This window comes from Tachypleus tridentatus, chromosome 9, assembly GCF_004210375.1.
Source record: "Tachypleus tridentatus isolate NWPU-2018 chromosome 9, ASM421037v1, whole genome shotgun sequence".
Lineage (NCBI taxonomy): Eukaryota > Metazoa > Arthropoda > Merostomata > Xiphosura > Limulidae > Tachypleus > Tachypleus tridentatus.
In genome coordinates, this window is record NC_134833.1 from 103,958,733 (window position 1) to 104,102,911 (window position 144,179).

General features: G+C 33.4%; 3 protein-coding genes across 16 annotated transcripts in view; 2 read left to right on the top strand and 1 right to left on the bottom strand.

Annotated features, from left to right (window-relative positions):
• The first annotated feature begins 7,484 nt into the window (after positions 1 to 7,484).
• Positions 7,485 to 59,703, top strand: LOC143225948 (uncharacterized). Of its 8 annotated transcripts, none has more exons than XM_076456211.1 (7): positions 7,485 to 7,784; positions 8,363 to 8,725; positions 37,124 to 37,313; positions 47,286 to 47,521; positions 51,457 to 51,689; positions 57,684 to 57,818; positions 59,130 to 59,703. In XM_076456211.1, the coding sequence occupies exons 2-7, from the start codon at positions 8,522 to 8,524 to the stop codon at positions 59,302 to 59,304; spliced, it is 1,173 nt and encodes a 390-aa protein (XP_076312326.1). In that variant the 5' UTR covers positions 7,485 to 7,784; positions 8,363 to 8,521; the 3' UTR covers positions 59,305 to 59,703. The 8 variants fall into 8 exon arrangements, with proteins under 8 accessions (XP_076312326.1, XP_076312324.1, XP_076312323.1 ...); XM_076456209.1 differs by having other exon boundaries at positions 7,486 to 7,784; positions 8,554 to 8,725; XM_076456208.1 differs by having other exon boundaries at positions 7,486 to 7,680; positions 8,554 to 8,725.
• A 25,688-nt stretch (positions 59,704 to 85,391) lies between these two features.
• On the bottom strand, positions 85,392 to 96,378 carry LOC143225950 (uncharacterized). Of its 3 annotated transcripts, none has more exons than XM_076456214.1 (3): positions 96,203 to 96,378; positions 92,782 to 92,916; positions 85,392 to 90,141 (listed from the first exon to the last, which is right to left on the bottom strand). In XM_076456214.1, the coding sequence occupies exon 3, from the start codon at positions 89,400 to 89,402 to the stop codon at positions 88,242 to 88,244; it is 1,161 nt and encodes a 386-aa protein (XP_076312329.1). In that variant the 5' UTR covers positions 89,403 to 90,141; positions 92,782 to 92,916; positions 96,203 to 96,378; the 3' UTR covers positions 85,392 to 88,241. The 3 variants fall into 3 exon arrangements, with proteins under 3 accessions (XP_076312329.1, XP_076312331.1, XP_076312330.1); XM_076456216.1 differs by having other exon boundaries at positions 92,782 to 92,923; positions 96,203 to 96,377; XM_076456215.1 differs by having other exon boundaries at positions 96,203 to 96,376.
• Positions 96,379 to 134,427: 38,049 nt separating this feature from the next.
• Positions 134,428 to 144,179, top strand: part of LOC143225952 (uncharacterized) — a 17,893-nt gene continuing 8,141 nt past the window's right edge. The window contains exons 1-2 of one of the 5 annotated variants that reach the window (XM_076456218.1): positions 134,428 to 134,862; positions 136,863 to 137,028. In XM_076456218.1, the coding sequence (XP_076312333.1) occupies positions 134,774 to 134,862; positions 136,863 to 137,028 (255 nt within the window). In that variant the 5' untranslated portion in view covers positions 134,428 to 134,773. Of the gene's footprint in view, positions 134,863 to 134,930; positions 135,011 to 136,266; positions 136,422 to 136,862; positions 137,029 to 138,488; positions 138,514 to 144,179 lie in introns of those variants that run through there. The other 4 variants (XM_076456217.1, XM_076456220.1, XM_076456219.1 and 1 more) reach the window with 4 other exon arrangements.

Here is a 144,179-nt window from a genome sequence, read left to right on the forward strand (position 1 = left end):
ATTTTTCTTCACAGAAGGCCTCCAACTCTTGCAAGTTTTTCGGATGACGCTGATGAACCCTGATCTTCAATTCATGCCAAACATTTTCAATTGGGTTGAGATCGGGTGACTGCGATGGCCACTCCAGAACGCTTATATGGTTCCTCTGCAACAAGGATAGCACATATTTCGATGTGTGTTTAGGGTCATTGTCGTGCTGGAAGATCCAACGACGCCCAAGCCGCAAGTTCCGAGCATCATCCTTGATATGAGTGCCTAATATATCAACTTACTCTTCTTTTTTCGTGATTCCGTTGACGCGGTGACGGCTGCCTACACCAGAAGAGCTGAAAAAACCCCATAGCATGATCGAGCCACCTCCGTTTTTAACTACAGGGACGGGGTTTTTTGGAATATTTCGTTCCCCCTTCTTACGGAAAATATAGCGAACATCATTGTGGCCGAAAAGCTCGTCTGACCAAAGAATACTCTTCCAATAGGTAAAGGGTTTATCTACATGCTTTATTGCATGCCTCAATCGTGTTTCTAAATGAACAGGCTTTAAATATGAAGTTCTACGAGGACGACATGCTTTGAACCCAGAATAGCGTAACATGTTCGTAACTGAGAGGTGCTTTCTTCAACCCCAGTATCCCTTACCAGTTTCTCTATGTCATTACGTGTTAAACGAGGGTTCCTACTAACGTCTCTGAGAACCTCCCTCTTGGTTCTCTCTGGAATTTTGGTGGGGCGTCCGGAACGAGGGAGGTTAGCAGTTGATCCTGTAAGCTTACACTTGGCAATCATGCTTTGAACAGTATATTTCGGCACATTCAGTTGTGTAGCAATACCGGAAAGAGATACACGAGACTTGTATTTTACAATAATTCGGTTTTTTAAATCACTGGACAGTTGTTTTTTGTTCGCCATGATAACCAAGCAGATAATGACGAAGATGACGCTAAGTTGCCGGAAGTACATTTTGTGCTGGCTAAATTCCAATAATTATGAACCCAGTGTGTAGTTTTGGAATGGTATAATGTAGTTTATTCCCCAAACTAAACAAAATTGTTACGGGAATATCTGTTTTTTCACACGTTTTGAACTGTACGAACACTTTCTGCTCCTCCTATTTTTGGTTCTTTGCTTATAAACAGTTTATTTGTTGTGTAATTTACATAAAAATTTATGTAGATATGTGTTAGTATAATACTTATAATATATTATACTTCTATTAGCCTACTCGTGACATTTTTTAAGTTATGAGCAAAAGACCACTCGGGACGCAGGCGTACGAACACTTTCTGTCGTAACTGTATATTGTTTGTTTGTAATTAAGCACAAATCTACACAATGGGCTATTTGTACTTTTCCCATCACGGGTATCAAAACCCGGTTTCTAGCGTCGTATGTCCGTAGCTTTTCCACTGTGTCACGAGGAGGCAGAAAATAACATATATGATGCCGTTTCAGATATCCGGCATGGCCAGGCTGGTTAAAGCGTTCGACTAGTAATCTGAGGGTCAGGGGCTCGAATCCACCTCACACCAAACATGCTCGCCCTTTCAGTAGTGGCGGCGTTATTAGGTGACTGCCAATCATATTATTCGTTGGTAAAAGAGAAGCCCAAGAGATGGTGCTAAATTAGGGACAGCTAACGCAGATAGCTCTTGTGTAGCTTTGCGCGAAATTCAAATTCAAGCAAGCAAACCATTTCAGAATAGAGATAAAGGTGTAATTGTTGCAATATAAATTATTCTTTCTAAAGAGCACTTCAGAAAAGAGATAGAAAGGTAATTTGTAGTATTAGGCTTTCGGTGTTCGTGGTTATATTTTAAATCAATGATAGCTTATGTGTGAGACTCATTGTGCCTATAAAACACTTAAACAATGCAAATATTTAAAATTTCTCAAATAATACCATTGTGACAAAGTGCACAATGACCTATACATCTTCCAGTTTCAACACACCAATATAATTTGCAGTGCCGCAGATAGGTAGCGCTAGCTGACCTTAATCCTTTTCGACGGTGGTTATTTCTTCACGTACATGATTATTGTACGAGATGTACTTCCGCAGGATCTCCGAAAGTATTCTGTTGCAAGAGAAAATAAAACGAAAATCAACAGTAACATATATTTTTATTTCTTCATTAGAAGTTGATATATCATGCTCTGTTGTAGCTTACAGCGTGCCTATTTCTTCTCAAGATTCATGGCGTGCGCACGTTTAACTGACGCCATGACAAACTGCAACGTTAAGCGTCCCTTATATGAAATCATTTATTGTTTGCTGACTGATTGACAAACAACAGACTACTGCCTAATGTCGTTAGGGGTTAAAACAGGTGATCCTTTCAGGTTGCATTCAGCCTCTTTCTGGCAAATTATTCATTTCAAGAGAAATACTGTTGATGTATACAGGTTGGTCTATTTCAAACGTTGATTAATATGGTGAGCTAAGATATAGAGATTAATCTGTTGATAATATACGTAAAAACTTAAATTTTCTTTTGGTAAGCATCTGATAAACCAGAAAATCTGCACGTCAGAGGAGTCACTTTAGGGTCATGTCTATCTGATTGAGCCCCGAACCCCAGTTGGTGTCTTAAAAAATCATAACAGAAAACCATGATTGATATCAAAATTAAACGCCGACAATTTCCGCGCCTGTGTGCCCGAGCCCCGAATCTTTTAAGCACCTAGCGATGCATGTACTGCACATCCTTATACTCTTCATTGCTCTTTATTTGACAGTTTTCTTTATAATTTATTGTCCATACTACTAACATTGTTTTGTTTAAGCAATTCACACTTTACAATGCTTTTCTCAAATTTCAGGTGTGATAAACTAAATGACAACTAGCAAGAGAAGTAAAATAAAAAATTAACATTTGTCTATTTTGTTATTATTATGTTAGTTTACATATAGTGTTTTTGATCAAATAAATGAAGAAAACATGTTGTACTCAACTCAATATTCATCTTCCTTTATTAAATCACTAATTTTTGCTAGAAATTCTGATGTTTTTTCTGCACATAAGACTTACAATGTTTACTGAAAGCTTGCCAAATTTCGTGAAGACGCATAAAGTGTATTAGGCGATATATTATTACAATCTTATTACGACTTTACGATATACTACATCTATAGTATATAGTATAATGCGCTGGTGCCAACTGATTGTTATAATTGCCGTCAATATAAAGTGCTCGGCGGTCTAAAAATCCTAGTTCAGAAAAACGTCAACATTATTTCTAGAGGTGCTAGAGAATAAGTAATAAATAAAATGTATTCAATACCCGTTTCGATACCTGTGGTGAGCAGAGCACAGAAAATCTACTGTGTAGCTTTGTGCTTAAGTTCAAATAGATAGAAACATATACTCAAGTAAGACTATTTAATATTATATTTACGTCAAATAGCTCCATATAAAAAGAGTAAAATGTAATTTTTTGTTGTATCAATTTTAAGGGAAAGGATATCAAGCCGTCAGCAATAAGAAAGGTGTCGATCTACAGTTCCTTACAGCCAGATTAACTCTGTCCTTCGTCCATCCAAATTAGCATTTGTGCTGCTACTCTTTGTTCAGTCAAGTTACTCTTAATGCTTTTGTTTTAACGACTTTAAGCAAAGATACGTGTGGGTTATCTCTCTTAGCCGATCCTAATTTTGAATTGATAGACTAAAGAGAAGGCAGATAGTCAACACCACCCACCATCAACTCTTGTCAGATCAAGTGGTGAGATGACACTCACGGCTTAAAAGCGAAATGTATGTTGTTTGATTTTTACTTTGTGGTAACAGGACACGAACCATGGGACCATATTTATGGCCTTATTTACAGGTTGAAGAGGACTAGTTTTACAGAACGTTATGAAGTTTCGACTTTTAGTTGATTGCGTAACAGAGAAAAGTGGGGTTATTAAGTTAATGTCATGCCCTCAGTGGGGAACTGCAAATTTACAGACTCATAACACTAACATCCGCGATTCAATTCCCGTATTCGATAAAGCGCAGATAGTCTATTGTGTAGCTTTGATTGAAATCAAGCAAACAAGTTATTGCTGTGCATTGGTGTTATTTAGGTGAATCATTCTTCGAGACAGTTATAAGTGTGTGGGTGGGTGTTAGTTTGTTTGTCAACAAATTTTATTCCAAAACGGCTGAATAGATATGGACGAATGTTGTTATACATTTGGAGTATGACCCAATTTAGAAGTTAGTAGCTTTTGGACTATTAATGTTAAAGGCTTAGCTCAAGCATACAAAAAAAATAAACAACCATTACTGTTAACGTGAGGACCGATTTTTCACACTGTCTTTACTCTATAACTCAGTAAAATGCGATAGGGTCTTTTGTTGTTGTAGTTTTGAATTAAGCACAAAGCTACTCAATGGGCTATCTGTGCTCTGCCCATCACGGGTATCGGAACCCAAATTTTTAGCATTTTAAATCCGCAGACATACCGTTGAGCCACTGGGAGACATGATAGGATCTCGATGAAAGTTGGTGGATATATATTGAATATTATTCCTCAAGTCTTGCCAAAAAGGATCTGCTTTCATTAATAACGACGGACATAAAGACACATTTTCGTATTTTTTGAGGGCTTAATATGATTAACATTTTCCCTCTAGTTAATTATGTGGTATTAGAAGTTTGATCAGGAGGCATAGTTTCAAGATGTAATTACTTAAGGTATTTTTATCTAAATGATTTACTTTCCATATTGTGTGTACCGCTCTTCAGCTACGTTCTAGTAATATTATAATAGAAATATTAGGAATCTGTTAGCTGTTTAAGTTGGTTTTACCATGCATCTGATGGAATTTATTAACTTTGCTATCAAAGTTTGAAGATAATTAAATTAATCCACTCAGCTCACGATTTCTATGAGTGGAAAATTGTAGTGAAGCTTATTTTATGTTTAAACATGGTTACGTTTGATCTGTATAACAAACCATACAATAAACAAGCAGTTCAATTATAAAAGGAATAAAATAAACATTGAGCTTGCGGATCCTAGCACTTAGTTAATTTCAGAAAAACCATTAGACTCAGAGCAAATGTTGATTTGGGATATATAGTTAATATTATTTTTATTTAGTTTAATAAACGTGCTAAGTTTACACATTGAACAATTATTGCCGTTTTATGAGGGCAGCAAATGATCTGTTTCCTTAAATCACCAGTCAATAATTGTTTTATTATACACCCCTTCTATTTTCCGTTTCAGTAAAACCTGATTAATTAATTAGTTAAATAGTATATTTATCCTATTTCCCCGATCTTATATATAAATCTTAAAGTTGAACATTTCATTGACGATTTTGATCTACTTTTAAGAATTGATAATAAATCACTGATATTTAGGAATTGTTTATTTGTCCATATTCGTTTTATTGGTTGGACAAATTGTTCGTATTTACACCTAAATGAATCAGTGCATTTTCTTTTTCTTGCAAAAAAGTAGCCGTCTACAAAGTTCTAATGCGACGTACGCATGCGTGACAACTGGCAATTTTATGAGATTTATTGTTTCGTTTGTTTGTTCTCAGTAGATATTTGGGTTTAAAGTATCTTGGCACAGGCCTAAGAAACCTCTGTGATGTTCAGAAACTTCAGTTTCTCTTCATCCCACCTGTAAACTTCTATTCTAAATAGTTGCGTGTAATCCTTGGTCTGACTGACAAATTAATACGTTGAATGAGTGAGCGGGCGATGTGTTGGACATCTGGGCAGCTGTATCTGTGTAGAGAAAAATAAAAAAAATAAAATCAATGTTTTATATGTCTCATACCACTTAACTGAGTCTGTATGTTTTATCCACTTTATCTAAAGTCACACGTAAGACCAACAACTCCAGATGACGTGGTTACTTACGGGAAGAGTTACCTACAGGTATAAATATGTGTGGAGTAAAGGTAGTTCAAAGTGTTAAGGGAAAATCATACTTTTTAGTTTTGTGAGAGTTTGTTTCATTTATACTCTTCAGTGTACAAGCGAAAAGTGTACGAACTTATAACGTTAAAATTCGAACTTCTGTTCCCCACGGGGGACGCAGCACGTAGCTTAGTTCTAAAACAACAGTGTTATTTATTGCTTAACTCTGCCCATAATTCAAATGACTTGAAACTTGTAGATTCACATTACATTCTTCAAGTATAATGGTACAAGTTCTTAATGTCACAAAGACACGCAATATCATTAAACCGCTTCGTTGAATTTAACAAATGGATTAGTTTGAATTTTGCGCAAAGCTACACAAGGGCTATCTGCGGTAGCCTTCCCTAATTTAGCAGCGTAAGACTAGACTCAAGTCAGCTAGTCATCACCACTCACCGCCAATGCGTGGTCTACTCTTTTCCTAATAAATATGGAAATTGACGGTCACATTAGAGCCTCCTCCTTATCCCAGTCACAGCTGAAACAACGAGCATGTTTGGTGTGACGGAGATTCGAACCTACAACACTGAGATTACCAGTCGAGTGTCTGAACCGCCTGGCTATGCCGTGCTATTTAATAAGTGGAATGAAAGCGGTTTATTTAAAAGTATATTTTCGTTTAGTAAACTATAAAGACTGACTTGTGTGTTGAATGTGTGTTGTCGTATGTCAATCACCAAACTCTTTATCCTCATTAAAAGGAAAATTTGCTTCAATTATGAAACTATGAAGATCAACAACCAATTATGATTGTATCATCTGTTCTTGTGAAACTGAAAGTAAAACTTCAGTCTTAGTTTTCTGTTCAATGCCTTATTTACAGCATAGATTTATGCATTTACTTTAATATCTTCAATTTGTACGTGGATTTGGAAAGACGGGTGTTATTTCGAACGTACAACAACATGCCCGATTGCAACTAAATCATTTTTTATACTAATGCATTACAAAGAGATAACTTACACAAATTGTTTTGGGTAAATGCTTTTCTATTTAGGCCCGGCATGGTCAGGTTATTAAGGCACTCGACTCGTAATCTGAAGATCGCGGGTTCGCATCCCCGTCGCGCCAAACATGCTCGCCATTTCAGCCGTGGGGGCGTTATAATCTGACGGTCAATCCCACTATTCGTTGGTAAAAAAGTAGCTTAAGAGTTGGCGGTAGGTGGTGATGACTAGCTATCTTTCCTCTAGTCTTACACTTCTAAATTAGGGACGGCTAGCGCAGATAGCCCTCGAGTAGCTTTGTGCGAAATTAAAAAACAAAACAAAAACTTTCTACTTAAACTTCCACATGATACTCGACAAAAATGTTAATGTATTTGGCAAGAAACGAATAATATTTCTAATTCTAGTCTATTTTCAGCTAATTAAGTTGTACCTAGTAATATTCTAGGTTTTAAATTCTGAAATATTCTATGAAAACCACTTACACTGGCTGTTATATACTTGCAAAAACAAACAAACTTTATTTCCATTGACCGATTCAACTCGAATAGTAGCCTTGAAATTAGGATCAAGTCTTCTTTATTTCCTCCACCCCAACCCCAGAGTTTAAGTACGTAAGTAGGGACAGTATGCGATTAATTAACGAACACAGAGAGATCTACATAACCAAGATGTAAACCACAGTCCTTATGACACGTGACTGTGTTCTGTGACGTGCGATGTGTCGTGATAAAACTGGAAACGAAATAGAATCTTCAGTACTTACAAGCTAATGCCAACCCTTGAGACGCAGAGTCTCCTACGTAAGTTTTTATTTGTCGGTCTCCGAACGTATGTAAGATTTAAGCGTTGTTACATCGCTGCGGTTGTAAACTGACGTTTTAGTTAACAACCAATATAATTAAAGGTATTGTTTTTGGCTGTTAAGATAACAGGTTACTTCAATTCGGTTACAAAGATAACTGTATTCAAAATAAACAACGTTAATGTTTTTATAAATAAAATCATACCATAGTTTATTCAAGCCTTTGCTTATGTTAAGAATTGGTAAGTTTTTAAACAAAGAAATATGCGTTCCATCTGCAGCACTAGTATATTTTTAAGTGGTTTGTAAATATAAGTCCAGAAAGCAGACTTTCTTAATGGGAAATTTCACGTAACCGTCTCGTACAGGAAACGATCACGTATTAACTAATAAAACGTTTATTTATCACAAACTGTTTCTAGTAACGCATCTAAAATCAGTGTATTTAAGTTCTTTATGTTTGTTACTAACAGAGAAGGTTTCCTGCAAATGGTCTCTAAGTTTTACAGCCAGCAGTCATTTGTTTTATATGCTTATGGTTAATTTATTATTCGCGCAGCTAACTGATAGAACAACAACGACAAATAGGTGGATTACTTTTGTTACGACAATCAACAAAAACACTAAAGAAATTCTCTTTGAAATCGAGAATTTCAAACTTCTTATTTTTGTTTTAATAGAGGATTTTCAAATATTCATCAAATAAGAAGATCTGTTAATATCAAGCTCTTAGTCGAGAAATTTGGTGTAAAAAGGAGGTGTGTAGGATCTTGGCGTGAAAAGTTGGTCAGAGGGACTAGATTTTAAGAATAATTCTTGTTTGCCATAACAACTCTGAAATGAGTTATTTATGTACTCTCTTCTTCGCTAGAAGCATAAATAATTGGATGTTGGTTTTCACAATATCATTTCTGTGGGTATGTGGTTGGCATATACAGAAAGGAGTGTCAAACAGTATGCCACGTGAAACGATGCTACTCAGACGGCCATATCATTCTACTCAGACCACCAACTCAGTAAATGACCGCTCCAAGATAGAAGAAGTAAGTAGAGTTTATTTTTCTTTAGTTTTGTTTCTTTAACAGGCATTTCATAATTACATTTGATAGGGTATGAGTTCTTTGTGTCTGAAAGTATACGTCAACGATTTCTAATCATTGAGCATTTCCATTAAGATTAAGAAGTGTATTCCAGGGAAAACAACTTTTGGGAAACTATTATAACGTTTAGAACAAATAACAAGTCCTTTGTTTATTTTACTGTGATATCGTGTACTGTAGGCTAGTTTATTAATTTCTGGAAAATTTTGGTTGTTGAATTCAATATAAATAAAGGGATCGATTTATACGTTGAAAAATTATTAAAATGTAGAGTCTTGGAAGAATGTTTTTGCAATGCGGCGCATATTTACCTGTTTAGCATTATGATATGTGTATCAAATAAATGAAGCAGAGTAAATTCAACATCTCAATACCGTAAAATTTTGGTTTCATTGTGAAGTATGGTTCTTTGTGTGTTTCAAATTAATTATGGATGATCAGATTTAGAAAAGACCGTCAGTTAGTAATAGTAATAAATGCTTTCTTTTGTTGTCATAAAATAATTGTAATATGAATGATTCTCATCATCAGATGTATTCACGACATACTCTTTTCAATATATGATTGGTCAGTTTTAGTATTTCTCGAAAGAGCTTAACAAATTAATAAGGAACTACGACAGCAGAATTTAAATAATTTTGAAACTGGACCCACGAATATCATAAAGATATTGTTGTTGCAGTTTACACTTTTAGTTTTTTCAGCGTTTCTGTGTAACATTATTGTGATATTTAGAATTTAAAAGTTTTCAATTTGTAGATCTGCCATTTATACTCGCTCTTGTCTTTGAGTACCTGTTGCCCACAAGGATATTAATCTTTAATTAGAAATTTCACAGACCTAGATGGGTAATAGAAGAACTTCGAAATACTAATACTTGCAACGCAATTTTAAGTGTATTTTGCAAAAATAAGCCACTGTTTTTTAATTGCTTCAATGTTTTGTAACGCAAAAGCTAGAGCTATACTTACTAAACATGACATATTTCGTAAACATACAAATAAGTAACAGCTAGTAATTGGTCGAATGATACAATGCATTATTGTCAATCACGTGGATATAAGTAGTACAACAGCTTCAGAAGGTAAACAAATGTTTAAGATATGTAAATAGATGAAAGTGGTAACCACACTGATTACAGAAAGGAAAATTTAAAGAAATCTTTGAGGCATCCGAGAAAAATAATAATAAAAATCTGTGGAACAGTATCTTCTTACAAATTTTTAGTTCCTTTTCAGTATGGTGATTTTTTGGATAATAAAAGAGAAATTAGTAAAAAAGCAAAATAAAATGTTAAGACTTGTTTGTTTTCAGAGTTGTTGAGTTAGATTACTTTCGGAGAAAATGCCACTGTTCTCTTTACTTGTTTGTTTTCAGACGTTCGCTCAAAGATACTCAAGAGCTACACTTATTTTGAACTGATAGACTAGAAAGAAGCTCGCACATTTTGAACTGATACACTAGAGGGAAGGTTGTACATTTTGAGCTGATAGACTGAAAAGAAGTTAGCACATTTTGAACTAGTAGACTAGAGGAACGGTAGAATATATTGAATTGATAGATTAGAGTGAAGGTGGTAGATTTTGAACTGATAGACTAGAGGGTAGGTAGTACATTTTGAACTGATAGACTAAGAATAGGCTAATACACTTTGAACTGATAGACAAGAAGGAAGGTAGTACACTTTGAACTGATAGACAAGAAGGAAGGTAGTACATTTTGAACTGATGGACTAGAGGGAAGGTAGTACATTTTGAACTGATAGACAAAAGGGAAGTTAGTACATTTTGAACTGATAGACAAAAGGGAAGTTTGTACATTTTGAACTGATAGACTAGAGGGTAGGTAGTACATTTTGAAGTGATAGACTAGAAAGAAGTTAGCACATTTTGAACTGATAGACTAAGAAGAAGCTAATACACTTTGAACTGATAGACAAGAGGGAAGGTAGTACATTTTGAACTGATAGACGAGAGGGAAGGTAGTACATTTTGAACTGATAGACTAAGAATAGGCTAATACACTTTGAACTGATAGACAAGAAGGAAGGTAGTACATTTTGAACTGATAGACAAGAAGGAAGGTAGTACATTTTGAACTGATAGACTAGAGGGGAGGTAGTACATTTTGAACTGATAGACAAGAAGGAAGGTAGTACATTTTGAACTGATAGACTAGAGGGAAGGTAGTACATTTTGAACTGATAGACAAAATGGAAGGTAGTACATTTTGAACTGATAGACAAAAGGGAAGGTAGTACATTTTGAACTGATAGACTAAGAATAGGCTAATACACTTTGAACTGATAGACAAAAGGGAAGGTAGTACATTTTAACTGATAGACAAAAGGGAAGGTAGTACATTTTGATCTGATAGACAAAAGGGAAGGTAGTACATTTTGAACTGATAGACTAGTGATAGGGAGAACGAGATTGTTTAGGATTAATTTGTAGCTCGCCTTTGATTTAGGTCGTGAGTATTGTAATGATAGAAGAGGGTAAGATATCGTTTAAGGTTCTGCTAGTTTATGGTTTGCTGTCAAATTAAAGGGTAATTAGGTCAGGGTGAGCATGATACACAATAAGATGCAACAGTCACGAAATATAATAAGAAAAGCATCGATACAGACAGTTGCTTAATTTTCCGAATAAAAATAGTTGAAACCAATATCATGTTTTGGGTATTTAACGGAGTAATAGCTCATCAAAAGCATACATTAATATCAAAGCTACACTGGAACACAATCGGCATGAGAAAACGGCCACCATCTGTGACTATATTTTGTAAAGAGAATGTCCAAACTGAATACAGTAATAACGACAGTATAAAAACAGCATTACCAGTAATATCAAACAAGAAACGAATCATTGGGCCAAATCATAAACATACAGCTTTGACATGTTTTTACATGTGAAGGTGACTTTTCGAAGACTGCAAGTCAAATAAACACAACATAACCTTATAAAACACTCAAATACTAAATAAAGAAACAAACATAAACAAACGCAAAATTAAAGAAGTCTTACTTATACAACAACTCAAGCCCAAAATGAACCAATACAAAGGAACCCCTTTATACCTATATTAAAAATTATATAATAAATAATAATAACAAAATAAATAATATAAAATTATATATTCAAACATCTAAGCACGCCCTCTACATTTCGACACACAGTTACACAACCCCTTTCAAACATGTGGTCAGCTTCTGGTCAGTTACCTCTTTCTTTCTTTGTGAACCTGACGATGACCGAAGAAGGTCGAAACGTTGTTCGCTCCTCTACGTAAAAAAATTTTTCTCAACCCAAACGAGCCGTTTTTACACATATATTTTTCTCTACAAGTTGGTTTTCTCGACATCACTGATCATATATCAACTGGTTAGTAGAAATGAAATAAGAATGTATATATTTCAAGGATCATTAAATAGTTTTATCCTCCAATATATTCATCTACTGAAAATAACACCTAATTTCTTAAAATTCAAGATTTGTTCAGTGATTTACACTTTCACACTTGTATGCATTGTGTAATAACAATACCAAGAATTCGGCATTTTATGCTCTTTACTTTATTTTAATTGTATATTCTACTGTCAAGACTATTAAAACAATTAATCTGTATTTTACAACTTCCAGTAACAACTTTTTTTACCACTGAATTGATTTGTACTGATTGATACTGCTAGGGATCATGTAGTGAATAGTATCGAGTAATTTTATGTTTTTTTACCTTTCACAACCATTTGTAAACAATTGATCAAGGAATTTGGTTTAAATCACTCATTTGCTTTATTAAATACATAGAAAATCTAAACGGTAGTTAGTTGGATTAACTGCAATATTCATAAATTGTTTGGACATTTTTTGAGTCACTCACATATTATTAGAAACGCTGTAAGCAAGAGCATCGTGGATCTAAAAGTAAGTCGATACGAAAGTAATTTAGAGAAAAAAGTTTCTTTTACATCTAAATAAATTTGTAAGAGACTTACTCTTCAGTTAGTCTATGGTTAACACGTAAGCATCAATAAGTATGAGTACTATGAAGTCATTCTATTACGTGTTACAAGATTGCATTTCTCTTTGGTGTGAACACGTGATTAAAAAATAACCTGTTTCGTAATTTGAATGCTTTTTTTGCCTACTTTCTTTGTTAGGAGTTGTAAATCCTACATAATCGAAATAACCTAACTATTGCTTTATATACCACTTACGAACATTTTAGCGATAAAAAGATTTGTTCAATTCAAAACAAAATAAAATTTTGAAGTCTGTATTCATATGAAAAACTATTTTTAAATAAGCGCACAGATTCTGTTGAACGGGTTTGCGTAGCTCGTTTCTTCGTGTAATTTTTGTTGCTTCATACAATTCTGGCCAAAATCTTCAGGCCAATGTACATAAAAAAATATGCATTTTGCGTTGTTATACTCAACCAATTATTTGATTAGAGCTTCGAAAGATGAACATAAGAAAAGGGAAAATAAAAAAAAAATTTAGCATTTCATAGGGAAAATATGAACACTATGAAATTAGCCTAAATACTAGCTGGTCGAAAGTTTAAGACCATACCAAAAAGAAGTCCTAAACAGGGTAGGAAATGCCCAACAAGAGGTCTAGGTTGTGAGTTTCACGGCTGTCATTGCGAATAACTGCAAACATTCGCTTTAGCATGGTCGATATAAGCGTTTGCAGAAGGCTGGCTCGAATGTTATTCCAAGTGGTGAAGATGGCTTCACGAAGATCATGCACTGTTTGGAATTGACGTCCATTTCTATAGACTTCCCTTGCCGTCCACCCTCAAACATTTTCAATGGAGTTCAGTTCGAACGAACACGCTGGATGGTCCAAAAGAATTACGTTATTCGCCATGAAAAAGTCCTTTGTCCTGCGGGCATCGTGGATTGCAGTGCTGTCCTGTTGAAAAATTTAGTTATTTCCACACAAGCGAGAACCTTCAGTCAATAAGGATGCTCTCTCCAACACGCTAATGTAGCTAGCTGCTGTTTAACGCCCCTGCATAACCTCCATTGTTCCATGGAAGGAGAAAGCACCCCAGATCATGATAAAATATCCTCCACTGTGTCGTGTAGAAAATGTCTCCGGTGGGATATCCTTATCGTGCTAGTAACGTTGGAAGCTATCTGGACCATCCAGGTTAAATTTTTTCTCATCAGAGAACAAAACCTTTGTCCACTTTTTTGCGTCCCATGTTTGGTGCTTTTCAGCAAAGTTTAACCGAGCTGTTTCGTGTGTGGAAGGAAGCGTGGCCTTTGAAGACGTTTACGGTTTTTAAAGCTTTTTCTCTCGTAGATGCTGTCTTATTATTCTTGAGCTGCATTCTGCATCCGTGAGGGCCTTAATCTGATTCGACGATCGGCTGGGGTCTTGCCGGACAATTCGTCGAATCCTTCTGCTCAACGCCGGCGAAATTTTCTTGGGCCGACCACTTGAAATTCTCGTTTCGTATCCTTCAGGGTCTTTTAAGAAATTTGAAACAGCAGTTTTATTACGCCCAATCGCACCAGCGATGGCACGTTTAAAGAGACCTTGCTTTTGCAGCTCGACAATTCTGCCACGTTTAAACTCTGTCAACATTTTAGCTATTGCTATGATTTTACCCAATGTAACACAGGAGATATCAGTGGGAGATGTTGACAACGCTAATGCTTGAACACAAATCACTAAATTTCGTTACGTGTTTACCGATTAACACTTTGTTTCAGTATGGTCACACAAGTTCTTGTGTGAAACTGGCTAAACCGGTTTCAGTGAAGTTTAGTGAAGTAACTCACCTGAACTCAAAAACACGGAACTAAAATGGATAAGTAACTTAACGAATGGTTCAAACTTCGTAGCCACATCAATATTACAGTCTTAATACCGTGAATGAGGTTTTAACTAAGCGAGGAGGTTAATGGGAAAAATATAAGTGAAGCTTACGTTAAACCGTTAAACGAAAGTAGTGTTTGATGGCCGGCGTATAACAGAACCCTTCGTAAGGGGCAAAGGATGCGTGAAGTACAGCTCACAATAGGGGAAGTAGACGCCCCCATTTATTCATTTATTTTTAAGCTTGGCATGTTTGTTGTATTTTTACACAGCGCAATTTTAAGGAAAGAGAAAAATTCAATAGTTTCTTCACCTATAAACAAATAATGAGTCACAATAAAAGATGGTTGGTTGGTTTAAATTAAGCACCAAGGTGTACAATGGGCTATCTGGGCTCTCCCCATCACAGGGAATGAGAAAAATGAATTATGAATATAATTGTTTCACCGAAACCTAACTACGAGCATATTTATTTTAAGAAACATTATTGTCGTACTATTATTATTCTTATATGTTTCACGCATGTTATCTACATATCTTCAATAACAAAATTGTAATAAATGTTAAAGGATGACAACTGGATACAATTATTTTTGCATTTTACAAATATGATGATCAAAAGAGGTTCATAAACCAAAAGAAAAGCTTGTTAAGAGACAATTCTTTATCCAAAAACCAATTTTAAATATTGCTTTTTCCAGTTCAGTCAACAGTAAGTTTACTGATTTACAACGTCAAAATTTGGGGCTCGTTTCCCGCGGTGAACAAAGAACATTTAGCCCATTGTGTAGCTTTGCGTTAAAACACAAGCAAACGATTAAATCTAGGGCATTTGCTTTATTTATCTAAAGTCACTAACACTACCTTTTCACCTGCTACGATGATATATTTTAAAACCAAACATTGGTTACGAATAACTTGCATTGATTCTTTTAAAATATTTTAATCACATTAAGCTAACTGTACAGGTCAAAACTAAAATAATTAAAAGGAAACGTATGCTTTCCATTAAAAAGAAACTTAAATCAAAAATAATTTAAAATCGTAATGTTATAAATCAACATACTAGAAAATTAAAACCTGTAATAATTAGATTGATATTAATTTATTTATTGTTAACTCACGTTGTTAAACATACTTTAATCGAATGCTCTAAAAGACTGGTTTGTATGGAAGCTCGTCTAAAGCTACACTAGAACTATATGCGTTAGCCGCCCCTAATTTAAAAGTGAAATAGTAGAGGGAAAGGTGCCTAGCTATCACCATTCACCGCCAATTTTTTGGCAACTCTTTTATCAACGAATAGTGGGCTTTATCGTCACATTATAAAATTTCCACAACTGAAAGGGCGAGTGGATTGGAAAGGGATTTGAATTCCGACTCATAGATTGCTAATTAGCTGCCTTAACCACTTGGTCCTGCCAAACTTCCTCGAAGGCAAGTCTTCCTTTTAGTTAGTTAGTATTTAAAATTGGGAAAAATATTTTTCTTATTAAAATACCTGGTTTTACAAATAACTGCACTTTTTCACGTGAATAATGCTGCTTTAAAACTTACAACGCTAAAATCAGGGGTTCGATTCCCCTCGGTGGGTTGAGCAGATAGCCCGATGTGGCTTTGCTGTAAGAAAAACACAAACACACACACGCTTTAAAATTAAATGAAGTTATGGTCATGGGGGAAGGATGTACAGTTTGTGCTAGAAAGGTTGAATGAACAAATAAGAAATCTCTGAGATTAAAAAAGTTTATTTCAGCTTATTAGGAATATTGACAACTTTTAAAAACCTGTAACACAAATATATATATGTTTGTTTTAATAAATGTAAATGGCTAATTGCTGCGAGGCCTAACGGTAGCGCGTCAAATAATACATTGAAGTCCAGGTTTTAATGTCACGAATTCATTTTTTAAAATAAATTTGTTTGTTTATTAGTAGTTAAGCGCAAAGCTACACCATGGGTTACCCGTGTTCTGCTCACCACGGGTATCGAAATCCGGTTTATAACGTTGTAAGTCTGCAGACATAGTGCTGTACCACTGGGAGACATTTTAATAAAACTGACACTTATAACCAAAGAAACCAATATTCTAACACAAATACCAAATGATTACGGTGTTAATAAAGATGTTCATTTCCCCACCTACTCACATCGCACTTTATTTCTAAAGATATTCATTTCTCCACCTACTCACATCGCACTTTATTTCTAAAGATATTCATTTCCCCACCTACTCATATCGCACTTTATTTCTAAAGATATTCATTTCTCCACCTACTCAAATCGCACTTTATTTCTAAAGATATTCATTTCTCCACCTACTCAAATCGCACTTTATTTCTAAAGATATTCATTTCCCCACCTATTCATATCGCACTTTATTTCTAAAGATATTCATTTCTCCACCTACTCACATCGCACTTTATTTCTAAAGATATTCATTTCTCCACCTACTCATATCGCACTTTATTTCTAAAGATATTCATTTCTCCACCTACTCAAATCGCACTTTATTTCTAAAGATATTCATTTCCCCACCTACTCACATCGCACTTTATTTTTAAATATTCGCCAAAAACTACTTAAGGACCATTCATCCATGCGCCCATTCATCCCTAATTTTGAAGTGGGTTAGTATCAAATGACAAAATAATGGTGTTTGACCAGTACACTTACAATACACTCGCAGTCTCAAAGTGCTGAACTCGTTTTTACAACCGGCCTGCGAATCAGAATGATCGGATGCACACTAGTACGCTAACCAGAAGACCACGTCCGACTTATTACAATTTGGATTGACACATAAAGCACTTCTTTGCAAAATACCGTAAAGCCGAAAAATGGTGTGAATAAAACACAACAGAAGGCTTGGTCCTATAAGCATACGGATTTTTTTTATTGACGGCAGAATATACTACAATAAAGCTTTTCCTTATGCTTACAAATTGTTGTTTGCCTACCTATTATTAATAGAAAACATTATTTTGCAGTGTATTGACATTAGTGCTAGTGAACTGTATAAAAAAACGTAAGTAATTTAAGGGTTAAACGAGCATAACGCAGGAAAGCAAGTTTGTTTTCTCCACTTCATATAAAAGAATAGTGCTCTAATTTTTGTTTCTGATAGAGGGCTAATGCACTTTCATCTTCCAATTTCACACAGAATGAAAATTTGAATCATCAGCACCCATCACCAAATCTTGGGTTACGTTTTTATCAACGAGTAGTGGGATTTATCGTCACGTTATATCGCCCTCACGGCTGAAGAGCGAGTATGTTGGGTGTGACGGTGATTCGAACCTACGACCATCAGTTTGAAGTAAAAAAAATATTTACGAAGTCATAAAATAGAAATTGAGGGAAATGTTAACCAAATTAAAGCAAAAAATCAAGTAATATTTTATAACTAGCGCTTAATTTTATCTAGTTTCCGCAAACAGGGTAAAAGATATCTTTCATACGCAAGGCTTTGAGTAAAGGCTTCAGAAAAATAAAACTTGCGTGAATCTTGAAATAATATTACTAGTAAAAAATAACAGATTTGCTAATGAGAGACATTCGTCTAGACATAAGCTTTTATAAGTACTCACACATTTTTACCACCAAGTATTTCAATACCTTTCACATTCTGATTGCCCTATAGATACTGAGTACCTTAACAGTATTGTGTATCTTGCATATTTTTACACCCCCAACACTTTCTTTCGTCTCCAAGTTTGAGAAAATCTGACCTAGTGGTTAGTGTATCGAAAAGTAGATATGAGAGCTCGGGAACTTCCCAATGCGCGTTTTTGCAGCAAAGGGCCTCGAACGTCAAACTCTCGTATTCATTATATGAACACGTTAACCACGGGATCTCGCTCACCAATTCACTTAACACTAGTCGCTCTATGTTTTGGGGGCTGCCGGTGTTTTTCTTTCTGGGTAAAATTTTTTCGGCTATTGATCATTTTGTAATGTTTATATAGATTTGATGCCTTCCATAAGTGGTATATTATGAATGTAGCCCCCCGCTCGCACAGCGGTAAGCCTACGGATTTACAAAGCTAAAATCAGGTGTTCGATTCTCCTCGGTGGGCTCAGCAGATAGCCTGATGTGGCTTTGGTAGAAAAAACACACATTATCTATGTATATGGTGTCTGTATGAATACCAACTATGTACCTATGTTTTTCCATATAGGTTATTTATTATGTACAACTTATTACGATAAAAAACCTAACATGTGGTTGGTTATAAATATTTTGAGCTAGTAAGAGATAAGTTTTTATGTCGTTGTATAGATCCAATAGAATATTTTTCGCTCATGGACAAATTAGTCTCTGATATACAGACTAAGAGCAAACTTTTTTTATCTTTTTAAGATAATACTGGAACTTAAATTTATGATCCTACGGTGTTTATATATTTTTTGAAATATAATTTTGATTTTTTCTCTTACATATCTTTGTTTTCACTTAGTAGGAAATTAAACGGTATTGAAAATTAGGTACTTTCAGTTTTCATCTTATGTTTCTTACTTGCCACCATATGTCATCCAAAAAACATCGCCATCAATTTCAAATATCTTGTGTTGCGATAAAGCTAGTCGATGTACAAAGTCATTAAAACAACTGAACATAGAACTTTTCAGTAATTTTGTCTTATAATGACATGCTAACTTGTACTTCAGGTAATAAAAAAAAAGTTGAAAAACTTTTCGGATAATTGATTTCAAATTGGCAATGATAATTAATGAAAAAATTAGACAAAAATAATTAAAGTTCCCCAGTGGGTAAGTGGTAAGCTTAAGGACTTACAACGTTAAAATTCCAGGATTGATTCCTTGTAGTGGACAAAGTGCAGATAGCCTATTCTACGGTTTTGTATTAGAATAAATAAACAAAGAAGAATTAAAATTCTCATCTCATTTAAGATATGCTTTGGTTACGCAATTTATTGACGATCGGTTATGAAAATAATTTCTGTAGTATTTGTTTGTGTGTGAAACACCTCTGAAAGTATGTAGACTAAAGTCATGGCTTCTGAAGGGCCTGACATTAGACATATGACACTTTCATTATCAGGAAAATTTCATGTTGGCTAAGAAGTAAAATAATCGAAATACTCATGTAATGTAATTAGAATTAGTTTTTTACCTTTGACTAAAATATACCTTTGGTTTTAGCTAAAAAATTCTCAACCAGATCTTTGCCAATGTTAGAATTAAACATTTCTTGTTCTTAATGCAAAACGTTTCTTTAAAGTCTCACTTGGTTGTGCACTAGCTTGTTTTCAGCTGAAAAACTTGTGAATACGTTTTTATTAAGGAAGAACAAAAGTTTTTCTGGCAAATAAGTAGGTTGTTTTAAGGATTTTGTTATTACTTGTTGCATAGTTTTATCATTTGTTTCGTGATGAGCATATGGAGAGGGGAGTAGTTTTCAAGGTACAAACTGGTTCTTCAATATCCTGTATTCCTTCCAGTGTTCGATAATAAACGCTTGGAATAAGGAATTGTACAGTGCTATTTTGGCCATTATTATTATATCAGTAATACCCAATAGTTCCTTGGTAGATAGGATCAAGCTGCTTGGAAGATGAGACTTCTGGGAACGTTATGGCAACAACAATTAAAAAACAACAACTCCTGTTTTTACACAAAAACACATGCTCAATGTTTTTCTAAAATTTACATGAAAATGTTCTTCGTTTCGTAACATGGTTAACTTATTTAAAGTACGGTATAAGTCTAATGACATCCTTCCCTATTTTTTATACCTTTCAAATGTTGAAGTATTGATTTCATATGACTACGATCAAATCTATGGATTTATCGAATTCATAATTTTATTTAATACATCAGAGGTATTTCATGTATTAATCTTATTACTTTGCTTAATAATAAACATTTAAACAGATAACTTAGTGATGGCTCGGTTAATAAACAAATACGTATTTTAATTACCTAGAACTGTCACTTAGTTATTTCCTTCACTTAAATATTGATTGCATTCTATCACTACGACGTCTGGAACTTGATGCTGTACAAATAATGCATTGCGCAGTTCCTTGATGTTAGTTTGGGTTTTTTGAAAGTACGTACCTAAAATAATATAACTAGCAACTCTTATCAAATTATAAATGATAATCGCCTTGTACTTTCGTCCCCTGGCCCGGCATGACCAAGCGTGTTAAGGCGTGCGACTCGTAATCTGAGGGTCGCGTGTTCGCATCCCCGTCGCGCCAAACATGCTCGCCCTCCCAGCCGTGGGGGCGTTATAATATTACGGTCAATCCCACTATTCGTTGGTAAAAGAGTAGCCCAAGAGTTGGCGGTGGGTGGTGATGACTAGCTGCCTTCCCTCTAGTCTTACACTACTAAATTAGGGACGGCTAGCACAGATAACAGATAGCCCTCGAGTAGCTTTGTGCAAAGTTCAAAAAACAAACAAACAAACAAACTTTCGTCACCCCCCCTATTATTTACCCAATGAAGTAAGTTCCTAGTTTGATGATTGGGCATCACATCCGGGTTATTTTATTTATTTTTAAATAAGCAGTTTTGTTTGCTTGTTGTTCAGCATAAAGTTACACAATAGGCTATGCATGTTCTTCATATATAAGGTATCTAAACTCGAATTTTAGCAGTATAAGTCTCAGACTTGCAGCTGAACCATCGAGAACAAGCAGTAGGTAAACGAAAAACGATACAAAACAATGGCTGATATCATGATTTGGAATTTAGCAGTGTAATTATTTAAATACAAAAATCTAACTCGATTTTATTGATAACTAACTTGAAATAAATGTTATTCCCGGCTCATTTAAGTTCGATTTTTAAACTAACTTAAATAGTATTTTAACATAATCTTACGCACGGCTCCAATTTCTGAGAATTTTTCTTTTCTGTCGTCATGGGGATTTAAAACCTGGAGACCTGAAAAACAAAGAGTAAATATTATTATTTTGAATATCATCGGATAATGCCATGTTTTCATTTCGGATACAAGCCATAACTGCTCATTTCAAGTGACCACTCATATTAGTAAATGTAACAGAAGAAAGGAGAATTTAACACGTGTAAACTTTATTCAAGACCGATATGGTTAGGTAGTTAGGGTAGCTCGACCCATAATCTGAGGGTCGCGGGTTCGAATCCCCGTTACACCAAACATTTTGGCTCTTCAATCGTAGGGGAGTTATAAATTTATGGTTAATTCCACTATTAGTTGGTAAAAGAGTAGCCCAAGAGTTGGCAGCGGTCGGTGATGACTAGCTGCTTTTCCTCTAGTCTTTATTTCTTTGAAATATTATTAAAACTTAAAAAAATATTGAAAAAGAGTAAATTCTTCAATAAACTGTTATATTTTGGAGACATATCACAGCATTTTAAAGAAGATAAAAAATATAAAAACAACTAATAAACACACTTTATTACACTGAAACAATGAAAGAGATACATATTACTGTATTCATCTAGTGAAGGAAACACACTTTACTGTATTCAATCAGTGACGGAAACACACGTTATTATATCCAAAATATAACACTGAAAAACCGTTAACACAGCAGGAAGAAGACAACTTTCACTTATAACAACACTTCACATTCTAGTAACAAATACAGCTCATAACAATGTAATATTTTCATATATTTCTTGAAATCGTTTGCTGTTAATATGATTTCGACTAACGAAATTCAAAATAAGATATATTTAACACTTTTTTTTTTTAACAATCCCTTAATCAAGTTCTCGCCTTTTCCAAGATACTTATGAAATCATGCTGTTTATCTCATACGTGTGTTTATATGTTCCCTAGTAAACTGAATTGAGAGCGGTGTCCAACATTTAATAATAATTATTAAAGTAGTTTTAGGGAAGCGAGTAGAAGGGTAAGAGAAACTTTGACCGCACACTCTTTACGCTTCGTATACGAGTTTTTAAATTTCTTGTCTTTTCATTCGAAAGATGTTAGAAGTCTGATACAAGCACTCCATACCTTAGCTGCTTGTAAAACTTGATAACTTTGAGAAGAGATTTAATTTCAATGTCTCCTGAGGATAATGACACCGTTTCGGTTGAATATCAGTTACCGTGAGTTAACTGTGGTATTCAATCACTGAGGTCATAAGCCTTTACATGATGGAAGTGTTGACAGCGCGATTCCAAGTATAGATCAAGGGTGTTTATTGTCAAGTTTTTACGTAGATTGTAGTATATTTCAAAGTAATGCAAGAGATGAAATGTCACCAAATATCACATGAAAAATAGAATTTTACACTGGTTTCCTCAGATAAAGAAAACATTTACGACGAAGAGCTATCTAAATAAATGAAAGGATATTCAAATTTGAATATTCTTCTTTGTTCGCGTTGACAGAGGATCATAAACAAGTTCTGTTTTTTGTAGACCTTTACGAATGGTGGATGTCGTTACTCTAAGAAAAAAGGAAAAGAAAATATTGTAAGACCAGAATTCCAAGAAACTAGACAAAAGTGTATAAGTAGGATCATATTATTAAAGATCGTTTATTAATTTGAATTCTGAAATAAATTAATTTTGATATGTACGAAACGTTTTATCTTACGTGTCTAGATTTTATGCGGACTGAGTTAAATTTAGAGAAATATATTAAAACCGTGCATATTATACATGTACAACGTATATTACCATCAATACTTCTCCGGTTTGATAAAGTTGAGTTCATCAACCACACAATTAACATGTCGCATGCAGAAGAAAGTTACTACGCAAAGAGTCTAGAGTTATGAAAAACCAACATACAGGGTAAAGCTACCATTTGGTTTAATTATATTGGCTTTATGGTAAAAATATTCTTTACATACAAGCCGTTAAGTTATCATTTATGAGAACACTTTTTACTTCTAAAAGTGAAACATTTACACATACAGTAATAAATCAGTTTGTTATGAAATTAAAAAACTCGAAATTATAAGCGTTTTTTAATGTTGCAATTTAGTTTTATTAGAAATAACATAAAGTTACATAAACGCTGATATAATGCAAGCTATAAATTTTGGTGACACGTTATCACAACGTTCCAAAGTGGGAAGGAAGAGAAAAGATTAAATGTAAAAAAACCCACCAAAAATTAGTTTAGGTAAAGCTAATAATGATAAAAGTTTCGTATTCATTTAGCATAAAGTATAGCGCGGAACATATTCAACGCCAAACAAATGCATAATAATTTTAAGGTCTCCGTACAGAAAATGTACTTCATATTTTATATCTTGAGCTAGTTAGGAAAAAAAAAATTGTTTGTTTTTGAACTTCACACAAAGCTACACGAGGTGTATCTATTTCAGCCGTCCCTAATTTAGCAATGTAAGACTAGAGGGGACGAAGCTAGTCATTACCACCCACCCAACTGCTGGGCTACTCTTGTACCAACGAATAGTAGGATTAACTGTTACATTATAACGGCCCCATGGCTGAAAGATCGAGCATATTTTGGTGTGACGAGGCTTAGGGCGTTTGACTCGTAATTTGAGAGTCATTGTTATGAATGGCTTTAAATCATTTATCATCTTACAATAATACTTTGTGTAAGTTTCAAAATTAATTTTATATTTCTAGCATTGGATCACCAATAGTCAGACTCAGCGATAGCACATTGATCTGTGAGGGAACGAAGAATTAGAATATTGTTTACAGACTTGGGTTACATGTTCACTCTTTACTGTTTTATGTATACACATATATAATATCATAAGACTAGCGTTTTCTTGGTAATTGTAATCTCATTGTTGATTTGTTTGATTATATAACTTGGAAGTTATCCTTCTCATGTTATTATTGCATGAGAATGAAGGAAGACTAGTAATCAAATTACTTTTATGTGATTGACGGAAAAGTGTCCTGAAAAGTCAAATGAGAGACAAAGTCCTATTGTTTATACAAACGTAATAATACAAATTAAGTTGCACCTTAAAATGTAAGGTTTTGTATGTTGCGTATTTTTTTGCCAGAATTATTAAGTTAGGTGTTCGTGTCTTATATTTCAAAACAGATCTCTTTCATTTTAAGACTGTCTAATCATTTCTCAGAAATTCGCTTTTAGTCATTTATCATAACACTGCATGCTTAGTTAAATGTTTATTAAATATTTCAACTGTACTGTTACTAGAGGGAATATCTTACCTGTTGGAATGTCTCTAACTAAGAATATCGCAGCCCCATATTGTAAGAGTTGCTATATTCTAACTGAAAATATGAAAAAACAAAACTAGAAAAAAAAAAGACTCAAATTTACAGGTTAAGTGAGAGCTAGAGCAACAACATAAGTTGTATTATATTATATACTGTTCATGATCGGTGATATTATAGATACAATAAGAAATATCCATTGTCAATGAAGACTATTTGTATGCTAGAGGTCTAATAGGTTGCTTTCTGCTTGTAGCATGAGAAGCATTATATTTTAACAAATGAATCGTGTTGACTTAAGTAACAATATAATTGACGTATTAAAATAGTTGAATATGTTGTATTCAAAAGATTTTGGAACCACACCACATCATTAAAGCTCAATACGTCCGGACACGCTATATCTCGATAATAACCCAACAGAGTGATTTCTAATGTATGGCTATCACGTTCAATGTACACCACTCTGCTTTTCATGCTCTCCATAATATGTTTAGTGTGGGGGACGATTGTTTCCTAGTAGCTGATTGCACATTAACCCAGTATGACCAGGTGATTAGGGCGCTCAACGCACAATCTGAAGATGGCGAGTTCGAAACCTCGTCACCATTTCAGCCGTGAGGACGTTATAATGTGATGGTCAACCCCGCCATTCGTTGGTAAATGAGTAGTCCAAGATTTGGCGATGGGTGGTGATAACTTGCTGTCTTTCTTCTAGTTTTATACTGCTAAGACAGAAACGGCTAGCGTAGGCAGCCTTCGTGTAGCTTTGGGCGAAATTCAAAACAAATAAACGAAGCAATTGTACAGAAATTCATAGGCGCTGGATACGTCGACTTGACTGGTATAACTCTTTATAGAATAGCACGAATGCTCGTTCCATTGTCCAGTTGCTTAAGGTGTACGACAACTGTACGATAGAGTTGGTTAATCCACATCATTTTGGCTTCGTTTCTTTACAAAGCCGATATTTTTGTCTGGTAAACAGAGATCAAAACATTGATTCTGACAGTAAGTAAAGTATTCAACAACGACCATGAATCTCTATGAAAACATTTTGCGACGCACCGATGTTACTTTCGGAGACTTATAATAGTTATTAGAGGCACATATATTATTTCTTTAGTGTCACTACGTACTGTCGTTTCTCCTGGCTAGATACCACTTGTATAAAGTTTTACCATTGGTCTTTCTTTCTTGGATATGTCCTGGAAGAAGCTTGTGCGCTCTTGACTTATGTCGCTTTTCAGACGGAGATCCTTTTTTGTTATATTGAGTATTGTTCCTAGAGGCGGAAGGCTTTTGCCACTAACCTTCATATACATTTATCTACAGTTTCACAAGTAGCCAGTTGTACGTTACTTATCATACTGGGGTACGACATTTTTGCAATTTTTTTTTCTGGATAACTCGGGTGTTTTAATTTGTTCTAAATTTCTTTGTTTTTCGGTGATGTTAAGTACAAGGAGTAATCCAGTACTGAGAATTATAAATCCCTGATCTAAATATCGATTTATGATTTGAGTGTATGGATATTTTGCGTCTGAAAGGGCTACTACATACCCTTCACAAAAGCGATAAATTTTCGGTGGTACAAAAAGCCAAAAAAAACAACGTCAAAACATTGTTGTGATACATGCGTTCCACCGTGACTTCTTTGTAGCTGTATTTATTATGTGACTTATTAATTAGCATATTCAAACTCGTGTTAATAGAACATATTCCCCCGTCGCACCAAACATGTTCGCCCTTTCAGCCGTGGTGGCGTTATGATCCAACGGTCAATCCCATTATTCGTTGGTAAAAAGGTAGCCCAATAGTTGGCGATGGGTGGTGATGACTAGCTGCTTTCCCTCTAGTTTTACACTGCTAAATTAGAGACGGCTAGCGCAGATAGGCCTCGTGTAGTTTTGCGCGAAATTCAAAAACAAATAAACAAACAGCATATTCAATCCTCTTTGTTCAATGGGAAATAATGTAGAAAGAGGGTCATCTTCACAGGGGATACGAGCACTTATAATGATGATTGAAACAGAGTCAAGTATGAATAAACCATGTTCCATATACTAACTTTTTATCCTGCAAAAGTATACCTTTAATGCACATTTTTATAGGGACCATATTTTACAACCTCTGTTACACCGGTGGATAAAAAGTGTCTGATGAAAATGCTTCTCACGTTTCTGGATCTTTGGTTCTCCAGCTATGAAACATAAAATTACTTATCATATGTTTCCGATCAATCTTTTCTAACAGACGAAAAATGTTTGTCAGTTATATTATAGGTTATGTTTTCAACAGTTTTGTACTTAACAGATATGTACTTAACCAGTTTTTCAAAGCATATTTTGTGTTAGAACCAAGTTAGGCCCCTGCAAAGCTTCGAGACTCGATTCAATTGTGATCAGAGAATGGGGATTCTTTTCGTTAGCTATGGGTCCAATTCAATATTTTAAAATCGATATTACTTCCAGAAAACTTATAATTTAGCTTTTAATTCAGTCTGTATACTGGAACCAACTTCTTTCTAAGAATACGCTCGTACCATTTTTCTTTCAGACGTTTAAGTGTATCATAACTTTTGTTTTTAGAAAGATTTTCTTTGCCCTTCGTTCTGAGAAAAATTTACTTTTATACAGACTATTAATTTTGTGTTGAAGTATTTTACCTAAATAAAGAAACCATTTTATAATTGATTTAAAATTTAATTCAGCCTATCACATTCAAGAAGTAATTGTGTGAGATTTATTTTACTTAAAATATTTCCAACAGTAAAGTTTCAATGCTTAGAAATGGAAATGTAGCACAACGAAAGAAGTGTATGGTAATCTACAACCATACAAACATTGTAGTAAATCACAAATGAACATGTTGATAGTACTGAAACATAATCTATTTCCTTACAGACCTCAGATTTTGGAATTAAGTAACAGTTTTTAACACTTCCACTCTAACGTTTAGAGATAAAAACTCTCATATTGCCTCGTTTATTTTTAGATAAATCATAACAAAGAAAGAGAAACGTTTAGTTATTTATCTAAAATTAATAAACTGTAGGAACTTTAAAAAGAATACAATTTCTTCATTCAGGTCACAAATTCCACACTCATATGGTGGTGCTGTAGATAAAGATGGGACAAATGTGTGTGTTCATTGTCGTGTAAAAGTTGAAAATCTGTTGCTGATTTCGACATAGACTAACTACTCGTGGCATCTGCTTAACATTCATGTTTACCGGTAACCAACAAGTATTTATGTAAAATGACAAACCTTCCAAATGATTGCCTGAATAAGTATTTCCTAAAAGAACCAGATGGTAGTTAATTTACCTTGTTATGAAATAACTTCCATTTTGATTAAAATCGACTACAATAAAATGGCCTTCCAGTAGAAAATATTACATTTACCGATGAAATTTTTATTGTAAGACCTTTAAGATTTGTCAAGACCAATAACTCATTCAGAAAGCGTTATATTTCCATTCAATTTAATTATGTCATTCTTTTTTACAAGTTTGGTCCTTGTATTCATTGTTGTTTTATTTTCACTATTTTTAATAATATATGAGGATTTAGATAAAGGTTACCAAATTTTCAGTAACAAAGTAAAATACATTCACCATCATGATATTTGTCAAAACCGGTTTGAGACTCTTCGCTCACATGATTTGCATGCATTTGTAATTAAATGCATTAATATTATTCTAAAATACAGACTTTCTTATAGTTTACAGAAGTTGCATGAGAGATTTAAGTGAAATTTTATCGAGACATTAGTGTTCTTGCAGTCTGTAACAGTTATTATACATAAAAGAAACAAAAACTGTTTGATTGCACAACAAAAAAAAACCTACACCACTTCCCATTTTTCCATTTACATTCCAGGTCGCCCACCCATTAACCCCTTCACAACCGGATAAGTTTTAAAAAGTAGTTCTGCTTAAGTCACTAAACGGCTGTTCTAAAACGTTAAACTTTTTTATACACTCTATCCCTTATTCTGATAGGATAGTTCAAACAAGTAACATTTTTACGTGCTTGAATATTATACATTTTTTCTCTTGCTTTAATCTGGAAAAATAACATATTTATAGCTTAAGAAGCTTGAAATTTTCAGTTGACGTATTGAAAAAGAGTAGAAAGTAGTTGCTTTCGTCTGTTAATTAATATGTTTTTTATGCACTACATCAGTTCAGTTTAATTATTCATTGGTTTTTTATGTGTTAATATATCCCACCAGTATATCCATTATAATTATTTACACGTCTGTCATCCTAAATCAAGAATGAAGTAAATAAGCAATAATGGCATTCTACAACTTTCGTCCTCCGATATGTATTAATGATACACAATAGCACCTCTCTGTCGTTTACCAGCCTCCCAACAGATGGAAACATTGGCTTGTAAAAATTCGACGTGATGAAGGACATCCGTTTTAAGAAAAAAATGCCTAACTAAACTGGTCTAGTCTAACAGTAGTAACAGAGCCTAGAACTATGCAGGTTAGTTCTTGTCATATAATAAGGCTATATAAAATTTCAAATATACATAAGAAAGTATAGGTTGAATGGTAATGGTGTTTAAGGCATAGAAAGGGTCAGACTCGCTCTAATTTTTACCAGCGTAGGATTGTTTCATTGTAGTTCATTTCAGGTGACAGGCTTTCACTTTCAATATAGAAGACGTTTGCAAAACTGTCAAAGTAACAATAATGTTCCAAGTGATAGATAAACCCTTTATAAACAACTTTAAGTCTAAACCTGATAATAATAATCAAGAAACGTTTCGTTGTTGTTGAGGGCTTAAGAAATATTAGGGCTTGCCGCCAACCCCTATCAATACATAGGCCTTAAGTAAGTACACGTAATCAGGGGCGTAGATTTTTTACACCCGAGGAGGGGATGATTTTTGCAACCACTTATGTAAACTGTTCAATTTGCAAATTGCTAATCTCTGGTTACTTGAACCTGAAAACTGTAAACATACAGTCACAGAGTAATCTTGTTGTAACGATACTTCAAGGTTTCCATGTAGGTTTGTATAAGTGAGGTGTTGTGAACAGTTTTCAAAATGTTAATAGAATAAAGACAAATGTGTCACAAATTAACTGCCACATGAATTTATTCCTGCACACTGCACAGTATAAAAGATGGCCATTATACTTGACAAGGTTACTGATAACTTTCATTGCATGAATTACGTTTTCAAACATTAATAAAATTAGTAATTATCCTTGATAAGTTTATATCTACTGAAAAACTGTTCATGTTGTTTGATAAAAATAATTATAATGTATTTGTGAACTATTGAAAATTACACATGAATACAATGTAGCACATAATTATTCATACTTTTCATTGAAGTAAAATTCATTTAGTCCTCTTGTCTACATGTTCCCAAACGAAGACCTCCTTTGTGATGATCTGTTTATGAATTCTTTCATAAGTTCTTCTATATTTATCTTATCGACCTCATCTTTGTGAGTGTGACAAACTGCCACATGGTTGAGGCGGCACTGAGACATAATTGACCTTAACTACGTCTTCAACTGTCTTAATGCAGAAAAGCTGCGTTAACATTTGCAGCTGGATACTGGACATACAAGCAAAATTTTCATGAAAAGAAACACTTCACTAAACATCTGCTGACTTGTTTCATGCATTTTACAGTAAGCATCCTTCACACCTTTCAGAGATACTGCTTTTGTTGTTCCTTTGAGCATGGGCAACTGAAACTCGAGACGTTGTGCAGAGATTTCTGGATAGAATTTTATAACCGAGTTGTCAATCTTGCCAGATGTGATCATGTTCTCAAGTGCCAGATACTGCCTCAAGTCATTGTTGTCTGCATTAAATCTAGTGGTCAAATGTTCTATGACTGTGTCCAAACGTTCACAGAATTGGCTTTTGTAGTAATCTCTAGCTGTTGCAGAATGGTGTGCTGAGCCATCACCTGTAATCCTTCTGGGGTGTCTGCGAATGCATGGTAGTTCAATTGGCACAGGATCTAGGGAAGTTACCTTTTTCTCACCTTCATCAAATATCTTGTTGTAATTTTCCTCTGTTTGCAATACCCGCAATTGCTTAACTGTCATTGCAGATGCTTCAATCATACAAGATACTGTCGCTGATTTTGCTCAGAATGCACGGTTTAGTTCCTTTAATGCAGGTAATGGATGTTCAGCTAATAGATCCTAAAACTGTCTTTCCTTTGTCAAATCTGTCCAGCAGATCTCGTGCTTTCACTGCTACATCTGATTTTTCATTTGCTAATTCAGACAAGGAATCAACAATGTCACTGTAGTGATCATTAGCACATGTAGTTGCAGATAGGCGACACAACCAGCGTGTTGGACACAGTGGGCGGTTGTATTTAACTGGACCATTGTGGCTGTCTGATGATACAATATTTTCAAAGATTGTCTTGTATTTGCCTGACCTCTGAAGCAAGACACAAAATTCATGTACCCACTGAATAGAATCTCGAACACATTCACAAGCTTCAACTGCATGTTGCATTATTAAATTAGCCTTGTGTGCTCCGCAGTCAAGGACGTCAAGGTTCTCATCTACATATCGTACACATATTGCTTCCGATTCGGCATCTGTAATATCTTGAGCGCCATCAACTATTAATGCAAATATTTTACTTTGCTGCACTTCGTGTGTTATGTTCCTCAGTATTTGATGGCTGAACATCTCTATTATTTCATCCTGAGCCTGGGGTGATGTGAATGTGGTTTTCTTAGACAAGTAGGCCGTCAACTCAGGATCTTCCTCTTCCAGGAGCTTCATTAACTGCAGGAAGTTCCCCTCCGTATCAGTATGTCCACGTAATGCTAAACATTGACGCAGTAAGAAACGTAAGGTTCTGAATATTTTGGTTGGACTTTTTTTGCATTCTTCCTGTTTTTTCCATCATGCAGCTGGACAGTCACTGGAGTTACATCAAGTGAACCTTTAGGAGATATAGCGAATCTGTGCTGGGAGGAGGATTGGTGTTCGTTGAATTTCTGTTTTGCCTTTTTCCAGTTGCAAACATTGGTGGATATGAAGGTACACTCCACTGGCCTCTCCAATTTCCCTGTAAAAAGGCCTCTATTTTCCGCCTTGGCACAATGAAAGCATATGACTTTTTGAGTCTGATTGTCGAAGTCCATTCATGGGATTTCATCAAACCACTTGCCCTGGAAGTTGATATTTTGAGATTTTGCTTTCTGACGTGGTATTAGTTGTGCGTCTGGATGATATGGCTTTCCACACTGTATCTGAGGAGTGTCAGATTTTTCATTACTACACAAACTTTTTTCACAACTATCTGGTGGTTCATGATGTGCAACAGTTGCACAAGCATTTTCAGACTCGTCCTCTGATGAACATGGTATTTCCTCTATATGGCAAGTTTCTATTCCTTTGCTTGAGATTGTTGGATTATCTGCATCTACATTGTCACTTGTAGTAATAGTAACTGACTGTCTAATATCGGAAAGTTTCAGACGCTTGCTTGTCATAATTGGAATCTGTTTCCCAGATGACTCAATAGGCTAAAATACAGTCTTTATTGAAAAACTAACGTACAACGAACGAAGATAGAACAGGATGGAAGTAGGACTGAACTGTACAATGTATTTAAGTCGAACGCGCGAACCTCACTGTGACTACCGAGCCGACTGACCGCCTTGGCATCGCTGAGACAAGTAATTGCAAGTTTCTCGAAAAATACTTAAACAATCACAAATATATTATATTCCTGTTAAAGCTCATCAAAAGGCAAACCAGTTGTGATATAATTATATAAGCACGTCTATTAAATAAAAACATCTAAACAAAAACTAGCAATACAATTCGAGTAGAGGCTTCAGGCCATTGAAAGCGTTCCTTTTGTGTTCTAATTATACAAGAAAATACAATATTTTTACTATATATGATAAGAGAATATATTGTTCTTTTCCCATAAAACACCAGCGTTTTATTAGAGAGCGATGATAATCTGAAATTTCATGGATTAATGAGGGCCACAAACACAAGACTAATGAGCCCTGTTATAAAATCGCGGCTCAGACTAAAGGGAGCGGAGGGGGGTGATATAGGGCGCGTCTGGATCCGAGCGGTTCCAACCTTTCGTTAACTGTTCACTAAACGTACACTATGGTCAGCAGATTCGGCAGCTATGAGAGTAAGGCGTTCGACACTAAAACCTGCTAGACATGCATAAGAACAAATGGCGTGAGAAAACCGCACAATATACACATAAGATTAAAGACGTACATTTCGGCTACTGATAAAGCCTACATCTACGCCTAATCATGTAATTCAATTGGTAAGAACACGAGAATCACAAGAACAAACACACAATTTGTAGGCCTGTGATATAATAAAACAATTCCACAGACCAAACTGTAAGGGAGATGATTGTATGCACCATTCCTCCCACCTAAAATGAAGGGGGCGTATACCCCCATCTCCCCAGGGTCTACGCCCCTGCACATAATATTTAAAGCATCTAGTACTGTATATTTAAATTACTACGTACTTCTATTCGACAAATTATGTACACACAATATTAACTACTTAATAACAAGTGTAAGACTATCCGGACAAATAGTTTTAGGCTTAATGTCTATGACATGAAATGTGACAGATGACCTACCACTTTCAATATTATATACGTAAGACCCACGGAGGAACTTGCAGCTTTTAGTTAGGTTTTTCATAGACACTTTTCAATGTTTCTAATTTGTTTCAGAAATGTTACTCATTGGAATGACTGATACAGGAGCAAAATTATTTGTCTTTCCAGAATACCTTGGGTCTTTGTTTACAGTCGCAAATGTTTGTTTACGATAGGCCTAGAGACGATGCGTTAGGATCCTCGTTCCGATTTGTTTTAGAATAAGGTACGAATAGAGAAAATTATATTGGATTCACTGTTCATTGTCTGGTTATGTGTTCAACATATTACATCAGTCTTTCCATTATATCGGATCACTAATCATTATTTGATTGTATGTTCAATATATATCAGTTTTGTCTGTATCCTTTATATAAGTTTCACTATTTATTCTTTGAATGTATGTTTGGACATTTATAACTCTTCTGCTTATGGATCACATACTTTAATGTATTAATATTATTAGTTTAGAAATACATCTATCACTTCGTATTTAAGACTTTCATTTTCTGATTTGGTTTAACTTAATTAAATAACAATCATATATGTCTCAATTAATTTCCTACTTAACCTTCACAGAAGCAACCAGATATATAATATATTATATCACTATAACCATTAATTATATCCAACTTTGAAACCTTGTTGCTTCACCTTTTGTTTTTATTGACATACACACATCTGATATCCATATTTGTTGCCTGATTTATAAATTTTATGTGGTTTGTATAATTTTAAGCTATTTTAACGAAATACTTCCAAGTACAATTAGTTATTTGAATGATATTTAATATATTAAATGATAGTTTATATGTACTATGAAAATATAGGTTAATGTGGTGTATCCTTTAGCAAGCTTTTATCTTTAGTCCATTATAGTTGGCACTCTTATTATGAACATTTAAAGAGACAGACATAGGTACCTTATTATAAATTCATGCTGCGGAATTTTTTTTTCAATCCAACTTAACTGTGATTCAATCTCTATTATTTCACATCCTTAAATTTACAACTTTGTTCAAAAGAACCAAGAATTAAGAACAATTAGTTCTCTAACTAATCTTAGTTTAACTAAAATTCTTACCATATACAAAAATGGAATGAAAAATAAACACTTCTGCCATTGAAAGAGCTCGTTGTCTGAACTCTTTTCATATCTTGAATCTTGACCTAAAATTCTAAAGTTGTATATCAAACATTTTTGAAATTTTACCAAAAATATCAATTCGAATAGTGTTATTGTTCTCCTAGTTGGATAGAAGTAAGTTTTCGGAATTACAACACTAAAATCAGGGTGTAGTTTCTACACTCAATTACACAACCCCTTCAAACATGTGGTCAGCTATCGGTTAGTTACCTCTTTCTTTCTTTGTGAACCTGATGATGACCGAAGAAGGTCGAAACGTTGTCCGCTCCTCTACATAGAATTTTCTCAACCCAAACCAACCGTTTTTATATATATATTTTTCTCTACAAGTGGGTTTTCTCGTCATCACGAATAACTTGTTTTGTTCTTCTCGTTTATTAATAGTCCTACACCATGACAGTCTCATTAAATATTTCTTAGCTTCATGAACAATTATCGTTTCGTATTGGCAACAGAATATTGTAGTTGGGTTGCACATCTGTAGGAGTGAAATCAAGAGCTTTTAGAGTTTTTTATTTATTAGCAACTTTGTGCTGAAATTTATTGCATGGTTTACTTAAAAGTAAACTCTATTGAAGATGCGAGCTTTCTATACATAAGTGTAAAAGATGAATAACTTGCTTTTCTCTTCTTCTGGACCTCTGGTGGCTCAGCAGCAAGTGTGGGGAGGATTATAACTTTAAAATTTGGTTTCTACACCCGTGTTGGGCAAAGTACATACAACCCACTGTGTAGTTTTGAGCTTAACAACAAAACAGACAAACTCTACATCTTTTAATATTTTAGGCAGTTCGATGCAACTAAGAATAAATAAAGTATCATGGTCAAATTGGTGAAAGAAACAAAATGAATCATAATATTGCCCATTCTTCGTCATAATAAAACCTCTAAAAGCGAAATAGTTTTACTTGAAAAATCGGGTCATTTCAAAACTATGGAAAAGTAAAAAAGGAATATTATTTATATTTGAAAATATTTTCAGATATTCTTAGCAAAACCAAACTGACTGACTATTCTTATAAACGTGAGTAAGAATATAGTGAAATAGTTTACCATTTCAAAGTTATTAGTATTTACTTTAACAGTAAACGTGCATTATCATTTAAAATAAATAAATCTTATCATACTTTTAGATCATGTATTAATTTACACAGCTTAAGCCATAGTGACCAGAACTTTCACAGTTATCTGCTTATTGTTGTTCATTTCATATTTATTTTTAAATAGTTCATTTAAATTGGTACCTGTCCCCCTCCAATGCTTTTAAATATTTGAGTTCTACAACCTTTTTTACTTTTCTTCTTGTCAAACACTTCCAATATCTTTCAATGATTATAATAATTTAACGACCTTTTTTGGAGGGGGATTCCAAATTCACTTTAATATCTTCAAAATTTCACGAAATTGTATGCCTTCGTAACTGTCATATCCTCTTCTGGCATCAAATCTTGAGGTGGAGGATATTATCAGATTTGTTTGCGAGATAAAAATATGGAAATAGTTAAATTGTAACAAAATCATCGATATAAAGAATTTTTAATTCATCAAAATTATCGCATAGATTTTTACTTTTTAACAGGAATTGAAATATGCTTTCATCAGCTAACTTTATGAAATAGAGAATGGAATGTCAACATTGTTACCGTTAAGCCTTTCTCGGAAAACTTATTGTCTGAGCTATCTAGTTAGTTACTGTTTAGGTTGAAGTCTGTGTTGTTTAGCTAAATTACTTGGCCTAACAATATTTATTGAAGTATTACATAATGCCTGGATTAGGTTATGGTTATTGTTATCAATAAGCATTTTTCACAAAATACATCAAACGACACCTCATCCCCGAGTGTTCTAGTTATACAGCCTGGTCAGAGACTCCTAGGTAAGGTATAGCTGTCGCCAGAAGGAAGGGACCCAACCAGCAGTATACGCAGTCACAAATGTTTAGCCTGGCTTTTTGAGTCGAATAACAGGATTGACTGTCACTTTTATAACACTAAAACAGTTGAAAACGCGTAGTTTGTTACCTAGCATCATGCTTCAAACCCTGGATCCTTCAATTCACAGTCCGATACCCTAACCATTAGGCTACGACAAGTTTGACTATCATCCACGTTTGTAAAACATAATAATCAACATTTATAATAGCATGACGTTTTGATGTAGTGGCCTGTATAGTAATGCCTAAAACTAATATAAACACTTTAATCTGGTAAGAATGCACCTTAGAAAATAAGAAACTACGAATAAGTTTAAATATATTATTAAAAACACGTTTTTCTTATGAATAACCCATTACATTCTTCAACTGTAGTATTCTTCCATCATATTCTTCATAATATATTGCCAATAAATGAGGGCTAAATCATTACCGGTTAAAATAATTTTCGAATTTACTAATGCTGTGTTATTAATTTCAACATAATTTCTCTTTATGTTAGTGTGAGTTTTACCAGTTTGAGAAACTCGGTATGTTGTAGTAACTTCAAATTATATGTTGTATTCAAGAGGTATTTTTTAAAAGACATTTTTTTTATCGTTTAGGACTATCTACGTGGGAATTTTTTCAAAGATGCACAGCCCCAACTTTCAAAACTGACCGAGTCAGAACTTTTGACTTCATATAAACAGTTTTACCAACACTTCTTTGATAAAAAGAAAATTAACCATCTAAAGAAAAATTTTGAATCCAGTCCTTTCCGACGTGTTACTGTGGACGATAGTGCTCAACAAAGTAAGCTATAAAAAAGTATAAAATAAATAAGCATAGTTTAAAAAGTTTCAACTTGGTAGATAAACCATGTTAAAGTTTTCTGTGTACAGTCTGATAAACGAGAAATTTGTTAAACAACTTACTGTGAAGAAGCGAGCGGAAAATATAAAAGAAACTGGATTTAGGTCAGTTACTATAAAACCTAACGATGAAAATAATGGCTTCTTTGTTCATCTAAACTTAGTTTAAAAGATACGTTTCCGTAGAAATGTACACCAACCGTAGATCAACAAAAACGTTGATACACAAAGAAATAGTGAAGTATAGATGGTGTAAGAAAACGGTAATCTTAATGAATAAAGAATTGAGATTAATTAACTAAGCTTCAAATGTTTCACAAATAGATAAATTAGTTTTCTTGTGAATTAAAAGCAACTTATAATTTATGTAATTGTAAATAGAATAACGACCTGCACCCTAGGAATGTATCTTTATTGACTCAATAGGTCGCTGCAGACAGTGTTCTAATTCAGTTTCGAGTGGAATTGCGAACTTGTAGATTATCGATAGTTCCTAACGAAACGGTAATAGTAAAACATTGAGCTAATGAAGATACATTAGCATAACACTAAAGGACAACAAAGGACCTTTTGTTCCGTCCAGGCCGTTCTATTTACTAACTTAAACTAAGCACTAAGTAACTCAAAGCTAAACTTTATCATTCAAACATTAATGTAGCTTTCTTTTAAATTAACTGCATCTTCAAAATCTGGAGGAAGCTCCTTCTAGAAGTTAAATAACCTGATAGAATATAAAACTATTTTACTCGAAGATGACTTCTAGTCTTACCACCTTCATAATTAAATACGAAAAGGATAACGCATCAACACTGTTAATTCCTTTAATAATATTAAACACTTCAATTAGATCTCCTCTAATTCTTCGTTTTTCAAGACAATACAAGTTCAGACATCTTAACGTATCCTTGTATGACAATCTTATTATCCTAGTAGCCCTCGTCTGAACCCTTTCCAACAGTTAAATGTCATTTTTAGAGTAAGGAGCCTAAGAAGGTAACACAATACCACAAATGTAACCTAATTAATGACCTATGCAATGCAATTATAATCTCTTCAGACTTGTATTCAGTATTTCAACCTAAAAATCCCACTCTTGTACCACAAGTAATGGTATATTGCTTAGACGACTTAAGGGTCTGACAAAGCAGAACACCAATATTTTATTTCTATCATAGCCTTGTTAAGGTTATTCCCATCAAAATTATATTTATGATTCCAACACACATTAGCTTGCACTTATTATGTTTAAAAGTCATCAGCTATTTATTCTTTCTACTGACCAAACAATCCAAGTCCTTCATTAAAGCAGCATCAGCATATTTACAAACAGCAACACCCAGAACGTTAATACCATTATCAAATTTAAATAATACATTCACTATTTTTTTATCTGTGTACTTTATGTACATCAAAAAGAGAAAAAGTCATAACAATGAGTCCTGAGACACTCCACTCGTGACATTAATCCAAGTTGGCCGAGCTTTGTTCGTAACCCTCTGCTTATTTCCATCTAGCCAGTTTTCCAAACAATGAGCCAGCCAATACCTTCTACTCACAGATAACATTTTAACAATTTTTGTTTTGTGGTACTTTGTCAAAGGTTTACGAAAATTCAGATGCACCAAATCCACAGCTGTACTTTCATTTACATAAGCAGTAAACCTCTTCAAAGAATGTCAAAAAGGTTAGAGTGGCAACATTTTCCCATAATGCAATTATGCTTACTATGTTACACAATTATACATTTTCTTAAACGAATTCCCAAAAAAATCATTCTCCAGACTTTTAAAACTTTGTTCATCACTGATGTAAGTCAAACAGACCTATAATTACAGGGATGCATTTATCAGTTCTCTTGAAAAGCGGGAGAATGTTAGCGAACTTAAAACCTTCTGTCAGCTGTCCACTTTTCAGGGACTGAAAAATAAGTAGTGTATGGTTCACATATCCAATCATTAACCTTCTTCAAAACCCAGGAATTTATGATTCTTTAAACTTCTCAGTGTTTTTTTAGAAGTTTAGAATCAATGTGATTATCTTGTTCAATTTTGTTTTCTTTAAACAACTGTTCAGGGTGAGTAATATTGACTAACTCTTCATTACTACAAATTGAAGTGAAATAATCAGGTATTAATATTCCTGTATCATCCCTCATAGACTTTACTCCAATCCTAATATTTTGCTAATCCTTAAATGTATTTGATGAAACCATTAATATTAATTTTTATTTTTTAGCCTAACTCCTTTCATATATTTTATGATTTTTCCGTTTGTCCAACTCTTCACCTTTTATGATTCTCAAATTTCCAATCATTGTAGTCAATGATGGCTTCTAATATTAATAGGACCGGCATGGCTAGGTGGTTAGGGTGCTCGACTCCTAATTTTCGAAGGTCGCGGGTTCGAATCTCCATCGCATCAAATATGCTTGCCATTTCAGCCATGAGGGCATTACAATGTGATAGTCAATCCCCCTATTCGTTGGTAAAATATTAGCCCAAGGTGGGCGGTAATGTTTAACTGCCTCTTCTCTAGTATTAAACTGCTAAATTAGTACGGTTAGCGCAGATAGTCCTCGCGTAGCTTTGTGTGAAATTCAAAAACAAACAAACAGTCTTAAATTCATAACGCTAAATCTCATTAACAGTAGAATTATTTTTCCCATAGTATAAATTCACATATGAGCTACATTCTGTTCAAGTTAACGATGCCAAGGCTAATAACAATATGACTGAATGAATCTATTTGGATTTATGTTAGTGGTTGTAAAGGGATAAAGCTTTTTAGTGCTGACAACCTGATGAAAGTAATGTGAATTATTTTTCTCTTAGTATAAATTCACATAACTTTCATCAGGTGGTAAAATCTATTATTTTTCTCTTAGTATAAATTCACATAACTTTCATCAGGTGGTCAGCACTAAAAAGCTTTATCCCCATATAACTACTAACATAAATCCAAATAGATTCATTCAGTCATATTGTTATTAGCCTCGGCATCGTTAACTTGAACAGAATGTAGCTCATATTTTACACATGAAGCCACTCTATCCACTTGTTTTAGTACTTATTCCTATTAACAACCTATAACCTGTATTTCAGAGAAATTCCTGTTATCAGAATTGTCTACACTTAACCAGATTTCAGTAATCCTCAATGTACAAAAATCCTTTGTTTCAACCGGTATTCTAAAGTCATTAATTTTATTTTTTATGCTTCTAGCATTACAATAATAATGGTTAGACCTATCATTAAAACTATCATATTCCCACATTAAGCCCATTTCTACATCCTATTATTCTTTCATTATTCTGGCTCTCTCTAATGTCTAGAAATGGCTAAACTACCTTTTCTACCTATTGTGCTGTCCCAAGATCTTTCATACAATGATATTTACACTTTTGTGTCTGCTAAATGCTAGATTATTACATGGAAGAGTAGTGTATCATTTATAGTCTTATGAATACATCAATCTCTCTCAAGACCATGTCTATTCATGTACCACATATAGTATTTTGTATGAAGTACACTTCTCTTACTTTGATGCGTATAGTTTCACACATGTCAAACAGGTCCCTACATTACAATACATTCATTTAAGTAGTCTATTATGACTCCATTATACATGAATACCTTTTTTATATACTTTCATAATAAACTAATCAAATGATACGTAAATTTAAAGTCTAGAAGTAGATGATCTATTGATACATTTAAAGTAGAAATCAATTACATAGAGGGACTATAGCATAGGTTCTTCATGTATAATATAGCGAGGTAGAGAAGACAATAGTTCGTTATTTTTTTAGAATTTTCTCAAAATAGTTATTTAAACTATACAGGAGCTTATCGTATAGTGGTTGTAGATTAGCGTATAGTGGTTGTAGATTAGCGTATAGTGGTTGTAGCTTAGCGTATAGTGGTTGTAGATTAGCGTATAGTGGTTGTAGATTATCGTATAGTGGTTGTAGATTAGCGTATAGTGGTTGTAGATTAGCGTATTTGTGTAGAATATTTGAACTTGTACTTCTTGGAACTCTATATACTGTTACGAGTATTGAGTTTTATGTTGGTTATAATTTCCTTTTAATAAGTTTTTGCATACTACCATACCTGGAGGTTTGTGTGACAAAGTATGTTTTTGAATCTTGGTCCTTCTGTTTATTTAGATTAACGTGTATGTTGGTGTTTATATAGCAGTTTATTTTGTGTAAAGTGTTTATTGACTTTATTAGAATAATCATTGTTCATGGCGTGGTCGTCGTATGTTCTGAACGTATTTTGAGGGGATTTTTCTACAGCCTCAGCTTAATGTGTATTAACCGTGTGATGTTTCACTATCTTATATAAGCGTGGAGTACATCTTGTGTTTAATGTGGCTGTTCGCGTGTTGTTTTAGATACGTGCAGAATAGCTAGAAATCACTTTGTTCATTTAATTGTGAACAGAAAATGTCACATCTTTCTTGTTTAGAAATTTTATTTCATTTCTCAGTGAGCTGATTTGAGTTTTGAAGTGTGAATCTCCTGTATTTTTGTATTGTCTTCTAAGTTGCAGTCGTTCCTTAGTTATGTTTATAGTGTGGGTGTGTGTATTTGTTTACCATTTGTTGTGATTTGTATTCAGTTTATGTTTCGATATTACTGTTTTTGCTCATTTGTTGATTCACTCACTAAATGTTTGGCAGCACTAGTCTATATTTGACGGTTTCGCAGTCTTGGTTATGCTACTTTTCGATAGTAACTTACGCAATGTGTTTATATATTCTAGTCAATCTTCTCTGTTCTAATTAAATTGAGGTTGATTTGTTTCTGTGGGGGCGAGATCGACTACTCAGCGTATAGGTAGAAGATCACTATCTAGATTATAGCCTACTTAAAAGCTAGTACATTTGTGGTTTAGATCCGAAGAACTTGTAGCTAATGCTGATATATATATATATTAGAGAAAAGTAATACTAATAAAGTTAGCAAACAACATCGAAAGGAAGGACTGCGTTAAAAGCAGCAAATCCAAACCTCTGACCAATTATGCTAGTTGTTATAACCTAAAAGCAAACAGCAAAAAATAAATTAAAAATAATAAACAAAAAATGTTGCACTAAATGAAATGATTTCAGGGTACAAGCTACAATGTGGGATATAAAATGTACCCTTGGTTTTGTAGGTGACTGGAGAAGTAGGACCCAGATTGCGGTGGGGATACACCGTCTATCAGTCTTAACCTCCATTCGCCAGTTTCACATAAAGAAATAAAATAAAGGAGTAGCAATCGAAATTAGGAGAGCGAAATGTGGGTGCTCAAGCTCACAACGTCCCACATCTATATTACCCTTCACTGCCTGTAGACAGTTGTTGGAAGGTGACTGCTCTCCAAAGTAAAGAAAAAATTAATTTAAAAATAAAAATAAGATTAATAATAAGAAAACTAACGTGTATGTGTCGGAGTTGCATCATTCAGTAATATGGAATTAAAATTATTCATAATATTTAGTAATCTGTTATCATTTCTTCATCATTACATCCAAAAGTTGTATGTTTACTATTGACAGCCCCATCACTTTAAAATTCTTATTATATTAGTTATATTATATAAAATGTCCAGTTATTTACTAGGTGAAAATACTATGTTAGTTATATAAGGTGTTTAATTCCTTACTAGATGAATAGTAGATTCCAGCAACAGTTAGATTATTATTATTAATATTCATGAGCAATATGTCTATTGCAATATACTCATTATGTGTTTGGAAATATAGTTGGGTTGCTGATACTGATGATTTGCATAGAAGGACGATTCCTCTATTACATTCGTTTGTATTGTTTCTGTCTATTCTAATAGTTGAGTAGCAATTTTATTTAAAGTTAAAAGTGAAGAGGTCTCAGTAATAAATAAAAGATTTATGTTAATATATTCTATGATTCAATCTCGTGTCTCCTGGAAGGCCTCATCAATGCTGCTTGGAAAAGCAAAGGAACAAAAAAACTAGGCCTCATATAATAATGGACTGTAAGTAGTTTGTTTGGTTCAGACGTATGGAACTGTAAGTCTTAACCACACAACTTTACTACTTTTTGTTGCTTTTCAGAATTCTTAATACCTACTGGAGGGATTTAGACATTATGAGAATAAAGCTATAATAAATAACTTTTACTCTTCAGAAGATAACAAAATACTGTTATGCGTGAATACCTTAAAACATCACCCATTAGATCATATTATAACCTAACCTCATCTTATAGAACAGTGCTTAATCTGTTATGTATTTACACATTACTATAACACACATTAAAGTAAACTATTACCTAACCTAACCGACTTTATGGAATAATATTTAAACTATTATGCAAGTATATGCTACCACGACACCCATTTGTTTGTTTTTTTGTTTTTTTAATTTTGCGCAAAGCTACTCAAGGGCTATCTGCGCTAACCGTCTCTAATTTAGCAGTGTAAGACTAAAGGAAAGGCAGCTAGTCATCACCATCCACCGCAAACTCTTGGGCTACTTTTTTACCAACAAATAGTGGAAATGACCGTCACGTTATAACGCCCCCACAGCTGAAAGGGCGAGCATATTTGATGGGAGGGTGATTCGAACCCGCGACCCTCGGATTACGAGTCGAACGCCTTAACCACAATACTCATTAAAAGAAGGTTTAAACTGCTATGCACCTACAGACTAACATAACACACATTAGACCAGACGGTTACCTAACCTAATTGCTATGCATATTTACGCTACCACAACATATATTTGAGCAGTCTGTTACTCATGAAGGTTTTTCTTTAGTTAAAAAAGAAAAAAGAATAAGAATTAAACGATTATTTGGCGAATAAAAGATTGTGATTTACATTGTGATTCACACATCATATTTTGCTCACAGCTTCAAGTGAACTTAACTAACGATTTTCGGATTATAATGTGCTTAGTGTAGTTCTGATCTTGCAGTTTTGTAAAGTGAACTAGTAAATAACTTATTGTAATTACCTATTATATTATTGATTCAAATGTTAAATCATTGTTAAAGTGAAGGCAACTTTGTACGGTTATGAACATTTTCAACACACTTTGTTCTGACTGTACGAAATAGCAAACGAAAGAAACTAAAGAGATTTATTATAACAGCCGAGGTTGAAAACATCACGAAATACACACAATATTTGTCACGGTGCAGTCAAAATCCTATTCTTCAGTTTGTCGATATTTACTAAAGTTTATGGAACATTTAAGACATCTTTAAGTGTTCATCAACGTGACTAGTTTATTATTTTAAGTTTCTGAACAATTTTCGAAGTAATTAAAAATACATTTTAAATTCAATATTTAGTAGGTTCACTTCATGTAGTCTTCATTAAGTTTGTCACGATAACTTGTGTTAGACGTTTAACATTTGCTGTTACTTTTTTGGCTGAGATTCAATCTTGACAATACTTTAGCAGCTTATTTACGACCTAAAATAGCAAAGAACGGTTTTGGAATTTTATATTATTTATAACCTGAAGGTGACCCAGGAAGGTCAAGGCAGAACGTTGTTCTGCCCTTATCAATACAAGTGTTAATACCCATACCAGCCGTTCTGAGATACAAAGTGTTTCTTTGTAGGGTTAATGGAAGTTCTTTGGAATCTTTGTTGCAGTATGTAACTCACGTTCGGATCCAACAATAAGATGTACTTATACAAGAAGAAGAAAAGAAATGAAACATGGATTTTTTTCAAATTTATTTCTAAGTATAATCAGGACGTAAGATTTTTGGTTTGAAAAAATTATCTAAGCTTTATAAATTGTGAGTAATATACATTTTCGTATTTTTTTCAATTTTTTTTAGTTTTTACATTGTATCCAACTCTTATATACAAAATAGAAATCCGAGTAGATACCAACTATGATAATTACGAATTTGTTGTATTTGTTTCTGAATTTCGGGCAAAGCTACACGAGGGTTATGTGAACTAGCCTTCCCTAATTTAGCAGTGTAGGACTAGAGGGAAGGCACATAGTCGTTACCTCCCACCTTCAACTCTTGAGATACTCTCTGACCAACGAATAGTGGGATTGATCGTCATAGTATAACACTTACACAGCTGAAATGGCGAACATGTTTGGCGAGAGAGAGATTCGAACCCTCGACTTTCAAATTGAGAATAAAGCCCTCTAACTATCTGGCCATACCGGATCACGAATTTGTTGTAAATGAGAATAATTATAACTTATAGCGAACTTACAAAACACAGATAGGTTATTATTAAGCAATATGTTTAACATAACAAAAACAAGCTTGTATTGCTGTAAATATTAGACTTTTTGTATCTACGTTTAATTGTAAGAGAAGAGATGACACTAAACGCCAGGTTCCATATGAGCTCCATGTTTTGTAGATGGTTGCTAATTTCATGTTGTTAATTTTAATTAGTTTTCAACTAATCAGGAATACAACTTATCAGTATTAAATGTTCTATAATTTATGTAATAGCGTATAATTTGTTATTCTGTGATTAAAATATGCACTGTGTGAAAATAGTTTAAGAACAAAAGATGCTTATTTATATCTGTGCATTTAGTGATGTAGTGAACCACACACTACCAAAATAATTACTTCAATCAAATGTCGTTGATTTTCAGAAATATGATGTGTGGAGAAATGTTTTTGTGTTGAAATTACGTTAATTTGAAAGACTTAATTATAGATACAATCTTGTTAAGTTATGTCAGTTCTTGGAACAAAATTAATAACAATTTATTCGGGGAAAAGTATTTATCTGTTATTGCGTAAAATACTCGACTAGGAACAGTAAAGCTCGCTGTCGAAGAGGTTGGAAGTTCCTAATTGTGTAAACACAAGCAAACAATTTTGTGGCTATAGTGGTAAAACATGGTGGAAAGAAACGTAATAGATGTAGTTTCAATATATAAAATGGTAACAATTAGCAATGAAGGGATTTTTTTTTCAAATCTGGACATTTTTTTTTGTTTGTTTGTAATTGAGCACAAAGCTGTTCTTCCTACTACGGATATCGAAGCCCGATGTCTGGTCCGCAAGCATACCGCTGTGCCACTGATGGAGTGGGGGGCGCTGGAATATTGTCGCGCAAGTTTTGGATTTTATGTATAGGATACTATTTGAAAAACTGTCCACAAAATAAGCTTGAGTTATATATGATTTATATCAGATTTTTTGCTTGTTTGTTTTTGTTAGTTCTGTACATGACAAGAGTTTCTGTTTTGATTCAAATTCGCAAGTAACCTGAAGCAGTAATAGTTCTGGTGTTATTTTAAGACTGGTTAATGTTGCATTTTGAAGTGTGTAGGAGTTTACGAAGGTGGTTTTCACAAGTTTCATGAAGACATTAGATAGGCATGGAACCTGCTGAGTGCAAAATATTTAGTGAGTTTATTATAATACATTATAAAAACACATATAGTTCTTATTTATCTTTCAGAACGTTAAGAATGTATACATCATTTATATTGAAGTACTTTTAATGTTAGGTTTCGTTGACGAATGTCAGATGTTCATGATTAACAGTGTTTTTCATTAGATTTTTGTACGGAACGATCAACTTTCAACTTACCAACTCAAAAACACAGACTATTGAAAGAAAGTATCTGCTATTTTTTCTATTACTTTATTTTAAGATAATAAAGATTTTAATCTGGTTGTCATAAGCGTTTTGAGAGAAAATAAATAATATTTTAATGCCAAGAACTTCTAGCAAAAATGATTAAATACATTTGTAAAAGCCTTTGTGGTCTCAAGCTCAGAGAAAGATTAGTATATAAGTTTACCATATCTACTATTAAAATAACTCAGTTTACAAGAAAAAAGCAATAATTATGTAAACAGGGCTAAACGCATGATACACTTTCCTCTGTAGTTAAAAGACCTGAAGTAAAGTTTTGATTTGCTCTAGATGTAGAGGACATCCGGCAGGCTAACGAACACTTTCTCCACATCAGACAGAAAGCACTTTGTCAAACACCTCGTCCCCTGGTGGTGGATACTAAAGACTACTATCCAGACCCCACTAAGAAGTACCTTCCAAGGTGTACTATACTGCACAGATGTACGGAAGATAGTGGGTGCTGTGATAATGATCGCATGAAGTGTGGACCGAGAAAAGTCCAAGAAGTTACCTTATATTTTTATGCAAGTACACATTCACAACTGTTGATATGAAGAACGATCATTTACGTGTATTTAACATTGTTACTAAGACACTTGTTAAACCAACAAAAACCTCATAAGATTTCTACTCTTTCTTGCAAGTTAGTTTGAGTTTTTCAGATTGAAATTTATGGTACTGATGCACAGAACCCTCTGGTGATGAACGAACAAGATACACGTATGACTAATTCAAGACCACCCTACCTTAATATCAATAAACTGTAGTATTCTAGTACGTAAAAGTGTTCTTAGTACATTGTTTTGATAAAACTACTTCGGTGAGTAATCTGGTTGAATGATACGGTTCGTTTGACGTAGTTTTATCTTTGCTTCCTTCTTGATACGATCGCATTCCAACTTCAATCCTTTTAAAGCTACGCTTAACAATAACACACTTCAACTAAAATTAAATTTCATCTTCAAATAAATCTTACATAGTTATGAATGTGACTTTTTAGTTATGGGGCTAGTTAATATTAAATATAATCAACAAGCATAAAAATCAAGTTAGTTCATATCTCGTGACTGTCTTCATTTTCTAGTATGCTAGAGTGTTACCTGGTGTTGCACAGGTTTTCGACAATAAACCCTACTATCTCTGTTTCTCCATTATATATTTCAATAGGTAAAAATATTTTATGAATTTATGAAAAAACCTTAAGTTTGACTTTAGAAAATAAACCACGAATCTGTTATAAATCAGGACTTCCATACGAACGATGTTTTTTTGTTTTTCCTGTACTGGTAATGATAAATAGGCCCTTGTGGAGAATATTTAGATTATATTATATACGTGTAATACCCATTCGGGCGAACAGAATAAGCCTAGCTATATCCCCTCCCAACCCCATTATCTCTCCTCAAATACTAAAGTTTAAAAAGAATATATGCATGTAATATTATGTTCAGTTTGCTTTACTGTAAATTTAATATACTTGTGTGAATGTGATATCCTATTCACATTATGACATTGATGTACGAAATATGGTACAAACAAATTGCAGTATTGTACTTTATAATACATCAAAAGAAAAATATTCAATTTCAGATATCAAACCACCCAAAGGAAAATAAGTATAAAAAGTAAATTCACTGACTTTACTTTAATCTAATATTACACAGTAAGTGCTTTAATGTAAAGTTTACGCTTTTCACGTCGTCTATTGCATAGTAAACAACATAATCTTATTTTATAGGCTAAGCTTACTGTTTGTTTTTTTCACACACACAGCATTCTAGTTTCACTTACATTTCTTTTGTGTGCAATGTTAAATATAGGATGTATTAGCAGAAGTGTAATTAATAATGTATAACTAAATAGGCCTATTTATTCTAATAAAAAATGCAATTTCAGGTTCAACATATCTTCCGCCTTATACAAGCGCTCTACCAGTTATACCAATTTGACTTTAATCTCATTGTATTATAGTTTATTTATTATTCGTTTGACGGCATGATTTTATTTATAAGTTATGCCTACTGTTTGCTTTTTTTGCACATGACATTCTAATTCTGCATAAGTTTCTTTTATGTGTAAAATTAAATATATGCTGTTTTACTAGATGCCTAGTTAATGATCTATAACTAAATAGAGCTACAATGCTATACTATAAATTAAATATTAATTCAAACTTGCCAAAAGATGTTAAGTCTGCATTGAATTTATTCGTGTAACGTGTATGTCAGCGATAAAATTACCGATATGGCTAGCAGACGACACGCGCGTATATCAACAACAAATTGTCATTTTGCACACCTTCACGTGAGGGTAATGTGACCTGCTCCCAAACAAACAATCAAACTGTATTTTATATTGATTAAAGTTTTAATACGCATTCCGACCGTTTTTAGAATACATTTTTACTTCAAGTGGGTTCCTCGACATCGCGGGAAAGATTTCTAGTTTTATATAATGGTCTAAGGTTCCGTATGTCAGAAATGAAACTATCGCGTGGTATTATCCGCTGGTTATTCAACTTTTTGGAAAAACAGAAAAATCTAAAATAAGTGTAGAAGGAACCTTCTCGGAATCTTTTTTCTATTCCGGAGACAAGCTTTTCCCTAGGAGGAGTAGTCAGCACTAGTCTATTCATCATGTAGGGTAACAACATATCCCTAAATGATCACAATCTTCGCAGTTGGTAGATTTTTGTGTCGCCGTTTAATAAAGTGTTTCTATTCCTATCTTCCACAGCTACAAGTATCCAACAGTAGTTAAATACAAGAATAGAATACTGCCAAAATTTCAAATTAAAATAAATGTATTCTATGACACAACTCGTCGTTTTCACAAAATTATCAAAAAGAGACCCTCCAAAATTGTATATGAATGGAGCACTTTTCTATACAAAAACATCAGATAAATCATTGGGTCTAATATATGACACAAATTAACATAGATGGAACACATAAATAAAATAAAAACTAAAGTTTGGCAGCGTACGAACTATGCAAGGAATCTAACAGGTAGAAATAGAGAAGCAAGAGCTGGAAACATAGTAAAAATCTATAAAACAAACATATGACCACTAATAGAACATGCATCACCAGTTTGAATAAACAAAGCATCAAAACATATTACTACTGATTTACAAACACTACAGAACACACTAACAACAGCATACAGAGTACCAGATTAACTTCCTCAGCATTTATATACACAAATATAGAAACACTAACTGATAGACTTCTACAAGGTTCACTGCAGAAACACAAACTGATAGATTCTTACAAGGTTCATTAAATTATTTCGAAAAATTAGCAAAAGAATGATCTACTATATGAACTCCTACATGATAAAAATAGTTCTAAGTACCTCTCCCCTATTAACATTTATGTTAGAAATAAAAATAAATTAAGACACCTAAATCTAGACGTATATATCAATAAGTTTAATTTGTTGTGAAAGTGTTAAAAATGGTTTTGTATGTGAATGTTCTTACCAAAATTTAAAAGTATAGAAAAATGTATAAAATATAACCAGAACTGTTTGTACAGGGTGGATTTTAACACGACTGAATAAAGTGAAAGTTTATTTAACACAGCAATATTAATGTAATTACATACATGAACATGGCCCTAAAAGAAGTCAGAATGAAAGCGTGGACTAGTTAAACTTTGACTCTCTTGTAGTAATTAAATGAGTATTGAATAGATATTAATCAAGTGTAGGAGGGAGAAAGAGGTCTTTCGAACATGACCTTCCCAGGTTTACAAAACCTAAATACCAATACCTAGAACACACAATACAAATATATAGATTGATAAATCAGGTAGATAGAAAAAGGATGAAGGTCGTTAAAAATATTCACCATTTCGTACTCAGAAGATTGCAGACATTTGTATATATTATTTATTCTTATAATGCGAACTGAAAGAATTAATTTTCGGCTCTTTAACAGTTCCACAAATATTGAAATAAGAACTACAACTTCTATCAAAATAAATATTAATGAAATCTTAACTTACAATTAATTTTCATTTACAACTTCATTCTAAGCAAATTCACAAGTTGTAAACAGAAAACTAAGTAAAAAAAATCCCGTTATTATCTTCCCTAAAGCTCTAACATTGTCTTCTACAAGGTGCTCTTCCTTAAAAAAATAAATTATAATTATTTAAATATTTCTAAGCATAGCTTTTTATAGGATACAGTAAACTTGCATTATCTGCCAGTTAATTTCTTCCCTGTGTCCTATTTGGTGGAGTAATGGATCTAGTTGAAACTGTGGACAGAGAAAAGCATAATCTTCTTAATATCATATAATAACTCGTAAACAAAAACGAAGAAACATAAGTATTTAAGCCTTTTAATTTTTATGTTTCCAATGATTTTGCATATTTTAAGCATAACGTTAGGTTTACTGAATGGGCATGATTAACGAAATAATGTTTGTACGTTATGTGTATACTTACAGACTCTTCGCGTCGGAAAGCAAGGCACGTATGTTGAATTAGACAAAGCTGTGGCCAAACTGATGTTTATAAATCACACGGAATGTGAATGTCAGTTCATCAATAAGCAGCCATATTTACAAGATGATCCAGAATCCGATGCAATTTTGAATCAGAATTTTGAAACAACCACTGATCCTCAACATTTAGTATCAGATAACCCTTTACGAAATCCAGCAAACCAAGTGGATTTCAAGTAAGCTACAATTTCAATGTGCAATAAGTTGTAAATTGTGTAATTACAACACCTGTATGTATATAAGAGATATTTTATTTTTATTTTGCTACTAATCGTTTTCCCATAAATAGCGGACAACTTCATTAATGGTAGACAAATCCACAGTTCCTAATTTAATTCACACTTATGGTGTATAAAGACATTATTATAATAGAATTAAAATACAGAAGAATATAAGAAAATATTTTATATTGTGTTTGTAGTATTATTTCAGCTTTCTTTACACATAATTTGTAGTCCACGTTATTTAATTATGTTTGTTTCTGATTTTTATTGCAAAGCTATCTGAACTCTATTTTCCACGAGGGTCGTCCGCTAGTATTGCGGCAAGTCTACGCATTTACAACGCTAAAATAATGGGTTCGATTCCCATCGGTGGACTTAGTACATAACCTGATGTGGCTTTGCTAAAAGAAAACACACACACACAATTTATTCCACAAGGAATCGGACACCTGCTTGTAGCTTTGCAAATCAGTAAACTTACCCTAACCCACTAGTGGATGTATTTAATTTGATTAGTCAGAACTGTAAAAATAAAGTTTGAGTTATGTCTTTGTTTTCTATAAGTCACTGAATTTCATTCAGTACCACAACTTGTTAGCTGGGCTAGTCGATACGAGAAGACAGTGTACCTGAAACAGTATTTATACTTTTATAAGACATTTTTAGGCCTATTGTACTTTTTAACACTATATTCTTAATCTAGTAATTTTCATGAATTAAATGAGCATATAATAATAGCATTTCAACTAAGTTATATCCATTGCCGACAATGTAATTCATACAATATAGAATTCTTCAAACCTGCTGGGATATAATTAAAATAGTAGTGTTGGTCCGAAGACTGTTTGTGCAACTCATTTATTAAAACAACAATTGTTAAGGTATGAAAGCCACTTATAAGCTGGTGAGGCATGATTGTAATTTATTATACTTTTCATAACATATTTTTACGTGGATTGAATAACTATGGATATGACGAATATAGTGTGATAGAAATACTATTAATTTTGTCCATTTGAGATTTCAAGAAATAGAAAAGTGTAAATTAATAGTATTTCTATCACACTATATTTGTCATATCCATAGTTATTCAATCCACGTAAAATAATTTCAAAGATACAGAGTAACTGTTTGCTTATTTCAGAAAAACTCCGCTTTGGTTTACCTGCTTTGTTCACTGCAGCGTGGCCCTGACGTGGCCAGATGGTTAAGGCAATCTCCTCGTAATCGGAGGGTTGCGTGTTCGGATCCTCGTCACACCAAAAAACATGTTTGCCATTTTAGCCATGGAAGTGTTATAATGTAGCGGTCAACCTACTATTCGTAGCCTATGAGCTGGAGACAGGTGGTGATAACTAGCTGGCTTCCCTCTATTCTTACACTCCTCAATTAGGGACTGCTGGCGCAGATAACCCTCCTGTAGCTTTGTTCGAAATTCAAAACTGAACCCTGGGTTTTAATGTAAGTTTGCAGAGTTAGTGGTTTCTCACAAGAGGAGGTTACAATTTAAATTGGTCAAAGTTTAGAAGTGTAATTTACAGATTGCTTTCACATTACTCTTAAGTTATCTGTTTCGAACTTTAAATTAACTTTCCCAAAAGTGACATTTTCTCATTTAATTGCTTTTATCATAAATGTTAGCCTTAATGATTTCCATTTCTTCGCTAGTTTTTTGTTGTTTTTTTACTTTTGTAAGGCAGTTTTCAAACTGTTCCGTTGCATACATAAAAAGTGTTACTGCTACACTTTATTTCTCACCATTCTTGAATAAGAGTTTCTAGGCAGTAACTCGTGGGAAACAAAAATAAATTTGAAATGTAATTTTTACACACCTCTGATTTGAAACATAAATTAGAAAAACTGAAAGGAGATATAAGTACATCCGAAGTTTACCTGATTTTTGTCGCACATGCTAAGCCTGTTGGTGTTGTTAATTCTTTTCTACCTTTCGACGTTTAAGCCGTTACTTTGAAATAATATCTAGAGTCTTTCTCCTTACTGACAATAGAAAATGTGTTAAAATAAATAGTAACCAACCACTGAGCACCTTAAGTAGAGCTTTGGTTTTATACGAACTTTGATTCCATTTATTCAATATATTATGTGTGATATCTGGCGGACAAGTGTACTGGTTAAGATTTGGAAATCGCACAATCGAGCAAAATTTAACATTTACGAATACAAATATTTATTAATAATATATCAACATTATTTATCATATGACGGATTTACTATTATATATATATTTATTTATTTTAAGATCGTTTGTTTTAGTTAAATATGTATTTAGAAATGTATATAACTTACACTGTCAAGTGTGTATTACGAAATTCTCTTCTATTACCTATATTTGTGGAAGATTCTCGAGCGTAAGAATCAATAATGTATATGTGTAAGTAAATTCTATTATTGTTGCCAATTGAAATTTTGAGAATCTCGCCTAACGATTATAAAAGGTAGCCATTGCAACACGCGGAGAGACAGTTGGCCTGTTACAGTTGGTATAGTATAAGTCCTAAAAGCTCTAACTGTGATTAACGCTTATTAATCGGGAAATCACAGATACTTCAGAAGAGATGTTTGTACATTTTGAACATTAGATAACTTCAGTGCTGAAAAACTCACGTGCGATCAGTGAAAAACTAGTTAGATATCCATTAAGTGAACTGTACCAGTATCAACTTAAAATTAATTCCCTCGTTGTGAATTGTCGATAAACTATTAAATTCCAGACCAGTAGAAGACTTAATATTATTTGTAAAACTTTTATACATAGATCATTATTTGTAATAATCGTTATTATAAATTGCATTATTATTTGTATATGAAAATACATTTGTTGAGAATGAAAGCTGTATGTATCAATCTTGTTGTCAAACATTACAAATTTGATACATTTCTACACTTAATTAACTTCTAAATTTAAATTATAAGTTAGCTCTGTTTCAGGCTATTTGAAATTGTAACACGTAACATAATAAATTGGAGACTTGTCTGAAATAAATTATAATACTTAATAATTATTGTAAAATTTCAATGATTCTCTCACGCTCTCTTTCGTTTAGTTCTTGTAATTGTCAGTTGAATATATTTTTAATTTAATGAATTTTAATATTTAGAGCTCTAACAATATAAAGATAGCACGCGCATGTTATAGTAGTTTTTACCTCACAAAATAACAACATACGCTTATGATTCCAGATTTTCCTTCTTTCAGGTTAACAGCAGGAAAATGCACCAACGTTATGGTAGTAAAAATACATGTATAAGAGACTGTACAAAAAATTTTACCCCAGTGGCACAGCGACATGTTCACGGTCTTGCAACGCTAGAAACCGGGTTTCGACATCCGTGGTTGGCAAAGCACAAATAACCTATTGTGTAGTTTTGTGCTTATCTTCAAACAAACATGCAAAAGATTTAGGTAGGCTCATCATCATGGGATAGAGAAATCCCGAAAACTATAATGTCTTTATGGATAATAATATGATTAATTTTCTGTTCGTGTCTCAAAAACCGAAAGAAATGAGTGTATATTACTGATAAATGGCAGACTGAAAAAAATACATACACGAGATAGACAACTTCTTCAAAAATAGTTCAATGTAGTATTTAAATTCCATCTGATTTCACAGCTGCATTTCATCGGTTAAAATGTGACCTGAATACCCCTGAAACTCGAGCTATGACTGCAGATTGCCAACGTGATTGGTAACGTGATTTTCTGTTCGACTTCGCAATGTACGTTCCGGCACATGCTTGGTTTATTGCATGTGGTTTTGAGTTTTGTTTATCATATGTAACCATATGAGAAGCTTTTTAAAAGTTTTATTTTATCTGCATATTTTTATGCTTCATGACAAGGATCAAATTCCATTATGTTAAACATAAAAAAATTACCATAAAAACACTTTTGATGAAGTGTTTTCGTAATGCGGTTTAAACTAAAATGCTCTGATAATCTGCTTGACCCTCATTAAAACGTTACCAACAAGAAACTCTCTCACGAGGCTGGTAAAATGACTTCTGTCAACTCCTTCATTTGACCACGTTTTGGGTGGGATATGCTTCAAACGAACTGGCGATTAGGGCAAAACGAGGCAGCGAATTGCAAGTCATTTTAAGTTGTTAATATTATTCTCGATATGTGAAGATGTCTCTAGATAGCTTCTAATACGATAGAGGACGGATGTGTTTCTAAATTAGTATCTCTATTGTTGAACAGCAGGCAAGTTAAGACAGGATAACTACAGTCTATAATTAAAGAAATCCTCTTTTACGTATTTACGTATATAATTTCTGGACTATATAAAAATTAGTTTATCTGCAGTTTACCAATGCAATTAGCACGAAAGAAGTAAAACTGACAAACTGCAACAGAATATTTTGTGTGAAACCGCTTATATTTATTATATGTAGAGCATAACAAGAGACTATTCTGAGTTTTATTAGCTAACTTCAATAACAATTATTATTCAACGGAATCCTGGTGTTTAAAGCGAGATACCTCCAATAGTTTGAAGTCGAAACTCAAGGTAATATCAGAAATAATCGATTTCTTGTCATCCTTTGTGGCAGTTTAAATTGAATGCTTGCATTTAGCAATAAATAACTGGAACTTTCTTTTCATACGATGTGACACTGTAACAGCTGTGGAACAGTTTAATTTATAACTCACGTTTTACCCTTTGATAAATGGTCCGATGGTTATTGCATCGCGTTTTAAAATCACAGTATGTGTGTGTCTGTGTTTTTCTTATAGCAAAGCCACATTGGGCTATCTGCTGTGCCCACCGAGGGGAATTGAATCCCTGATTTTAGCGTTGTAAATCCGTAGACTTACCACTGTTCTAGCGGGGGCAAAATCACACTCCCAAAATCGAAAATAAAAAACGCATCTAAGTTGCTTTTTCAATTTATTCATAAGAAATACTTGTTTCTTAGTTTTCCTTTTCACAACCAAGTAGTTCTTCAAATCTTATTTCCTGAGTCTGTCCGATGACAGATAAAGTTAATAAAATGTGTGATCTGTCTTTATCAGATACTTCTCCAAGAAATGTTTAAAAATGCTGTGTATATTGATAAACTGTACATATAGAATTCAGACTCATATAAAAAAAAACTTGGACAATGTAATGATTTTACTGTTCACGCTCAGGATAAAGAAATGGACCAAAAAACTGGGATGATTCTTGTTTTACTGAGATGTCTTGTAACCCTAGTCATTCTCGTTATAAAATAAATATCAGTAACAATAATAGTTTAATTTGTTGGTCTCATGTCCTTAATAATTATCGTTCTTGTAATTCGAAAAGAGCCTTTTGTTGAGTGTGTTATAACACGTCTTTTAGTATTAACTAACTAACAATTTTCCTTATTTATTTGGTAATAAAATGGAAACCAACCACATGTCATACTTAGCCGTATTGTTCAAGGCGACTGTATAATTGTAACAACAAATACATTTCACAGTCTCGTCTTCTGTATAGTGAGATTAGTATTAGATAAAGACTTCGTGTCACTAAGACCTTGTTACAATACCTTTTGCACTTGTTTAGAACACCAACTAGATTTATAAATGTGTTACAAAAGAAAACCAGTCAAAATTCTCGAACTAAAATTTCTAAACTGGTGACAATTTAATTAGATTTGAGTGATTCTCAATATTACGTATTAAACGGCATGTACTATTTTATCAAGTTTATTTGGCTCTAATGCTTAGAGAAAATTCAGTCACAGGTCAGTATTTTAGCCATTTTGTACAAGGTGACTAAAGATATAGATATTTATCACAATGAAGACATCACATAGTCACAGCTTCTTCATGACGGTGTTTGTATATCATAAAGCTGTCTTGTCACTAGGATACTGTTACGATAGCTGATCTCATAAAGTGTATATATTATTCAATATTTGTTTTAAAGGTGCAACTAATTTGTTTACTAGGTGTCGCGAATGCCCTATGCCATTTTCTAGAAGAGAATATTTTGATGGTAAATGTAGCTGTGATTGTTTCGATCATCAGAAACCTTGTATTCGAATAAAACGAGGTCGCAGTTCACTGTCTAATACTGAGAAAAGGTAAGTAGTTCTGAAATTGAAGTACTTATATCACCTTCATTAATCTTGAACCACTTCAACATACAAGTTTAAAAAACGACACAACAAACTTCACCGGCTAACCTATAACCCTTTCTATAGTCTAGAACAAATGAATAACGACAAAAACTGTTTCAGTCAAACTTTAACCTCTTTCACACTTTATAATAAGTGTATAACAATAGAAACAAAAAACTTTCTCAGTCAATCTTTAATTCTCTTCATATACTATAACAAGTGAATAACGACAAGAACTTGTTTCAGCTATTATTTAACCTCTTTCATGCACTAGAACAAGTGAATAACGACAACCTTTAATTAGCCGATCTTTAACCTCTTTCACACAGTAGCGCCTGGTATGGACAGGTGGTTAGGGCGCTTGACTGGTAATATGAGAGTTTCAGGTTCGAATCCCCGTCACACCAAACATGCTTGCTCTTTCAGCCTGGGGTGTTATAATGGTACGGCTAGTCCCACGATTCATTGGTAAAAGAGTAGTCCAAGAGTTGGAGGTGGGTGGTGATAACTAGCTGCCTTCTGTCTAATCTTACATTGCTAAATTAGGGACGGGTAGGGCAGATAACTCTCGTGTAACTTTGTGCAAAATCCAAAATAAAGAAACACTAGGACAGGTGAATAACGACAACAACTTTTATCAGCCAGTATTTAACCTCTTTCGTACACTAGAGCAAGTGGACAATGATCCCACAAACTTGGTCAGCTGATCCATAACCTCTTCTACACATTAGAATAAGTGAATAATGACCTCACAAATTTCTTCAGCCAAAGTTTAAACTTTTTCACACCGAAAAAAAAACACGTAAAACGTGCTACACAATAAACGTTATAAGCCTATTTTGAAGTAGTCTTCGTTTTTATAACATTAAACTTATAATAACTGGTCATTTGGATCACTGAATATATGAAATTATATATGTTAGGCTTTTCTGAAGTTAGTGTATGTGTAAAGTACCACAGAAATGTTGAGCAAAGCTAATAATTGTGACCTGATGTTATGTGATTTAAGCATGATGTTAATTTCTAGTTTCACTCATTAATGTTAAATAAGGAATTATTATCTTCTACATGACTTTTTACGTCACTCGCTATATCAGTTTTTCAAAAAATTGTTAAGCTGTCATTTATATGATTTTAAGTCTGCTTTAACATTCACAACGAACATTTATATGCAGTTTCATGATATGATAATACTGTTCAAACAAATTAGGTGTAGCTGCCAAGCTTAAAACGTAATTACTGGTACGTTTACCTTTTTATTCCTTTATGTTTCAGATGTGTTCGAGCTGGTCAGTGTCAGGTCCCTGAATGTGAGTACGGTCACTACAACTTTATGAAAGGAAAATGCCCTGAACGACCTTGGAATTACAGAAGAAGAAATAAGGGTCGTAAAGAGAAGAGCAAGAAACATCATCCGTATCACAGATGGTCGTTTTACGAGCGTGATTAACTCAGTAAAATTAAGATGTGCTTCAGTGCAAAGCAATGAATAATAGTTTCGATTATATTAAATAGGAGGAAGAAGGTTTATCAAGAATACATTAACTAATAACCCAGCTGACGACGTTCACATTTCACTCAATAAGAACAATTAAAGAATACCAAGAACAATTTTATTGACATTCAGATATTCTTACTAAAGAGAAAATTACTTTTCCCTTATTTGCATCTTTATATAAATAATACTTCACAATGTTCTGACTGAGCGCTCAATTTTTCATGCAATATATGTTAGTTCTTCATACCAAATAATTTTTCGTCTCTTATAAAAATAATATATTTCTTTATATTACCTGTTTTTGCTTGACAGTTGTGACGATCTCCAATAAATGGACAATCATTCTGTAAAGATTTCTTGTCTTTGTTTTTCATTTTAAATTAACTTGTCACTATGTTTATCTGGATGTGACCTATTTTCATTAAATACATGCCAGTGATCTCTCTCGTATTTAATTTAAGTAGAATTGACATTTGCTTCGGTTGATCCACATTGAGCATCACAAATAAATAGGGTCGCATCCCCGTCGCGCCAAACATGCTCGCCCTTTCAGCCGTGGAGGCGTTATAATATGACGGTCAATCCCACTATTCGTTGGTAAAAGAGTAGCCCAAGAGCTGGCGGTGGGTGGTGATGACTAGCTGCCTTCTCTCTAGTCTTACACTGCTGAATTAGGGACGGCTAGCACAGATAGTCCTCGAGTAGCTTTGTGTGAAATTCAAAAAACAAACAAACAAAATTCTGGGATATCAGTTGGATCTTGTTACGAGATTTTGACCGAAAAATTGAAGATGCACCGCGTTGCTGCGAAATTCAGCCCTCAGAACTCGTGAGTTTTTGGCCAAACGCTCAATCACTGTTCTTCCCCACCCCCCCTACTCACCTGATCTTGCTCCTCGCGATTGTTTCTTGTTCCCCAAACTCAACAGACCCTTGAAAGGAAGAAGATTTGAGACGATTCCCGAGATTAAGGCAAATGCGACGAAGGAGCTGGAGGACATTACAAAAGAAGCGTACCAGGACTGTTTCAACAAGTGGAAACACCGTTGGGATAAGTGTGTGCGTTGGGGAGGAGAGTACTTTAAAGGGGACCCGGATCTGTAACTTCTAAATAAAGTACATTTTGTTTTATGACGTCAGTCCGCGTATTTTTTGAACAGACCTCGTACACAATATACTGAAAATAATATGAAGTGCTCAAAATGAAAAGTACAGTATTAGAGTATCGCAAAATAGAAAAAACAAACAGATGTGTATATAGAGAAATAATTTTAGAAGAATAACCGTCAATATAACAATATAATATTTTTAAGGCTTATCTTTTCTTATATAGAATGTGCATTACAAACCGAACCCTGTTCTCCTTGATAATACAAATCAGTGCGATAATACTAAGGTAAAGTTTAGCCTTCTAGTAACAGCCAATTTTTATAATCCAAAATACATAAACGAAGAAATGTTATTGAAAATTATAGAGTATATTTGGTTCGTCAACATTTTAGTTCAAGAAACAAATACTGACATGCCACGATAAACTGGTAATAAGCAGCTATATGCCAGCCGTTATCAAACATAATTTATTTTTAAAAAGTCAAATTATTAAACGTATATAAAAATAGCACCTAAATAAATATTTCACATATTTTAAATGCTTGAAATATATATCAGCTTGTTAAAAATATTTTACATGATTTCGTATTCTGGGGTTCGTTACAAGCTCATAAGCCATAACTGTGGTTTTTTTATGATCCCGTATTCGCAGAACTGCGTTGCCCTCTTTAGAGCTGCGAGTGCATTACATGAGTGACAATCAAATTTCACTCTTAGCTTAGATTAGAGTAGCTTATGAGCTAGCGGTGGTCGCTGTTGACGAGTTTGGTACATTTTTTCTGATCTATCAGTTCAGCGACCATCTGCTTCGTGCGAAACTTCTAAATTACAAACAGAAAATAGTAAATTAGAAAGTTAACCTTGTTTATGTTGCTGAAAGCAACATCTTTTATGTAGAGTTAATTTACAATATACAGTACTAAAACAATTGTGAAAGAGTTTTTGTTTTAGTAAACACTATTTAAAGAAATGGGAAAAATAAAAAGTATGGATCTTATTGGTAATAGTCAATATCTAAAAATTTTCACAGTCTGAATTCTGTACAATTTAAAATTATTTTGAGAATATAAAAAAGTGTTCAATATAGTCCTGACGACAGAGGACAGCTGTCCATGTGCCCGGGCGAATGAAACCTGATTATGTCGTAAAGCCCATAAAGCATCTTTAGGCTATATCTTCACTCAATCATAAAAAGCAAAAAACTTGTATTATCCTTGTAAATAGACGCTTAATATATAAAGAAGGATTGAAATAATAATTTGACTAATAACTTATATATGTTACTCCATGAAGTTAACGGATATGTGTATTCACTTTATTAACGTTTTAACGCTTATACTATGAGCTAAAAATGGCTGCTGCTATGCTTCTGTCTCGTTTATAGTCTTTTTTGTTTCCTAATGTTGATTCTACGTGTATTAACCACTTAAAAATGTTTTAAAAAGAGAAAGAAAGGTGATACAGCGAGGATTTTTGCCTCAAGGATCGTGGTGGCTCTCAACGCTCTTGGTTCAAAGTATTTAATAATCAGAGAGTAGGTTAAACAATTGTCATGTTTTTTATGTTATTATTTCAAGAAGACAACGTTTCGAACTAGCACTCTTCATCAGATCGTACAGCTTACAACGGACAATAATACGTACGATTTAATACAATAGCGCGCGTAGCATTTTAACACAAAGTAAAGTTTTGGGACAACATGAAACCTATTGGTTCTTCTCAGCTGTTCTACACTCTAATCTAAACTAACTTAAGGCCAGCCTTTATCATTCATATACTTATCAAGCTTTACTTAAACTCATTTCAATTTACTGCTTTTACCACATCTGAAGACAACCCATTCCAAAAGCCAACCACCCTGTTAGAGAAACTAAAACTGTTTTAGCTGCCAAAATTTATACTTGTGTTCCCTCGTCCTACAATCTTTATTGTTAAATATGAATAAAGATGATGTATCAATACTACCAGTTTCCTTTACAATCTTAAACACTTCAATAAGAATCCCCCTAAGGCTTCTTTTTTTCAAGATAAAGCAATCTGAGAGATATAAGCTTCTCCTCATATGAAAACTCCTCCATCCCAGGCACCATTCTAGTAACCCTTCTCTGAACCCTTTCCTACAATTCCATGTCTTTCTTAAAGTAAGGACCCCAAGACTGATCACAATATTCAAACTGTGGCTTAACCAGTGACCTGTAGAGAGAAATTACTACTTTTCAGACTTGTATTCAATATTTCTGTAGATACAACTTATAATCCTGTTTTTCCTGCCACTAGCAACAGCACACTGCTTGGATGGCTTTAGATACTGATAGACTATTATACCAAGATCCCTTTTTGTCATGACATTGTTAAGGTTATTCACGTTCAAATTATAGTTATAATTCAAATTATGATAACTCATATACAATACCTTGCATGTATCATAATCATAATCCATCTTCTATTTATTTGATCGACTCACTAAATGATCTGAAATTCCTCTTGTAAATCAGTAATATCCTCTTCACAGCCAGCTACACTCAAAACCTTGATATCATCAACAAATTTAAGTAATTTATTGATCATTCCTTCATCTATGTGCTTAATAAATATCATAAAGAGCAATGGTTCTAACACTGAGCCTTGAGGTACATCACTTGTAACATTGATCCAGCTTAAATGAATTCTATTTGAAACAATTCTCTGCTTTTTTCTAATCAGCCACTCTTCTATCTCATTTGCTAACTTATCCCCAACACTTATAAACACAATTTGTTTACAAGCATTTTATGTGGTATTTTGTCAAATGCTTTTTGAAAATCCAGATGCTCCAAATCTACACTCTTAGTCTCATCAACATAAACAGTAACTTTTTAGAGAATGTTGAAAGAACTCTAAGGCAAGATTTTTTCTTAGTGAAAACATGTTGCTTATCCAATAAAATTCTAAACTTTGTTAAACTGACTTTCCAAACTTTTATAACACATAACAAATCGTTACAATCGGATACATAAAGAGAAATTGCTTATAGGAAAATCCCTCTTCGAGAATAAAGAAGGCACATTGGATCCACTAAAGTGCTACATATTACAAGACCTACTTAGATTTACAGTTGCGAGTTTGTATTTATATAACTCGTAAATTAAACATTAATGAAAATTGCTTGTTAAAATATATTAGCTTGAGCATTTGTTTACACATATACAGAAGATCTTGAAAACTCTTTTCATCAGTTTTAATTATTTTGTTATATTCCTATAATCTCTCAGTATTGTTAAAATTGAGATTAAATATCTATATATCCAAAATTGTTACAAAAATGCATAGGCTTTCATAGGATGTCCTAACTTTTTCACATGACTGTACATACTCATAACACAATTTCCTAATAACATTGCACTTCCATCTGTGAGGATCATAAATTAATGAAACACAGATTTTGAAAAGTACTATACAATAATGTCACAACTGAATATTTATATATCTACTGGTTCTGCCTAATCAGTGTAGTATGCAGGCATACCCTGTGTTAGTAAAAACCTTTTAAAAACGTCATCTGTATATTGAGTATTCATCTTATACATGTTGTGAACAGTGTGTTCTGTCCGATCGTTTATCTATCTCCCGTTTACGGCGATGACTTCCATCGCTGTATTTAAAAACCTGAGCGCGCAAACAAAACTCAATATTCACTTTTGAAATGACGGGTTAACAGACATGAATAATGTCTATGCGAAACTTTATTTAGCAAAAAGAATATTGTACGCTAATTCCTTATGTATTAACTACACTATCATTTGCATTTTAAAATGTGACATGACTGTAAAAAAATAGTTTTATCTATGTTATTGTTGAGCAGTTCTTAGCATGACTGAAATGCTCAACAATTACTTTTCGTTGTGGGCGATATAAGTAGCTCAGAGCTTTGAAACCAAGAGTGCAGAACAAACAACTTTTTTAAAGTTCATGAAGCAATTTAAATTGGTAAATTAACTAAGAACAGATATTTGTGTTTGTTCTTAATAAAGAAAGTCGGAAAGCGGTACTATCGTTCTAGCTACTCACAGAATTAAGCCAGTCAACTAAGGTATCACATATACTTTATCATAGGAAAGATTCCTGTTACGTACAGCCTACAGTATGTATATTAGCAATGACATTTTCCACATGTAAGTCACCTGATGTCCCAGAGATGCAACATTCTGTGTTTGTAGTCATAATGATTGTCAATGACGTGAGGAGCAGGACAACATTGTTGTTATTGGTCTGGAATAACTTCAAACTTTTCAATATAGCTTAAACCCTAACTTAGACCTGAACTACATTTAAAATCGCACTTTTCAACTACAGAATACGCTTCGATATAATGGTTTAAGATTACAGATCTCTCCCTAGTAGCGAAACTACACTTCATACTTGTTTTCTTAATTTTTATTGTATCGAATATTTAGAAATAAAGATTGTTTAACGTGTTTAACTCGAGTTTAGCCTTTTTCATTGTGTCAAGTTCGCTTGAAATCATGTAAATCTAGTTGTTTTGCTCTGGCAATCCTCTCGTTTTCTATCGTTCCTACCCAATTACTTGATAGGAAATCAGTGAACTCGACACCACAATATTGTCCCTTGTTCCTTTCCAGCTACTCGACCGGAAATCAATGAATCAAATATTAGCACACCGTCTTAAACCACTGAGTGACAAATGAAACAAAATATTATCTACCTATGTAGAAAGTTTTTTATTTCTATAATTTGATTCAGGTTGTGAGTGAGGATGTGTTTGTAAACAGCTGTTCTGACTTGAAAAGTACCTTGAATTTCGAATAAATAGTTTGGAAAAGTGGTGATTTTATGTCTGAGGTAATTGGATGAAAACAAAAGTTGGAGTTACGTGTTAGTTACCTTTTTCCAAGTGACATTATCAGACTATAAAGATGATTCGTATTTCTGTAAAGTAAGAATGGTTGCAAAATAATATCATTATATGTTATGTCGAAAGAGGTGAAACACATAAGATTTGTTCTGTGTATTACTGGGATATTCCGAGGCCACAATACGATTTTCTAGTCACCCCTATGGCTCAACATTAAATCTAAAGTCTCATAACTCTAAAAACTAGGCTTCAAAACACATAGTGGGCTCAGAATAGATAGCCCATTGTGCAGCTTTGTGACTAACAACAACAAAATAGTTAGCCTCTGCTCTTTGTTTCGCCTGTATATGTTATTTTAGAAACAAATTTCAAACTCCATGCCTAATGAACTGTTCTGAAACCCCAATTTAATGATCCAATAGTCTGTTTTAATTCGCAAATGTTATAAAAATTAGTTTATGCGCATATCATCTACTTAACTTGAAGATACTCAAAGCGAGGTTACCTAATTAAAAAGCTACTTCGATATTACCATCCTTTCTTACGTTTTGCTAATTATTAGCTCAAATGTACCGTTCAACATCTCGTATCAAAAAAAATATATATTACTGAGATATTTTCATTTACAAAAAAGTATATTTAACACAAAATTCGTAATACATAACTTAAGAATTAATTAGTTGAGACATTTAGAAGTTAAACTGGTTATCAAAATTATCTATGTTTAATGCACGAATAAAAAAAACTACATCTAAAACTCGTATACTGGAATTAACTAACCCGAAAACAAAGACTGTCCCTAATCAAATGGACTCATTTATCCGAGCAGTATAAATAAAACTACGACGAAAGTGTAGCAGTTTCATTTCTCTTCCACAATATTTAGTACAAAACCTCACGATTAAGTAACGGCCTTTCTCTAGTACGTGGACGAAAGTTTAAGTCTTATGCGTACGTTCATGTGGGGCTTTCAAAACTGGACCGGCTGTGACTGAGTTGCTAGTGTGACCGGGTTGTGAGTTGTGGTAAGAGGATTCAAAATTCGCAACCAATAGCTTTGGAAATACAACCAAAATTTGTAGCGTTGAGTTTCTAAGATAATAAAAAAGAAACTAGTTTATTATTAACGTGGAACAACCATATCACTAATGTCCTAAACAAAGCAATTTCCTGCCTAGCATATCGGAATATTTAAATTCATGACCTCTAAACTACTATCCTACAAAACACCATTATGTTCCACTATAGAACACGAATGCGTAACAGTCCTCATTTATCGGATGAAGCTACTGCAAAATTAAAAAATGAAAAATTAAAGCCCTCATGCCTTTCTATAAATTAGGAGGACAATATTTTTGAAAAGCAAAGAAATGAATATCAACTAGAACTCTTTCTTTCCTGTCTTAAGTAACAACTTCACAACTCATGTCAATAACAGTAATGAAAAAATACACGTATTTTTTGTAGAATATGGTGACCATACACTTGGTGTTATGACACTTAAAGAAGCAGGAAAACACTTATTACGAAATAGGTATTCTCAAGATATTTTTACAACCTAAGTGCTAAGAAGTACAGAGTTATTGCCTAAGCTAGGTACTACCTAACACCTAGACATGTGTTATCATCAGTACCACGAATACGTGATTAACCTCTTAAATTCAAGAAGGAAAATATAATCAATGGCATAGAAAAAGATGCTTCAATTTCCCCGACTCTTGAACAATAGTCTCTGGCAAGACTTGTACTTTACTTTAGACAATTATACTTTTATTCCTTAGTATCAAAGTGTCTTTAAACATATTATTATAACTCTTTGCTTAACTTGTAGTAATTTTTGTAACGGTTTGTTTGATTTAGAGGAATGCCATATTGGACTATCTGCTATGTCCACTGGGTAGAATCGAACCCTGGATTTTACCTATTTCTTTTATCGGGGACTCTCATAACAAAACCAAACATGTTTGCAATTAATTGGTACCCAACGTTCGTATTATAGACCTGTAACCCAGTTAATGATATCTGTGCCAATGTATATATTGTTTGAATATTCATACATAGAAATGTAATTAATTATTCGTATCGCAAGTTGAAATTTTAAAATTCATTATTAAGATCCTTTTCTTTGAGTTAAAAGCCAAATGTATTAAAGCTGCTACATATTGTACAGTAGAAGACATGCTGAACGTTTTGCATTGTGTTACGTGGTGGTTCGTTTTACTTTTTTGTGAATCGTGATAACATGAAATTACGTAGAAAGGAAGTTACATTAGTAAGAACTGTTTGTCGTATTAAATTAGTCAAAATAACGATGCAGTGAAATGCACTTTCATTAACGAGTCTTTCACAAAAAGACGACAGAAACAATTTCATTGATTGGGCAGAGCGCAAACAAGCTTAAAAGTTTAATGTCTCACTTGACTGACAAACATACTTCAGGTAAATAAAGAAATACTTTGTAATGAAACATTGGAAGGTAGCAAATGTTTGTCTCTGGAGTTGTTAAGGTGTGGAGAACATGTGGGGAATTAATACTCACTTATTCATCTGTACCCATTCCCAGCAATTTTGTTGTATGTGTGATGGTTTATATGCTATAGATCTGATTTCGATTCCAGTAGTGCACATAGCGCATACAGATAACTTTTATAGCTTAGTGATTCATACAAGTATTAAACAATTTTGCTTTTCTATGCTTTGTAGATATAAACTAATGGAATTAATTTCACACTAACTTATTTTTTTTATTTTAATAATAATATCAGGACCAACAGAAGCATTTATATTTGACATAAGTCCTTTGTTGTTTGACTAAATCCGACGTTACTAGACACACACTTTTATGCAGAAATGTAAGTGGAAACACTCTACACATAGTATCTACTCTTTCTGTTTTTAGTGGCATTTTCTAGAGCTAAAAAGTGAATGACATTGTGTATTTTAACTTGTTTCATGAGATATCTTATTTACGACCAAAGAACTGGTTAAAGTGTTACAGGGAGTATGAATAATTAATATAAATCTGGTATTAACTTTACTTACTTTATGATCAACAGGAGAATAATTTACTTTATCAACAAGTATATTTATAAATATAATTTATTTTATTAAAATATAGTGCTATGGCCTGCAATATATTTCCTAAGCCTAACCTTATAACCTCTATGATAAAATCAATATCTAAACATAAGTGTTATTCAATTCATCATTCATTTCCTTAGAATCCTATCCTTTCCATTTACATTAAAATAAAGTTAATATGCAAGCTCTTTTTGATATAAGGAACATATGATACTGTGAACAGATCCTGAATGAACCTCATGAGACTTCGGTATCAGGTTTCAAATTGATCTTTTCAAGAAGAGCATTTTATATGAAATTGGGCAAACAAACTGAATATGAAAGCATTGTAAAAATTTCATGGTACTGATGATTTTTCAAGGTATTAAATAAAGCTGTTTTGATTCTTCTTCCTTTATAAACTTGTAATTCGTTTTTTATTTTCTTTTAGTTGAAACATATTTTATTATTGTTTATAACATAAGACTCGTTTTTCACAGTTACGTTTTTGTTGTCAATGTTCCAACTTATAGTATTTTATGACTCGTGTGGATGATATTACATTTTCTGAAAGAGTTGATACTTTAATAAAAATGACAAGAAATAAAATGTTTGAAGTCATTACAACGTTAATGTTAAGATTAGTATTGGACCAGCTTAGTAATCAAAAACATGTTTCTAGTGACAGATGATTAACTGATAGTTTCTGGAGTTTTTGTACCATTTATGAGAGTTACTTTGGATCTGTTTACTTACATTTTTCTGCGTATAACGAAAATCCTGTATTATGTTGATTTTTTTCTCGCTAAAACTTACATCTTAAAATTTCATCATTTCGTTTGCACATGTAAGTTTGGAATTATAACATTTGTGTCACATCCGCATAACAGTGTTGTGTAACAGATTTTTATTAACCAAGGTAAAAATTGTTCACTTATTATATAAGTAAATAATAGTAACAATAATAATAATAACAACAGTCATAGTAACAATAAATAAAAATATACTGAAAATACTACGTATGTATAAAACAACCAAAGTTAGTTAGTAGTTAGTTATCACCATTAGATTCCATCTAAGAACATAGGGCAGCAATCGCTTGCGGATTCTTCAACAAGTATTTAAGGGAGTAGGTTGTTAGCCCACTTCACCGAGCCGTCCGTAATTTAGCAGTGTAAGACTAGAGGGAAGGCAGCTAGTCATCACCACCCACCGCCAACTCTTGGGCTACTCTTTTACCAACGAAAAGTGGGATTGATCGTAACATTATAACGCCCCCACGGCTGGGAGGGCGAGCATGTTTGGCGCGACGCGGACACGAACCCGCGACCCTCGGATTACGAGTCGCACGCCTTACGCGCTTGGCCATGCCAGACCATAAAACATCCACATCATAAATCTAATTCTGCCAGGATCGCATTTAAAATGCGCATGATATTGCCATCGTTAATAGTATAATGTAGGATGTTGGAATCGATCTCGAATTATGACAAAAAAATTATGCGGGTTATACTTTTATACTCACTTTAAAGCAAGATGGAGTGTTTTTTTATTTGTTCATACGTGTACAAATGTGGAGTAATGACAAACTATGAGTTTGAGACAGAGATATTAACACATAAAATATTTGGAGACAGTTCCAACATTCTTATTGATGATCAGCAGTCATTGTTAAGTTCAACCATAGTGTTCAATCTGTCGTATATGTCGCTAATGAAGTTCGATCATGATATTCAAAAGCTCAGAAATAAAACAACACCCAAACTTTTAGCTCTTTAGGAAAGGGAGACATTTCTTCATCAATTTTATTTATCCCTGAATATTTGTTTGTTTCTTTGTTTTTAAGTAAAAAGCTACACAATGAACTATCTGTGATTTGCCAACCAGGTTTATAGCATCATAAATCTGAAAACATATTGCTGTGCCAGCAGGGCAACTACCCCTCATACACAAAAATTAGCTCTCCAAAAGCTCTCGAGTTATTGGTTTGTTGTTGTTGTTGTAGTTCTTCTTGTAGTTCGGAATCTACAAGAGGAAAATAGAAGGATAAATGTCACGTTGTTGTCAAGTGCAAAGCTACATAATGATATATTTGCTTGTGACAAATTAGCCTTTCAACTTCCGCCAAAAGAACACCATCAGTTATTTATTGCAAGTTATCTGTTAGTTTAGAGAGTATAAACTTAAGCGAATAATCATTTATTAGACGAAATTATCTTCAAATTTTAACTTAGACGCTTCACGCTCATAAGTAAAATGTTTTCAATGTCCTGAACTTTTTGTAATTGTATCTTATCCATAAACACGTAACTGAAAAAACATTTTTTCTTAAAGAAAAATCAGGAACCTAATACTGTGGTTAGTATGATGAACTGTGAATCAGAAGGTTCGTGGTTTATAGCCCGTTCCATCATAACCGTGCTCTGTACTTTGGAGCAATCTGTGCGTTATAATAGTGCAAATCCAATTCCACTATTCGGTTAGCGTAGCCCAGGAGTTAGCTGTAAGTGCTGTTAGCAAGCTGGTTTTTCTTTTAGTCTATCACTCCAATCGTAGTATTGTGCTAAGAGACATTTTTTTGACCAAATGAAACACGAGTCATAAGACTGTTCTAAGAGATACCCTTGTTGTCTTGTTTCAATTATAAGATTGTGCTAAGACATACATCTTTAAACCAAGTACTAGTCATATCATTATTTAAAAACAATTAACTAAAACTGTTCAGAACGTTGTGAAAAACATTATTTCATTAACAATATTAAGAACCACATTCGCATGGCTGGGTTATTTTACCTCTTTCTCTAGCATGTTTTTACAGTCTACCAGGATCTTAAAAAATAAGACTCCCTCCCCCTGGGTCATTGTGGTTTTGTACTATGAAGAAACAACAAACAAAAAAAATTGTAAAAAATTATTTGAAAGTTTAACAATTTCCTAAAACACATGGAAACGTTTCACAATGTGAAGCAGATATTGGTCACTTTGCTTTCAGTACGTCTGAGACTAATAACCCATTATTGTAATTCTATATCATGATCACTCGCCGTTCTTTTAATCAGAAACATGTCGTCAAAAGAAGGAAACAATGTTATAAATCATTAATAATTAAGAAAGTTGTAAAAGTTCGAAGAAATCACTAAATTTGGTTTTCGAATCTCGTGATGTCTGGTCGCCTCCACAGTCAGGTAGTTGTGCTCGTATTCAAGTTTTATGAATAACGAATTTAAGTGATATCTAAGTTTCAGATCACTGAACACTGTTGTTATTCATGAAAGTTTATTATATATGAAGCCTAATTCAATGATATGTCTTTCGTACCCCAGCCAGCTTGATGAGCACTGATATTTGAAGAAAGGCCTTGTCTGCACTGGATATAACAGATATAGCTAGTTGAAGTATTATAACATGTTACTTTCTTTCACTCATGGAGTTTTAAAATTTTATACAATATTATTCTACCGACCTCATTAAAATTATTATTAACTACGAGAAATTGACAAGAAATGTTAACAGGAAAACAAAACAAAGATAAAGTAGTTTATGCAGTTGTACTGAACGAAACTTTAATCAATGAGGTTCGTATCGTTGGACCTTATACACGTGTTTTAGAAGTTCTCCCAGACTCGAGCTGAATCATTAGCTAATGTTTGAAAAGTGGGTTTCAAACTTATCTTCAAATAACAATGCTTTAAACATAGTCCTATACGACAATGATAAACAAGAGTTCTGTAGTTAACTAACCTTATTTTCCCGAAAGGGGACCAAAGGCCACCTGGAAAAGTCAGCTGTTTCACCCACTCACACAACGTTATAGTGCGAACTCGTGTGTCAGTCAGTATACGCTAAAATGACTTCACAATGCAAGTTGAACTGTCGTGACGTCAGTAAAACGTGTGCATGCCATGCATCACGAAAAGAACTATGCTTTAATTTGTTTGTTTGAAATTAAGCACGAAGTTACACAATGCGCTATCTGAGCTCTTCTCACCACGAGTAACAAAACCCGATTTCTAGCGCTGTAAGTCCGCAGACATACTGCTGTACCACTGGGAGCAAGAATTGTGCACTCTGTAGATTATAATAGAGTATGGCATATGAACTTTAACTGCAAAATATAAAGACATTTGTTACTGTTCATTTTATTTTCTGTTTCAAGAGTACATAAAATCCACACAGTACCAAAAAATACATCTAGTGTTAGTCTATATATAACTTGTTACATATGGAAACACATAGAAAATAACATTTATCGAGAAAAAAGTAAAAGGAAAGAGTCTAACATGGAAACAAGCATGAAGAAGCACGTTAGGTATGAAGATAAGTCTATAAAAAAGTACAAATTCTGTAACAAAATATATATTTTAATTTTTAAAATACAGTTTTATTCAAAGCAACATAACCATTTACTAGTTTCCCTCTCTTCATCTTTAATTTTCATCTTTTACTGTTGTAACGGATGTACTAACGTATATTTATTTTAATATCGATGTTTGTTTTAGTTAAATTTGTGTTTAGAAATTCATATTACTTATAGTGTTAAATGTATATTGCGAAATCCCTGCCTATTCTTTAAATTTGTAGAAGACTCTCGAGTGTAAGAATCAACAATGTATGTTTTACAAAAGCACCAGCGTATTGTTGCCAACTGAACTTCCAAAAATCTCGCCTAAAATTTATAAATCAACGCGCCAAGAAACAGTTTACATTGTTGGTTTGCTACAATAAATATACTGTAAACCTCGTAAGCTATAACTCTGATTAAAACGTATTAATCGGGAAACTACAGATATTTTACCAGGAACATTTATAGATTTTGAACATCACAAACTTCAATAAATTCATATCGGACATCAGTATTCTTACGAAGGGCCCGACGTAGCCAAGCGTGTTAAGGCGTCGCAGGTTCGCATCCCCGTCGCGCCAAACATGCTCGCCCTTTCAGCTGTGGGGGCGTTATAATGTTACGGTCAATCCCACTATTCGTTGGTAAAAGAGTAGCCCAAGAGTTGGCGGTGGGTGGTGATGACTAACTGCCTTTCCTCTAGTCTTACACTGCTAAATTAGGGACGGCTAGCACAGATAGCCCTCGAGTAGCTTTGTACGAAATTCAAAACAAACAAACAAAATTCTTACAAAAATATTACTTCAGCAGTAAAATATAAGCTTGTAAACAGCGTGAGACTAATGAAGAATACAGATCCAACTTGCTCCCTGTTAGGTGAATTGTATCTAAATTACCTCGAAATTAATTTGCTTATTATGGACCCTCAATAGGATATAAAGGAAGTTTTAGACCGGAAAGTAGACTTAATATTATTTGTGTGTGGGCGTGTTTCTCTTAGCAAAGCCACATCGAGCAACTTGCTGTGTTCATCGAGGGGAATTGAGCCCCTGATTACAGCGTTGTAAGTCTGAAGACTTAGCGCTGTCCCAGCGGGGAACAGTATTATTTGTAAGTTTGTAAATCTGAAGACTTAGCGCTGTCCCAGCGGGGAACAGTATTATTTGTAAGTTTGTAAATCTGAAGACTTAGCGCTGTCCCAGCGGGGAACAGTATTATTTGTAAGTTTGTAAATCTGAAGACTTAGCGCTGTCCCAGCGGGGAACAGTATTATTTGTAAGTTTGTAAATCTGAAGACTTAGCGCTGTCCCAGCGGGGAACAGTATTATTTGTAAGTTTGTAAATCTGAAGACTTAGCGCTGTCCCAGCGGGGAACAGTATTATTTGTAAGTTTGTAAATCTTTTGTAGGCAAATCATTATTTGTTTTAACTGTTATTATAAGTAATATTAAGATATATTTGTATCAATAAAGTGAACTGTGTGTATCAATCTTATTGGCAAACATCATAAATTTGATACATCTCTAGATTTATTTAACTTTTAAATTAAAATTAAATTCTAACTCAGTTTCAGGATATTTGAAATCTTAATACATAGCATAATAAATCCGAGATAAATTATAATACGTAACACTATAGAGGAGTTTCATTTGAATAATTTGAATTTATACTTTTTCCTTAATATACATATATTACTGCTCGTACCCCCTAAAATTACCATATATCATATACTTAAGTATCATATCTCATCACATGAAATATCTAGTTTTGATATATTAATATAAATATTTTGACTAAATCTACTTGATATTTTTAAGCTGTTGAACCCAGTTCATTCATTGAGATTTATTTTATATTTAATCCTTGTGCAGGAACTTTTGTTGTGCAATAAAAATAACATAAATGCATGATAACACGTTATATTATATTGAATAATATACTTATATATCGTATGCTTTAACATCAAAAATCATTCACTTCAAAATACTACACCATATTAGTATCACAAAAATGAAAGCACGGACGAGGAGATTGATTTTTGTTACCTTGTATGACGGTATTTGAGCAGAGTATACAATATATTTTGATTCTGAACAAAATCCTGCATTTTTTATATATATATATATATATATATAACAAACAACATATATATATAAGCATTCTGAAATGTGTACAAGATCCATCATGAAGTTTTTATAATAAACACAGAGGGCGTTTCTGTACAGTTGACGATTCAATAATAATTTACACTCTTTCTTGTTCATCTTACAAAGATCTATTTTCTTTCAGTAGGCTTAATAATAATTTTATATTCTTTATGTTTCCTTCTGCTTTAACAAGAATTTCACCTTCACGTGATCTTCCCGTAACATTGTAGCACATCTTGATTGGTTCTCTATGAAACTATCGATGAAATACAGCTATTGGGTCACATAAGAGTAATTCAAGAGTTTGTAATAGGACGGCTACGCGTGTTTAGTTTGTGTGACAATTCTGAAACAAACAAACACATTTTTTCTTGTCTTCAGAAGCAAAAAATATGACTTTAAATAAAAAAAATACATTGGACAATTCTGCAATTGTATTTTTCACATCACAGAATACGTAACAAATTGCTATAATTTTCTTACCATTAAAGACTACACAGGGAACGTTATACTTTTCTGATCGATGTAAATTTTTTGCATGTTTTAATTTTTACTTTTGAGATGATACTGGTAAACATTTTGATTTGTCTTTTATATTTGAAATAATAACTTTATTTGTTACACATTTATAATGTTATAGATCACATTCGATTGCCTTCTTCTCTATATCTTGATCGTTTTTGTTAAATAAAATAAACATGTTTATTAGTCTCAGTGCATTATTAATCTGTTCGTTCAATTATACCTTTGTCGTTACACTAGTTACTGAACCTGCAAAACATCCGAAAGATCACAGAATTAACTGTATTTTCAAACTTAGAGAATATATTTGTGAGGTCATTTTAGGATATTTTAAACGAAAGTCATGAATATTCAACAACATACATTTACTTTTCAATGTACTAACTTTTTTATATGTCATTTGAGTATAACTCGTTTATACATAAGATAGTTCCAAAGACAGGCATGTTTCGTACTGAATATAGAGGTTTTACGGCCAAAGACTCTTCTCATGAACTTCTGCATATTCAACTTAAAACATCAGAGCTGAAGAAATCCACTCTTGTCTCAATATTTCTCCTTTTACTTATTTTTGCCCCTTCATGACACAGTGGAATAATATCTGTGAACTTACAACGCTAGAAACCTGTTTTCGATGCAGAGCACAGATACCACATTGTGTAGTTTTGCGCTTAACTACAAAGAAACAAATTATTTTCTTTATTTTGTGTTCCTTGTTATTTTTGGCATTATTAAAATAATCTCTTTTATATTGCAGATTTGTAATACGTTACTCGATGAAACCTTTAGTAAAGGAGAGAAAACTGTAATATTATTAATAGAAAGCTTAAGTTAAGAACACAAGTACTGTTTAACAACATGATATGTAAAGATAATGTTCTTACAGCGGTAATACGTTAACAACAACAAAGGACAATTAATAAAATGGTAGAAAAAATATGATAACAAAACGCTTTGATTTGTCAGAGCATGCAAGTGTATCTAGCAATTCATTATAATACAATTGTAAATGTTTTATTTTGGAAATTTCTTAGTGTTTTTGCTGTAACAAAAATCTGAGCATCCCAGTTCCTTCTAGATATACGGTTCTTTATTAACTTCTATCTGCCAACTGACAGTAAGACATTACGTTATTATGAGAGAGTGTCATCTTTGATCCTGGCTTCAATATTTGTTTGTTCATCACGGTTTACTAGGTGTTAGAAAAGAAAAAGACACAACACACAGAAGTTCGCACAACGGTGACAGAAAAAATAAATACACTTTGATGGGTAACAAAAAAATAGCAACACGCAATTATGATCACAAAATTAATTTGATTGTTCAGAGTTTCAGTTTCTTATGATACCTAGTGATGTTTTCAGATAAAAGTATTCCAAGTATATACAATAGCACAGTGTAAGTTCTAAATGCACTCTGTTCAAATTTTTAGCAGTAAACGAATTTATCGCACATGGAGTACAGTAATACCTTTCTATAATACTTGTATGCTGGATTATAAATCTCTACAAAATTCTACATTTTATACATTTGCAATGGTCTTAAAGTATGAACAAAATCCATCAGAGGATGTGTCTGTTTAGTTGACGATTCAAAAATAATTTACATTTTTTTATTCATTTTACAACGACCTACTTTCTTTCAGTAGGCTTAAGAATAATTTTACATTATTTATGTTTTCCTTTTTTATCAATAAAAAAATTCCCCTTCACGTGACTTTTCTCGCGCCTTGTAGGACATCTCGACTACAAGTAGAAAGAATTAAAGGTTGATATAATAATACAGTATAAACCTTAGTGAGGGTCTACTTGTTCTATCTAACTTGGTTAGGTTTAACAAGGATAGCCAGTAAAGAACTAACTAGCTATAAATTTATTTTATAATTTTTGTTTTTGATTCTCGAAGCTTATTATATTAAGTACTAACAACTAAATGTTGTTGTGTTTCAACTAAAATAACATAAAGAAAAAAACCTTGGTTAACCGGTAGGAAGAACAAGCAAAAAGCATTTCTGTTACATTAACAGAGCATTTATTTTGTACAGTTTGAGTTATAGTAAGTTATAAAATATATGCTATACATTAAGAAATGTGTAAAGTCCCCCCGCTAGTACAGTGGTAAGTCTACGGATTTACAACGCTAAAATCAGCGGTTCAGTTCCCCCTTAGTGAGCTCAGCAGATAACCTAATGTGACTTTGCTATAAGAAAAACACACACGCAAAGGCGTAAGGTATAGAATGATAGTTTCTTGTACTTATATTCTAAGAATTGTGGTTTAATCAAAAGAAACTTGACATTTTATTATAATTAGTTTGTATATGTAGGACTTCGTAACAAAATAGAACTAAATTAATTGTTATGTGAAACTTTAAGCTTAAAAACTGCAGATGGACACACAAATAGACAAATACGTAAAGCGAGATAAAGATGTTTACAATAGTTGAACCTTTACATTAGCTACTTACTACAAAAGGGCTACCGCCTTTTGTACATCATCTACTTGTTTTGTACTAGCTATCTCCTATACACTATCTATATCCTATACATTGGTCACTTCAGTTACACTGACTACTTTCATAACACCGTCTGCTTTCGATATATTGGCTATTTATATTATATATGTTACTTCCTACACATTGGCTACTAACAATACACTATCTACTTCTTATACTATAGCAATTTATATTATATTGGTTACTGTCTACTTGCTATATACTGTAAACCTGTATTACACTAGCCATTTCCATTACACTGATTTACATCCCAGAGGTAGTTTAACATCGTGTTCAGTTATAACCTGTATGATGATATATAAAACTAGGTTAAATCTTCAACGCTAATTATTGTTCAGGATTTTATTATTAATAACTAACCGGCATTGTAATCCGAGTTATATATTAGTGAAACATAAAAAAAATTCTGATATAAAGTAATCCTTGTACAAAGTACAAAACAGTACTGTCCGCTTAAAATAAGTGTTCACTTAACAGCCAGTCTCTACTTCCGAAATTTTATAATTATTTCGTGTCATATTAGCCTGACTTTCCTTTTCATAACTTAGAGAAAAGGAGTGATGTGACTTAACTAGTTAAACTGATTTACAAGCTGTGTACTAGAGTAATGAAAATAGCAGCAAACAGTAAGCAATTTACTGCACATTTTAACTTCTACTATTACTTGATCTTCAGTTTTAGAAATTTTTTTGTGAAAATGTTGAACACAAATATATTTCGCGGCCACAGTAGTTATTTCGTCGGTCCAACATCTTGTTTATTTAAACTCGAATTTTATAAATATCGACACAGGAACTTAATTAAGGTCAAGCAGGGAAAAGTTTTCCTCCGTTTATTTTCAATAACAAAAACGTAATGCTATTGTTGTACTTTTGTCGTGAGAAACATGTGTTTTAAAAGCTATAATTTTGAAAGTGATCAAAAGTTGATTTGAAAAAAGTATATGATTTAAAAGAAATAGGAAATACATGCACTGGTTTGAAAGTCAGTTTAGTAACAATGATGGCTACATAACGTGTATCGCAAATAAACATAATATCACATACAGAATGTAAATTATTTACATGGTATGAACATGTTAGATATAACTTTAAATAAAGAGTATAATTGCGCCAAATGCTAGACACAAGGTATTAAATAGTATTCATAATGATGTAAATAATACACAAACTACAGAAATAGTATGCATTACATTTACAAGATTTCAAGGGTGAACACAAGTTTGAATGAATAATTCAAGTTATGTATATACGTAAATAATATTATCAGACGTAAATAATAAATACAATGGTAACATTTATAGAATGTAAATTTTGATACAAGATTTAAATATTAAATACAGCAATAACATACATCAGTAGTGTATAATAATAGTTAGAACATGAAAATACAAAATATGTCCATACATATCACACACAGAACTCATATGTATGCTATATATATATATATACGTGTATCTATAACACTATAAAGAACTGGTGGTAAAAGAGGAAGCCATATTTCTCTTTTAAGACTGCATTTGGAGACAGAGTGGGCATGCATTTAGTTTTAATTACAACCTAAAATCTGATACGAACACCTGCCACAAGATGTCGATATATATATACCTATTGGAATAGACCATCGCTTTTCTTGCAAAACAGATCATAGTGTGGTGAAATATTGAAGTACGGTAGTTAGCATTTCCAAATATTATTTTCTAGGATTCAGATCAGATAACTAACCAGACTCTAAAATATCGTTTGTTCCACATTACAAATGGTTATGGTGTGCGGTTTTTCATGGAGTACAGTATTAGTGTATTAAGTATTGATACGGTTTATCATTGAGTATGCTATCATTGACACAAGCATTAAAATTCCAATACAATTTAGTTAATTGTACAAGTGTAGTAAAAAATCTCAAACTACGAGAAAATATTTATAATTTATTTTCCAAGCCAGCTAAAATAGGCTCATGGTATTATACTACTTTTAAAATTGAAATTACACAGGTACATTCCATTGTCTCCATTCTGCAATAAACCGAAATTTACCCATCCAAAGACAAGATGGTCCGGCATGGTCAAGCGTGTTAAGGCGTACGACTCGTAATTTGAGGGTCGCGGGTTCGCATCCCCGTCGCGCCAAACATGCTCGCCCTTTTAGCCGTGGGGGCATTATAACGTGACGGTCAATCCCACTATTCGTTGGTAAGAGAGTAGCCCAAGAGTTGGTGGTGGGTGGTGATGACTAGCTGCCTTCCCTCTAGTCTTACACTACCAAATTAGGGACGGCTAGCACAGATAGCTCTCGAGTAGCTTTGTGGGAAATTCAAAAACAAACAAACTAACTAACTAACTAAAGACAAGTCAATAAATAACGAGATTTACTGCTCCACGTGATATTTTTCATTACAATTCATCCAAAGTTTGGCGTCTTGAATTTTTGGCTTTAATTAGTGACTTATTAGCTACATCCCATTCATGAATTCAAAAAATATACATCCATATACCCTTAATACATATGATAGAAATGCTCAATTAAACATTAAAAAGATAAAATGATATAAGAAATGAGCACACTTCATGTAAGTATTTGTTTTAGCACAAAACCATATTGGGCTCTCCGTGCTGTAATAAATAGGTCTTAAAACTCAGTTCTTAGTGTTATAAGTCTTCAGACTTACTGCTGAGCCACTAGGTTACCAATGAGGAATTTGTTCTCTGCCCACCACGGATATTAAAACCATATTTTTTTTACGTTGTAAGCACTTAGACTCACCGCTAAGACATTGGGAGAGCGTTGTTAAAAAAAGAAAAAGTTCTCGGAAATAATATATTTTAATTTTTCTTATACAGAATTTGGTTTGGTTTCACTCATGCTGGTTTGTAGTAAAGAATTAATAAACCGCTCGTTTGGAAGCACACAATGAACAAAATATAACTTTTCAAGGAAAGCGGCATCAAAGTCATCTCACCTACTGAAGTACGGCATCTTTTTTAAAGATGCACTGAGCACTAAATACTTTGGTCAAATAATAAACAACACCTGTCAATTGCGAATCTGAAAACATTGTCAACTATTTCATTAATTTATTTCTATTTCTTAATTTCTCCTGTGTTTTTAAATGTAATTAAGGTTGTGAATAAATAATTCAATTCACTTTATACAATGTCGTACAACAGAACAATAAATCAAAACCCTGGTATACACCACAGTGTAATAATGCTAAATGCATTCTACTAAAGGTGGTATCTAAAGACACAGGACCCATACAACACCCAAGGATACATTATGTATCAGAAATATTTATTCACAGGCTTTTCTGGCGGGACCGGAATGGTCAGATTGTTAGGGCGCTTGACTTATATTCTAGGGCTGGCAGGCCCAAATACCTTTCACAACAAACAAGTTCGCCCTAACTGCTGCGGAGACGTTAAAATGTGATGGTCAATCCCATTATTCATTTGTAAAAGAATAGCCCAAGAGTTGGCTGTGGGTAGTGATGACTAAAACTTTAAAATTGGGTGCAGAAAGAGATTTTCGAATTCATAATGTCTTACACTTAACCTACCGTTTTACTCTGTAGCATTTGAAGGAGGGTAGGTTTACAAATAAGTAAAACAATCAAACCAGTTCGATAAACATAATATAAACAGATGTAATTTTTTTAAAATTTATCTTTGGAAGCGGCAATCCACCATAATGAAATGTAGCATTTGTAGGTCAATAAATATGAATACAAAATATATAAATAAAATTGGAATTTACCATATAAATTGCAATAGCATTGAATGTCGTTCACATTAATGTGTTAGTGATCAAAAGTAATTCGGCGTCAGGAATTTAGTTTTTAAAAGTATGTAAAGTATATAAGTTTATACAGGTAAGTAATGGACTAAAGATTTCTTTATACTAGGTGTCCATGACTTGTTGACAAAAAACTAAGAATACACACTCCACTTATTTTTAAAATAACATATGTATTAAAAGCAAATTAAATATATGTATAAAAATTCTTCACTCTACATCTATCATAGTTGTATTGTAAATACTGCACGGTTCTCCTCTTGCCAATAGTCCACTTAGGTCAATTTAGTTGCTTGAGCCGCTTATTTCTGTGTACTTTTATCTTAAGCACTATCAATATATAATCCACTTATTCCTTTTACTTTCTCTCTCTCTTTTTTCTTTTATCGTAACATTATTGGTGTATAATTCATTTGCGCTGCCTTGTGAGTTACTTCAGTTGTATCCTGAACTTCTTTGCTATTTCGTATTTAGGCCTACTTCCAATGAACGGTTGCTTATCGAATATAGGCCTACTACCAAATAATCGTCTACTTTTCATAATATAAAATTTCATGCCATCAAAGTATAATAGATTTTAGTTTTTTTGTGTATATTAATTAATTATATTATGTAATAGCTAGTTGGTTATCTAGAATTGGATTATTTAATTTTTTGTCATTAATAAAGGAATCTGAACTTCAATTTTTTTTATAAGAGAACTTTTATGAAGGCATAAAATAACAATATTACGACTGCAGTTATCACATTGCAGGAATACACCCATTATCTCTTTGTATACATATATTTTTTGCTTAATAAATAAAACTATAATTAAAATATAAAACGAAATACATATATTTCTTTTTTGGTTATTTCTAGAAACTGAATTGCCAAAACTTTTTTACACCAGCAGCTAGACTACTATTAAAATCAAAATGACTTATATACTAGTCCCTACTTTTTGTGGTTGATTAATACTGTATCTTTGCAGCTGTTAGTAAAATTTGATAAATCTTATTTAAAGAATCACGACTACAAGTCTCGAAGTGAACAATTTTTCTGGGACTAAGAGCAATGTCGTAATTAAAATACATTTGTGGCCGTAATCTGAGTCATTTCTTCTTTAATTGTTTATTAGGTTTAATTTGCTTTCAGGAAATACGAACAGAAAATGAGATAGCGTCAGAGCTTTTCGTTTAATAGTTATTGTTCGTGAAACTTGACGTTGAGCAATGTTTCTCAGATGTTTCTAAGACAACTTCGCAAAGTAAAGCGTAGAAAATAAGATTTTAGTGTTCTTTCTCTATGTCCTAATGTCTTTTAAGTTGTAAGCGATAAACGTATTTTGTCTTTTTTATTTTAGAGAAATGGGTTTAAGGAAGATAAATATATTTTACAGAAAGTTTCATCTTGCTTGATTAATATAGACATGTTTTGTGATCTTTACTTTCACAATCATTTCTTAGTTGATCTTTTGTATAAGTAGGAAAAATCGTCACTTTAAAGAAATCCTTATTTTTAAAAACGAGCACAGTAAAGATAATGTGTATCTTTCTACAGTTTTTCTATTGTACAACACTGCTTACAGTTGGTGATAGGAATTATTGAAACCCGTTAAGTTGCTCAGTTTTATAACTGTCTTAACTAATTAGTATTGGTAAAATGTCCTTTTTTTTTACACATTTATATCTGTCTGATTAATAAGAAAAGCACTTTCTCCTACACAAACAGGTCCGGCAAAGCCAGGTGATTAAAGCACTCGACTCGTAATCCGACGGTCGGGGTTCGAATCCCTGTCACACCAAAAATGCTCGTCCTTTCAGCCGTGTTGGTGTTACAATGTGACGGTTAAACCACTATTCTTTGGTAAAAGAGTAGCCCAAGAGTTAGTGGCGGGTGGTGATGACTAGCTACCTTCCCTTTAGTCTTACACTGCTAAATTAGGGACGGCTAGCGCAGATAGTCCTCATGTAGCTTTGTGCGAAATTAAAACAAACCTACACAAACATTATTTCGAACTATGATGCACTTGACATAATGGTTGTTGTACCAGACTGCGAATCTAAAGATGTCGATGGTCGGCGCTTATTGATGCATAAACGCGTGCCGCACTTTCGAACCGTTGACACTTTACAGCGACAATCAAATCCCATTATTTGACCAGACTGTTCTAATAATTGGTACTCTCGACTAGCTATATTTTCTCTAGCTCATCAGCAATAAATTAGAGACGGTCAAACACAAATCAGCCCGGCATGGCCAAGTGGTTAAGGCACTTGACTTTCCCATTTGAGGGTCACGGGCTCGAATTCCCTTACCATCCAACATGCTCGTCCTTTTAGTCGTGATGTAGTTATTATACCACTGTCAATCCAACTATTTGTTGGTAAAAGAATAGTCCAAGAGTTGGTGAGGACTAGCTGCTTTCCCTCTAATTTTGCACTGCTAAATTAAGAACGGCTTGAGCAAAAAGCCTTATTTGTACAAAATTCAAAAAACAAACAAAATGAAATGTAAAATAAACCAAATACAAATAACCCTTTGTAGCTTTGCGCGACTGCGTAAATTTCTGAAACAAACACATACCAGTTGGAACGTTACACTCTTGCTGCTTGCGACATTTCTGGGGAGATAGTGGGCGAAGATTATATATATCAGCTTCTGCTTATTTGCCACGCTATGGTGCTATATTCTCGTCTGTATCGCTGTAATTATTGCATGTCGTTTAATGGATTTTATCAAACACAGTAAAGTTTGTTAAGTATTCTTCAAATTACAATATTTTCGTTTGGCTAGTATTCATTTGAAAGATTAATTTGAAATTAAAACAAAATCTATCAAAGAAATTAAAGGCAGTATACTTTCTTTTAAGTTTAATATTATTTTTATAAAGGCCCGGCATTGCCAGGTGGTTACGGTGCTCGACTCGTCATCTGAGGATCGCGGGTTCAAATTCCCGTTGCACCAAACATGCTCGCCCTTTTAGCCTTGGGGGCGTTATAAAGTTGACAGTCAATCCCACTATTCGTTCGTAAATAGTAGCCCAAGAGTTGCCGGTGAATGGTTAGGACCACCCGCCTTCCCTCTAGTCCTACACTGCTGAATTAGAGAAGGCTAGCGCAGATAGCCTTCCTGTAGTTTTGCGCGAAATTCAAAACAAACTAAACCAATTTTTATAAAAAATAGATAATAAAATGTATTATTCCTTTATAATAAGATATTTCTAGTTTGTAGAGATGCCTAGCTTTTCAGTTATGCCGATCTTACTCTTGAGTTAATAAAAGAGCGATTAAAGATTTAACCAGTTGTAACAATCAACTGTTTATACATTTTAGTGATGCAACAAAAAAATTCAGTTACAAATAATATATTATACCTACCTAAATGCTTATTTTATATGTGATGCCATCTAATAGAAGAAAAATATATCGCAACAGAAATTTCGAATACATATTGAATAAAGCAGAAACAAACATAAATGACACTTTTACCCACTGACATGGTTATAAAAAGAAATATTTTTGAATATTAATAGTCTATACTCTAAATTTATAAATTAAAATTTCAGTTTACATACGTAGAATTTATATAGTTTTTGAACGGATTTAGTTTTCTCAAATAGTTTGCACTTTCTACTCAAAAAAGAAAAAAAGCATTTCAGCCTTTTAACTCTAAATAGAACCAAGATAATGAAACTGAACAGAATCTTAAGCACATAATTTTATATTGAATTTTTATTCACTGTTTTCTTTCGCAAAAATGGATTAATATACAACAAACCTGAAACTCGTTGTAAAATAAAACAAACAGTACTAAAGTTGCCCGTTAGATGGCGTTTGTTTATATACAGACAATTAAGAAACATGGCTTGCATCTCTAAGCATTTTAAATAAAAAACAGTTTCTAGAATGAAATTAAAAAAGGAAACACGTTAAATTTCAAATCCTTGATGTTACAAAATACTCCAACAAAGTTATGAATACATTAATAAACAAAGATAAATTTCAAAGTAAAATTTTCAGAAGGTTTTTAATAAGTTAAAGAATAACAACTAAAAGAGGTATTAATTTCAAGTAAAAACATCTAGAGTAGATAGGAATACATCACGTGAATATTTATACTAAACACTAATCTCATGCAAGGTTATTAAACTAAATTAGGTGAAACGACCTTTTTTTTACTATTTCTGTTTTTAGATACAGAAGAATGACTCAGTTACTTTTATGGAATATTTATTAAAATAAATTAATATCTAGTGGCATGGATCTCTTTAATAAAATGTATTCTCTACATTAAACAGTTGGTAAAATCTAGTTGAAAAGCACAGTTCATACGTGTTTTAATAATGCATTAGTGGTATTATGTTTTTATGATTTACAAAACACCTCAAAGAAGAAATTGATTTAGTTATTCAAAAATATTAAGTTTATATAAACTAGGACATAATATAAATCATACACAAATACATTATTATTATATGCTTCATAAAATCAACACTATTTTATACACACTTTCTTTAGCATATACTCTTTATTACCAAACAAATGTAATCGTATCTTGATAGATCATCTTTAAAGCAAAGAAATGTTGCCTATTTATCAAACTCTTCATATTTAAAATAGTTGGTTGCTACTTTTATATACCATTTTTAAATTGAAATTATTTTTTAAGTAAACCCGTAGGATGTTGCTCAAGATATTTTTACTTCCTCGTGAATTCTAGGACGTGTAAATATTTATTTTTTATGTTTAATTTTTTGTTGTTGCTTTTACGTTATTTTATAGTAGAACTTAAAGCAACATTATGTCCAGTTAAATATAAGCATTTATCCAAGCCTTGATGGGCTTTATTTGAACCGGATATTAAATATTTATCGTTTTTGTCTGAATTACACCTAACTGGATTACTCCGCAAAGCTTGCTACACGTTTTGCTTCACTTCACACATTTTTAAATCTTCTGAAAGAGTTCTATAAACTGAAAAAAATAATTTAACTTTATCGAAGATAGTTTTATCAAACTAATCACACTTAATTACTTTTCAAAAACGGTCATGTGCACTTTCAAGTGTGTGAAGGATGTTCTACTACTTTAGCGACATCTATTGGTCACACGTGTCTCTTTTTTCTTGGTGCACATTAGGTATCAGTGGCAGTTTTCGCATTGTACCAACTTATACAATAAATAAAATATTTAAATCATGTTATACAATGAATAAACACTGAATCTGAATATAAAATTATCAGATTTCACATCTATTATTATTGTTTTATTTAATGAAAACATTTCGTTAAGGCTGACGTCATTTTTATAGTAGTTTTCGTTCCGTCCAGAAATAACCACAATTTCTTCACAGATGTTAGAAAGTGCGTAGAAACACTGCCTTGTATTTAGTTCCACTAGAACTAAAATTCTTGAGTTCGAGAGTGTCAGTAAAACGATGTAAAACAGAGGATTTATGAACTTCTTAAGTGGTTAAAACAAATCACACAGCCTCTCTATCAGGACTGAAAGGAAGTGAACACCCACATGCCATGCACCGCTAGTTATGTGCGTTTCCTATTGTGTAACTTTTACAGATTCAGCGTGCTTTATTAACGTTTTCCATATTCGTAAGATTTACGTCTCTTGGGCCACTCATTTTGTGATTCCTCAATAGATATGGTAATGGTTACAATTGCACATAAATCAGTTACTACTATCCATGATTATGATGATACATGTCTTGGAAGAAGGAAATATTAGACATTATGATGTAAATTGAACGTACTTGTGGCAGCTTACAAAAATGATGTCAAAGCTGAATGTTGTAAATACATACTGTGATGGCTGTTACACTACAAATATTATACTCAATAAGTATAGTGTGGTAAAAGAGATTAGCCTGATTTTAGTTTAATTTCTGTGTAGAACTTTAAGAAACGGTTTGAAGTTTTTATCTCAGTACGAAGAAGCACGGATATTTTTATATACTTTTTCAGAGACAAAACTTCAAAATTAGTAGCAAATACACCGTTTTTATAAAAACAAAGGTCATGAAATTTGTATTCATGTATAAGTAAAATTATAACGCAGAAATTAAAATAAATACTCTTTCCTTCATAATAGGTTTACTTTTCTTGATAATGATAAAATACCACGATTATGACCAATTAGAAGCAATAATAAAATATTTCCATCAGAAGCATTAATGTTTAACCTGCAGTAACTAAACTCAGTACAAATGCTTACTGTGATACTTAGTATATACGTTAAAAATTGTGCTTTAGAATCCGAGGTTCGATAACCCTGGTGGGCAGAGCACAGATAGCTCTTAGTGTAGCTTCATGCTTAGTTTCAAATCAAATCATATTAAAAATTGTGCCTCAAAGCTTTCCTTACAACTTGGAATAAATGATAAATATTCACAGTATTCCAACATATACAAAATTTTAGCTAGGTTTCAATGGTAAACAACGTCATTATGAAAGCAAATTAAATATTATGAGATGAATCTTTTGTACACCGCCTGGTTCTTTAAGTATCTTGACATTTACGAAACTATTTTATTAGTTCAAAGAGAACTAAGAATTATACTTGATGTATAAAGATTGGATTATCGATTCCTCTCATACCATTTCGGTTATCTTTAAGATTTTCAGCTAACTTCTCCTTTGATTTTCTCTTAAAATTGGAGCCATCTAGGAGTTTTGTTTTGTCTATGTCACTTTTCTTTGCAAAAGTCTTTAATTCTGATGGCGTGGAAATTTGAATAGGAAACGTATTATGTTGTGAGTACGATTCGTCAAGTTTCTCTGCTTCTTCCAATGGAATCACGCTTGTGTTAAAGGACTGTTCTATATTTTTTCCGCTACCCTGAGACTGCAGCTCAGGAAACGTTGTCTCTGGGGTGTTGTCTTCCTGTACAGGGCCCCTGTAATAGTCGGAATAGATTGTTCTTGGGCGTGGTATTCGTGTTAGGGAGTAGTCTTCCAGCCGTAAGGTCACATGCGGAGAGTTCGTTTGAAATTCAGAAGGCTTAGGAGGTTTTCGACAACAACATTTTATGCAACAAATAAGTAAAACGATCATCAGGACAGCCCCAAATGAAGCCCCCACTGCAATAAAGAATATCAGTTCCTCTCTCGCTAGTTCAGCTATTGGATTATCTGATTTGTTATTGGTTAAGCTTGTTTTTTCATCAACAGGTGGATGTAAAAAATATGACTCGATTTCTGTTTCCAATGATGTAGAGTTTATTTTAAGATTGATCCCCACAAGATTATCTACAAAAGTTTCGAGCTTTTCTTTATCGTTGGTTGTCAATGTTACATTGACATTTAGAAACGTGGTGCATCCGATTTGATTTACAATCACAGAGCTTTGGTCATTGTCGTTGCTAATGTTTAGTGCCTGTACAAAGGCTTTTCGAAATTTATTAGTTAACATTTCTTGATGTGTGCAGTTCCCTTGAAACAAGAGCAGGAATGTTCGTGCATATTCTATTTTAACTGGTGGTGGTGTAATTGTGTTATTGTGAATATCATGTGGAAAACTTAAATTGAAGGTGTTGTTTCGTGCAGTTGATGCTGGTATAATGCTGGGGGATATTTCCGTATTGTCAGCAAAGTCACTTGTTGAGTTAAAGAGTAAGGAAGAAAGTTCGGTAGAAAACTCAGAATTTGATGTAACCTCTGTAAAAGTGTACGATCTATTATATATGTCAGTACCAAACGAAATGTTCGAAATCATTTGGAAACCATCAGTACTTTGTTCTGTTGTGATAATATTATATTCTTTGTACGAAGAAGTTGATGCGCGAGTACTATCTTCGTGTTCAGTTGAGGAAATACCAAAATCATTTTTGGAAAAGTTTGGGATTCAGTTGTCATTTCCTTCCTTGTTGTAGAAGCATCCAAGTGTTCGAATGAAGAACCTGTCGGGTGGATAGTAGCTTCATGTTCAGTTGAAAAAATATCAGACTCATTCATCGGAGTGGTTTGTTTTTCAGTTGTAGCTTCCTTTCTTGTTATGAAAGCACTCAAGTTTCCGAATGAAGAGCCTGGAGGGTGGGTAGTAGCTTCCTGTCCAGTTGAGAAAATATCAGAATCACTCAAGGGAGAAGTTGATGGTTCAGATGCAGTTTCCTTCTTTGGTATGGAAGTACGCAACTCTTTGGATGGAGAACCTTGTGGGTGAGTATCAGTTGTGAAAGTACCGAAATAACTTGATGCAGAAGTTGGTATGTGAATAGAAGTTTCCTCTCTCCTTGATGAAGTATCAAAATAAATAGATGGTGTTGGAGTAGCTGTTTTCTGTTTCACTGTGGATAAAAATGCCGATGATTCTTGTTCTTTTGTAGTTTTAGTTAAGTCATCTGGAAGAATGGCAGATTGTTTGGTTGAATTTTCTATTGTTCTTGCTAAAATACTTACATATTTGGTTGTAGATCTTTGTGGCTGGATGCTATAACTTGAGTTGGACAGAAATTCTAGGAAAAAATAGTTGCAATTAATAACAAAGAATCTTCAGAAACAAAAATATTAACTTAAATTTATTCATTAATCCAATAAACAAAAGTACAATATCTGATATCCGATATCCAGGGATTGGACGAGCATTCTTTAGAAAGATATACACTATAGTATAAAACAACCATAAGTGCTTCAATAAGTATATTGAACCATTTATAATATATATATTATAAAGATTGTCTTTGGTACCAAGGATCTGTTTCCATTTATACGCACTTAATCATTAACAACTGTAGAGTTCTTATATTAACTGAATGGACTGTGTGTAGCATTCCACTGTGATATCCTATGTCAACTAGTTAATTCTCTCTGACTCTAGTTTGTGGCATCCAATATTTATTGTTGTTGTGTTAGCTTGAAACTACACAATGGTCTATCTGTACTTTTTCTTCCGCGGGGAATCTAGCAGAGGATGACCCATCATCGAGGGACCTAATTATATAACTCGGAGCATGTTTTAATTGCTGTTATCATATTTGCAATAATACCTAGTATTCGGCGGTCCTACTCAGATATGATGATCGTTTGTGGTTTTACTAGTTGCACTACATGTCAACATCATGTAAGGCACAGATGCTTTTCACATATCAGCAGTCGAGACTACAGATGAAATTAACAATAGGGTTCATAACTACAAACCGTTTTTCTGAAGTGTGTTACATCTTTCTCAAAGATATTTTCCTCTAATAGAATCATAGAAGAAAGACCACCTTTATATACACATATTCCATACAACTGGAAATAAGGCTGAATGTGATTTAAATTTTCAGTACGTAAGCTTTTCCAATTGCAGGAAATGGTTTATGTGCTAATTGAAAGTAGGAAGATTTGAATTTGCTTTGTTAACCTATGCATATAAATATAGTATTATCTCACTTTTCTAGTAGTCAACTTTAGACACGTTTTAGGTTATATGACCAATCAGATGTACAGACATGTTATAAATGCGGATGGCTCTAAGAGATGTTTGGTTTCGTTGTTGCTGAGCGCAAAACTACACACTACACATTATCTATACTCTACCAACCAAGGATATCGAAACCAAAATTTTAGTGCTGAGCCACTGGTGAAAGGAAGCGGAGGGTTTTACTGAAAATATTATTTCAAACATTGGAAATACCACATGTTTTTGATACTAGTTCTAAACAATAAACATTTTAAAAATATTATACTTTATATATGTTCGTGTATTCTCTACTTTCATATTTCATTTGCATACTTCTAAACAAGGACACGTCAATATAAAATCAAAATATAAACAAACATCCATGACAAAGAGCCATCCGCATTTATAACATGTTTGTACATCTGATTGCTTATGAAACGTGAACTAATTTCAAAAAGGATGCGTTTGGGAACAGGGTAACAAAAGTAGATTTTCTCTACTCTGAGTGGCTGCTTTCTGGCTCCGTTTTTCGCACATGCATGATAATATTGAAGGTTTTACGTTTACGTGGGTCCGGCATGGCCAGGTGCGACTCGTAATCTGATAGTCGCGGGTTCACATCCCCGGCGCACCAAACATGCTCGCCTTTTCAGTCGTTGGGGCGTTATAATGTTACGGTAAATCCCACTATTCGTTGGTAAAATAGTACCCTAAGAGCTGGCGATGGGTGGTGATGACTAGCTGCCTTCCCTCTAGCCTTACACTGCTAAATTAGAGACGGCTAACGTAGATAATTCTCTAGTAGCTTTGCGCGAAATTCAAAAACAAACAAAAGTTTAAGTAACACATCGACTTAATTTATGAACGTAGTGATAAATTTGGAACCAGAGTTAAAACAACGTTTTAATAAAAATTTATTGCGAATTAACCAAGTGTTAGGTCGGTATCAACTATGATATAAAAGCAGTTCTTCACAGTAGCTATTTGTGTTTACACTGAAACTATTATTCATTAAATCACAGATTTATTCTAAACATATTCACACATATTTTCGATAGTGATAATTTAATAACTCAATTAAATTATTCACTAATTAATTGACAGACAAACTTCAGATGATCGAGTTATTAACATATTATTACCTAGTCATTGTCAAAATGTGTTTTATATTAACGAGTGAATTAAAAATGGTTTAACACGGCTAAAATCAATGTTAAGTACAGTCTATTAAGAGAAAATTGTATTATTTTAGCGTCATTATGATAACATATTTTTCTATCTTTTAAGAAATACTTTCATTCATCTTTTTCCGAAATCAATTATTAAATATGTCTTCCTGAAAAGGCTTGTTTTATTAGTTAGAATGTGGTTGTATTTTATTCAGTATTAACAAAGACAGCTCATTATTGCCATCTCAAAACTGTGGCAGACAAAACTGATAGGAAATACTCAATACTCAAATGTAATTAAATCCCATGACATCACGATATCAAAACGACAATGAACTGTTCTAGCCAACGCTTGTAATTAAAAACGTAAATATAATATGTAATCTTTGATAATATTCTCCACACAACCCCGTTTCACACAGTCTCAGATCGAAAGTTTAGAGGAAACCTTATTATCGCTAGACTGGAAGTAATAATCAGTAATTTGTTAAATGTTTTTCTCCTTGAGCACCATAAAGTCTGAAAAAAATGTTCAACCTTACCAGTAACTGTCGCCTCTCCATTTGACCTTGACGGATTGAAACACAAAAGGAACAGCAGAACAACATCCAACATGATAGTCACTGTCATATCTGTTCTTATGATTCTGTACATCTCCAATTGATTGCTAAAGTTATCTGTTATTTGAAAACAATAAAAGCTTAGACATAGTTTATTTACTTATATTTATTTTTATATGTATATTAACTGATAATTATAAAAAAGTAATATAAAAATATTTTCGAACATCTCTATAGCTGCTCCGATAATTTTACTGAACGTATTTTCAACTTATTTTAAATTAATTCAAGAAGTCTTAAGCGCTAAGTGAAATTAAATGATTAGGCTTAGACCCACAATACCGATGACATTATTTTATATTGGTTAGGATTATTGACATTTACGAAATATAAATAAAGAGCAGTGTAGTTCACTTGGTAGCGATATCAGTGAAATATGAGTTCCTAACATACTTAACGTCTTTCTCATATATTTTCTAAGTACGTCATATTATTACTACGATCCCTTATTTGGAAACTCTTAGTAGAGACTGAAATAAACTTTGATCAAGTAAATGTTGAAATAGAATGTCAGGTCGTATTTCAGTCTCTGGCTTTATGTGACGATACACCAGAAAACATTAATTCTAAAAGCATTCGCTCTCGCATAGAAAGACAAGTATGATACATATTTTCTCCACTGAAATAATCCAAAGTCACGTTCTGTACTGTATGATTATTCATGAAGTGTGGGTGGCTAGCTACTGATAACATATCAATTGTTCCGTTGAAAAACAAAATATCATTTGTCGTACATGCTTTGTAACAAAAAATATTTATTTTGTGACTTGTATGTAGACGGAGGAACAAATGTCCAAATATGTACTTTTAATGTGTCATGAACATAATTCATAAAATTTCTTGAATAAATGTGAAATATATGCATATATATGTACACAAATATTTTGTAAGAGGTAATAAAACAAATTTAAGTCCTATGCTTATAACCTGCATATATTACTGGGTAAAAGAATCTGTTAAGCAGCTTGTCGGAAGCTCTATTTTAAGCTGTTGAACAACTTGTATCAAAAAACAAACAAACATTCCAGCAGACTTGATATTAAAAGTTTGATACTAGGATGCTTTGAACATATTCCAGCAAATTTTGGTACTATTCATGATTGTTCTTTTTATGAATATAAAGTTAAATATTCTTACAGTTATCAGTCATTTATTGAATGACAATAAACCATTTATTAGTTTATTACTAGGGAAGTCCATTAAAGCATTACTAAAAATAAAAAGTCACTTGGAGTTAAACAGTGACATTGAAATACTTATAGCCATATAACCAGTTTCTGAAATGAAATACTCAATGTATGATGATATATGCTAGACATTTTAAGTAAATATCTTAAGTGCTTTGACTTTTAAAAGCTGCGTTGTCTTAGAACAGAAAACACTGTAATATTATTATTTATTTATTTTAAAATATATTTTTAATTTGTAAATTAATGATAAACTTGTATTTAGGACATATAACCAAATAAAAAAACATCTGAATTATATTTTTAAAACTGAAATCCATTTATGGTGTAGGTATACATAAGAAACATAAGAGCTTCGTATTTATGTCAGCATGGATGTTGTTTTTGTATAACTGTGTAAACCAACATACTAACTTCATCTGTATGTAAACATATCCGTTACTACGTAAATCAACATACCAGCTTCATTGGTAGATAAACATACCAGTTACTATGTAAATCTGCAAATTAAGATACTAACCTATCTATCTATAACGATAGACCCGGCATGGACAGGTGTATTAAAGCGTTGGATTCGTAATCCAAGGGGCGCGGGTTCGAATCCCCGTCGCATCAAAGATGCTCGCCCTTTTAGCCATAGGGGCGTTGATAAAAGAGTAGCCCAAGAGTTGGCGGGGGTGGTGAATACTAGTTGCCTTTCCTCTAGTTTTACACTGCTAAATTAGGGACGGCTAGCATAGATAGCCCTCGAGTAGCTTTGTGCGAAATTCAAAACAAACAAATAATCTACAAATATATATGCAACTTAAATAATATTGTTTTTATTTATAAATATGGTGCATAATTGCTCTCTCTCTTTCTTGTGAACGTGCGTGAATTTTGTGGTTTGTAAACTATTACGTTATATAACTCATTTTATAATTTTGAAAAGTATATGAAATTTGGGTCTTGTCTTCAAACTCAAAAAGTCACTAGAACAATTGATAAGAAATATTTTCGTTTGTATTTTTTTTCTTTTTAAGAAAGATTAAAACCAAGAAGTAGTTTCTACATAAGTTTTAGTATATCGGTACAAATCTAAGTGTTTAATAAATAAAAATTAACTTTTTCTTTAAAAACGTATGAGTTGATTAGTATCGTAATAAAACTAAAAGTAGTCAGCACCTTCTAACAAAAATATAATATATATATTAATACTTCTAAAATATATAATGTGTATGCTTTCTCATAGAAAAGTCACACGCGGTTATCTGCTGAGTCCACTGAAAGGTATCGAACCCCTGATTTCATCGTTGTAAGTTCGCAGACTTACCGCTGTACTAGCGGAGGACTGTTATGTATTAATAGATTTAAAATACATATTATACATTAATACTTGTAATGTATTATATATTAAGAGGCCAGGTAGTTAGGTGTTCGACTCGTAATCTGCTGGTAGCCGGTTCGAATCCCCGTCACACCAAACATACTCTCCCTTTCAGCCGTGGGGACGTTACAATCGCACTATTTATTAGTAAAAGAATAGCGCAAGATTTGGTGGTGGGTGGTGATCACTATATGCCTTCACTCGAGTCTTATACTGTTAAATTATGGACGGCTAGCGCATGTAGCTTTCGCGTAGCTTTGCGCGAAATTAAAAAAAACAAATATATATTAATAGTTCTTAAAAATGTGATTTCCAAAAAATAAAATATTTTTTTGAATAGCTGGCCTCGTTTTTTATAGCTCTGAATAGGTTCAAACACGTGAAACTTACTGAAAAACACGTGAAATGAAACTACGTGGATCCCTCAAAGTCTGCGAATAAGAATTAAAACGGTTAAAATACATCACGATAGAACAAATAAATATCAGTACATATAAAAAATTCACAATACACCTTAACTTTTATCTCATCAGGCTCCTTAGCAAGTATTATTTTGTCTATTTACAATCTTACATTATGTGCCTTTTTTTTTCAAATGAACAGAAGTTAAATTTGTGTCGTGCCTTACTCTTTTAAAAGTATAATTTGACTCTCCTTGTGTTTTTTAACTGTCAGATGCTGTTATGTTGTTAGTGAATGTGAAATACCATTGAAATACTCTTGTTGCTCGTTAATCAAACCCGTTATATTTCTACGAGTAAACTTCAACTGATTAATTGCAAATAAATACCTTGATTAATCCTGGCTAGTTTCTAGATATAATTTATTTCTCCCTCGATATCCACAATGGTATAATTCAGTAACATCCGCCTCTCGAGCAAATTTTTCATGGTGTACAAAGCTTGAATTTCTCCAGTGCTTGTGACAAGTACACGTGCTCTTCGAACCGGGAGTACTTTTCCTTCCGCTCCGGTCATAGGCCATCGAAAAGCAATTGGACGATTCCAAGTTCCATAAGTGCTAGGGAGGTTGAACATTACTTTTATTTTTTATTTGCAATGACATCATCACTTCGTAAAGGCCTAAGGTCATGTGTAATAATCAAAGATAATGTGGTATGTTTTCATCGGTGAGTTGTAGCTTTCTCACATCAAATATTTTGAATTGTATAGATCTCATTGTCTAGTGAATGTGAGAGGCTGTTGATATGAGATGTTTGTTGCTGTTTTTTCACTGTCTGAAAAATTTCTACATTCTCTTTATCTAAAAGATGATAAATACATTCTTAAATACTTTATTTAGTTTCTACGTTGATGGGTATTAGTTGTGTGGCACCATTTATTTGTCCGTTTTCCTTTCGAGATTTTAGTTTTTTTGTTTATAGGATCGTATAGTTTTGAGGCAAATCTTCATATTTCTCTAATGATTTTTGGGCTTTTTAAATTGCTTTATTTTAGATTATCGTAAATTATGAAAATTTATACCTTTTATTTCTTCCATCTTTCTCATTTCTCCTTTTGTTTTCTTCATTCATATTTTCTATTTTACCTATAATTTCACTCCTCTATTTCGTGTTTTTTTTCTTCACCCATATTATTTTATTTATATTTTCTATGTAACCTATAATTTCGCTCCTCTATTTCGTGTTTTTTCTTCACCCATTTTGTTTTATTTATATTTTCTATATAACCTATAATTTCGCTCCTCTATTTCGTGTTTTTTCTTCACTCATTTTGTTTTATTTTATTATATTTATAAGAAAAATGTAAAAGGCATCAGATGAAGTGTAAATACGTCTAGGAATGCAGGAGCTGTAGGGGAGAGGCCATTGCCAGGCACGATAGGCACTTGGAAGTAAGTACGAGAAAATGCAATTGATATGGCTTGTAATCCGATATTGACAGAGGTCACTGTAAGGTGTTAGGGAACAGAGACTTGTGTACTTGTAAGCAAATAATGTATACTAAAAGTACACATGTGTTGCTATGTCAGTTGTTCCTTTGTTCAATAAAAAAAAACAGCTTGCGTAATTAATAAGTATCTTTAATTAACTTTTCTCAGTATGTAATTTTGTTTAAATTTTCTCGATATTTGATTTTGTTTAAGTTTTCTCCATATGTGGTTTTGTTTAACCTTTCTTTAATATGTGTTGTTGTTGTTGTTTTTTTACTTTTCTTAGAATATTCACACTATAATGAGCGAGTTAGATACATTATAGGCCAAGGTATTCAAATAAAATATAAATTAAGGTAGATTTTACACACAAATTAATTTCAAATACACGATTACGATTTGAAAATATTCAATACTACATATTTAATGCAGATATTGTTATTTTATGGTAACGGGTAGAAGACTGTCTAGGAGGTTCAGAAAACACGTTGAGACAACGCCATTTTTCCAAATGTCCGTTTTTGCTACAATCTCCTTTGAACTCAAAATGTTTACATTCCTCGTTGACCTCCTGTCCAATGCCATTAGTAATACGACCCTGAGCTTTCTACAAGCGTTTAAACTGACGAATGCGCAACATGAACGGAGACTCAAGTTCTGTGCATGTAATATGAACCAAGAACTATCTGTAACACATAACGCATAAATAAAGATACGAAAAATCGAATGTTAAAATTCCTACGCTGCATCTCTCTATGAACTAGTGACTGAAAATAGGTCATCTTTCCTTGTAATTCTTTTTTCAAGTGGACACAAATTATCCATTGCTAAATAAGATGCCTCATAAGTACAATATATTACTGAGGTGTTGTCTTGCGTATGTAATCCACTTGACAGAATTGTTTAAATGTGTTAATAAATACTAAAGAATACTTTTAAAAATGTCTATTAAAACAGAACGCATTTGTCAACTCCGCAGACAACTCACTGCTAAACGGATCAGCTAATCTTTGCGGTGAAAAAGTACATGAACAAAGTTTAGCTTTCACAAATTATTCTACATTTTCAAATTAAAGGTTTTCAGACAATCTTACAAACAAAAAACACAAGGAGATATAATTTATATGGCAGAACGTTTCGTGAGTCTTTATACGTAACCACATCAGTTATAATAAGTGCTGCTCACTGAAAAAGGATGGTTTGGAGATAACATCCCATTCACCTCTGTAACACTGTTCCAAACTCTTGAACTCTAACATTCATCTAAAACTTACAAAGAAAAACTACAGAGGAACTCTTTCTTCAGTCTTACTTAAAATATTATGCTAATTCAATATTGTTTCACCCAGCACCGATATTTTAACGTGATATAATGTTAATCCAGTTAAATTAATATATAAAACTTAATAACTGCTCAAACTTTTGTTTCTCTATTGGTTTGAGAACTATAAACATTACATAGATTATTTTACTTTACTGAATCCTTAGCTTATACTGATTTATTTTTAAATTATATTTTGATCAGCTTGACGTTTATTTTATGTTTTCATGCTGTTTGTTTGTTGAACTGTGAATTTATTGGTTGAGCCCTTTTCATTGCACCTCTCACTCGGGCATCGAGAACTTTGACTGGATCTAATGTTTGAATTGTTTGTTTGTTTGTTTTGAATTTGCGCAAAGCTACTAGAGGGCTATCTGCGCTAGCCGTCCCTAATTTAGCAGTGTAAGACTAGAGGGAAGGCAACCAGTCATCACCACCCACCGCCAATGTTTGAGCTACTCTTTTACCAACGAATAGTGGGATTAAGCGTTACATTATAACGCCTCTACGGCTGAAAGGGCGGACATGTTTGGTGCGACCGGGATTCGAATCCGCAACTCTCGGATTACAAGTCGAATGCCTTAACACGCTTGGCCATGCCGAGCCCTAATGTTTGAAAGAAGGTATGTACAGCTGAACACGAATGGTTATCAGAAGAAGCTGAAAAGTTTTAACACTATATAATATAAATCCAGATGGCTATATGTGCAAAGTAATTATGCTTTCAAAAATAGTAAAGCTGGTGTGGTCAGAAGTATTGAAGTAGCCTTAAAGATGCTTTTTATACTTTTTGATTATATTTGTATCATTCTTGATAATATTTGTGTTATATTATGTCTGTCTGAAGACTACAGATACATTCTTATATGATAAGACAACAAGTACAACATGGTAAGCTATGCGCTAGTCGTCCCTAATTTTGAAGTGATAGACTGGAGGGAATTTCACCCAGCATCAACTTCTTGGGATAATATTCAGGCAACACACCCACAGTTGAAAGGGTAAGCATGTTATATGAGGGATTTTGAAACTGCTACCGTCAGACCTACAGGTATTCAAACAACGCACACAAATACAATAATATCTTGTTTATTGAAAACAAACTATAACTGTTACAAATACATTTATTTAGGCGAAAAATATTATGTTCAGAATTATGCTTTACGTTTAAGAGAAATGACAGTGTCAAAATTAATAAATCGATGATTATCAAACAAACTGAAATTGATTGGATATACGAAATAGAATTTTCTCTTCAGTAGTTGTTTCTTTATTGTTAACAGAAATCTACACAATAGTCAATCACATGGGTATCGGAACCCAGTGTTTGGCACCATAAGCCTTCAGACTTACCACTGAGTCACTGAGAGTTGGTCAAAAATAAATTGTGTAAGTCGGGAATGTCCAGAAGTACTTCTACTGTTTTATCAAAATAATACATCACAATGTAAATAAATAAACATAAATGTTTAATCAAATTTTATGAAGTTTTTCACAGAGAAACTAAACTATAATTGCAAACATTTTACAAAATATCTGTGACTTAAGTAAAAATCTTCATAATGAGAACAAAAAGAACACGGATATCGACGATACTCTTCACTCCAGAAAAGGTTAAAAAGACAGTTAGGATTTATATTAAAGTTACGACAAGGCAAAAAATCACTGCTAGAAAATAATATCAATTGTCTCAATAGCTCATTTGATACAATTTAGGTAGTGATCAGCCAAATGATCTGAAATGCAAATGATACATCATTTAACCTATGATGAACCCAGAAACAGTCAATTAATGTGGTTTTACTTCTGAATGTTTTAAGGAAGTTTTTCAGAAGATACACCTTTTAGTAACACCCCTACACGGATGCTGCCTTTTCACTCAACCAATTTTTCTTCTTCAAGGAAGGCGAGACAACTTAGCATGTAGGGAAGGTGTTTTTAACAATTAAGTTCAACTCAAAGCCAATTGCATCAGCGTATTGTAGCGTAAAGAGTCATAAGATGGGTTTTTGATCACCTGTATCATTAACGGTATTTTTATACAACAAGTACAGGCTGATAAGTCTCAGTGCTTATTCCTGCTTAAACCATAGCTCCACATCTGTTATATGTACAAAGATAACCAGCTTAGGTTGTGTCTACTTACAGATTCTCGCCTAATAAATAGGAGTTTGTCATCTAACTGTATGGTGGAAAGAAAGTCCTTCATAAATAGAATATTATCCTATAAGCTATGGAACCACCAAGTGGTTCAAGAACCACTATAAGTGAGCAGATTTGCGCACTGCTATGAGCAGAAGGCATTTTATTTGGTGCTTAGCATACAGGTTAGTATTAAGTAGTTTCTGATCAGCTATAAACATAACATACAGTTATGGCTGCAAACACTTCTTTCAATTCTGAAGTCTGCACTGAACTATTGCAATGAATTATGATTAATGAACGAAGGTTTGTTGTTGTTGTTTTCCTTATATTAGGAATGATATTCTGAATTGTCCAAGTGTCTGAACAACATTGATATTTTAAAAATTATACATTCTATCAATGACAGTTCTAGAGAGTCAGATTAAATGTACAACTACATGCTATGATTGGCTGATTTTCATTTGTCAAGTGGCTCTCCACGTTAGATAAACATCCAAATATCTAATTTAGATCCAGTCATTATTCGTGATAAACTTAATATATTTTGACTATGGAACAAGTTCAGTCAGCATGTAGTTACGAATGAAATAATTCAGTGTGTTTAATAAATAATTATTATCAATAACTTACCAGAGAACCTCACTCTTGTGACTCCAGTTCTCCAGATCTAACCAATGTAAGCTTATCATTCAACGAATGCCCCCAGTGGCTCAGCGGTACGTCTATGGACTTACAACGCTAAAAACCGGGTTTCGATACCCATGAAGGGTAGAGCACACATAGCCCATTGTGTAGCTTTGTGCTTACTTCAAAACAACAACATTCCACGACTTCCAAAAGCAGATAACGTAACAGCCAAGTAAAGACTAAAAATTCCAAACCTTGTATAAACTTCGTGTAAGAACTATGTGTTTTTTCACCACTGTTGGGACTTTTATAATACAAACGTTTGTGGCTAATTCAGTTTTATTATACAATGATATTGAAAAAAAAAAACATTTCATAATTGTTGATTAACTTTAAAACCTAAAGCTACTCCATTACATCAAAGCTTTGCTTTTTTAATATAAGTTTGAAAAGGAAATATTTTTAAAAAGATAGGAACATAAACATCAGAACGAAGTCAAGTTAATGATTATCTAGTCCACGAAAGCTACCTAGACTCAGAAAAAAAAAGTGAAAATTTCTACATTAAAATAAGAAGGTAGAAAATGCATCATATGCCTACATACCCCAAAGGTGATACATACAAGTCACTTGACATTGCTTCTAGAGTCCAGACACCTTACTTCCTATACCTATAACAAACTAATTTATCTGAAATTTTAGACTTTGAATAAACGACATGTTACGTATGAAATGGAATAACAAGAACAAAGCAAATAAACATAAACATTAGGTGGTTAGGGCGCTTTAATCGTAATATTAGTGTCGCGGGTTCGAATTCCTGTCTTCACTGAACATGCTCGCTTGTGAAGGCGTTATAACATAATTATCAATCCCACAATTCGTTGATACATAAGCCCAAGAGTTGATGATGGGTGGTGATGAATAGCGGCCTTCCCTTTAGTCTTACACTGCTAAATTAGGGACGGCTAGAGCAGATAGTCATCGTGTAGCTTTGCAATAAATTTAAATCAAACCAAACCACTATAATTATTATTATTTTTTATTATATGATAACTCAAAAACCAAAACAATTGTGTCAACCAAATTCCCTGAGGTGACATAATTTCAAACGAAGTATCTGCTTGAATAAGTATTATTAATAATTACTACTAATTAAAAATACCAGCTAAATTAAGGACGGTTAGCGCAGAGGCCGCTAGTCATCACCACCCACCGCCAACTCTGGGGGTACTCTTTTACCAACGAATAGTAGGATTGACTGTCACATTGTAACGCCCCCACGGCTGAAAGGTAAGCATGTTTGGTGTGACGAGAATTCGAACCCGCGACCCTCGGACGCCTTAACCCACCTGGCCATGTCAGGCCATAAGAAGTTCAAAATTTTTGCTATAAAACTTAAAAGCATTCCCAGAACTTGTGACTTAGACATTGTATAGATATTGTTATTAAAGAAAACGTTATCTAGTGTTGTAAAGTTCTGATGACTTCTAGGGGAGGTATTTGAAATATTATTTCGATTAACACTTAGAGCTTTTCTCACATAGGTATTGTTCCCGCCTGCCTCACTTAATTATGCCTAATTATGGAATAATTTTAATTACCATAGTTCAGTTTTAGATAAGCTGAGGAATGACCATTTAGCAAAAAAATTTAACGATAAACTTTCAACAAATGTGAAATATTTATATTTGATTAATTGACAGGGAAGCCATTATTTAAATTGCACTATAATTAATATTTTATAAAATGTACAGTTGGTTATAATTCGACTTGCCAATCTGCAAACTAATAATGTCAAAGTCTTACTTTTTTTACAGTATATATTTTTTCTCTTTTCCAAACGTTAAATGTCTTCATTATACTTAGTGTTATTTCTAGTGTGTATATAAAATTTTATTGCACTTTAATTTAGAAAATTAAAATTATATTTTCAGTTTAGTAAAAATCAGTTGTATGTTTCTTTGTTGATTGTTAATATTTAAATTTTGCACAAAATGTATTTCCTTTGCTTTCTTTATTATGTCTTGAGTAATACTAAGAAAAAGTTATTAACTACCAGGGTAATACTCACTATTTCTAAGATAATACAGTGACTTAGCTGTAAGTCTGCAGATTTACACTGCTAAAAATATGGTTTTGACACCCGTGTCGACCACAGTACAGATAGCCCATTGTGTAGTTTGTGTTTACCAGCATCTAAGTAACAAATCTTCCAAAAATAAGCCCCACAATATCGCAGCGATATGTCTGCGCACTCACCGCTAGAAAGAGGGTTTCGATACACGTTGTGGGCATCGTACACATAACCCCTTGTGCAACTTTATGCTTAATTCCAAACAAACAATCCAAAAATGAAATTCATAACTATTCTTAACTTTTGATAAGTTATTGTAATGGTTTGCTAAAAAGCCTACAGATGTATACAAAATGAATATTTTAATATTATTAAAACGTAAGTAAGTGAAACTACTTCAATAAATTTCAAACCATTAGAAGTCTGACTTAAAATAACAATATCGTGATGATAAAAGCTGATTAAAAATGCGTAATTATGTCATAAAGTAGATTATTCTAAAAAGTTGAAAATATTTTATATAACACGACTGAATTTATTAAACTTATTTTGGATTCTGCTAAATCTATCGATTAAACTTTTTCTAATATTTTCATACTTTTCATAAAGTACAAAAACAATTGTGTTTTAGATTAGTAGCTTTACTTGCAGTTTTGCTTTGTTTGAAGGATATCAATAATAATGAAGATGTTTTCAATGAAGTTCAAGTTTTGTAAAGAGATACAAAATTTCAAATTTAATAGTAGTGTTTAGTGTCTTAGTTTTAGTGTTATATTCCTTATATTAATAATAACAGTGGGAAAGTGGGAAATAGGTAATTTCAGATTTTTTTATAGCTGAGAGAAACCGTAGAATAATATTTCAAGTTATTTATAGCTTAAAAACTTATAACGTCACCAGATTATTTACATATTTATACGAATATCAAAGAAAATATTCAAACAGTGTTAGCTAGTGTTAGGAATAACATTAGATATGATTTTGTTTATACTTTTAATATCCTTAACTGATAATATTTTTCATAAATGTTACACCTCAATTAGTTAAAATTGAACATTTTAAATTATTTATTAATTATCAATACAAATATCTACTGTTACTAAACACGTTATGTATTGTTTTAATCAATTGTGTAAGCGTCTTAATAAAATGTATCACATGCTGAATGAAAATGTTTTTTTAAATTTTCAGCGAAGTTAACAGTATATTCTCACATTTAAGGATATGGTATTACTTCAGAAAATATCAAATAATGTTTACTAATTTACATATCCTAATTATTTACCAGGTGATATTGAACCAAACACAGCTGGTTTCAAACATTTTCTCAAAGCCAGTAATGTTACGAACTCGGTATAAAACATTACCAACTCAACTGAGAGTTTGTTACTCAAGTTTTAAAGTCGTCTGTCTGAGCATTGTAATCCTAGTGTTTGAGAGTGTTCTAATGAGCCAATAAGTTGCAGGGATCAACCACATTTTTATATAACGACACCAGTATAACCTGGATTTTTTTCCCAAACGAAATTTGCTAAGGCGGTATTTGAATTAGGTCAAGTACTGTTCCATGCGTCATATACTTGTTGAGGTGATAATACAGAGTAAATAAAACCTTATAATGTAGTTAGTATGCTATACTGAGCCATTAACAACTGTAAAACTCAAGAAAGTCACAATTCAACTGTAGAAAATAGTTTTCAAGACCTAGATTCTCACCAAACGTGTGAGTTGACAAAAATAAGAAGGTAAAAACAGACTGGTAAGATGTATATATATGTTTGAGCGACATAAAATGCCTATTGTTTTAGCCATATATTGTATAAAGATGGCAACTAGACCGAAACATGAACTGTAATACACATAACATTATTTGTGTCGCCCTAGGGTATTCATGGTATGTTTAACAAGTCTTGATACGGATAAGTGGTGGAAAGATTTTGTCCTTAAACAGTTTAGTGTTTCATATAGGAGCACTCAACTATACAACTGTTACAATTGTTATGTATGTGTGTATGTAATATTAAGAGTTGTACATAGATTGTCCCACTAGGCTTGTGCTTGGGGCATAGCTCTCAGCATATCCGCCTTAAACTCATAGGTTCCGTGTTTTCTTCCCGCTCCCGTCAGATCGTGTTCTAAATTTTTATTGCTTTCGGTAGATTACAGTAATGATTGCTAAGTTCTATTATCCGATTCGATTAGTCCAAGAACTGCATTGAAAAATGTTGATTAGTTGCCTGCCGTCTCTTTAATCTGTCATGTGTCAGTTCACAATTGGAAACGACTAGTGTAGATAATATTAGTGTAGGTTTGCGTGGATGTCTGAAACAATCTTAAAAATAATTAAATGAAAAGTTTGTTTGCATAATGTTTATTGTTTTAATTCAGATATGAGTGAGTATTTGACTATAGTATTTGACAGTTGGATGTCATATCAAAAATATTCTGTATATAGTTTACGACAACAGGGTGAAACTTTTTTCATATTCGGTTTATAGTAATTAGACCGTGAGTTCCGAAACTTTCTTTGCACAAGATTTCTCCAGGACATTCTGTATCTTGACTTAAACCCCTAATAATGACATTATAGGTATCGAATACTATAACAGTATTTAGAGGTATTTCCTCCAGCCCCCGGTTTTGTTTTTCTCCGACTTCCCGGAGGTTAGCCGCCCCATTGGAAATCCCTGAATTAAGCGATAGTTAAGGCTTATGTATGTTTTGCAGGTAGTTAGAAGAGCGTGTTTATTGGCTTTTACGTAAAGCAGTTAGATAGAACAGACCGCTTAGATAAAAGTATAAACAAGTGAATAAGCTTTATTGTTTACACCCAGTTTTGTAAGAATAGTATTATTAGTAAAATAGCTGATAGGCCTCGTGATTTTTTTTTTCACATACAAGCCAGAACAATAAGTCGAGATTAAATATTTATATACGCTTAGATGATGTTTGAAATGTTAGAAAGAAACAGTCATCAGTATTGTTAACACATGGTTAAATGTTTGACATACGCAATTAAAAGAACTTCTGTTTTTGTCCAAACACTGTGAGAACTGATTGTACTGAAATTAGAAAAAACAACAACAAATTGCTGACTAAAAACAGAAATAACATTTATAATTATGGGTTCTACAGCGCACTGGAAGTTTTAAGTTACTTAAACGAGGTGATAGTGGAATGATAATGAAGGGTTTTCCTGTATAAGGTGTGTTAAGTCCAATTAGACGGGCCTGACTGGTGTATTAGGCTACGGATAAAAAAGATTTAGGGTTCGAGACGCGATTGAATAAAGGAGTTTCGCAATTTCAGCTGTGAGGCGTAATAAATACAATCCTGTTATTTAGTTCAAATAACTGGGCAACACAGAACGCTACGTGTCACTTGTTGACTATTTCACCTATATCTAAAACCTAAGAGTTTCCTTCCTAGTCTTTTAGCTTGATACCGGTAAGATGTTGTTCACTTTTAAAATGCCAATAACAATTTATGTTTAATGCAAAATAGATTTCCTTTAAGATGTCTTCTTTTCGAAAGCTTCATTTTAACATATTTTAGTATATTGATTCTGAAATAATCATGACTTGTAGGTCAGTGATAATTTTACGAATTTATAGTGTTAAATTCTGAGGTTGAATTCCTCCAGTTTGATAGAATGCAAATAACTCATTGTGTGGTTTTGTGCCGAAAGAAACAAACCGAAATAGTTAATGTAGCGCCGCCTATAAACACTGTATAAACATAGATGCTATTTTCATCGTGTTGTATTAATAATTGCGGCATCTAGCGTCTAATTTATTAAAGATCAGCTTTAGATTACTGAGATTAGTTTTTATAAGCTACAAACAACTAAACGAAAACCACATTTTTCACACTTTTTTGCAGCGATAATATAAAAGTTATTGTTTAGTTATAGTTTACAACTGTTATTTTCAAATAAATATAAGTAAACCGTTCACAGTTGCATTATACAGGGTGGCCCGTAAGTCTTTACCCATCCGTTTATCTTATGTATCCAGGATGTCACCAGTATTCTTGCGCTCATGTACCCACGTACTTGTCACAATACGCTCTTCAAGTGTAAATGGGCTTACATTGGCCATATTTCTCTGAAAAAAAGAAACAAATTTATAATACATGTGTAATTGAATATAACATAATAACACATGGATAGGTAGGGACTTACGAACCACACTGTGTGAGAGTCACTGTTTGTCCACAGCTTACAATGAGATGAAATGAATTTTAAACAGAGCTAACAAAAATAAAAGAATTTATGATGTACAAAATGACCTTGATTAAATTTTCACAAAAACATTTATAACCATGAGATGAAGTTATTCGTTCTCGGACCACAACAATTAAACAATAGTGGTTTTTACATACAACGTGCAACATTTGCATGATAGCAAATGCTTACAAAAAATTTACATTTATTCTCTAAGAACAACTGTGTGTATAATTTGGCAGATTACGCAGGCAGAGTATTCGTGACGAATAAACTAGAATGGATGATAACTGCCTGTTGAAGAAAACACAAGTGTTTTCGCAACATCATTCTCTACACTTGTGTTTTTCACAACAGGCGGTTATCATCCATTCCAGTTTATGCATCAGTTGTGTGTACACTTCACAGATAAGATAGACGAATAAAAGTTATTTTTATTGTGTACAATTCTTAACAGACTTATTGGGATATATTATGCGTGATTTCGACCAAATGTTTACGCATAGTTTTCAATATATTATTGAAAAAATAATTGCTATTTCGTGTCTATAAAAAAACTTTAAACTTGCCATATCAACGAGATTCACTTAAATACAGCTAATTTGATTCGATATTCAAACCTTTAGAAATTAAAGATTATTCAGGTGACAGTGTTTTAACGTTCATCTTCTAACAAGCAGTAAAGAAAACAAATTTCTGTATAATTTTGTCTGTTTATATAACTTTTGATTGAAAAAAAATGTGAAAATTTTCAGATAAGTTTGATTTCTTTTGGGTTAAAATTAACAACACCTATAGCTGGTACAGTGGCATGTCTGCGGACGTACAACTCTAGAATTCAGGTTTCGATAACCGTGGTGAGAAAAGAGCAGGTAGACCATTGTGTATCTTTTTGGTTAATTACAAACAGATGAACATTGCAAAATTATAAAAAATTCTACTTCCCACTCCCACCCCATAAAACCGGTTCTTATCTCTAGTAGGCAAAAACGAAAATATATTACTATAGATATATATCGTATAAGTGCTAATAACGTAAATTTTTATCTAAACCCTTTGACAAGCGGCACACAGACCTTATTAATTTCATGTTTGTTCACGATACCGAAGGACCTTTTTGCTTAGTGAGTTGTGCAAAGAAGTAAATACAATAACATTACTCTGTGTTTGCGAAAAAAATTAAATTGAGTGTAAATTATATGTGATAATTTTAAACTTTTATCAGTGCATGTTGGGACAAAGCACGGCAAGTTATACAAGCATTGATACTGTAACCGTATATTACAATTTAACATCTGGGTCAAAATAAAAGTGTTTCTTACAGACGATTTTGTTAAGAATATTGAGATAAGTGCTGCCACCTGTGGAAGCCATTATGTTAAAGGAATATTCTTCCTCTGTACATGTAGATCTAAATCAAAGAAAGGAATATTACAGTTGTGGTTGAAATAGTTTGATAATGGAAGATAAAATATCAATTGATAAGTTGGGAGAAAATAATTGGGCCACTCAATGAATAAACATGTATCAACAGGTTACAAAGACAGGAATGCTCTTATAGTGCTTAAACAGATGAAACATTTTAAACAATTGTTCTGAATATTCAAGGTGTACAACTCTATCTTTTCACCTCATGCACAACTCCTAAGGAAGCAGGGATTGTACTGCGTGCTCACTTTAATAGAAATACACTATTAAACTATTCCTGAAAAAGAAGTATTTTCGATGTGAGATGAAAGAAAGCATGACAGTCCAGGAACATTTGAAACAAATGAAGGAATTAACGGATCAGCTTGCTGTAGTTGGGGCAGAAGTAGCAGAAGAAGATCAGATTGTTACCTTACTTTTTAATCTGTCAGCTAGCTGTGATGTAATTGTAACATCACAACCTGGAAACCAACATTGATGATATCTCATTAGAATTTGTGAAACAGGCACTGATTAATGAAGAACAAAAGAAAAAAAAGACCACATCGAATGAAACATCATCAACTGCATTAGCCACTCACAGTAACTTCAAACCACATGGAACACAAGAAACAAAAAAATAGGGTAACAGCTTCAAGTGTTACAAGTGTGGTAGAGAGGGACATATAAAACGCAATTGTCCAACACTGAAGGAAATGGTCCACAAAGCTAAGAATGTGGATATTAATGTGGCGGAAGATTATACTGATGGAAACAATGGTTTTACCTTTGTAACAAACCAGGATAAAGGAATAGGAAATGGGGAATGGTTGGTGGATTCTGGTAGTCTAGGCATATAACACACCAGAGGAACATATTATTAAATTATCACAAGTTTAGCACACCTCAGCAAGTTAGGATTGGTGATGGAAGAACTGTTGAAGCTCTTGGAGTTGGAAACTGTAAACTAGAAATGACATTTAAAGTTAGTAATTCAAAGCATGTCACAATGCAAAGTGTCCTTCATATACCAAAATTAACAAGCAATCTATTTTCAATAGGAGCTGCTACTGAAAAAGGAAATATTGTGCAGTTTGGAGTTAATCGCTGTTACATCAAAAGAAAATCAGGACAACTCCATGGCATGGGTACAAGAAAGGATGATTGTCTATACAAACTTGACTGTAAGACCAGTGTTATTGAGAATGCCTCAGTAGCCTCAAACAGCAGCATGAATGGCTTGAATATATGGCATCAACGACTAGGGCATGTCAGTGTTTCACAGTTACAGAAGCTTGTCAGGAGTGGAAATGTAAGTGGAATCAAATTCCAGAAATCTGATGAAGCCAGTTTCTGTGAGGGATGCACTGAAGGTAAAATGCACAGAAAGCCATTTAAGAAATCAGATCAAAGGGAAGACTGCAACTGGTACACAGTGATGTCTGTGGTCCTATGCAAACTCCATCTATTGGAGGTAGCAAGTACTTTGTTACATTTATTTATGATTACTCAAGATGCTGCAGAGTGTATTTCTTGAAGCAGAAGTCTTTGAGAAATTCAAGGAACTTGAGAAGTTGTACTCAAATGAATCTGGAGAGCGCATAAAAACCCTGCGCACAAATAATGGCGGAGAATATACGTCAAATGAGTTCCAGCAATATTTGAAGTCAAGAGGCATTCATCATGAGATGTCAGTAGCATATTGTCCAGAACAAAATGGTGTTGCTGAGAGAAGGAACAGAACTCTTGTGGAATCAGCAAGAAGCATGCTGTCACATGCTAAGCTACCAAGAATGTACTGGGCGGAAGCTGTAGCTACTGCAGCGTATGTGGGTAACAGTATCTACATCGGCAATAAAAGATGGTAGTACACCATATGAGAGATGGTATGGGAAGAAACCAGATGTAAAACACATGAAAGTGTTTGGATGTCTTGCATATGCACATGTTCCAGATGCGTCAAGACAGAAATTAGACTTGAAGTCTATGAAGGTACGTTTCATTGGATATGATAACTGCACCAAGGGATATCGACTGTATGATGAAAAATCCAGGAAGATTTTCATACGGTGAGATGTTATCTTTGATGAAACAGAACTTGGTCAAGAGCCTGTGACAAATGAGTATATCTCATCAAGTGAACAGTTAGTGGACCAAGAAACAGAAGTTAAAACTAAAGATAAAGCTAAACGACAAGCAAGAAACAGGAAACCCCCCATCTGCTATGGATATGATTAGTATGCTGATATGGCAGCAGCAAATGAATCAGTTTGTCACACTGCAAATTTATGCAGTATGTTAGAGACAAGCACATTAAGTGAAACAATGTCAAGTGACAATGCAAAGGAGTGGAAGTCAGCCACAGATCTGGAATTTGAGTATTTACAAGAAAATGACACCTGGGATCTGAAAGAAAACCTATGCGTTGTAAGTGGGTGTTCAAAGTTAAGTATGGAAATACTGGAAATGTAAAGAGGTTCAAGAGTAGGCTGGTGGCCAAAGGTTACTCGCAGAATTATGGTCTGGATTACGAGGAAATCTTTTCCCCAGTGGTGCGCTATGTATCAATTCGCTCTTTCATTGCATTTGCTGTGCAGAACAACTTGAAAATTCACCAGATGGATGTCATAGCTGCATTTCTGAATGAAAATCTGGATGAAGAGATATACACGGAACAACCTGAAGGCTACGCTGTTCCAGGGAAGGAAAACCTTGTGTGTAAACTGAAAAAAATCACTGTATGGATTAAAACAGTCACCATGCTGTTGAAACAAATCATTTCATGAACAGATGATTGAACTGGAATTTGTTCAGAGTTCAGCAGATCCATGTGTTTACATACGGAAGGGTGAAAATCTAGCAATAGTTCAGTATATGTGGATGATATTATTTTGGTTGCTGATAGTGATGATGAAATAATCACTATAAAGGAAGCACTGAAGGAAAATTTCCACAAGAAAGACCTTGGAAAGCTCCATTACATCCTTAGAGTCAGTGTTGTTCAGGATGAAAAGAATGGCTGTGTATGGTTAAATCAAAGACAGTATATCCAAACTATGCTGGTGAAATTTGGAATGACTGAGTGTAAGGCAGTTGCAACTCCATCAGATGTAAACGTGAAACTGCAAAAGGATGATGGTATTAGCACTCAGGTTGACATCAGTTTGTACCAGTCATTGGTAGGCAGCCTTCTGTATGCTGGAATGGGAACAAGACCAGATATTGCGTATGCAGTAGAAGCAATATATAAATATTGTGTTCAGCCCAACACATCACATTTGACAGCAGCAAAGAGAATCCAACGTTACTTGAAAGGAACAGCTGATCTTAGTCTTAAGTTTGAAAAGGTACCAGAAGACGTCATTACTGGTAACTCAGATGCAGATTTTGCTGGAGACCTGGATGATTGGAAGTGCACACCAGGAAACATCTTCATTCAAGCAGGAGCAGCTGTAAGTTGGATTAGCGAAAAGCAATCCACGGTGGCTCTGTCCACCTCAGAGGCAGATTATATAGCCTTGAGTCTTGCAGCACAGGAAACAGTATGGTTGAGAAGACTACTGCAAGAAATAGGTTCCGAAGTTGATGACCCTGTTCGTATCATAGAAGATAACCAAGGAACAGTCGCCATGGCATCGAATCCAGTGGGTCATGCAAGAACAAAACACATTGATATTCGTTACCACTTCATTCACCAATATGTGCAGAACGGATCACTAAAACTGGAATATTGTCCCACAAACAGTATGACTGCTGACATTCTTACAAAGCCACTTGCTAGAAATGCATTTGAAAGGTTCAGAGATAATGTTGGACTGGCACCAATGGATAAATGAACCAGATAAAGTGACGATTATAATAACAGATTGACAGTAATTGTAAGTTTGTGTGAAACTTAAAATTAAGTGGGAGTGTTAAGAAATTGAGATAAGTGCTGCCACCTGTAGTTAGGAATATTTTTTTTCTGTACAAGTGCTCTCAATGAATAAACACGTATCAACAGATTTGACTACTAACTAAATTTTTTTTATGAACACGAGAATATTTTCGGTGACTTTTTTCCCCGATTATATTTTTTACGGATAATGAAATATACGTGAACAACGAAGCAAGGACAAGCAATACCTCAGATCTTCGAATATAAATGTACACAATATGTTTCCTTCACTACCACCCCCGTTTGAAAGAAGTAAAATGAAAATTCCTGTTTGTACATTGTTTTAACCCAGCAACACAAGTAATTGTATGAAAGTTTTCTGAAACATATCCGTTTTATGGTTATTTGGCATTTCAAAATTAGCATTTCATTTTAATTTGGGAGCATATTTTTCTATTTTTGTTATCCATCAAATAGTTATATAATAATCAAGAAATCCATCTCAGGATAATCTCAAATCATAAATCATTGGATCCATTTCGATCAAAAGTACACTCAACCGACTTTAACTTTTAAGTTGCCTCTCACTTGAATACAGTTTTCATCCAAAATTATCTTTATAAATAACCTTAAACTGAGAAAGAATTTGTAAGCCTTTCGGCAAAGCTTCTTAATATTCATTTTTAAATATATATTATTACGGCACTCGAAAGCCATTGAGAGGGAAAAACGAAGATAATTTATTCACCAAATATCCTAGAAGAGTTTGTATGGCATGAGCCAGTAGTTAGTGTACCTAGAATATGAATCCGAAGGTTCATTATCCGCTGTACAATTTGACTGTGGCAAAAGCACTGGGGAAATTTGTAATATAACATTGTAAATCATATGAACAGTAAAATAAAAACACTTTAAATGAGATGTGGCTATAAAACGAGCGTTAAGATATTCCATATACTGTTTTAGCTGTGTTAGTGTGGCTGATGAAGCTGAGAGATAATCATGTCTGATGAAGATAAATATTGTCTGTAGTTGAGTGTGAAGAGTATAGTTATAGGAGGATTGGTGGCCGTTCCTGTGACATTCCACCACTCTTCTAAGAGATGGTTTCATCTTGTTTTTGCTTTCAGCTTTGCCAGAGCCTCTGTTGTGCGTAAATATAAAAATCAGGCCGCAAATTCTATTACATGGCATATGGTTGGGTTGTTAAGATAAACTGGATCTATCATGTAGTTGTTGAAGAGAGCTATAAATGAATAGTAATAACGACCAGTGTTGAAGGTTATCTAGTCTAATTATCACCTTACATACTTCACGATGCATCTTATGGTAGTTATTGCACCTGTAGTCCAACTTACACGTGTAACAAAGATGGCTATTTAGCGTGCTTTGTCAGAAAATATGGACTGCTGGAACCGATTGTAGATAAAATCCAGATTTAAAACTACTGTCTAAATAACTTGACTAATTTCAAAGCTTTCCTATGTAACTGTTGCTAATTCATCATCACTGATACAAGCGTCTCTACCATAATTTTAACTACCTAATGATGTAGATAGTTGTGGTTCAATCAAGTAAGTAAATATTTTAGCTACATCATGTTATGAGATCTTGTTAATGATGCTTTGTAGGATGATGATTCAATCATCTTTAAGACTAGAGCGATTCTTCAAAGGTGAGAATTGGACAAATGCATTTTTTTTTTCATACTAGTCGCGACCCGCAAAACACTTTCAGTAACTTTCATATCATTTGTTTGAATCTTCCTTATTTTATCATTTTCATGCAGTTTAACTTTTGCAGGTATGATATGTTAGATCAATACATCCCGGTCTATTTGGAAAACCTTTAAGCGGTCAGACAAGTAAACCTACATAGACGTAACATTATTTAATAAAACTACACATACATTATATTATTTAATAAAACAGTATGTAAAGTAAACAATAAGGTATATAAATGTATTCTACAACAGTGTACAGAATACCAAACAGAGTTTGGCAGGTTTTGTAAGTTGAAAAAAGAATCACAAAGTGAAGACTAAAACCAGTATTAAAGAAAAAATGTAGCTAAAAGGTGGTTTGGTTTGAATTTCGCGCAAAACTACACGAGGGCTATCTCCGCTAGCCGTCCCTAATTCAGCAATGTAAGACTAAAGAGAAGACAGCTAGCCATCACCACCCACCGTCAACTCTTGGGCTACTCTTTCACCTACGAATAGTAGGATTGATCGTCACATTATAACGCCCCCACGGCTGAAAGGGTGAACATGTTTGGTGGAACTGGGATTCGAACCCGCGACCCTCAGATTACGAGCCAAGTGTCTTAATCACCTAGCCATACCTGGCCGCTAAAACATTACATGAAAGAAACCGAAGCTAAATTATTGTGAAGTAAAGTAAATGTAAAGTTATAACGAAGGCAGACTTAGCTGATTGTGCAGAAACACCTGAATGCGTGTTCACAAAGGGATAAAAATATACTTTGAACGAAATACGCAAGCCTATTTTAGACTTAAATAAGTTGAGAAAGTATTTAGCAGTTGTATTTAGTATAATGCTAGTTTGTAAACTGCTAAAACTACACAGATACGAGTAGCGAAGTTAAGTATTTAGTATAATGCTAGTTTGTAAAGAAACTACACGCGAGTTAAGTATTTTTTGAGTGAAATACTTTAAAAATAATAAAAAACTGAATTTAATATCGAAGCCAGTTATAACGTGATAATAACAAAATTGTGTCATCGTGTAGCATACTCATAGCATTGAAAAATTTCTCTAAACTAAAAACTGGTAAGATGATCCTAAATGGAAAGACCATTCTGGACTGGTCGAACAAAGGCCTTTCTACCGATATGAGATTTGTTGCATTTGTTAAAAACGTTCCAGAGAAACAAACGCAAGCGTATTATTTATATAGAATTCAGGAATGTTACTTGTTGTGAAACTTCATTGATACTTTGACATCAACGTCAAGAGTTTGGTTTTTGTAAGCTTCCTAATGGTGAAGATTCTAACCTCATCCAGACGGAAAGCCCTTTCTTCCGATGTTAGTATGGCTTTATGTATCTTTTCCAAGCTAAAGATAGCATTAATTGTAGATCGTATAGGTACTTCTATGGCTCGACCCTCACTATCATGTCACCGTGGTCACATTGGTTTAATATATAAATGTATATAGAGGCTTTGGCTTCGTCTGTATAGAGTGGGGTATTGCCATCATTGTCAATGACTGACACTGGCGTATTTTTGTGCCAGCTACAAGCTCATGAAAGTACCAAAACGAAGTGCTTGTGACATCAGCCTTCCTCTACAGTTTATTTCATTTCAACATTACTGATTTGTTAAGTACCTATGAGTTTCAGGAAAATTTAGATAAACTGAATTATTACAGAGTTAAATTAATGATAGTGAAAGGCAAGATGTGTTAGTTTAGAGAAACATACTTGTGATAATCTTGTAAAATGATTTAGACCTGAGAGATGTATGTGATATAAACCTTATATACTGATAAAAGTTTGTAGAATCAAAACTCATGTGGTCAGCGCTGCAACATAATGGTTCTATTACAAAATGTTAAAGAAGAACAAGGGATTCCGTTATCAGTTTTATTATGTCCAAAGAGTTGAACTTTTACCTCAGTTGTCAATCTAGGTATTTGGTATTTTCAACCTGAACGGCATCTTGTGCAAAAGTTGGGCTAAATGTTGAGTTTCAGACGACATAATTATTATTAATATAGAACTTCTGGTTAAAATGGAGAGGAATCAGTTAAAACTTTGGATATTTTGCTCAGTAGCCCGACACGCTAACCATTAGGCTAAGCATAAGTTTATTATTAGAGATACAGGTTTAAAGTATTTATATTTTTCATTGCACCATTTAAGTAGAATATACTTTTTTTTTCTCTTCTTTAAGAAAACTTTGTAGATAGTCAATGATAACCACTGTAGGCTTGTTGTTTTTTTTATCTGGAATTAAACAAGATTAAACAAACTACTCCGTAACAGTTAAAACTGATGGCTTATATTAATATACCACAGTTACTACCTACAGATAAAGGTAATGACACTGTTCTGGAGAATATAATGAAAATGTTTTAGATATTGTGATAGACTCCAATGTTTGTGAAGTCCTCAAATATAAATAACCCTACAACTGAATAAGAAAATCAGCTTAGCTCTGCTGAAATATTTTATAAGTACCGTAGATTTAATAGATGAACAGTACTGGTATTTATTTAACGGGTGTCGAAAAGTACATAAGCTCTAGTCTTGTGGTTAAGGTGTTCGTCTCTCAATCCTCGGTTCACAATTTCGAAACACCGTCACTGAATATGTTCGCCTTTTTCAGCCGCCATTCCCAATATTCACTGTGAAAAAAAAGTCCACGACTTAGCTGTGGGTTGTGTTAACTAGCCACCTTCCCTATAGTTATCACTATCACTATCAGAGATAGCTAGTGCAGATAACTCTTGAATAGCTTTGCGCAAAATTCAAAACAAACAATCAAATAAAAAGTACGTAAATATGTTTTACTCCTACGACACATTGTTTTATTTATTGGAGCTCCTATGTACAAGTTATTTAAAATTCAAAATAGCATACTGAAGCTGTTAGCAAGTATGCCAGTCTGAATTGCATATAAAAAACAAAAACTGGTCAGTTTATTAGTGAATTAAAAAAGCTTCTAGTTTCTGAACATTAACACATGGTGTTGCTTAATATTATTTATTTGTTTTTTTATATTCTTATTCACTTAGCATTAAATATTATTGTTGGTTAATTGACCTAAGATACAAATTTATTGTTACGTAATTCTTTAATGGTGTCAGAGGTATATTTGGTGTTAAAATGTTGCCTCGAAGCTACACTTTTCTCAGACGTTTGTTACAAACAGCTCCATGGCGCTGCTTTGAGATTTCATGTTTCGTTTGCGATAGCTTGGTTTGTTTGTTTTTGAATTTCGTGCAAAGCTACACGATGGCTATCTGCGCTAGTCGTCCCTAATTTAGCAGTGTAAGACTAGAAGGAAGGCAGCTAGTCATCACCGCCCGCCGCCAACTCTTGGACTACTCTTTTTTCCAACGAATAGTGGGATTGACCGAAAAATTATATCACCCCCCTGCTGAAAGGACGAACATGTTTGGTGCGATGGGGATTCGAACCCGTTATCTAGTAGATTACGAGTCAAACGCCTTAACCATCTCGCCATACCGGACCTTGCGGGAGGTAATCTAGTAATGGAACAAGGTGACTCGCTACATTACTTTATTTTTCAAAACGAGTAAACTATTGGGAAATATACACTTACTATATTTTTCTTGTGTTGTTGAACATGACATTTCATCTTTGTTTGCGCATTTGAATTTCAAAATTACTACATTAAATTTGCAATAGAGAAGGAAAACTATAAATTTTTACCTTTTTTTAGATATCTTGAATTTTCTCGTATTACAAATAGATGTTTATAATTTCTTTTACATAAATCTAATTTACATAAACATGCTACAATGTATCCAAATTGAATCACAGAGTCAGTACAACCTACGAAGGTCCACTAGCAGACGACAAGTAACTGTTTTTTTCAAAACATTTTGAAACAAATGGGTTATTCAAACACTTTCCAGAAACACGCCATTTCACATAAAAAGTAATTACTTTCCAAAAATTAGTAGTAAATTTTCTTCTAATCAAGGTTTGAATAAATTGTGTTTACAATTCTTACTTTTATGAATAAGGATGTTTCTTTTGAGCCTTGTTTTCGCTTAGCCATGGAGCCATGTTTTGATGCACTCTAAGGATATGTGCTTTTGTAAATCGGGTGCTGTTTATAAAACTTGTAAATGTTAAATGTATAGGAAAAATTAAATAACTATTGTTAATTGTATTTATTTGAAGTTAAGCACATAGCTACACAATGGGCTGTCTGTGTTTTGCTCACCAGGGGTATGGAAACCCAGTCTCTTGTGATGTAAGTCCACAAATATACAGATATGTCACTGGGGGGCGATTTTGGGTTGTAACGGGAATACATCCATGCCACAGAAAATAATAATAATAATAAATAGAAAAGGTTTAGATTCTGCTTCAACTGAACTGAGCATGTTTCTTTAATAGATTGTTTTAATGAATGGGAGAATTACTTAGTTTGAGACATTTGTTTGTTTGTTTGTTTGGGAATTTCGCACAAAGCTACTCGAGGGCTATCTGTGCTAGCCGTCCCTAATTTAGCAGTGTAAGACTAGAGGGAAGGCAGCTAGTCATCACCACCCACCGCCAACTCTTGGGCTACTCTTTACCAACGAATAGTGGGATTGACCGTAACATTGTACACCCCCACAGCTGGGAGGGCGAGCATGTTTAGCGCCGCGCGGGCGCGAACCCGCGAATTACGAGTCGCACGCCTTACGCGCTAGGCCATGCCGGGCCACACAGGAAACAGACTTGAAGTTGTTACATGCCATCCTTCTAAGATTCTCCTGCATGTAAAACTTTGTTCTATGTCTCAAACTGGCCCGGCATGGCCTAGCGCGTAAGGCGTGCGACTCGTAATCCGAGGGTCGCGGGTTCGCGCCCGCGTCGCGCTAAACATGCTCGCCCTCCCAGCCGTGGGGGTGTATAATGTGACGGTCAATCCCACTATTCGTTGGTAAAAGAGTAGCCCAAGAGTTGGCGGTGGGTGGTGATGACTAGCTGCCTTCCCTCTAGTCTTACACTGCTAAATTAGGGACGGCTAGCACAGATAGCCTTCGAGTAGCTTTGTGCGAAATTTCCAAACAAACATACCGTTCAATATCAACTTGCTCAAGTGTACAAACTTTTATTATATTTTAAGCACAGGCCAACAGATGGCGGTAAATAATGTTAAATAAGCACATAATTACCTTTTTTTTTTTCATCTTCACTTTTTAGTTCAACTAAATTTTCGCGAATACGGTCAAAAGAAACTAAAGTTTCTGACCGCCCCTTGTTAACTTTTAGGCCCGTTCGGAGCCAGGAACATCTTAAGTTAAAATAACTGCCAAGATTCAAACTATCAGTTCCTCTTAAATGACTGCCAGTAGTAGCCGAAACGTCAGACTTTACACAATTCTTTTAATTAGTATGACTAATCGTATATTCCAACAATGAGTATAGCTAATTTAACATCGTTAAGGTACTTTGCTTACTTTAGACCAAGAGAAATAATTTGATGTGATGGATCATAACTATATTTTGACCTTATTGAAAAAAGTGGGATTCGGCTGTATCTTTAATAATTTAATTAAACTTTACGAATGTGGTACTGTAAGGTATAGGTTTTATCACATAATATATTCTACTTACAAATATTGTCATCTTTACTACATATGGAATCTTTATCTCAGTTGTTAATTTAAGTATTAGGTATTTTCAACCTGAACGTACTTTGAGCGACATATATGATAAACGTTACATTTCAGGCACAACTGTTCTTAATTTAGTTTTTGATCAGAAGGAGAATCTGTTAGCAGCCTTATGTCTTCTGCTAAAAAAAATCCAGAAATGTTAGCCATTCGGTTAAACACTACATGAAACATTCTTTTAAAAAATAGATGTTGATAATATGTTGTTAGACTTTAATGCGCGTAGATATGTTCTATCCTAAACCTTGCATCAAGGTCTTTGACTAGTGACTTAAATGCTTAATAAAATATATTTTCATTTTCTAACCATCCTCATCCCGATGATAATCTTTGAACCATCTCAATAAACATTTTGTGTAGTCCTCCAATTCATCATATCAAGAACTACGATTATACACTTGAGATTCAGACTTCATTTATCAATGTCATGAACTTTATTAACACAGTTTTCAGTGAACACTTGAGGAAGAAGAATGTCATGATGTTATTTTGTGCTTTTTTTTTAATATACATAGGTCCCAATTACACCTGGAACGACACGAATTGTCAAAGTAACGGCCTAGCCAGCTGTTTGCATTTCTTCCAAGATGAACCTGAGCCAATGGATTTTTTACAGTGATTTTGAAGTCTACATAGCTTTATTTTGCTGCAGAACATTATTGTTTGGTTTCAAGCTGGTCAGTTTTACTGATATATTCATATTTTAATTTGGTGTATTTCTGTTGGCAAAATAAGCAAGCATTTCATTTAACTACGATAAGACATCTACGCTTGATAGGTTGTTTGTTTGTAGGTAAGCGCAAAACTACACAAAAGGTTATCTGTGCTCTACTTACCACGGGTAATAAAATCTAGGTTTTAGCGTTCTAAGTCCGCAGACATACCGCTGTGCCATTGCAAGAGGTCTAATGTTTCAAACATCATCTTTGTCCTAATTACACCACAAAATAATAATACGGTGTGTTAAATAAATAGTTAAAAGACTGCTTACTTTCAAAATATTTGTCTTTCTTTTTTTGAGATGTTATAATCCATATCTAATAGGAATCTCAGTAACTGGTTTTACCTGTTTTAATTGGTCGTCTTTTAACCTGTACCGATTCCTGTAAATTCATAAAATATACACAAAAGAAAAATTTCAAAGTCACGAAATATGTAGATCGCATTGCTGTTGAGACGTTTTCTTACTCCTTTCTATTAGCTCTATTTTTCTACGGCAGCAATACCAAAAGTGAGGAGTGATAAGAACCGATTTAATTTTATTACTCATCAGAACTTTTACCATCCTACCATCAAAATGACATTCTTTTAGGCAGGGTTAAAGTAAATTAATGAATGAGACCTTGGGTGTGGTCAAATGCATCACTCGAAAGGGTTTGACCCACTGAGTTCAAAACTGTAACTAATTCACGCCAGGAGAAAGTGACCAACACCCTGAAAATAATCAAGAACATATATATATATAATTCACTTAACATGTTGGATGTTTTTACTTTCTTGGGTCGAACTGTAGTTCAAACTTCTGGTCTTTACCTTCAGACTACGAAACTGGGATTGTGAATATCCTATTGAAGGCATTGCCATGTAATTATAACATACTTATCGTTTGTGATTTAGTGTTTGCTCGTTTATTCAGTTTCATGTTTTCAATGAAGTAAGGAAATTAAATGAGATATCTGAACTAACATAATTTAATTATGTTTTATGACTTAACAGGCAGCGTTGGAAGTGCATTGGTGATAATGAATTCTTGGAGAAGCTTATTGAAACAAATAAATATATGGAGAAAATGATTATAAACTTCTTAAACGATATCATTATTTTGTTCTTACATTGCGTTTAAAGAGCTAGTATAAAGTTGGTTTATATGGATAAGTATCAATCAGGTGCATGTAAATTATAGTATATAACTGTGGCAAATATTATTCGTTTATATTTTGAGTAATCCTGTGACAAGTAATTGAAAGTCTTGTGAGACACTATATGCAGCAGTGAGAACCAGTCTCGTATCTGGAGATTTGGTTTGGTTTATGTTAATAATCTATGGTACATAAATTGGCCTGGCACGGCCAAGCGTGTTAAGGCGTTTGACTCGTAAGCTGAGGGTCGCGGGTTCGAATCCCAGTCGCACCAAACATGCTCGCCCTTTCAGCCGTGGGGGCGTTATAATGTGACGGTCAATCCCACTATTCGTTGGTAAAAGAATAGCCCAAGAGTTGACGGTGGGTGGTGATGACTAGCTGCCTTCTCTCTGGTCTTACACTGCTAAATTAGGGACGGCTAGCGCAGATAGCCCTCGAGTAGCTTTGCGCGAAATTCAAAAAACAAACAAACAGTTCGTAAATATCACGAGTATATCAAGAGGAGGACCATGTACTTATTACTAGAATATCATACAAAATGCATCTTAACGTAACTAGCTGTTAGATGTAATTTTATTACCCATAGTGAAATGGGAAATAAGTTTTAACTAATCAGAGCTTTTCCCAAGTGGTTACTAAACTATCACAAGTTTGTTATGAATTAACACCCAAAGTGTTGAAATTAAACATTTAAGTAAAAACTAGCGAAAAGAACTGAAAGGTATGTTTCTTTTCCTTAAAAAACACTTACGTATTTATATTCATAAATGTAAATTACACCAGCACTCTTTCTCAGCAAAACATTTATTAGTTTTATTCGGCTAATGTGGGTAACTGAGAGGTAAATTAGCTTATCTGATATTGCTTTAAGTTTTGTTTCATGAATTAAGTTGGTATGAAGCTTATTATTATTGTTCAATAGTTTTTGCCTCTCATTGGTCAGTGGTAAACTTGAGACCTTATGGCGATTGCATTTGATACCCGCGATGAACACAGTGCAAACAGCCTATTGTGCAACACTGAACCTAAAAATCTAAAAACTCAATCATTTAAGTTGCTCGCGGACTGAGTAGTGTAACCTAATATTATGATATGACAACGAAAAGGATAACGGGGACAGAAACGTTTTTGTTTTTTCAATATAAAAGGACGTTAATGGGTCATTGTTGTTTGTTATTAAGCACAAAGCTACACAAAGGGCTATCTGTGTTCTGACCACCACTGGTGTCAAACCTGGTTTCTAGTGGTATACGTCTGCTGAGGGACAAATCCAAGGGAAAAGTCGAATCAACTTGGTCAAACGCTGAAGTTACGTGTTTCGACTGTAACATTCCAGTCACCATGTTTTCCAGAATCATGCTTTCACATCTCGGAAGAAAATTTTTGTTCACATCTTACTACAAAACCAAATTTGTGGAGAACTTCAGGTATATAAACATTTATATACACTGTAGATAACCATCCATCCAATAAATCAATTCAGATCTGACAGTGTGAAATATAACAGACTTTATGCACGCATGAGTTGTCTAGTGATCTTTCAGAAACACAGAAAAATAGAGCTAATAAAAGGAAAGTAAAAAAACTTTTCAGTATTTAATCTAATCCTACCCTAAAATAATTTCAAGTGCCGCGGTTATTGAGGATTTTTTCTTGTTTTGTAACAGCTTTATTAAAGAGTTGTTTTTTTCTGGTTCTCTATTGTTATTCGTGTCTTTGTTACAATGCCTTTGGTATATTTTGGAGAGTAAATTATTTTACAGAAACAGATGCTTTGCAGAAAAAAAGAAAACTTACTTTTATACTTTTTTTAATTAAGCACAAAACTACACAATTGGTTATCTGTGCTCTGCTCACTACGGGTATCAAAACCCGGTTTCTAGTAGTGGAAGTCCGTCCGCAGGTATACCGCTGTACCACTGGAAGGATTGGTGGGGATACACTTCAATAGAAGATATACCTCAAAAAATTGCAAAAAGGGTATGACGAATTTGTTAGTAATTCTATCTGAATAATAATTAATTCGAGCTATACACAAACATCTTTCATACTCTACAAACAGAGTTCTGATGTACAATTCGTTTCATCCATACAATTTCTTAATGCTTTCATTGGGTTTCTTATTGATATTATCAATTTTTCTTAATTTCTTAACCATAGTTATCATTAGTCTTTTAATAAGCTTTAACTAGTGGTTTGATTAAATGTTTATGTTCTTGAATATATATTTCAATATATGGCCCCCAGTGGCACAATTATTAAGGGGAAGATAAGCTGAATTTTCGCCTCTCCTCAGCGAAATTAAACTATAAGAAACCGGGTTTCGATACCCGTAGAAGGAAAAGCACAGATAATTCTTTGTGTAGGTTTGTGCTTTATAACAAACAACAACAAATCCCCGTAACTTTTCTTTTTTTTAATATAAAATAATTAGAGACATTTCAGCCTCTCCTCGTATGAAAACTGCTCCATCCCAGACATCACTCTAGTAACCATTCTCTGAACCCTTTCCAACAGCTCGATTCATTTTCTAAAGTAAGGAGTCTAAGGCCATATGTGGCCAGACCAGTGACCTATACAGTGAAATTATAACCTCTTTAGACTTGCATTAAGTATTTCTGTATATGCAGCAAAGAATACTATTTGCCCTACCACTAACAACAACATACTGCTTGGATGGCTTTAGAGACTAATAAACTATTATACCAAGATTCTTTCTTTCATAGTATTGTTAAGGCTATTCCCATCCAAATTATAGCTCAAATTATGAAAAACCCCATGCACTATCTTACACTTATTATAATTGAAACCCATCTGCCATTTATTTGCTTAATTCACTAAATGATCTAAATAATTTTGTAAATCACCAAAACCTTAATATCCTTTGCACATTTAAGTATTTAATTGACTACTCCTTCAGCTATATATGATTGATGTAAATAAAAGAAAGCAAAGGTCCTAAGAGTGAGTCCAGAAGTATCTCACTTGTGACATTAATCCAGTTTGGCTAAACTCAATTTATAACAACCATATGCTTACTTCTGTCTAGCTACTCTTCTATCTGATTTACTAACTTATTCTCAACAACAACAGATATCATATTTACCAGCCTTTTATGTGGTATCTTGTCAAATACTTTCAGAAAATACAGGTTCAGCTAATCTCATCCATTTAAAACAGGAGATGCATTAGTTAACTTCCAATCTTCTAGTGGCTTCCCACTATTCAAACACTAACAAAAATAGTAGTAAGTTGCTCACATATTCAATCTTTAACCTCCTTCAAAACTCTTAGGAAAATACTATCTGGCTTAGGAGACTTACTGTTTGTTTTTTTTAATTTCCTAGTTTTTCTTAACCAGCTAAGAATTAATTTAGTCATCTGATTTGATTTCGTTTCCATCTATCAACTGTTCAATAGGTGGAATACTATTTAACTTTTCATCATTAAAAACCGAAAAAAATCAAATTTTAATAACGCAGCCATTTCATTAACATCAGGTACTAGCCCTCTTTTGTCATCCCTTAAAGGTCTTACCCCCGTTTTAACATTTTATGTACCTTTAATGTATTAAAAGAAATCCTAAATGTTAATCTTTATATTTTCAGACAACTTTTACTCATACATCCTTTTTAATGTCCTAATTTTCTGTTTCACCAACTTTCTTAGTCTTCTGTGATCTTCTAAATCTCCTGTCATACAAGTCGATTTAAATTTGTTACATCATACAAAGAAAGGTGATGTTTCTATAGGCAGATAGGACTGCATCTTAATTTTAACTTGTCTCAACACATAGTTGTAGCTTTATATGTATATATATATATTTAATTGTATTATATGTGCTTCACAAAGGTGAATAGGAGGATAACGTTACTATAGTTCCGTAGGACTGCACATGGATTTCAACTTGTCTCAACATATATTTGGAGTTTCTTATATATATTTAGCTTTATTTTCAGCGTTTTACAATTGATATTTATAGTTTTTGTTTACCTATTTAATTATATTCCATGTGTTTCACAAAGATGGATGGCATTTTTATAGGCGGATAGTGTTACTATTGTCCTTTAAAACAGCATACTGGTTACAACATGCCTCAACTTGTGTTATTAGTTTTCGATTCTACATCTAGTTTGCTTGGCATACTTTCTGCTGTTTCCAGAGTAGATGGCTTCACTAACTCATTTAAAGTATTGATTAGTTTCCCTTCTGTGGTTAGTACTGCTACAGAGAATGGCGTTTTTATAAACTAATATGTCAATAGAATAATGAGCTCAACGTAGGATGTCTGAACATGAAAGTATGTCATCAAAAGAGTAGTCTAGATTTAATCACATATCCTAAAAAGTAATAAGCAAAATCATTATTCTAATGAAATAACTTCATGGTATCCCAAGAAATGTATACACACTTCGAATGATTATAAATACAATGTTTATTAACATATATCTAGGTTTTATAATCCAGGTTTAAAAAGACAAGTTTGTTTTTGAATTTCGCACAAAGCTACTTGAGGGCTATCTGTGCTAGCCGTCCTAATTTAGCAGTGTAAGACAAGAGGGAAGGCAGCTAGTCATCACCACCCACCGCCAACTCTTGGGCTACTCTTTTACCAACGAATAGTGGGATTGACCGTCACATTATAACGCCCCAACGGTTGAAAGGGCGAGCATGTTTGGCGCGACGGGGATGCGACCCGCGACCCTTGGATTACGAGTCGCACGCCTTAACACGCTTGGCCATGGCTGGCCAAGAAGACAAGTATAGAATCTGTTGAGTTATCGCAGGTGTTCGAACTGATGACCGTTCTGATCTAGGCACTGCTGACAATGCGGACAGGTGGAATTGCAAACCTTACGAATAATTTTATTTGATATTTGGGTGCATTCTCTTTCAATTGCTGTTCTCAGCTCATTGATTGTTGCAGTTTTTGTGCTATAAACCTTATCTTTGACGTATCCCCATTAAAAAAGTCCGGAGGTGTGAGGTCTGATGAACGTGGGAGAAATTCAGTGCTACCTCTTCGCCCAATCATCTGTTCGGCAAATTTTCGTCACGACAGGCCCTCACATTAGGATGGTAGTGGGGAGGTGCTCCATCTTGCTGGTAATGAAACTTCTCATCTCCAAACTGCTCTCGAATGCGTGGCACGGCAGACTATTGCAGCAAGTTCACATAAACGAGACCAGTGACTGTGTTTTCGAAAAAGAACGGTCCAATTACGCCCAACGCTGATAATCCACACCACACTGTAACCCCTGGTAAGTTTACGTGGTGTACAACCGTAACATGTGGGTTCTGAGGTGCCCAATAGGTACAACTGTGGCGATTAACTGAGCCATTTAACTTAAATGTGGCCACATCGCTCCAGACGCTCTTGTTTGGAAACTGTGCATCCTTTACAGATTTTGCCATCAGATACCACTCACAAAATTCAGCTCTCCAGTCAGGATCATTTTCATTGTGGGTGTGGACTAATACCAGAATAAAACTTTTCCAATGAACGCACCTCAACATGCGATGGACCCTCGATTTTGGGATTCCTGTCTCACGGGCTGTTTGCCGAACAGATTTTCTTGGAGATCGGTGGAGACTTTCCAACAGCTCTGCTTCTCGTGTGGAAATGGTGGACGACCGTGGTCTTCCAGAACGCTCTTTGTGGACGTCTTGAACAGTTCCATTTATTTCAAACTTATCTTTGATGTGAATAATGGTGAGTCACGTTGGTGGATCCGTCTGAAACTCTCTTTTAAACCATCTTTGCACTTCATCTACGTTCTCGCACTTCCAGTAGTACCTTAAGATAAATTGTCTTTTCTCAAAGTTTAGTCTTGTTTCTGCTAATACTTCAAATTTGTTGCACCTGTAAAAAAAGAAAGTTTGGGTGAGTTATAATCATTCAAAATGTGTATAGATGTTTTTGGGACACCATGTATTATAGAATAGTGTATTGCGTATCTAGGTTTTTATTGCACATATCTTAATTTTTCTGTTATTAGGCAAATATAATAGTCGATAATTTACTTTGCATACTTTTACAGTTATTTGTCCTGAATATATTTCACCATACATAATGTATAGTTTTATAAATACTGAACAAAACAGTTGCCTATTGTGATTTTAATTAAGTATCGAATTAGTACGCATTTAACGTAGTGATTATACATTTGGCTTATATATTTACTTTGCATTTCCTGATGTTTTACACCTAAAATAGTTATTGCTAATTTATTTTTATAACCAATATGTTGTATGACATTTACTAGCCCTAAAAAGGCACATTTAAATATTTATATGATATACAATAATCTTATGTTTAGCTTTTTACGTTGATTTGTTCTGCTACATTTTAAAAGATGTACATTTAAATAATTATGTTTAGATATTACTATTCTTACTTTTTTGTAGATATTTAAGCAGATCTAGAGCTTTGTTCTTACTGGCTGAAATTTTATACATGTAGACTCGTTAAGTAATAGTATTACCATTTTCAATTTATGGATATTTGCTATAGATAGACCACTCTTTCAACCAATTGCTGACGCATCCCAGCTGAAGGCAAGTTGTAAAATCTAAATCTCTCGTGTAATACCAAGTGACGTGTTGTTTACCTAAAGCTAAAAAAAGTAATGCTTTCGTTTCTATAAAACTGACAGGCAAACAAAAAATTATTTCTCTGTATCCTTCAAAACATCACTTTATATACGCTATAATATTCAAACTTATTAGTTCACCAGAGCATCAAATACTTTTTCACCAACGAACATGGTTTATAACTGAAGCAAAAGTGTTGAAAAAACTAATATGAAAAGAATCTGTAATTATAAATCAAGTTATTTTTCTTTCCCAGTTTTTAAATCCAACACATTTATTGTGTATCATTAGAACAAAAATATAAAATAATAGAGTAGGAGAGGATAACGAGCCATTTATTAACAAAACTTCAAGATACAATAATATATTAACACATTTTAGTTTATAAAATCCTGAACTAGCTTTCATTGAGTTTTTTTTTTAATATTAATTCCATATTACTATTTCAGCTAAAGTTTATATTTTCATTTGTGTAATAGTACGTGGAAACAAACACTGAAGCTATCAGGAGACATTGTAAAGTTACTTCGCTACATAAAAAAAGAGGCGTAAAGGGTTTAATCTAAACTAAACACGTAAGTTTCGGTTTGTAGGCTCGGAAAAAACAAGTTTACCGATAATTTCAAGACAGATATTTCCTCACATATATTTTGAAGCAATGTTACAGTAACATGGGCGTTTTATTTAAAAATTATTCAAATCGTCAGCTAGAAAAGTTATGTGATTTTCTTATGTAAAACTTAGATCTCATCGTAACCCAATATGCTATAAATACTGATTTGTACGTGTACATCTTATTCTTTTACGTAAAGTTACAGCCCATGAATGTTAGTTTCTAACGAGAATGTTTAGACAACTAACACAAGTTTATATTTTTTATATAAAATTTATGTTTCATCATAGCCTAATATGCTATGATTCGTATATGCAAGTAAAATCGACACAAACATACTGAAACACGCACATACACTTAAGAGACTCTTTTGGGCGAAATTCACAAACAAACAAAACTGTCATCTGTTTCATTTTTATTCTCATCACTGATCATATTCATATGATTTTGCATTTTAAATGTTTTATGTAACAAGACTTGTAAGATAATCTTTCCATTTCTTTTACTGACAAATTGTAATTAGTTCTTATTTCATTATAAGTGACAAGAACATCTGCAATTTTTCTTGGACTGTGATTTCATACTTTGGTAAAAATTAGGTTCATAACATACTCAACAAAAGGTTCTTGCTTTGATTCATTTCTTTTAATAAATAATATCTGGTAGCAAAAAGAGCTTCAACTGGGTTCTTAAAAATAAAAATAAATGTGTGGTCCCGCAGTGGCACAGTGGTATATCTGCAGACTTATACTGCTAAAAACCTGGTTTCGATATCGGTGGGCAGAACACAAATAGCCATTTAGGTAACTTTGTATTTAATATCAAACAATAACAATAATTTTGTGCCTAGCAGATTTCACTAGTGCCGATATGGTGCTAGGTGGCATAATGCAGTTTTTTTTGTTTGTCCATAAAATGAATAATTATTAAGAAATATATTCCCTATATATATTGAACTACAAGCATTAGATCTGTGAGATATTGTGATAATGATGAGAAGTACTCTTTAACAAGATAGTATTACAGGTAATTTTATAAAGCTAACCACACTTATTACTTTGATATCACGTAAGTAGGTACCCGTACTTTCCATTACAAACTCTTAGTAACGGATAGGAAACAATAGTTTTATCAGTATGACAGCATTCTTTCAGTATAATGTTCATTGACTAACAATCATGTATTGCTACTATTGCTCTTGTCTCTGATGTTTTTCATGTTGTTAGATTTACCTCTACCTTCAGCTTGAGATAAAATTATGTTATGATAAATTGGGAAACTTCAAATCACTTTTTCATCTGTTGTCAATTCTGCGTAATTACTCTAATACAAATATGGATAAAATTTTGTCCAACTTTAATTAAATGTTAATATTATCACATTTTCCTATTATGTCTCCCCTGTTACTTTCTAGTTACATTTAATGAAGATGTGTTTGTACTTAACGTCATTACTAAAGATTTATTATTGCTCAAGTTATCTAATTGATTTTAAAATCGTATATTTTCAGATACGTTTTGTTCGATATTTGCCTAAACATCACTAGCATACCCTCCTTTTATGTATATTAACTTTAAAAAAACAACGATTTCTAAAGACAATAATTTTTATTACACAAATCATAATATATATATATATATTGATAGTGCCATGATATATCTTCTTCATGTATAACACAAATGAATCATCAATTAATTATACGTGGCCGATATTTGGGGTAAAAATACAGGGTGATAACAATTCAGCAGTTGTCCTTCACCCTACACGTGGACGCTTTTGTTGTGAATAATAATATCATTTTAAAAAGGTGGGCTACAGACAGCCTTTAATCAAAGCAGAAAAGACCTGTAGATTCAATGCCGAAACTGCGAATTGTAATCCCATTATCATAGGCTTAAATACGAGGGTAAAATAAAAGGGTAGTACTTCGAGAAAACCCATTGTAACTTGTCGGTACCCGAAAACTGTATCCGAGCAGTGTCCAAGATGTTAGGCAGAAGAAAAGGCTATTCTAAAAATATACAAACTGAAAAATAAAGGGTGTTAGTGATACATAACTTAGGTTATCTAATACTGATATCTACTAGGAAGTGATGGAAGAAATAAAAGGTTATGAAGTGCTACACGAGCTATACTGAAAATAAGCTGAAAAAGAAGGTTAAAAAAAATGTTATTCACGTTTTCATACCAGGTGATTAGCTACTAAGTGTTCTTTATCAGATTAACGGGAGAGAGATATTTCTATCAAGACGGTAGAGTGGCTGCTACTGTATTGCACTGTGCTCTAAGAGGATTGCTTTTTCGCGTTTTTTTTTTTGTGGAAAGTTGCTGCTAGTTTCGCGAATCTGTTTTTAACCTACGAAATGGTTGAGATTTTTATCTCAGCAGTATGTTCGAAAGTAGTAACCAAGAAACCCGGCATGGCTAGGTGGATTAAGGCATTCGACTCGTAATCTGAGGGTCGCGGGTTCGAATCTCCGTCGCACCAAACATGCTCGCCCTTTCAGCCGTGTGGGCGTCATAATGTGACGGTCAATCCCACCATTCGTTGGTAAAAGAATAGCCCAAGAGTTGGCGGTGGGTGGTGATGATTAGCTGCCTTCCCTCTAGTCTTACAATGCTAAATTAGGGCAGATAGCCCTCGTGTAGCTTTGTGCGATTTCAAAACAATCAAACAAAGCATGACCAACACTGCATGGCGGAGGTATACGATCTACTGAGTGATTTGTTGATTGTCACTGGTTTTTTCTACCCTGTGTATCTACAGCTCTGAACAACTGACTACAGACGTTGCATATTAGTCCGAATCTAAAACATATTTTCTTACACTTGTTAGTTTCTAGCTTCATTCCAAATATGAGACCCTATAATAGGGTGTTATAGTTCTGTAGATTTCGCTCGTATTAACATACATTCCAATATTTTTAATTGTAGGCTGTGTGTCTCGTACTCGAATACTATGGATATATTGCACTATACTACATCCTTATTATATTGATCGGAACGAAACTATCGTGTTATCTTTAAATTTTTATATCAAATTTCTGAGATTTGAAAAAATCTAATTACGTAAGCGATCCGAACATGATAAAATGCTATTATTTACGATACATTAATGTAAATGTAACTTTTTATGAAAACAAAAGGATTAGCTATTTTTGGGTTATTAATTTTACAGTCTTTGCTCTGCTATCTTCCATTCCATATCTTCAAAAACAAGATATGAATAACTCAGTGTAGTTGGCTTTTTTATTTTTTATTTTTAATAATGGTAAAATAAAACAAAATTATTTATAAAATTATGGGTCAGTTTTCAATTGAGGCAGCAAGTTCAACATTAAAACTTTCAAAATTGAATACACACGAAATATTGCATGAAATTGTATCAAACATTCTTTATATTTATATCAAATATGACAGTTGCTTAAGATTACAGATAAATATATTAGTTAATTAGGTTTAGTACAAAGCTATACGAGGGCCATCTGCGCCAGCCGTCCGTAATTTTGAAATGATAAATTAGAGGAAAATCAGCTAGCTAACACCATTCATCGCCAACTCTTGTCAGTCCAAATAGTGAGAGTTAACTGTCACTTTTGCACTGCATCCATGATCCCATAGTGCGAGAAGCGTTTATTTCTTTTTAATGCATACGTTTAAAAACAGTGCTTGCATCTTAAAAATAAAACTCTGGAAATTTTCATGAATTAGCTACTTTAGAAAAAGAAAAAAAAATTCTAGCATTATATTTTCATAAGAATAAAAGAGCAAAGGCTTGTTACTAAAACAAATAATTTGTTATTGAGCGTTAATGGATCTTTATTTTACACTAGATGGAGTACCATTCCCCTGGATGGAAGATATGTAAATTTATGATTAAAAAAAGATTAACTTAGGACACGAAAAATTGCTTCCCTTATATGTAATTGTAAAAATGAAAACGCGCTAAAACACTGTAAAACGCAGAATTTGAAACCGTATGGATCCAACAAACCTTCATGGCAAAAAGGGTGTGAAGTAGTGATAAAAAAATAGCAAAATGCAAAAACGCGCGTAAAAACAACAAAACTGAAAATTTGTATATATCTCTCCATAGACTCAACAAATAATGTTATTAAAGTTGTTACTAATAAAAAACATGTTTTTATAGTTTGTTATAATTAAACATAGTATCTTCAGAGTAAAATTTACGCATACCTTTCATTAATTTCCTAACGTTTTTGATAAATAGTGTTATCAATGTAACCTATGCAAATACTTAATTACTTGGTATCTGTGTTATTTAAAGTTCATACATTCCGTAGAACTAAAACTGATTTCCTGGAATTGTACCATCCATTATGCAACATAACAACCCAACCATACAAGGTGCAACTTTCTATCAACACTATATACAATCTCATAACCTCAAACCTAGAACATGCATACATAGATTTTTATACATGTTAACTCTGTGGAATTCGATTATTTGCAACAAATAAAACAGTTTTAAGAAAACAAAATACTATTGTTGTACAAAGCTTCATATTGATCGTGTCATATCCTTAAAAAAAATGCAGTTACAGAGTATATCTAGCCTGAATTGTCGAATATCACATGTCATAAATACAAAGAATGTAAACGACGAATCTAAACAAAGATGTGGGCGACTTCACATTGATATCGATTGACGCCAACTCCCCAAGTAGAGCCAATGTACGTTAAGACAAGCATTGTAAAATTACTATAGAGAATTTAATTCTATTCTAGGTATGCAGCCAATTTTCTCGTAGAAATTTTATTGTTTATAATATTTACAAAATTATCACTAAAACAAAATTATTAGTAAATTACACTTATCATTATTTCTTGGAATTGTTATTTTCATTTTTAACTAGAGGAGAGAATATTGAAACTATATTTGAAATGTAACTATATTCTCCTAACATACTTCCCTCCATTTTTCCCACACATCCTCTCTGATAATCACTACGCTTTCCCGCGCGTTCCTTACAACTGGACAGCTGATCAGCCATCAGTTTTATTACTACGTTATAGTAAAGAGTTCCAAGTGAAAATATAAAACTCGAAAATAATCTTTAAATTTATAACAAATGAGTATATAATCGTAGCTTTTAAATGTATTTGAAATTTTGTGGTTTCTATGTTTTTACAAATTAAAGTATTATTTGAAAATGCGGTAGGAACACAACGGCACACACCATGCTTTTCCCGCCAAACGTGGTTGTTACGTGAAACAAGACAGTTGATGTGAAGTGTTATCAAAAGTTAGTTTAAACTAAGCGTGTAGTTTAGTGTCAGCTGTTTAAATCTCTTGATTGTAAACTTATTAAAATGGCGTCGTATAATCGAAATAACGAAAAACGACGAATATTTAGTGAATTAAGGAGACAGCAAGAAGAAGTTATAGGAAGCTTATGCAGGTAAGCTTACTGAATGAAACCATGATATTTTATCTTTTCATTCGGATAGAGATAACCAACTGTATTGTGTAAAGAACAATTAAATCTCGTTTTGCTACACAACTCGACGCTAATGTTATTTTGTCATTTACAGAATTATCTTACTTGGGTAAGTTTTGCATATATATATATATATATATATATATATATATATTATTACTTTAAAAACTGATATGTTTAAAATACATATAATAATGACATTTCTACCTGCTTGAAGTCTCTCGTAAAATTTATTTCAAAAGCTAACTTGATAAACTATTTAGCATTAGATTAGGTCTCTTGCTTAAAACTCTACTATGGAATTACTCTTATTTTTATAGCCCAGCTAGACAGTTGTAACATTCTAGTGATAGCAAGTTAAAAAGTCGCCCAGTTTTTAGTTAGCCTATGTTCAAAGTAATAGAAACAAGTTTGGTAAAGTTTAAGTTCTTGTGACTGCTACATGTTAATATATGATGTCATTGGCCCATGTTTTTTTATAGCCCTTTTTATGGGGCATACAATTTCAAGTGTAGCTAATTGTGAGGGACTAGGTAAATAGCTTAGTTATCACTTATAGATGATTTCTTTCAGTGTTTGTAGCTTGGTCATTTCAATTATTGACATACATTTTAATAATAAGTTTCCTTTCAATAAATTTGCTTAGTATGTGTTTTGATTAAGAGTTACGTTTTTATCTACACTAATGAAATATAATTCTTTAAACATTCAATTACCATACTAACTAAATTAGAAAATTTAAGTCAATCTAAGATGACTTGAATACACAAGCGTTTAATTCATATTCAGCTTAAATAATTTATAAAAATACAACAGCAGTAGCTTAGATTGGCCTAAAATTAATTAGTAGGTGCATATACATGCTTTGAGCTATATTAGTGCACCTGTCCATAAACACTTCGAATACGAACAGCTAGTATGCTAGTTCCATCGATGAAGAGTTTTATTCTCTATTTCTTGGAAAATTAATTAGTAGGTGCATATAAATGCTTTGAGCTATATTAGTGCACCTGTCCATAAACACTTCGAATACGAACAGCAAGTATGCTAGTTCCATCGATGAAGAGTTTTATTCTCTGTTTCTTACAAAATCAACATTCCTTGCTGATTATTAAGCCTTAATTTACTTGAGTCTAAGTCACATAAAAAACAATGTTATCATGTAGGCTAGCAATCTAAAAAAAGTTTTTACTAAACACATATTTAACTTTATTGTACACTTGACTGAAAAACATGTTTTATTCTTAATTTTGACATCTTATATTATTAATTGATCTGTGCAGTAACGATTGAAATGTAACGTGAATTAATTTGCCGGCGTGCTTGCTATTGGTACAGCCCTAGTGCTACTTTCCATGCTTGCTATGCACATAGTGTAGTAATGGCGTCTAAACGCTTTGGCACCGTGCCAAGATCGTAAGTTTCAACAAAAATAGTTAGTCAATCGGTTGTTTCGTGTCTACTGTCTGGCAGCCAAGAAAACGAACCCGCCGGGGAAACACTCAGCTAAATCAGATGTGGTGAGAGATCAGAATTTTTTTTTTTTCAAATATGTTGAGGTCTTAGACCTCGGTTTGTATTTTAAAAATGCTTAATCACGAATCACCAACCAATACAATAAATATTTATTGGATAAAAAAGGAAGAAGGAAAGCAAAAAGTTAATAAAAATGAATCCTTGTATGTATTATGACTAGTCATTTTTGAAATATTATAATTAAAACTAGGTAATAGAAATAAATCAACCAGTTTTAGAAAGTAATTAGGTGAACCGCATAAAATATGACTGCTCTTTTCAGTTGAAAGTTTCTCTAGTTACCTTGTCATTAAGGTTGTTAGCTTATTGTATAACACTTTCAAATCTAATTTACACCTATTTCAAATAAGAATAATATTTACTTTGTATCTTTTGTTTATTTAATGTTTCTCGAGATATTGTGATTTTTAATATTTTGTGGACAGGCTTGGAAGTAGACCCGTTTCACCTAAGACACAGATGGAACAGGAGAAGCGAATTCGTCGGGAAATAGCTAACAGCAACGAAAGACGCCGGATGCAAAGCATAAATGCTGGATTTCAGTCGCTCCGCACCTTGTTGCCACAACACGAGGGTGAAAAGCTCAGCAAGGTAACTAAGCAACCTAAACAACACAATAGCATCACATGCTTAGAAACCACTGAGAGAATATTAGATAATTAATAATAGAAAGCGAAAATAAATGAATAATGAAAGTTCTAAACAAGTGAAACGTAGCTGCAATATTTATAAGTTGTATGTCACGGTCTGACTTTAATAGCACTTTACCTGTACAAACCCAACTGCAATTTATGCAGCAATATAGGCCTAAATAAACAAATAACCCCTTTCACTAGCATTTTTATTTAATTTTTAACCCCCAAAGATTAGTTTAGCCTCTTGTATAGAAAACTTATTAATTATTCAAACATAATAATAAGTACTAGAAAAATTAACAAATTGTTTCAACAATTTCATGTTCATGTAACAGGTTGAGTATATATTTTTGGTTTAGTGGGTATTATTAAAATGTGTGATACTGTAGTAGATACACGCACGCACACACACACGCGCGCACACACACACACACACACACACACACAAAGTCCTAATTTCAGACAATATGCAAGTTTCTTTTACAGATGTAGTAAAATTTTGGAAAAATATACGTATAATGTTTTGGTTCCAAAGCTTTGACTTGTGTACAAAATCATTTTATTTTTTCAATTCAAATTTGATTAAATTGGTGTAGAGAGTGAACCAACAGGTGTGAAATCAAAATATTTTCTGCGAGATTCGTTTATTTATTTCAGTTAGTTCAGGTTCACGTTCAACGATGCCGCGTACAGATATTTAAGGCCATTACTACTCCGTACATCCATCCATAGATCCGTGGGTGGTTGTGTCGACAATTTTGAAATGTTGTCAAACCAGTTAGTTTTTTTAAAAAAACTATTTTATTCAATTTATTTAAGCTAAAATATTTCGCATCTAATGAAATAAAAATATTTCTAATCTACCATTTCTTGTGTTTGTAAACAGAACACCATAAAAAAAAAAAAAAAGCATCTCCCAGTATTATTTTTGCTTTTCTATACTAATTCGTACAGATTCATCGTGTTCTGTCAGAATAAATAGATTGAAGCATGAACCTCGGGGACACTTCTACACATACCTTTTTCTTTTTTTTCCAATACAAGTTTTAACAAGTCTGTTTAGTTTGTTCTTAGTTTTCAGTAGTTGTGTAGTATGTAATTTAAAATTTTATTTGCTAATTCATTGAATGTATCTTCCAGATACCGTTTTATATATAATTTTTCTTGCGTCTGTAACTGTTTTCATTTAAAAATAAGGTTAGCAAACCCGTATTTCTATACCATTCTTTGTAAGCAAAGACCAGACAGTATACAGACAGCAACAGTAAATAAGCCGTAGGCGAATCAAAAAGTTACTTATTGTTATGAAATGTGTTTATTACACGCTGAAACAGAACGATGTCTAACGTGAAAGCAGAACCATGAATGTAGGTCAGGCGTGTGACCGTTATTTCCTGTGACGAGTGCGTAGAGGCTCAGTAGACCGGAAATCATGACATTGGTAGTGGGAGAACTTATAATATCTTTATATATATTGCATTAGTTCGGCTTTTAAAATAAATTTGACAAACATTGCTTTCTGATATTAGATTAACCCTTAAACAGCGGAATGGTGTTGGTAACAGCATCAAATGATGATGGCCGTCATTTAAGAATTAAAAAAATATTGGAAACTGAAGGTAGTAGCGGTATGTTTTACACGGTTTATTCTGGCTTTGTTTTATTGTAAACTATGTTTATCTTGTCTTCAATAAAGGCAACCTTTATAAAGTAATTCTGTTGTAATTTTCAAGCTTTAAGTAAATTATACTTTTTATGTTTTAAATGTTTGACCATAAAGTTCCCTTGTTCTTTTAAAATATGTTTTTAGGCTTAGTGTTTGGGCCTTTTAACAGTAGGAAATGTAACTTAATAAGAAGTGCTATTCGAGATGTATAAATATGATTTAAAAGGCTTTGTAGACTACTTGTCTCATGGTTTTAGGACCTCTACGTGCATACGTTTCAGTAAGGCATTGCACTATTTACCTTATTGGAATAGCTAGTAGTGAGACAGCTACAGTAAACATGTATGATATATGTGGCTCTAAGGTTAAAAAAAGAAGTGTCCTTAAAAAAAAAACCTAAACCTTCGGCACGGGGAAGGAGGGCATATGTAAGCCTAGCTCTCAGCACAACGGTTTTAGCCATACATTCTTCAATATACATAAATCATGTTCTTGGTTTTCTTCTCAGAACTTACTAGGTTGCTTATTCCTTTATTATAGGTAAACGCGCGCTCCCTCAATGTTGGACTGATCCACATGTGTACAAGGATTTTGTTTACAAATAAGCTAGTGTTATTCAGTTTACTGTAAAACAATTCATGGATAATCATTTCATCTTTAAACAACATCCTGCTCTTACATGTGCTCAACTTGCTACGTTATTCATTATCAAAGTGTTTGCTACAACACGAACTAAGTAAACAGTTGTAGTCTGTTGATACCAAAAATTACGTTTTTATCAGTATGCAGATAACTTAGTGTATATGAAACTGTATTTATGTAGGAAATTAACGCTACTGAAATGTACTCGCATATTTGGATTCTTGTTTTTCTACAGTTATACATGAATAAAATAACATGGTATTTCTATATCTGTTGCTAACCAGCAGCATACAACTTTACATTAAAATATATGCTTAATGTTGTTTTTTTTTTCAGCAACGGTACGTTATTACAATTTAACATATTCTTTGAAAGAGTGGTTTGTAACTTGTGTAAAAGTACAAAATAAATGTAATTAACCTTCTACAAACATATATTGTTTTTATGTATATTATTCCCAATAATTTATCAGTAACCTGAAATTTTGAAATTCTGGAGTGTGTAGTGCGGAAGGACTATCCTATAGCCTTACACAAACAATAATGACAGCAACTTGTGATAGTGAAATAATGAAGTGTTCAAAATGAGTAAAAACACAGGTATAAGACAAAAAGGGTTTTGTATAAGCCTTCTTTTTTCTAACACGGTTTAACGAACCTGATGAAGAGCTCTTGCCCGAAACGTTGCAAATTAATATAAAGTTCTTGTCATATGCATGTGTTTTTACTACTTTATAACGTTTGGAGCAAAAGCTCTTCGTCAGACAGGTTAAACCTTGTTAGAATTCTAGAAAAAGGCTCAGACAAAATCGTTTTTCTCATAACTTGTGTTTTTGCTCATTTGAACTTTTTTCTTTTATTTTAAGAGTCGTGTGCTCTTTCTTACTGTGTGTTTCATCAACAGTTTTATGTCATGTTTGCACTGCACAACCTTGCTCAGTCAGTGATATAATAATCTTAGAAACTTTTTTTTCCTGAAAACCTGTTTATTATTTGATAAAGAGAATTTTATTTCTAAGGTTACACAATTTCATCAAGTTAATATTGAACCTATACAAATAGTACTCTGATTATCCGTTAATATAGATGTTTTTCACTCAACACAGTTCTGCACCGTTTACTTGTTTCATATACTTTTTACATTCTTTTGTATTCACACGTACCTAAAGCATATTTATAAAGAAATTCTAAATTTAACCTATTCTACCTAACGTTTTAACAGTCTCATAATTTTTAGTATTGTTGTTGGTGAAATTTCTAATATTCTACAAATTATCGTTTTGCATGTTTTTTTTTATAAACTTATCCAATTAATTAATTATAAATGATAGAGCAGAGACTTGTGGTATAAAACATGTTTTCGTTATACACTCCTTGGTAAGGGCGTTCAAAGTCCAGTATATCTTGGTGGAAGCGCTCGCCTTGCTCCTTTGAGTGTACTCCCATGTTTTTGAATTTATCAAGATAAGCGTCAAGGATATGGACTTTCAGGTACATTCTGCAGCCCGTTTTACCGTAGTTTTTCACGACAGCCTGAGCTAGTTCACATAATTTTTGTCCTTGTGACTACCCAAGAAATCCCGAACCACTGCGACAAAGTTGCTCCAAGCTCTTTGTTTTCCTTCCTATTGAGCTTCTTGGGGAAATCTGTGCACTCCAGGATCTTTTTTATTTGTTGTCCAACAAAGACACCAGTTTTGACTTTTGCCTCAGACAGCTTGGAAAAGAAGTCTTGAAGGTACTTGAAGGCTGCAGACTCCTTATCAAGAGCTGTGACAAATTGTTCCATAAGACCCAATTTTATATGTAATGGTGGGACCAACACCTGGAGGCCCACTAGTGGCTCACACGTCTCCGATAACCTTCCAGCCATGCTCATCATACTTCAGGACTTCTAGCAAGGTCTTGACGCTGTTATATCCCTCTTTGAGGTGCACCTGAAGATATTTAAATTGTAAAAGGTCTAAAATTTATATAATATAAAATCTTAGTACTCAAGCAAGCAAAAATTGTCCGTGTTAGCTTCTAGAGGATTTTTGAAATGCTCGCAGGTAAAATGCTGTCACAGAGTACTTTTTCGCTCTTGTCTTGATAAATTGGCCACATACATAGCAGAATGAGTCTGAAGAATGCTTGCAGTTTCTTGCTGCCATCTCTGATAAAATCAGATAGGTCTATGTGTTCACTTAGGCAGCTAGAATTGAACTGAAGTGGTGAGTCCTTGTATATATATTACTATGAAAAGTTCTAGAAAATTTTAAAAGGTTCTTGTAAGTTTGAGAAAATTCTCTATCAACTACTCAGCACTGAATCTACCTGGAATGTTCTGGAAAATTGGTAAATTTGAAAATTCTATTACCAAGATCACAGAAGCAAAGTTTGAAGAGAAAAATAGGTCTTTTCCATTTACTTTAGGCATAAGCAATTGAGAAATAACACTTTCTGCCCAGGAACAAGAAAAAGTAAAAATTGTGTTACATAGTGTAATGAGATAAATCATGGTTAAGGTAACCGAATAACCACGTGAAGTTCATAGGCACTTTTTACTTCTTTTAGTTAATTCACCTCTGAAAGCACGTGTGTAATATTTATTGCACGGTGTACGGTTTCGGGAAGAAGCTTTCTTTCTTTATATGTACCAAGCCTGTATTTATTTCACTGTTTATTAGACATATAACTCCTAAACCTCGCAACTTATGATGTTTTATAGTAATACACTGAACTGTAGGGCTATAAATGAAAAGTTCTGAAGATAAATCCTTTCGTTCCTACCATACAGTTCACTACTTTTTCACTTCTTTCTTCAGGTATTTGAAAATGTGTTTTACACGCACAGGCAGATGTTTGGTGCTCTTGTATTCTTGTGTACAAGTTATAAGCCGCACGTGTTTTCTTCTCTAAAATAGGTGCAGCAGCTTTTTTGTATACACACTACCAGCTTTTTGAAAAGACGTTTTAAAAAATGGCCATTTCTTGTTGGGAGGGGGGGATCTAGCAGGTGCTAGTAGAATGAGGCCTATTCACGTTTCCACTGTACCGGAAGTGGTCGCAACTGGAGCCTTCTGGAGGAATTACTATTATTATTTTTCTATCAGGTATTGAAGACATTGTGAACCTAGACACAGTATTGTTGTACCTGTATTTTCATTCACACGAGATAGATTTTAATCGGTAAAGAAAAAGTAAACTGGATGCAGGTATCCATTTTTCCGGAACAGCCAGATGGTATCTATTCATTGTTTTACTTTCCACAGAGTTGAGATATAAATCAGTATTTATTTTATTTTTATTAGTTACATTTTAATTTCTTTGTGATCAGCTATTCGGCTAGTTAAAACTTTAGTTCGTGCGGAGTAACAAGTTTTAGGCTTATTAAATTATTTACTTATTCTTGCTTCATTATTATCACACAGTATATTACGTTTTCAAACCTAATTAGAAGTAACTTGCAACCTGTTAGAATTTAGCTTATGTGTTTAGATATTTATTAGTTAAACTTTGTCAGGGTTGCACCATTTCGCTATCATCGCTAATTAATTATCACCTTCGTTGAGGCTAAACTAGCTAGTGTTTTATAGGTTACTAACTCCCTATCTAGGCTGATGTTTACTTCTAAAACCCACGTGAAACAAGTAGTCTACATTCTTTTGTATTTATTATACCAGGTGTAACAGTCTTTCTTGATAAACATGCTTATAAATAATAAATTTATTCAGCTATAATATTTGTCAAGAATTCTACGTTTTTCTAAGAACTGGTTAAAAAAAAGAGATTACGATTTGAGATGGTTTTACTGATATATTTTTTTTTTATTTTTGGTTGCACAATATACAGAGAAATTGCTTAATCCTAGCATTACTATAAGTTGGGACATGTAGCTTTCCATATTTTGGCACCACGTATACATTGCATATACATATACATTGATAAGTATTGTAAGAGGCATAAATACCAGGTGATGTTTTAGTAATTTCATTTTATTTTATAGTGAGACAAAAACAAATATATAATTAATGACATTTAGTATAACATGAGCTAGTATTAAAGTCTGCATCTTAAGTGTAAATTGTACTTTACACGGGGAAAGGTAATTTATAAAATTTGAATATTTTTTCTTGTTTTCATATAAAAATCGTCAGCTGTTTGTCTTAGGACGGCTTACGTCCGTACCAACACATGCACTGCCATAGTTAGTGCCGTTTTTTAACGTATTCTAAGGGCACACGAGTGACAGCAAATAAGAGTATTTTAACCATAATACTGCCATAACTAGTGCCGATGAGACCTTTCGCCCAATACAAAGAAGACGTCATGCCGACTGAAATACGATAGATATTTAATGAAATATTTAACGTTAATAATCTGCTATTTTTAGTTTAATTTACTGTCATCCAAACGAACTTGCGCACACAGAATAAAACTATATTAGCAATTTACGAAATTGTGTGCAAGTAAATAGGAATATCTTATAATAGGATGCAGAGGAATTCTAGTGGTTACTAAAACAACAAAAATTTTCATTCAGAAAATTGTAAATTTTCTTATTCAAAGTTTCCCAAAAAAATGTATCGTGTCACTATTTACTCAGCATAATGCTCTTGATGTGTTAGTGATATTTGACAGTTTCGGGTTTCCCTTTTTCAGCAGAAGTACTGCTATAAACTTTTGTCTTACCCTCCATTTACACGTTATGAATGTATATAATATACGAGTTTACTCGAAAAAAGTTCCTGGAATAAACGCAAGGCAATGAAATTGAAGATTTTTCTTGTGTTAAGTAAGCTATAAAATTACTTTAAT

What these genes read in the sequence shown, in the direction of transcription:
- LOC143225948 (XM_076456211.1), top strand. Translation starts at nt 8,522, where the DNA reads ATGAGTTATTTATGTACTCTCTTCTTCGCTAGAAGCATAAATAATTGG. An exon ending in GGACGATAGTGCTCAACAAA is followed by an intron (nt 37,314 to 47,285) that starts GTAAGCTATAAA and finishes GATTTGCTCTAG; the next exon opens with ATGTAGAGGACATCCGGCAG. An exon ending in GCAAACCAAGTGGATTTCAA is followed by an intron (nt 51,690 to 57,683) that starts GTAAGCTACAAT and finishes TTTGTTTACTAG; the next exon opens with GTGTCGCGAATGCCCTATGC.
- LOC143225950 (XM_076456214.1), bottom strand. Translation starts at nt 89,402, where the DNA reads ATGATTTCGAACATTTCGTTTGGTACTGACATATATAATAGATCGTAC.